Below are 127,453 nucleotides of genomic sequence, written 5' to 3' on the forward strand. Positions count from 1 at the left end.
GAGATCGTGGCGGCTCAGGCAGCATCCATGGAAAGAGAGCAAGCTCACGTTTTGAGTCGAGATGATGTATTCACCACTGCCTTAGAAATATTTAGTGAGTCCATCTCCACTGACTTGGAGCAAGAGAGTTTGCAAAGTCTCACAGTTCAAAAACTTTCCCCTGAGCTTTGTCCAGAATTTTAAAAATTATGCCCCCTGGTTCAGGACACACCCACAAGAAGCAATACCCTTTCTGTGTCCACCTTGTCAAGACCGTTCAGAATATTATAAACATAATCAAGTCACTCCTTACACTTCTAAGCTCTAGTGGATCAAGACTGGTCTGTTCAAGCTTCCTTCATAAAAGTATCCACTCATTCTGGGTATCAAACTGCCTCTGAACTACCATATTTTTCTTAAATAAGGAGACCAAAATTGCAGGCACTACTCAAGATGTAAGAGCCTGTATCACACTGTGCCTACTTATGTGTTTAATTCCTGTTGTAATAAATGATAGTATCCCATTGGTCCTCAGGATTATGTGTTATGCCTACACACACAAGAACATTTCAATCCCTCTGCTCCTCAGGATTCTGTAGACATCCTTTGTTTAGTAATACTCTTATGCTTTTTTTATTTTCTCTGCTAAAATGAATAACTTCCTATTTTTTGACATTACAGGCAGTTCCTGGGTTGCTAATAGGGACAGTTCACAGGTGGATTTGTATGCAAGTCGGAACGCAATGCAGAACAATATAAGGTAGCCATTTGTAAGTACAGGAAATGTTTCTGTGTCATAGAATTATATGGTGCAGAAGAGGCCCTTTGGTTCATTGAGTCTCAACTGCCAAAAGTGTACTACTACCTACACTAGTCCCACTTCCCCACACTAGTCTCATAGTCTTGAATGTTATTACACTTTAAGTGCCCTTCCAAGTGCTCTTTAAAGATTATGAGGTTTCCCTCCTCAATTACTCTCCCAAGCAGTGCATTCCAGACCTTCTGGGTAAAAATGTTTCTTCTTCAAATTTTCTCTAAACCTCCTGCTTTTCACTTTATTAGTGCCCCCTTGTTATTATCCCTTCGATTAAGTGAAACAGCTGCTTTCCAATCACCCTGTCCATGCTCCTCATAATCTTGTCCACCTCTATCAGGTCCCCCTTCAACTTTCTCTGCTCCAAAGAAAACAACCCAAGCTTTATGCAGTCTCTCTTCATCGCTGAAATATCCCAGTCCTGGCAATAATCTAGTGACAAAATCAGAAATTGCTGGAAAAACTCAGCAGGTGTGGACAGAAAGCAGAGTTACGTTTCAGATCTAATGACCCTTCTTCAAAACTGAAGACTTGAAGACTCCATCAGGTGATGAAGGAGCGTCGCTCCGAAAGCTAGTGTGCTTCCAATTAAACCTGTTGGACTATAACCTGGTGTTGTGTGATTTTTAACTTTGCACCCCCCAGTCCAACACCGGCATCTCCGAATCAAAGTTTTGTACAATCTACACCAGGACTAATAAAAGCAAGCATCCTGTCTGCCTTCTTACCTACCCTAATAGCCTGTCCTGCTACCTACAGGCATCTGTGGGCAAGCATCCCAAGATCCCTCTATTCAAACTACACCTGTCAATGTGAGTATAAAGGAATACATGAGTACAGTTAAAAGTGTACAAGGTCGCCATTCTCTGGTTACAAAATCAGAATAGAAAAAACCTATTTTTTAAATATAAGAACCAATAGGTAAGAAAACGTCCAGAGCTTAAAGTCCAAAGTCTTATCTCTTTCAAAGTGCTTGGATATAAATAGATCAAATGTGTGGGCAACATTCTGGCAAATGGAGTATTCCCCAAATTATGTTTATACTCTCATACAGGGATGTAATTCGAACCGAGAGATCTTGGGTTACTTGTCCATAAGAGAACAGATAAAATCCATCTGTAAACTCCTATATCTTATTCAACAACATAGTTTCTTATCTATTGATGTGCCATCCGCAAATTTATGCCTTTCACTGAGGTTGTGACAGTAGCTATAAAAACGCAAGTGCTTCTTTGCTTTTCCCTTGCCAGAGGGGGCCCCTACATTAGGCAGGGGTGGGGTGGTGGAGAAACAGCCCCTGCAGGGGAAGGGGATGACTCTGCTGTCCGCTTCCTCAACCCAGCGAAGCCCGACCTGAAAACAGATAGTCACTGCCCGCCGCCGATTGGCTGGAGAGGCGGGGGGCGGGACCGGGACCATTGTCCTCTTCGGCGGCCCCATTGGGTGGAACACAAAGAAGGCGGGGACTGATCGGGGCCCCGCGGCGCTGATTGGCCGCGGCCGGCCTCACCCGGAAGCGCGCTGCTGGTTTTGAGGGTGCGATCTGGTAAAGGAGGGGAGGTGTACCCAGAGCCTGGGGGCTGGCGGCTGCAGCCCGGCCGGGGGAAGCAGCATGTCTTTCCAGGAGTGCTGGGAGGAGTGGGAGGCCCTGGACAAAGATTATCAGCTGTTACAGGTAGCGGCGATCGTGCGGTCCGGCTTCCCAGCTATCCCTTCCCATTCCGCCGCCGCTGTCAGATCCCTCTCCCTGCCCCAAACTCCAACCACAGGTCCCAAACCTCCCCCCGTCCACCATTGGTGTATCTCTGGGCCCAGGAGCCAATAATTCCTTCCTGGTTGCCCCGATCGGCTGTCAGTCACCGGCTACCGATGCGCTGCAGATTGTTCGCTGTCCTGAGACCAAAAGAAAGAGTTATCCCGTTTGCAAACTGCAACGTGTCCCTCTCCTTTAGGCGGAATGGTGTCCTCTGATTAACCACCACCTTACTGTTCTCAATGTACCGCGTCCCTCCCCTCCCCAGGACTGATCTGATTTATTGCACAAGTACACCCTGTCCCCCGGAACACGACTTTCAATGCGTTTAATAACATGAAAGCTATTAAGTGTCATTGCAGAAATGGTTTAAATCTTCACACTGTGTTTCCTTTCTTTTGATCGCTTTTCTGTGCTGTTGACGAGATTAGAAAGAGATTCTTGGATACAGTGGGTGGTTTGGAGTGAGTGACCATAATGCAAACGACATCTCAAGTGTCAGATATTCGGGGAAAATATACAGATGTAAGGAAGAAAGGATTCTTACGATTGCTGTAGCAGTGTGAAACTGGTAAAGACGCAGATCTGAAAGTAATGAAAATCTGTTCCTGCTGACTTTTTTTCTTAAAACATCTCATGCGTTCAGGTACTTTGAAATGCAGCTGTTATTTATGCAAATCTGGCAAACTTCTAGAGTTGAACATTAGACCCTGCAAATATCTGTCAGCAACATTAATACTGAAAGTGCTCTTTGGTATTTGTTGGAAAAAGAGAGTGGGAAAGTCTATCAAACGGTGCCATTCTCTGAGGCCAAATGCCTTCATGACGAGGCAGAGTGTGGGCAGAGAAGGAAAGACAAGGAAGTAAATTCGGCATTCCCTTTGTGTTCAAAGATCTGCAGTGAGGAATCAGCCTGTTCAGGTTTTGTGACCAGCTATGGCAGAAACTCATTCTTGCCTAGATACCAGCCTTGAACTGAGGGACAAGTAGTAGGTAGCTGGCACAGCTATCAAATTCTTAAACACCCATAAGGTCACCTGCCTTAAGCTAGTTAAAAATCATTCAACACCAGGTTATAGTCTAACAGGTTTATTTGGAAGTACTAGCTTTCCGAGCGCTGCTGCTTCCAGTGGTTGTGGAGTATAAGGTAATAAGACACAGAAATTATAGCAAAAGATTAGTGTCATGAAACGGAAATGATATATTGACCAAATCTGGATTGTTAAGTCTTCAATCTTTTAGAATGGGTTGCAATTAATATGTAAATCCCAGAAGTACTTCTTAGTCACCTTCTCGAGATAACTTAAGGTTTTATAACAAAATGTGACGTCTTTTGTTATAAAATGTCACCTTTTGTTATAAAACCTTGTTATCTTGAGAAGGTGACTTAGAAGAAGTTCTGCAACCCATTCTAAAAGATGAAAGACTTAACAATTCAGGTTTGTTCAGTTATTGTAAACTTTTGCTATAAATTCTGTGTCTAATGATCTTATACTGCACAACCACCTGATGAAGGAGCAGCACTCTGAAAGCTAGTGTTTCCAGATAAACCTGTTGGATTATAACCTGGTGTGTGATTTATAACTTTTTCCACCCCAGTCCAACATCGGCTCCTCCATGTCAAGCCTTAAGCGAACTAGAATACATACTTCAAGTGCATGGATATGTTCAGCGTAGGACTGAATAGATATTGTGGTTCTGTTCGCCAAGCTGGGAATTTGTGTTGCAGACGTTTTGTCCCCTGTCTAGGTGACATTCTCAGTGCTTGGGAGCCTCCTGTGAAGCGATTCTGTGATGTTTCCTCCGGCATTTGTAGTGGTTTGAATCTGCTGCTTCCGGTTGTCAGTTCCAGCTGTCCGCTGCAGTGGCCGGTATATTGGATCCAGGTCGATGTGCTTATTGATTGAATCTGTGGATGAGTGCCATGCCTCTAGGAATTCCCTGGCTGTTCTCTGTTTGGCTTGTCCTATAATAGTAGTGTTGTCCCAGTCGAACTCATGTTGCTTGTCATCTGCATGTGTGGCTACTAAGGATAGCTGGTCATGTCGTTTCGTGGCTAGTTGGTGTTCGTGGATGTGGATCGTTAGCTGTCTTTCTGTTTGTCCTATGTAGTGTTTTGTGCAGTCCTTGCATGGGATTTTGTACACTACATTGGTTTTGCTCATGCTGGGTATCGGGTCCTTCGTTCTGGTGAGTTGTTGTCTGAGAGTGGCTGTTGGTTTGTGTGCTGTTCAATCAATAAGCACATCGATCTGGACCCAATATAACGACCACTGCAGCGGACAGCTGGAACTGAAAACCGGAAGCGGCAGGTACAAATCACTACAAATGCCGGAGGAAACATCACAGAAGCGCTTCACAGGAGGCTCCCAAACACTGAGGGTGTCACCTAGACAGGGGACGAAACGTCTGCAACACAAATTCCCAGCTCGGTGAACAGAACCACAACAACGAGCACCCGAGCTACAAATCTTCTCACAAACACTGAATAGATATCTTAAGAATGGTCAAGACTATGATTTGGAGGGCATTGTTGAATGGGCTGAGCCAGCTCAAGGGTTTTGGTGTCCTAGTGAGCTGTGACTTTAGTGATGCCAGCCATCACATTCAGTTGTTCTGAGCCCAGCTGATGTCATTACTGGACAAGGAAGTTCCCAGATCTGGCTTGATAGATCATGTTTTGTTTTTGTGATTTTAACAAGGTCTCTTGCTGAAATATAATCTACAGGATAGTGTGCTATCAACAATAAACCAAAACTTATTAACCAAAAGAAATGAAGATAAAATAGAATACATTATTTACTTAAATTACAAATTGAAAGATTTGTTTAACACGTGGTAACACAAGAAAATCCCATTAATCTCAAAGCACCCCTTTATAAGCTTTTCAAAAAACCTTGTACAGTACCCATTAGGGTTCCTTGAACCATGTTAACACCAAAGAAAAATATCTTTCCCCAACACCTCACTCTGCTTAAAGTAACCATGATAATTACTGAAATAACTCCACAGAAGCTGGTATCCCGTCACCAAGTCATCCTTTATTTACACGTGCACAGACCTTGATACTGGTTTGACTTCCTCAGAGCCGGCTCTCAGAGTGAACAGAACCTCTGACACTCCTGTTTATGTCTGTCAGCCAGGGCTCCCTGATTGAGGCTGTTAACCTGGTCCAATCAGGGAACTCATTCTATGAGGTCCACCTGACTGACCCTGTTACAATCACGACATCTGTCTCCCTCTAAGTTAGCGTATGTAGGCCTGTTCTTTTTCTTATAGCCTTACCTGGGGCACTTTCACACCAGGTCCAGTTCTCTGACCCACCCTCAGATACAGGCAGCTTGTACTGGACTGTAGCCTGCCAACTCCATCTGGAGTGTCCTGGGAGAAATCAATCCTCTTCAGGTGGCAAAGGCATTAAGTGTGTGACATCAGCCATATCCATCTCTGATTCGGAGGTTTCTTTGATGCTAGAAAGGCTGGTTCTGATAGCCTTTCCAGCTGTTCTGAGGGGCCAGGTACATTTTGCTGCTGACCCATTCGGGAGTTTGCAGCTTTCGTGTGGTCCATGTGTTTGTTCAAGACCACCTCATTTACCTGAACCTTGTATGTCACAGCACATGACCTTGTGGTATCCATGCCTCTTACCCATATAGGCCCATTCCTATGGTTTGGGCACCAAAAATAAATTGTCTCTCTTGATTTGGTGTTCCTGATAGATTTCACTACTACCCCTTCCCCACCTCAAGTGGTCCAATAATCAAAGGAACAGTTTGATATCGAGTGAAGCTGTAAGCTGTTTTTTTAAGCCTGCCTTCAAAGTTCAGACTGCTCATTCTGCCAGACTGTTGGACGGTGGGTAGTATGGAGTGGTCCTTATATGCCGAATGCCATTTGAGTTTAGGGAATGCTGAAATTCTCTGCTGGTAAATGATGGCCTGTTGTCTGTGATCAACATTTCTATGACCCTGTGTATTGCATAAGATGTTTGCAGCTTTTCTAAAGTCATCTCCATGTTTGAAGAATGAACTTTATACATGTCCAACCACTTTGAGTGGGCATCCATAATGACTAAAAACATAGAGCTCCTGAAAGGACCAGAATAGTTGATGTGCAACTGAGCCCAGGGTTTACCTGGCATTCCCAGGAATGTGAGGGAACTGCTGGCGATACTTTTTGTCCTTATTGGCACTCGGCACTGCCCCAACAATGCAGCTATGTTGGTATCCAGTCCTGGCCACCAGACATAACATCTTGCCACCATCTTCATTTTGGAAACCTCTGGATGACCCTGGTGGAGATCAGCCAGTATCTGGCAGCGACCTTTGCTCGGGGCAATCACTCTTGTTCCCTATAATACTCTGCCGTCCTCTACGTTGGCCTAGTTTCACTGGGTCCAGAAAGGTTTAATCTCTGGTTGTGATGGCCCATTTGTTTCCCCCACCACCCAACAGCTGTTTTAGTTTTGACAGGACAGGATCTTTTTGTGTCCACAGTCTGATATGGTCAGCGGTGACCAAAAAGGATGTCTAGAAAACTTAAAACCAGAGTAGACTGTTCCAGGGGCGGCATCACTGGTGGCATATCTGCCTGTGAGAGGCGGCTCAAGGCATCCGCATTTATCATTAGGTCTCCTGGACTTGTAATTGTACGAGCTGAGATTAAGGGCCCACCGTTGAATTTGACCTGAAGCTATGGCCAGTACAGCCTTGTCCTCTTTGAGTAACCCCTAGCAGGGGTTTGTGGTCTGTTACGATTACAAATCTGTAAAGGTATTGGTGGAACTTTCTCACACCAAAGACGTCTGTCAACCCTTCCTTCTCTATCTGGGTGTATGTGTGTTCGGTATCAGCCAAAGTCCGGGAAGCATAATGCTATGGGAGAGGGGTCCTCTCCACTGGGCAATCAGTCAGCCAACACAACCCTACTGGGAGGAATCACATGTCAGCACCACATCTCGCTTGGAGTTGCAGTGGGCCAACATCTTAGAAGATGGTAGCTGCTTGTTCACTTCCCGAAAGGCTAAATCTATGAGACCATTCACAAGGCTGACCGTTTTCAATACCAAATGTCAGGGTATCAAGGTAGAGGCCAGGTTACGTATGAATTTTCCATAATAATTCAACCAATAACCCAAAGAAAGACCTTAGTGCTGTTATAGATGTGGGAGTGGGGTAACGTTGATCACCTTCACTTTATCTTCCAATGGACGTAACCTGGTCTTGTCAACTCTATAGCCCAAATAAGGGCTTTTCTGAAAAACGGCCGGGTACTTAATTAGAGCTTCGCTCAGGCGGCCATTTTCTAATTGGCTCAATATTTTTCAATCAGGATGAATCTTTCTCAATCAATTTTGCACCATCAAGCTCAGACCGGAGCCTTTTATTTCTATCAGTGGGAACTGAACCAGCTGCTTCTTGTAAGAGGTCTGGAACCAAAGTTGGCCCCTTAATCTGTTCCCCAGTATAGATTCTCAGCCTGGCCAAGGTCTTGCACAAACTTTAAGGTTACAGTCTTGAGTGAGTTTTGGTAAAGACTGGCTCCTCAAGCACTGATACAGCCGCGCCAGTATCAACCTCCATTAGGACTGCATGGGTGACCGTTTAACCAGACATTAATTTTGGTTCCGATTTGGATGTCGATAGCAATTTAACAGTTCCAAGTTAGATGTAGGTGGACCTTCCAGGGTGTGCTCTCTCTCTCTTGGATACCGGCCTATGAATTCTCTTACTCGAGTCAGGACTAGTGGGACTCTTTTGCTGTCTCAGGTCCGCGTACTGGCAGCAACTGCAATGGTTTGCCAACCCGGATCCTTGAGAAAATTTTAACCATTTGGCTGAGGCTTGGCTTTGTTTTGGGGTTTTGCCGTGAGCTGACTTAGAGTCCCTCTGTTCAGGGTATGTCCTGAGTGAGGCTGTGCAATTGTCTGCACTTACATGGCGTTTCCCAAGCTCAGTTGGCCTGGTAAGGGTATCCATTTCCATCGGCGTACGCTGTAACTTATATGCTCCGCCTGCTGCATTTTCTATTGATAAAGCCAGTTGTAGTGTTGTTTGAAGTCCATTTGGGTTTCAGCCAATAGGTGCTTTCGCATGATCACAGCATTAATCCCACATTCCACATTGTCTGTGAGCATCTCATTAAGGGTTAAGCCAAAGTCATATGCCTCTGCCAATTGTGTTAACCTCATCAAAAATCCCAATGTTGACTCTCCTGGTTCTCAACCTGCTGCGTAAAACTGATAGCATCTCAGAATTTAGAGGAGGCTTGGGGCCATAATATTCCTTAGCTAAATCTGTCAACTCTTGAAATTTTAGTATCTGGTGCCTCAGGTGCCTAACTTTCCCAATAACTGAAAAAGCTGCAGTCCACACACTATCAGGAGAATTACTAGTTGCTTTTCATTGGTCCTAATGTCATTTGCCTGGAAAAAATAATGTGTTCTTTCCACATACTGGGCCCAGGTTTTAGACTAGATTAGATTAGATTCCCTACAGTGTGGAAACAGGCCCTTTGGCCCAACCAGTCCACACAGACCCTCCGAAGAGTAACCCACCCAGACCCATTTCCGAATGAGTCAAATTTCCTAAATAACAGCTTAATGCCAGAAAGGTTTACCTTAATTTAAAAACTACTGTTACAAGCGAATCTCTGCAGGGGCATGTTTTTCTCTCATTGCCACTGAAATAAATCCACCAAGGCTGGTATCCATCACCAAGTCACCCCTTATTTACATGTGCATAGTAAATGACCCTAACCCTGACCCAGCTAGCACAGAGCTGGCCCCGAGAGTGAACAGAACCTCTAAGACTCTTGTTTTTTTTATAAAGTTAGGATATCTGGTTGGCCTGAACGAGTTGCGGTGAAGGGTCTGTTTCTGTCATATACAACTCTTCCTGCTGTAATGCACGTTTCGTTAACGCAAATTCTCTGTAATGTGATTAATGAGATGGGGACACTGTTTCTAAAGCATGAACTTTAAAAATGTGTGTTGGCTGTAATGTGATTACATCCAACACTTTTAATCGCTGTTCCTAAAGCATGATTTTTCTATAATGCGCAAGAATGCAACCATTGCATTACAGAACTATCTGTACAACTCTCTGAATCTGTAACGTGTGCAGAGGGGTGATGTTGAGCAGCCACTGCTGGCGGAAGAAGCATACTGCACCTGGTGTTCCCAGGCAGCCTCACATCTATAATGTGCATTGTAGCAGAATGACTAACCAGGCCCGAATCCGCTTAGGTTCCGAGATCAAACTAGCATGGTCACAGGCCACTCCTGTTTACATCTGCAGGCCAGGGCTCCCAATTTGGGGCTGTTAACTTGGTCCAATCAGGGAATTCCTTTCCAATGAGATCCATATGGCTGACATCGTTCCAATTACTACAACATTGCAATGGGAGAGACTTGGTTTTTAATCTGGTTTTGAGTAATATGATAAAGGCCAACTCTGTTGAATGTAGCTTGGAGACAGTAAGGACTGCAGATGATGGAAGTCAGTCAATAGACGTGAAGCTGGAAAAGCACAGCAGGTCAGACAGCATCCGAGGAGCAGGAGAGTCAACGTTTCGGGACAAAACCCTTCGAATATTTACACGCAGAGGGTGGTGCGTGTGTGGAATGAGCCGCCAGAGGAAGTGGTGGAAGCTGGCACAATTACAACATGTAAAAGATGTTTGAATTGGTATATAAATAGGAAAGGTTCGGAGGGATATGGGTCAAATGCTGGCAAATGGAACTCATTCAGTTTAGAAAACTTGGTCAGCATGGATGAGTTGGGCCAAAGGATCTGTTTCCATGCAATATGACTCTCTCTAACAAGTGCAAGAAGGCAGCATCTTTGGAAAATATAACTCTCCCTTCGTGTAGCACTGAAACACAGCCCAGATCTTGTGCTCCGGTCCAGGAATGTTGCTTGATGCTGCAGCCTTCTTTGACTGTGAAAAAGTTGGCAATCTCACTCATGCCACAAGAATGGCTGGCATGGGAAATAGGAAATATAAGGCCAGCTGAATAGGAACTGTCCTTCAGTAGCAGCAGCAGAGATAACTTTACTGTGCTTGACCCGACATGGGAGTGCTTCACGGTTTGAAATGTGAAGATGTACTAACATCCCACACCGCGTTTTGTTTTCTTCCCTTCAAGTTCAAATATTTCAGCAGTAACCAGTATCAGTAAATTTGACCACTGAAAACGCAGCATTAATAATAGCCACTGTTTAAATATGGAGGCTGTGTGTTCTGTAGGTGAAAGTTGAACCGTAAGCAACAGCCTGGGTTTCGTGGTAACACTCTCACCTCTGAGTCAGAAGAGCCCACTTTCAAAGCCCTATTCTGCACACAGTATTGACTTGGCATTTCAGAGCAACACCAAGGGAGTGTTGAATGAATGGAGATGGTGTTCTTTTGGATGAGAGGCGTTTAAATACAGGCTCCTTCTGCCTTTCAAACAATGTCAGAGAGTCATAGAGATATACTGCACAGAAACAGACCCTTCGGTCCAACTCATCCATACGGATTGGATATCTAAATTAATCCAGTCCCATTTGCCAGCACCTGGCCCATATCCCTCCAAACCCTTCCTATTCATATACCTTTTAAATATTGTAATTGTACCAGCCTCCACCACTTCCTCTGGCAGCTCATTCCATACACACACCACCCTTTATGTGGAAGATTTGTCCTTTAGGTCCCTTTTTTAAATCTTTCCCTTCTCATCCTAAACCCATGCCTTCTATATTTGCACTCCCCCCAACCTGAGAAAATGACATTGGCTATTTACTCTATCCATGCCCCTCATGATTTTATAAACCTCTATAAGGTCACCCCTTAGCCTCTGATGCTCCAGGGAAAACAGCTCCAGTCTATGCAACCTCTACCTATAGCTCAAATCCTCCAACCCTGCCAACATCCTTGTAAATCTTTCCTGAACCCTGTTGAGTTTCGCAACACCCTTCCGATAGTCAAAGATGCCGCAGTAATCCCAATGACCTGTCTCTATCCCTGAACTCTCACAAATGTTATCTGCACTGTTCCCCTCTGATGTTAATTCTATTGGCTTTATTTCATTGGCTTTGAAGTGCTCTGAGTGTCCTGAGGATTTGAAAGACACTATGTAAACCTTTTGGATTTTTTTGTTTATTTCTCTCCTTTTCTCACATCATTTCTCCTTCCCTGACCTGGGAAAGGAAATACAACGTAGTTTCATTTTGTTCCCTCCTGTTGAATGCTCTGGTTTTATGATCGATAGTAGTCTGAGTTGTGGATTTTGTTGCTGTTTGGCCTGGATTTGGCACTGAGAGGTCACAGATCTTGTGCATTTGACCAAAATCCAACAACAGTGTGCATTTATATGGCACCTGCAATCTGCTGAAATATCCCGAGTGAAACATTCTCAAACACTAAGTAATTGAAAGATCAATGAGCAAGATATTAGTCAACAACATAGGTGTTAATAAAAATTCAAAGGAGGACAGTGAGATGGGGATGTTTAAGGAGGTACTTCCAGAGCTAGGGACCTGGACATTTGTTGATCTCCACTGCAAAGATAAATCATGAATCCCTGCAGTGTGGAAGCAGGCCATTTGGCCCATTGAGCCCACACAGACCATCCCACATAGACCCATCCCATCCCTGTAACTTATCCACCTAACCTGCACACCTTTGGACTGTAGGAGGAAATTGGAGCACCCGGTCGAAACCCACATAGACACGTGGAGAATGTGCAAACTCCACACACCGTTGCCTGAGGCTGGAATTAAACCCAGGCCCCTGGTGCTCTGAGGCAGCGGTGCTAACCGCTGAGCCACCGTGCTGGTCATTGGGCTGAATTCTCATGCTCAAGGTGAACTGTAAGAGTGAATATCCTCCTAACCGATCCAGTCTCCCTTCATACACCAGTCCTGCCATCCCAGGAATTTGTTAGGGATAAGGGGAGCACAGACAACATGAAGGATTGTAAACTCTTGGGAAGCTTGCTGGTTTACATCTTCTGTAGTAATTGCTAATCTCCAGGTCAAAGCGGAGTGCATCCTGTGATTTATACATTTGATTCCACATAGTATTTAACCATCTTTGATCTCTTCCACAGGAAACACACAAGCTGTACAAGCAGCAGTTGGAAGAGGTGATCAAACTTCAAAACGCCTGCCTCAGTTCCATCGAACGACAGAAGAAGAAATACAGGGAACTCTCCAAAAGTCTTGAACGGTAAATAGTACTTTCTGTCGATCAGGCTTTTGGACTTTGGTTCTGAACTGTTTGCACTCCCTCAGCGTATTCAAACTGTAACATTGCACTCTTTATCCAATCGGGCAAATGGGAGAGAAGGAAAAATAAAAGCAGAAATGGATAAAATGTTGAGAATGCTCAGCAGATCAGGAAGCGACGGCAGGCAGAAATTAATGTTTCGGATGGATGATATTTCATTGGGATTTGGAAAACCGGTTTTAAGCAGGTGAAAAGGTCGGAGTGGGGGAATGACAAAAAGGAAGGTATGTGAAAGACAGGAGAGGTTAAATGATGACAGGATTGCTGGGGCAAGATCAAGGGGAGTAATCAAAGAAGTAAGTGCTGTGAGGTGAGGTGGTTAGAATGGCAGAGTACACTGATATCTGAATGAGGAGCTGGAGGATGCAGAAAGAACTTGCAGTTAAAGTAACATCCTTCACACGCTTATGCAGTTTGGAATCATTTGTTCTAATGTAGGAAATCAGAGAAGGCAGCTGTGTTGTTGGTTGAGGAATAATCCATGGCCAGGCCAGTGCAAGGCCTTTGGAGTTGTTTTTAATCTTCCCTGGGATGAGTGACCCTGGCTAGGCCAGCATTTGTTGTCCCTCTCTAATGGCCCTTCTGAGGGTGGTGCTAAGCTGCTTTCTTGAATTGCTGCAGTTCTTGGATGTAGGGACACCTCCCACAGGGCTGTAAGGGAAGGAATTCCAATATTTTTGACCCAACCACAGTGAAGGAAGTTGATGGCTTTCCAGGTTAGGATGCTGTGTGGCTTGATTTTAGTGTTACCGTGTATTTGCTCTTGTCCTTCTGGGTGGTAGAGGCTGAAGGTTTTAGAAGGTGCTGTTGCAGGATGCTTGAGAGTTTCTGCATTGCATCTTGTCAATGGTACACACTGCTACCAATGGATCAATGGCGATGAGATTGAATGTTTAAAGTGATGGATGTGGTGCCAATCAAGTGGTTGCTTTGTCCTGGATGGTGTCGAGCTTCTTGAGTGTTGTTGGGACTGCACCCATCCAGGGACTGCACCCATCCAGGCAAGTGGGGAGTATTCCATCACAGGAAATCGTAGTAGGATGTATACACTTAATGGTAAGGACCTGGGGAGTGTTGCTGAACAAAGAGACCTTGGAGTACAGGTTCATAGCTCCTTGAAAGTGGAGTCGCAGGTAGATAGGATAGTGAAGGCAGCTTTTGGTATGCTTTTCTTTATTGGTCAGAATGTGGAGTACAGGAGTTGGGAGGTCATGTTGCGGCTGTACAGGACATTGGTTAGGCCACGGTTGGAATATTGCGGGCAGTTGTGGTCTCCTTCCTATCGGAAAGATGTTGTGAAACTTGAAAGGGTTCAGAAAAGATTTACAAGGATGTTGCCAGGGTTGGAGGATTTGAGCTATAGGGAGAGGTTGAACAGGCTGGAGCTGTTTTCCCTGGAGCATCGCAAGTTGAGGGGTGGTTAGAGGTTTATAAAATCATGAGGGACATAGATAGGATAAATAGACAGAGGGTCTTCCATGGGGTGGGGGTGTCCAGAACTAGAGGGCATAGGTTTAGGGTGAGAGGGGAAAGATATAAAAGAGACCTAAGGGGCAACCTTTTCAAGCAGGGGGTGGTACGTGTATGGAATGAGCTGCAGGAGGAAATGGTGGAGGCTAGTACATTTAAAAGGCATCTGGATGGGTATATTAATAGGAAGGGTTTAGAGGAACATGGCTGAAAATGTGTTGCTAGAAAAGTGCAGCAGGTCAGGCAGCATCCAAGGAGCAGGAGAATCGAAGTTTCGGGCATGAGCCCTTTTTTTAAGAGGAATATGGGCTGAGTGTTGGCAGGTGGGACTAAATTGGGTTGGGATATCTGGTCAGCATGGACGAGTTGGATCGAAGGGCCTGTTTCCATCCTGTACCTCTCTATGACATTCCTGACTTGTGCCTCGTTAATGATGGGCAGATTTTGGAAAGTCCGGAGGTGAGTTACTGGTAGCAGAATTCGTAACATCTGACTGCCTTTTTATAGTTTCTGTATTAACTGATTTGACCAGAAACTAAATCGGACCAATGGCAGAGGATATAGATGGACAAGTTGAGATATAGAGTCAGATAGTATGAAACACCTTTGGTCCAGTTTGTCCATGCTGACCAGACATTTCATTGTCCCATTTGCCAGTGTTTTGCCAGGGTATCCCTGTTACTCCATCCTATTCATAATTCTCATTCAGATGCATTTTAAATGTTGTAAGTGTACCAGCCTCCACCACTTGCTCTGGCAGCTCCAGGCCTAGCAACATCCTTGTAAATCTTTTCTGCACCTTCTCAAGTTTAACAACATCTTTTGTATTGCAGTGAAACCAGAATTGAATGCAATCTTTCAAAAGTGGCCTGCAATGTCCTGTACAGCCACACCATGATCTCTGAACTCCTATACTCAATGCTCCAACCAATAAAGGCAAGCGTGCCAAACGCTTTCTTCATCACCCTGTCTACCTGCGACTCCACTTTGATGAAACTATGCACTTGCACCCTTAGATCTCTTTGTTTGACAACACTCTCCAGAGCCCTATCATTGAGAGATGAAATGTTGCTATTGACCATTTGCTCAGGCCTGGGAATGGGGCTTGAACCAGCCAGCTGAGCCAAGCTGCTGCAGTGCAGTCTTGTTTGACCCCTACATTTCAGTGATGTTACATCTTGATCTATTTCCTACCTCCCAGATGTCAGTTGCCAGAAAGCGAAGAGCAGTGGAGAGACACTGGTTTCATCCAGGAACTGATGAAGGAAAGACAAAACATCTTCTTTGAAATGGAAGCTTTCCTCCCAAAAAAAAACGGGTAAGTGCTTCGAGTGACCCCATCTACTTAACCCTTTGAGTGCCAAAGCAGCATTGCTTGCCAACAGATTTGACTTGGCAGTGCCTATTCATGCACATGTTCAGATTCTAGACTTCCAATAGATTGGGAATCTCTTCTTTGAAGCACATTGTCCAGCAATCGATTCTATTTTTATTAAAAATTTGCACTGGGTCCTTTTGTGATGAAAATATTGAGGTTCTAGCTTGTCGCCAGTGTCATTCATCAATGGATGTTAACTTTAATATGTAGTTTTTCTCTGTGTATTATTCTTGAGCAATTTCCTAGTGGAGTTTTCATTGATTGAATCCCTACAGAGTGGAAACAGGCCCTTCAGCCCAACAGGTCCATACTGACCCTTAGAAGAGTAAGCAACCCAGACCCATTCCCCTACATTTACCCCTGACTAATGCACATAACCTACACATCCCTGAACACTACGGGCAATTTAGCATGGGCAATCCACCTAACCTGCACATCTTTGGACTGTGGGAGGAGACTGGATCAAACCCACACAGACACATGGAGAATGTGCAAACTCCACACAGTCGGTCGAGGCTGGAATCGAACCCGGGTCCCTGGTGTTGTGAGGCAGCGGTGCTAACTACTGAGCCACTGTGCCGTCTTTTTATACTTGCATTTAATGGTTGAAGCCTTGATATTTTGTCAGTGTAAAAGGTTCTCCTGCACAAGACATACGAACAGAATGGGACGGAACTCTGCCCGCTCCCCGAGTCCTTTCATTCCTCATGATACCGAAAATCTATCCCTTGCAGCCTTAAATAATGGTGGAGCATCGACAGCTCTCCGGCTGAGAGATTTCCAAACATTCTCAATCCTCTGAGTGAAGTCATTTCTCCTCCCGTCTGTCCGAAAGGATTGGCCCCTCCTCTTCGGACTGTGTCCCCCCCCCCCCCCTCCCAGTGTTTGCTGCTCAACAGAAACAATTTCGGTATCTACCCCTATTGAGCCCATTCAGAATCTTTCAATGAGATCACCACTCATTCATCTCAACTCCAGAGAATACTGGTCCAACTTATTCTCACCATTGGACCAACCTAGTGAAGCTTTTGCTGAACTGCCACGTAGCCAATTGGGCACATTGGGTTGAAGTTGTCCACTCGGTTGCTCAAGGGGCTACATTTATTTGTGTGTACCTCACAAACATTTCATCCACACATTGGTTTGAAAGCTGACAAGTGGCCTGAATGCCAAGTGTTTTGTTGCCCTTAAAAGGGCCTTTATTTCTGCTGTGACCTCAGGAAGGATAATGATTCTTTTCCGTCTGTTGCAGGCTGTACTTGAGTCTGGTTCTGGGAAATGTCAATGTGACCCTGCTCAGCAAACAGGCCAAGTAAGTATTGACTGGGCCCACTCCTGGATGGGTAAAGTTCTCGTTCTCATCTCCTTAAGTCTTCCATGTGACCTTGTCCATTTTCTCCGTGCTGCAGGTTTGCCTACAAGGACGAGTATGAGAAATTCAAGCTCTGTCTTACCATCATCCTCCTCCTCATCTCCTTCAGCTGCAGATTCTTGTTAAACTCCAGGTGAGAATTGGTTGGTGAATGCAGAGTGACAGTACAACTGGGAAAGTGGCCTCTCCTCCCCAGCCTCCGGGCGGTTAACAGAAATGCTTCATTCAGCCCCAACAGAATCCCTAACCTGAGGGAAGTGCCATTGGAGAGGACAGGGTTGTGTCTGATCTTCCAGGTACCATTACGTGCTCACTAACCTTTGACCTTTTGACCAGACGATGGGAAGGCACTGGCCTAGTGGTATTACCGATGGTCTGTTAATCCAGAAACTCCACTAACATTCTGGGGACCCAAGTCCCAATCCTGCCACAGTAGATAATGGAATTTAAATTCAGTAAGGAATCTGGAATCAATGACCGTGAAACCATTGTTAACCACCAGAAACACCCATCTGGTTAACTCGTGTCCTTTAGGGAAGGACATCTGCCATCCCTTACCCGGTCTGGCCCACATGTGACTCAGGCCCGTAGCAATCTGGTTGGCACTTCACTGCCCTCTGGGCTAGCCAGTGATGTCCACAGCCCATGAGTGAATATAAAACAAAAGACTTGTGACAACTAGCTCCTGACAAGAAACACTAAATAATTCTTCATATTTTTACGATATTGAAGCACTTGCATTTACTTTTAGTAGACAGCCGCTTTTGTTGGTTTATAAGTTCCAGGTCATAGGTTCAACTAAGACATATAAGCTGAGTTCACCACTCCAGTGCAGTACTGAGGGAGTGCTGTACTGTTGGAGGCAACGCCTTTTGGATGAAGCATTAAACAGAGTCCTATCAGGCGGACGTTAGAGGACCCACGGAACTACTTTGAAGAAGAACTGAGAATTTCACTAGTTCACCTAATCTATTTCTTTCATTTTTGTCCCTGAGCCAACATCACTGGTTATTCTTGCATTGCTGTGTGTGAGATCTTGCTGTGCACTAATTGGTTGCTGCATTTCCTTTGTTATCCATTACATTATTTGTCTGTAAAGTGAGCATTATGATGTCTCTAGGTTGTGGCAGAAATGCATTTTCTTTCCGAATGGTTTACCTGCTACTGAGATGAGAATTGATGATTGGAAATAATTTACAGGCTGGAATCAGTTTGAGTTACTCTGCTATAGTTAGGTGTGCCGAGTGGGTGATCCATCTTGGTCTGCTCCAGTCCCCAGCATCTCACGTACCAGTCTTTAGCGAATTGGATTCACTGTGTATGATATTAAGAAACAGTTGGAGACACTGGATACAGCAAAGGCTACGGGCCCTGCTAACATTCCAGCAATAGCACTGAAGCCTTGTGCTCCAGAATGTGCTGCTCCCCTAGCCAAACTCTTCCACTACACTTACAACAATGTGGAAGATTGCCCAGGTATGTCGTGTACATAAAAAGCAGGACACATCCATCCTGGCTAATTACTGCCCCATCAGACTACTCTCATCAGTGAAGTGATGAATGTTGTCATCAACATCTGCTGAGCAATAACCTGCTCAGTGACTCCCAGTTTAGGGTTCTGCCAGGGCCACTCGGCTCCTGACCTCATTACAGCCTTGGTTCAAGCATGGACAAAAAAGCTGAATTCCAGAGGGGAGGGGAGAGTGACAGCCCTTAACATCAAGGCTGCATTTGACCAAGTATGGCATCAAGGAGCCCTGGCAAAACTGGAATCAATGGGAATCAGGGGTCAAACATCCCACTGGTTAGAGTCACACCTGGCACAAAGGAAGATGGTCGTGGTTATTGGAGGTCAGTAATCTCAGCTCCAGGACAACTCTGCAGAGTTCCTCAGGGTAGTGCCCTGGGCCCAACCACCTTCAGTTGCTTCATCAATGGCCTTCCCTCCATCATAAGGTCGAAAGTGGGGATGTTTGCGTAATCATCAGCGATGTTCAGCACCATTTGCGACTCCTCAGATATTGAAGCAGACCAGGTTCAAGTGCAACAAGATGTGGACAATATTCAGGTTTGACTGACAACTGGCAAGTAACATTGCCTGGCATTTGTGTGGCATCAATGGACATCTCCAACAAGAAACAATCTAATCATTGACATTCAGTGGTATTACCATCACTGAATCCCCCACTATCAATATCCTTGGAGTTACCATTGACCAGAAACTGAACAGGACTTGCCATGTAAACACAGTGGTTACAAGAGCAGGTCAGAGGCTGGGAATAATGTGGCGAGTGGGTCAACCCACAACAGGTGGGCTGCAGTTGTCCAAGAAGGCAGCTCGCCCCCCCACCTTCACAAGGGCAATTAGGGATGGGCAATAAACATGGTCCGACCAGTGATGAATGAATAAAAGATAAAGAGCCCTGGCTGTGATTGCAGTCCTGGGGTCAATCCTAGGGGTGGTGAATGACTTTGTTTCATCTCTGTTCAATATCCTCCAGTACTCTTTTTTTTTCCCCCCCCCACAACAAAACTGGATGTGTAGTATATTAATTGTATGTCGTTGTGTGGGAGTCCCTTGTATTTTGAGTGCCTTAGTGTAATAGCCATTATTTACAATCACGTCATGACTGAGATTTTAAGAGGCATCAGAGTTGAATCAGGTCCTGCTGGCAAAGAGAGAATTTGGGAATTGGTGGCGTAAAAGGTATTCCAAAAATCTTGAACTGCTTGTATGAACATCCAAACAAGAGTAGGGCCTTGGAACCTTTGAACGTCCTCTGCCTCTCAATAAGATTGTGGCTGATCTGATTTTAACCTCAAATCTACATGCCTGCATATCCCTGATAATCTTTCATCTTGGTAATGAAGACTCTATCTACCTTTGCCTGAGAAATATTTAAAGAATCCACTGATTTCTGGGAAGTGAATGCCCCAGACTGAGAGAAAATGTTTCCTAATTTCTGGTTGGACACCTTTTTTACATGATGACCTCTAGTTCTCCCACGGATGGAAACATCCTCTAAACATCCACCCAGTCAAGTCCCCTCAGGATTTTGTATGTTTGAGATGGTTGAGGTAATGGTGGCTTGAAAATTGATGGGCAGGCCGTACTGATGGGCATGATAAGTTGCCTGGTCAAGATGACTTGTGCCTCGGTTTCCTGAGAAATGTGGGGGTAGGACTTGTCGTTGAAATCGTTCCTAAATACAGGAGGAGGGCCAAAGGATTAGATAGCAATCAGTGTGACTCACTTGCTCGCGAAAAGAGCATAGCTAACAACTACAAACCCAGTCATTTTAACATTGGTGTTGGATTAAGGTTCGGAAACAATAATTGGATAAAAGTAATGGAGAAGTGAGTTATTTAAGGAAAGCTAGTGTGGGTTAGTGAGAGACAGATAGTCTTTGATGAACCTACTGATTTTGCTGAAATAACAGAGCAAGTTGATGAAGAGAATGCAATGGATATTGTCTGAATGGAATTTAAGAAAGCACTTAGACAAAGACTGGTGTCAAAATTGCGACTTGTGGAATAAAGGTATCCGTGGGCAGCTGGTAGAAACCTTGAGCACACAAAACAAATGGGTCCCAGGTAGTTTGCAGATAGGAGGATGGTAGACACTGGCTCCTGAAGGTTCAGTGCTAGGACCACCATGTTTTACATAAGTGATTTGGATATTGCAACGCAGAGTCAACTCTCCAATGATACTAAATGTAGAGGTGTGACAGACGGTGAAGATGATTACAGTGGCACTAGTAGTTGGAAGACCGGCAACTAATGGACTGTAGCACAGAAAGCTGTGAGGTGATTTTGACCGAGCCAGTGCAGACACAGTGGCAGAGTTTGAAATTGTGTGCAGAGGTAGTGAGACCTGGGGTGGGGGGGAAAGAGGAGGGAGATGTACAGTGCCCTTTGTGGGTGGGAAGACATTATTGAGAACGCAGTGAGAAAAGGGTATGGGATTTTTGGGCTGCCTGAAAAGATTGAGTCCAATAGCAAAGATGTTGTGCTGAACTTTTCTAAAGCTGTGCTGGGCCACGGTTAGAATGTTGAGTCTCATTCTGGTCACCACGCTGTAGGGAGGATGTATGAGGCTGCTTGAGAGGTTATAGTGGAGATTCCCCAGCCTGATCCCAAGGTTGAAGGAATTTAACCACAACATTCGGTTTTAGAAGCTGGGAACAGCTTTGTTCACCTTGGAACAAAGGAGAGCGAGGGGATCTCTCATAGAGGTGTATGAGATCATAACAATCTAGATTCAGAAATCTAGATCAGAAAAGCAATTAATGCTACAAATCTCAGTAACACAGAATTAATCATAGAATCCCTACTGTGTAGATAGAGGCTGTTCGGCCCATTAAGTCTCCACTGACCCTCTGAAGAACATCCCACCCACACCCATACCTCTATCCTATCATTGTAACCCTGAATTTCTAATGGCCAACCCACCTAGCACTGGATGGGGATGTCATTTTAAAAGGAAAAACCTTTCTCTGCAGCACATTGTAACAATTGGGATTGGGATGCTCTCAAGGGAGGTGCAGGTGAAGACTATCACCAGTTTCAGAAGGTCCTTGCAGGAATAAAACATGCAGCAGTTATAAGGGTGGAGTGAGGGGAATGGGACTGACTGGATTGCTCTGGAGAAAGTCAGTCAGCTAAAAGGCCTCCTTTCTACACGTTATGACATGCATCATGACGCGCATTATTTGAAAGGTACCCAAGCATTGAATCTTTGGGGATTCTTTATTTTGTCTTTCTGTTTCATTCATACTGAGACCAATTACAACACCAGTTCTATTGCTGAAACTGAGCTTTGCTAATTTATAGACCAAGGGTCAAAGCTGCTATCTTCCTGGCAGGGCTACTGTCTGAATAAACTTGCAGTGGTATTGAGATAGGCCTGTTATCTGCTGTACAAAGTACTTGCTCACCATTTCTCTATCAGGGGTTTAGTACAGATTTAGATTATATTCTCATATGCAGCACAGTCACTATGATAAAACAAAGAACTGTCGACGCCAGAAATCTGATAAAAGCAGGGAATTGGTGGAAAACTCACCAGATCTGGTAGCATCTGTGGAGAGAAAGTACATCACTATGATTCACGCTGTGAGTGCCCGTTAACCTTTAATTCTGATAAACCTGTTTGACACTCAGTTTATTGGTGATTCCAATGTTTTGAAGTAGGTTGTTAAACCTTCTTTTGCCTGTTTTTGTTCTTGTGCAGGGTGGTAGATTCTGTGTTCAACTTCCTCTTGGTATGGTACTACTGTACACTTACAATTCGAGAGAGCATCCTCATCAACAATGGATCCAGGTAAGAGGTGGAACTCTGGAAAACCCAGCAAAGTTATCTCATCCCTCTGACTCTTTGGGTGACCGTGATATAGTGGTCGTATCACTGGACTAGCAATTCAGCTAAATGCTCAGTGGGCATGGGTTCAAATCACACAACAGCAGCAGAATTAAAATTCCTTAATCATTGGGTTTGAAAGCTAGTCTTGTTAATGGTGACTATCAGTGTCATAAAACCCCATCTGCTTCACTAATGCTCTTCTGGGAAGGAAATCTGCCATCCTTATGGCCTACATATCTCTCCTGACCCACTGCACTGTGGTTGACTATTAACTGCACTCCAAGGACAGTTTGGAATAGGCAACGAGGGCTGGCCTTCCATGCGAGGCTGACATCCTGTGAACTGAAAACAAAAAGCACCAAAGAAAATATTTGCTCTTGAAAAAAATCTCTTTTTAACTTCTGGACACTATTGCCTCCATTTCAACAAGGCTTATCACCAGTTTGAGCTGAAAATGTGTTGCTGGAAAAGCGCAGCAGGTCAGGCAGCATCCAAGGAACAGGAAAATCGACGTTTTGGGCATAAGCCCTTCTTCACCAGTTTGTCAATATTGCTGTGTACCTCCTGAGCTTTCCCTGTGTTTTTCCTAAGTGCTTTTTTACTTATGTATAATATGAAGTTCTTATAACTGTGTTGAAATCAAAATCTATCGCAGTGTCTCTGCAAACTTACTGTTTCCTTGGAGTTTAGAATTCTCTGCAATTTGACAAGCACTCTTGTTGCTGCCTGATCATACAGTCAGACAACACAGAGACAGACCCTTTGGTCTAACCAGTCCATGCCAACCATAATCCCAAACTAAACTAGTCCTACCTGCCTGCTCCTGGCCAATATCCCTCCAAACCTTTGCCATTCATGCACTTATCCAAATGTATTTTAAATGTTGTAATTGTGCCCACATCCAATACTTCCTCAGGAGATGAGCCGCCCTCTGTAAAAAAAAATTGCCTTTTTTTTTAACCCTCTTTCCTTTCACCATAGAAATGTGCCCCCTAAATCTTGCAATTCCTCATCTTGGGGAAAAGACAACTGCCATCAACTGTATCTGTATCCTTCACGATTTTATAAACCTCTCTGAAGTCACCTCTCAACCTCCTACACTTCAGTGAAAAAAGTCCCAGCCTGGTGAATCTCTTCAATCTTAAACTATCTCTTATCCTATAAGCCCTTTTCCTTGCATTCTCAGTTTTAAAATGAAGCAGAGGTAAATATGGATTTGATTCAGATGGGTACATTCCCATATGTTATTGGGATGCATCAATTCTGTTGTTACAGTACTATAAACAACCTACACACGCAATCTAGAAGCATCATTGTCTGCCCCTAATTTCTTTCATGAAAACAAAAGTGAAAAGGATGAAATGAGGTTGGACTGTACAAAGATGTTTTGTATACTATAGTCCTCCTGCAGTTTCTCTGAATCTATTACTTCAGTTTTGGTGCTATGAGACTGTTCTTCCTTTACCCATGTTGCTAGTTTCCTTGTGAGCATTAGACTGTGGAAAGAACACAGCAGTCTTTAACACACAAAATAAAAAAAAAACAAAAGAAGACTGCGGATGCTGGAAATCAGAAACAAAAAGAAAAGAGTTGTTGGAAAATCTCAGCAGATCTGGCATCATCTGCAATCTTCAACTGGCATACAAATGCTCACACTTCCCAGCAGAGGTCGCTAGATAGCCTTTCCACTGTCCAATGGCTACCTGTAGGACTCCAAACCCATTGGAGAGCCATTGATAATCCTAATATATTTTAGTCATCTCCTTTGTATCCTCTTCTTTCTCACACACTCCCAGCCTCTTGCAAGGCTAATGCTTAAACCTGAAGTGTCTCAAGTCTTCTGTTGTTCTGATTTAGTTAGCACGGTTGTGAATTGAAATCCGTTTAGAATAAGCTTTATTAACACATGTACTCACATCTTAGGTAGCAAGGTACAGCAACATCAGAACAAATTCTTCGGGGGGAAAACATTAGAAAAATAAATAAATAGAAAGTCTAGCAATCAATTAGAAAAACACAGAAATAAGAGTTCAGAATCGCTTTTTAGTATTGTGTGAGACAGTTTCTCAATCTGCTATAGAATATAATTGTCATGTACTGATTGAGACTTTTATTTATGTTTCCACAGGATTAAAGGCTGGTGGGTAATGCATCATTATGTTTCAGCTTTCCTGTCTGGAGTTATGCTGACCTGGTAAGTACAGTCTAATGAAACCGTTGCAGTGTACAATCTAGGGAAGTTGAGAAGCAGGTTTCTGAATAACCCGCTGTGGTTTAATGCTTTATCTCCCCTTGTTGTCTGTGGTGCTTGTTACTTAGTTTGGATTCTTTCTTCCAAAACTATTGAATCTGATCCTTTCTCAAATTTTCACTCAGTCACAATAATGCAGGAAATAATGGCACTGAAGAGTGAGAAATCTCCCCAACCAGACATTCTCCATCTGAGTTTTTTTTGGGGGGGGGGGGGGGTGAGAAGATACAGGTGAAAACAATGTAGGTGCCCAAGCTACTTTCTCCCAATTCTGAAAATGTTCTTTAAATTAGAAAATCATGTGTGTTTCTCCACTGTTAAAGCCCACTGCAGTGAGGAAATCCTTCCTTTCTCTTCACACTCCCAGTAGCATGTAAGATCCCTGCTTTGGCCTGTATCCATCATGTGACTTCTCCCTGGAAGCGGTTGCTATCCTGTCATCAGAGGGAGTAGCTTGTGAGGGATGCCACGTTGTGTCAAATATGGCCGCCCAGGAGACTTGCCTACTGTTACCACCTATTGGAATGGCTTTCAGACTGATCACCTGACTGGCTGTGTTACAAATGCACCCTCTGTGGCCAAGAAGCCCCTGAAGGGGAAAGTGAACCTAATGTTTTCTGGCCTGGAGGTAAAGGGACACTACCACTGCACCACCGTGTCTTCAGGAAAGTATAGAATTAAGGAGTATAGAATTAAGGATGGAGCTTTCAACTGATTAGAGGGAGCCAATGTGGGTTTGTTAAGACAGGGAAATGTTTGCTGAAAGAAAAACAGAAGTTGCAGGAAAAGCTCAAACAGCATCTGTGAAGAGAAATCAGAGTTAAAGTTTCGGGTCCGGTGAGCATTCCTCAGAACGGGAAATGTTTGTTGATGTAGGCTGCCAAAAGACAGTAGCTGGAGCTGAAACAAATGAGAATGAAGACAAATGATTGGCTTGTTGAGGAAACTGCTGCATGGTGGGATTCAGAGCATAGGGGTGCCATGGGTGCTCTGAATGGGAGCAGCAGGTCTGAGGTCAGCAGTTCAGCAACACTTCCCCCATGTGACCAATGTGGAGCTCCAGACCCTGCGTTCTGAGTGATACAGCCTTCCACTGTATCATCCAAACAGTGAACACCTGGTGCAAACTCTTTGGACAGGAGAGTGTCTGTACTATTTCAAATGTAACTTCAGTACTTTTACAAAGGCAAGTGAGGCCATGAGATACAGATGATATTGTATAACCTGGGCTTTATTTCTAAGGAACATTACACAGAAATGTTACCCCTTTCTCACTGTCTCCCCCCACACACTCTCTCCCCCCTTCACTGTCTCTCTCCCCCCCCCCCCCACATTGTCTCCTGCCCTTTCTCACACTGTCTCCTCCGTCTCTGTCTCCCCCTCACTCTCTTTCTCCCCCCCCCACTGTGTCTCTGACTGTCTCCCCCCCCCCCCCCCATTGTGAGTGTGTGTGTCTCTCTTGCTCTCTTTCACTCTCTTGTGCACTCTATCTGTCTTGCTGTCTGTTTCACTCATGCTGTCCGTTGCTCTCTCGCGCTCAGTCTCTCTTTTTCATTCTCACTTGCTCTCTCACTCGTGCTCTCAATCTCTCGCTCGTTCTGTTGCTCTTTCTTGCATGCACTCTCGTTATCTCTCCTGCGGATGTCCCCTCAGTCTCCAAGAATAAGACAGCAGAGCCCTGAAGGGACAGAGGGAGGGAATTTGGGAGATGGTAGTGTCTACACTGTGGACTCTGCATGGTTGCTGCTGTGTATTGATAACCTGGCGTGACAATTACTGAGGTTAATGACTGTTTAACCCACACACAGCCGACCAGCCTTCATTCATCAGGTACAGGATTCCTGTGGAAATCCTCACACACCCATCAATGCCCCATTACTGATTCACCTTTGTCTTTTTCAGGCCAGATTCAAAAATGTATCAGATATTTCGAAACCAATTTCTTTCGTTTTCTATGTATCAGAGTAAGTACATTCAATGTTCAACTTCCTCTTTTTCTTCCTTTTCTTATATAAAAAAATATATTTTAATTAATTATTCAGTGCCTTCTGCTCTATTCCTAACTCCTGAAGATTCCCTTTCGCCCAGTGGTATAAGATATACACTCCTTGTCAGCTCTGGGGTGAGTGTTGAGAGCGTGTAACTATAGGTCAGGTACAGAGTAATCCTACACAGAGTGCAATGATGTTTCTGTTCTGTTTGTTAGTGTGACATTCCTCTATCCAATCTCCACCTTGTGTTTTCGATTGGCTGCGGTCTTGTGTTGCCGTGTTTTGGGGAAATGGAGTGTAAGGGCCTCGAACACAAACTGGACATAGCCATATATCTGCAAAGGGGGCCAGCTCAGAGTAAATTAAACCCCCCCTCCCCCCCTGCAATGGTGCAGCCCCAATAATTCTCCAGCTATTAGCATGAGGGGTCCGTGGTGTAAGAGTGGTCACCAACATAGCAGCAGCTGGACTCTTCCCGCGCAGTACTGAGTCCATATTGTCCGAGACACCATCCTTTCAGATGTTTGGGAGATTAAAGATTCCCATTGAATCATTTGACTGAGTCGTGGGCCACATTCTTCTCTCTGTCACAATCACCAGAAGCGAGCTGTTAGCTGGATAGGACAGGAAGAGCTGATTGGGCTTTCTGCGTGGCAGCATGGTTTGCCTGTAATGGTCATGTGATGGGACAAGAATGGGGTTCATTGGCCATCCACGACAAGTCACTGAATCAGCAGAAGATTGGGAGTGATCTCCTTCCCCATCTCTTTTGGTGAACTTGCATCCAGAGTGACCGACTCTTCTGAAACACAGACCCCTTGATCAATGTAGTATTGCAGAAAGTTTACCTTCTGAAGAAAATCGATCTCTTCTGGACCTGCCATCAGCCTCTGCCATTGTGTTCCATTCAGAACAATACTGACTCCAAACTACTCTCCCTACAATCTTACAAAAGTGACAACCTTTTAAAATGGGAGAAAGTGAGGACTGCAGATGCTGGAGATCAGAGTCGAGAATGTGGTGCTGGAAAAGCACAGCAGGTCAGGCAGCATCCGAGGAGCAGGAGAATCGATGTTTTGGGTATAAGCCCTTCATCGGGAATTCCTGATGAAGAGCTTATGCCTGGAACGTCGACTCTCCTGCTCCTCGGATGCTGCCTGACCAGCTGTGCTTTTCCAGCAACACACTTTTTTTAGTCCTTTTTTAAAGTATCACCAACAGAGGCTAATCTTGGTGAAACAGATGTGAGACCTTGACAAAAGAAACCCTATGAAGAACAATGTGCTATAACCGCTTTGAGTTGTCAACCAAGTAAACTGTTCACTTGTCAGAACAGAATTTTGACTGAGCTGATGGTTTAATTGGTCTGAGTTTACAATGAAGTAGATTGGGACTGGGGATGTGTGTGAGACTGTTAATATTGAGTGGTCATGGAGGCCATGATGGCTTGTGAGAGGGACTTGGGTGAGAGCTATTGAACATACTTTTGGATAAGTTCCCAAATCCAGGTTCATGTTCCTCTGAGAGCTCCTAAATCTCACATCACAGTGAAGCTGTCTCACTCTGTGATGATTTGGTGATGCCGGTGTTGGACTGGGGTGTACAAAGTTAAAAATCACACAACACCTGATGAAGGAGCCTCGCTCCGAAAGCTAGTGTGCTTCCAATTAAATCTGTTGGACTATAACCTGGTGTTGTGTGATTTTTCACTCTGTGATCATTGCAGTGTGTTAGGACACATTATAATGGAGCTGGTCAGGTCAGGCCTACAAGGTGTGGACTTGGAACCTGGACCATGAAAATCAATGCTGCTGGGAATGAGGTCATGAATCCTGGAATCCCGTCTGCCCCTCCCACCATTTGCATATGCTTCAGCAATAATCCAGTCGAAGTGCCCAATTTAGTATTTCATGGTTCAGCAATACAACAAGGGCCAGCAGCAAACCTGTCCAGTTCCTGCTAGGAGAGGGGTATACAGGGGTTGCTTTCTGGCTGTGTATATCTGGGCTGTCAGCTCACTCACTCTGTTTGTATTGTGTAGGCTTTGTGCAGTTCCTACAGTATTATTATCAGAGTGGCTGCCTGTACAGACTCCGAGCCCTGGGAGAGAGACATAACATGGACCTGACGGTAGGTGAGTGCACTCACTTACTCTGTGATGATTGGATTAGCAATGGGAGGGGGCTGGTATGGAATGTGAATAGTCTGTTGGCCATGGTCAGTCAGTCACCTGGGCCTCCCACATGTCAAGTTCAGACAGCCCTAGGATGACAGGGAGGTCACCCAGGGAGCTGGTCAGGCTCTATCCTGGGGCTGCCCTGCTGGATCAGCCTAGACGATGAGTCATGGTCAGCCCTGAGCACTTGCTCACCAGATAATTATCAAAAGGGCAGCCCATAGTGTTCCCGGGAAAGTTAGCAACTCACGTCTGTGGTTAGGCTCCATGGGACTGAATCACTGAGGGAACGGTGTCAGCAGTGTGGGTCAGTAGGATCAGAGCTCAGAGCGAATAGGAGGGGATTGGGAGCTCAGGCAGGAGGAGAGAGCAGCAAGTCACACAGGTTGGTTTCTACATGACCAGTGTGTAGGGTCCACCAGGTCCTGGGCATTTCTGAAGTCATAAGCTCTGGGAGTAAATTGGGAACAAACGTCATTACATTATGGAGCTCCATGGTGGGGAGGGTCACTGAAAAGTTGCAGGCACTACAGGGACAGCAGCAGAAAAGGAACTCAAAAGGAGGGGGCTTGTGCAGTCATACCACAGCTCAACAGATCCAGAGTGTGGTGGACCCAGACCTAACCTTTAACAGCATCATGGTTATGTTAATCAAGATGGTTAAATCATCACTGAGTAATTTAACATCACTGGCTGTTCAGGATCAATTTATTCTGAAGGGTCTAAGTGGGAAGAGAATGAGGAAATCAATTGGATCATTTACAATGCTTCAGCAGTTCTAGCAGCCATTGACAGACTGTAACTGTAGTTTACACTGGTTAACTTCATCGAGATCACCAACCCACATCATCCACTAAAGATTAAGTCTTTATCAAATTAATTTAATTTAATGCCTAATTGGAAGTGGAACTAGTAATCGGAGTGCACGTAGGAAATGGCCCCTTGACTGACTGACTGTGTTGGTATCGACTGACCTTTGACCCCACTGAGGACTGATTTCCCCCCCCTCTCGACCACCCACCTCCATTTGGCTGAAGCACATGGAGGGGCTTTGCTGCGTAAGCTGTTGCCAAGTGCTGTTGGTGTGACGTTGAGGTAGGAGTGATGCAGGAGAGTGTGTGTGTGTAGGCTGTGTTTTTACTTTGCGTGGCCAAATCAAACAGTGAATAGTTGACCTGGAAGAGGTCTCTGGGAAGAACGCAGAGATTCCCACTTGCCTGGACTAACCCAGCGCTGTGGGTTTGTATTTACAGAAGGTTTCCAATCTTGGATGTGGAGAGGTCTGACATTTCTTCTTCCGTTCCTGTTCTTTGGCCATGTAAGTCCTTTGAAGTATTTTGCTTTTTGTATCCATTGTTGGAGTTGAGACTGAAGCCAAGATCCCCACAACTCTCTCCTGGCTACCATTGTACCTGCATGAGCTCAGCAGAGGGTCATGTTGACTGCAGTGATATCGGTCTCCGTACTGCCAGCTTTGGTCAGGAAACATCAACCACAGTGTCAACCCCCCCGACCACCAGTGAACCGTCAATCCCACTCTACTATGCAGTAAGATCGTGGCTGATCTGATGGTGACCTTCGCTCCATTTTACTGCCCATCTTCCTTTCGAAGATCTGACTCCATTATAGATCAAACCTTTACCAGAATTCCAAAGATTAACAAACTTCTGAAAAGCATTTCCTCCTCAGTGTCTTAAATGGGAGAGACCTCACTTTGGAATGGTTCTGGATTCCCCACACGGAGGGACATGCACTCAGCATCTGCTCTGTCAGTACCGCCACTCTCAGGATCTTCCGATTCAGTAAGCCTCACTTAGTACCCAGTTCCCGGAGCATGGGCTGAGGCAAAATTGGAGGCTTAATGATTTCACTGTCACAGGCCTGTCTAATACCCAGGGCCCCTGGCCTTGCAGACAGAGAACCGACATTTGCAGGGGCTGCCGGGCTGGGTGGTAATGTCTCCAATAAAGTCAACAGCTTTGAGATGCCGTAGGAAAGAAAGAAGGAAATTAGAGATGACAAAAGCTGTACTCAGGCCCACGAGACGACGCTTGGCACCAGATCTCGATTTCCTCTCGGACAGAGTCCGCAGATCGGGAATGTGTTGCATATCTTTCACAGTCGTGATGCCACACTCAATTTTCACAAGTTGGCACATGGGCAAATCTGGGAAAAGCTGCTCATTAACGTGATGTTGTTCTTTCCCCCTTTGCAGTTCTGGCAGCTTTATAATGCAATCACCTTGTTCAGACTAACCAACCACCCAGACTGTAAAGAATGGCAGGTGAGCATGGGGTTCGAACTTTAAATGGTTAGTCTGCTGGGAGAGGTACCTTGTGTGTGAGACCCATCAGTAAACGTATTAAAACATTATTAAATGTACTGGGGTTAAGCTATGGGAAAGAAATCTCTAACGGTGTAGGAAATGTGAATGCTGATTATAAAGGAGAGAGCTGTGCATTCCCAATATAATGGACCAGGAGTTGATTAAATACATTTAGCTGTGTCCCTGTATACTGTTCATTAAGACCGTTCACTGGATGGTCTTGTAAACACTAATCCCTCTCAGCTGAAGTCTTGTCCTGCGAGATATTCAGATGTTGAGTGTTTTTGCGAACATATTGGTGACCTAACCCTGTGCTGTTTGTTGACCAAGCTTTGAGCTTCTGTTTTTTTTTTATTCATTCATGGGATGAAGGTGTCACTGGCGAGGCCAACATTTATTGCCCATCCCTAATTGCTCAGAGAGGAGTTAAGAGTCAACCATTTTGCTGTGGGCCTGGAGTCATACGGAGGCCGGACCAGCTAAGAATGGCAGATTTCCTTATCTTAAGGGCATTAGTGAATCAGAAGGGTTTTTCCAACAATCGATGCATGGTTCAGATTTTTAATTAAATTCAGATTCCACCACATGCAATGGCAGGATTTGAACCCAGGTCCCCAGGATTAACAGTCCAGCGATATGACCACTAGGCCATCGCCTCACCACTGGTGCATGTAGCCTTTTATCACCCCTGTGCCTGTTTCTGAGCCAGTGTGTGATTTGAATATGGTGCCTCAGCCTGACCTGCTGTGTGTGACCTTCTCTCTTTGTTGTAGGTTTCTATGTGTGGCCTCGCATTTCTCGTCCTGTTCCTTGGAAATTTTCTAACGACCGTTCGCGTCATCTACCAAAAACAGAAACAGAGGGAGAAAAATGTCAATAAACAATTGTGAAACACGAGAAAGAGAGCAGAAGACTTGATTTGATTCTAATTTTTGCATTGAAGAATTGCAGAAAGTGCACATTGTGTTGCTACTGGGCACTGGGGCCCACACATGAGCTGTGTGCCTGGGGAGTATGTCAAGGCAAGATCTGTTTCTACTCAAAATACCCACCAACAAAATTGTACAGACCTGCTTGATACAGCATCCCAGAAGCACTCTAATGTTCCTGTCCCCCCAGCTACTGCTCATCAACTGAGGTAAAATGATCCAGAGATAGGAAGTGACTGGGGGAAGCCACTGTGTGGAGATTGAAACAATAAACATCAACGCAGCTTCTCTCTTTCAGTAATGGGACCATTGTGAAAATTAGAAACAAAGTGTTGGAAAAGCTCAGGAACTCACAGTGGAGAGGGACGGGCCATTAACATTTTGGGTTGGTGGCTGATTCAGACCGAAGGACCTTGACCTGAGACGATCCCATGGTTTCCCAATCCCAGATCCGGCATCACGGTTGGCTTACTGATCACCGAGCACTGGTCACAGGAGAGTGAGGTTGGCATTGGGCTGGTGTTCCCCAGGCAACACCAAGGGTTCCATTGATGTAAGCTGTCAGCAAGAGGTGGGAAATTCTTTTCTTGGTATCTGTTGGGAGAATGGGCCTGGATGGCGGTAGATTGGCTGTGGAACAGTCACCCAGGAACATAGTGGGCCAGAGGTACCAGCAGTTCAATCTCCTGACGAGAGGTGGAAGGGAATGGTAATGATTGCCTGACAGACAGGCCTCCATGTAGTAACAGGCCTACACACTAACCCTGATTGCTCAGCTGCATCACTGAGGAGTCAGTCACTCTCTTCCTCCTTTTCAGGGGCACATCAGTGAAGATATCTCCTGAGCAGAGTCATTTCCAAATAGGCGAGGGAGGGCAGGCTGCTTGTACATCATGCCCGTGCCTCACAACACCCAGGCAGTGGCTCTGACCTTCCATGACCTGTGCCTACTGGAAAAGGCCGAACTAGGATACTGTAGGGCTGTAGTTGTGTCAGGTTGTTAGACATGGTGAGACTGGGCATACTGACAGCCCTTTTATAACTCAATCCTCTGGCAAGCGACATGGAGGAAAATCCTGCCCAGTGCAACCTGGTGCTCTACACCTACCATCTTCTATGGGCCTCATTAAACTAGAGTGCCAACTTGCATTGCCTATGGGACTGGCAGTGGAGGTGGGAGCAAATTCATCCTGTGCCAGCCCCCTCGGTGGAGGGAGAGTCCACAGAGCCTTCATTGTCCCAGAGGACCTCTGCACAGTGCAGTGGTGCAGGTGCATTTACCTCAACTGGCCAGCAGGAGGTGGAGTGAGAGCAACAGGAGGGGGTGCAGCAGGAGGGGCAACAGATGGAGAGTGTGTAATGCTGTGGAGTGAGGATAGCAGTGCTTCTCTGGGTGAGGATCCGAACCTAGGGTCCCCAGACATGGCCCTCAGTCAGGTTCCTGGGCTGGGAGACCCCCAGCACATTCCAGAGCCCGGGCAAGCTGTGCAGGAGTTAACAAGGGAAGGTCAAGTGGCAGACACTGTTTTTTCAATGTTCTGGCCTCACAGCCTACAGGGAGGTCTCTGGCCACACTGCTGGAGGAGGGTATTGTGAGGCAGGGGCATGTGTGCTCTCTGATGTAGCTGGCACTGAGATACTGACGGCCCCCAACTGATCCAAGCAATGATCTGGATGGTCATTAGGCTGATGGTGATCTAGAGGCAGCAGAGAGGGGACTCTCACAGGAGCCCCCGAGGCACCAGATCATTGTGGCACCACAGTGAACCTCCTGACCAACTGGTGCCAAATCCACCGGCTCTGGGGAGCTGGCAATTTACGGGTGACTGACTGATGGGTGGTGGACCTTCTGTCTAGGGCAGTACCTTTTTGAGCAGGACGGAGCATATCTGCTGAAACTGCTCCTGGGTGCACAGTGCAACGTCAGAGCCCTCTGTCCTTGTAACCTGATCCAGCGTTATAGGCCGGGACTTGTTTCCAGATTCATGAATGACTTGAATATATCGCAATAAACAGTTCAACCCAACTTGTAGGTAGGTGTGTGTGTGTGTTATCGATGTGAGTCTGCACCCACCCTGACCTCATCATTGTATTCAGCTCATCCATTCTCAATCACATGATTAGTTTCCCCTTGAATGCGTCAATTGGTTATTTTAGTGTCGCCTTCTGATAGAGTTTCAGAAGCAGAGAAAATAATAGGAGCAGGCCATTCAGCCCTTCAAGGAGAAAGTGAGGACTGCAGATGCTGGAAATCAGAGTCAAGAGTGTGGTGCTGGAAAAGCACAGCAGGCCAGGCAGCATCCGAGGAGCAGCAGTGTCGACGTTTCAAGCATAAGCTCTTCATCAGGAATTTTTGACTCACTCAACCCTTCAAGCCTGCTTTCCCATTCAATCCCATCATGGCTTGATCATCCAACTCAATACCCACTTTCTCCCCATCCCAACTCTTGAAAAACATTCAATAATTTGATTACAAAAACCATCACAGCTGTTGAATTCTGACTTCAAGCTTTTAACCATCTTCATTTTGCAGAAGTGATACTTGTGTTTCTCTTTCCAATGATTACAGACTGATTTTACTTGAATCTTACATTTCATTACTTTCTTGTATTTTCAATAACGATCAGTTTTCTATTCATTAACTTGCAGCAATATTTGTTCAAAAAACTAACCTTTGATCTTGTTTAGTTTGAGCTGTGCTACAGGTTAATGCCAAAGGCACAGTCCACTGTCCAGCCAGTCCTGTTGTGGTAGTGACACTGTACAATACTCCTGATGTTGCGCTGGAGGTTTACTCTCATATGTTCATTCTTAATCCTCTCGAATTGGAGTAGTGACTGCTCTGCACTGATAGCTGTACGTAAATTGCAGTTTCACTGGGGAGTAGTGTTTACATTCCTGAACATGGGAAGAGTATTGTGCAAATTGTCCCTATTAAATAAAGTTTTGAAATTATTAACTGGGTGTGTTTTGGGGCGGGGGGGGGGGGAAATAAAAATTCCAATTTTTCACTAGTTGTGCAAAAACATGTTTCCAGATATTATCCTGGTCTCTGAATTTTCTTTTAAATAGGAAGCAGCCTTTTACTACTCTATTGCCTTAAAGGCAAGCTAAAATAATATTTAGCTACACATCAATAGCTCACACTTAATACTTTGAAATGAGAAAATGCATTGGTGCAGCTTAATTTTCATTCTGTGGCAGACTACTTTAGCAATGCCTTTTGTCTCTCAACAAAGTTTTACAAGATTTTATTTTGAAGCAAGCTGACCCACTATCCCCCCCGCCCCGCCCCCGCCCCCAGATTAATTTCCAAGTAGTTCTTCATTGAAAGGAGGTACTAGAGAAACCCATGGGCCTTTTGCATTGATTCAATAGTTAGAAATAATAGCTTAAAAGAAAGTTATTAGTTAACCCCAACAAGAAAACATCTACCCCACCCCCCATCCTCACAGTAGGTCTCCCTGCTATTGGAAAGATGTTATGAAAGGGCTCAGAAAAGATTTACAAGGATGTTGCCAGGGTTGGGAGGGTTTGAGCTATAGGGAGAGGCTGAATAGGCTGGTGCTATTACCATTGGAGTGTCAGAGGCTGAGAAATTTATAAAAATCATGAGAGGCATGGATATGGGGAATAGTTAAGGTCTTTCCCCAGGATAGGAGAGTCCAAAACAAGAAGGCATAGATTTAAGGCAAGGTAGAAAGATTTAAAAGAGGCAACTTTTTCTTGCAGAAGGTGGAGGCTGGTACAGTTACAACATTTAAAAGACATCTGGATGGGTACGTGAGTAGGAAGGATTTAGAGGTATATGGCCAAATGCTGGCAAATGGGACTAGATTAATTTTGAATATCTAATCAGCATCGACGAGTTGGACCGAAGAGTCTGTTTCATAAATATTTTCCATATTAATACAAGATTGTACTGGACTGGGATATTTTTGCAGAAAAGGTAGTTGAAGCGTAATGACAGACATTTAAACAATGGTTCAGGATACAATATATCCCACTGAGAAAGGAGGATTCTAGGAAGGGGATAAATTGATCAATTTAACATCATTGGCAAAAAGAAAGATATTATGGTGCAAATATTAATGGTAAATCAGAGGATTGGGAAAGTTTTATAAACCTATAAAAGATGAAGAGAAAGAAATAGGAGAAAGTAAAGTATGAGAACAATTGACCAAGTAACATAAGAGACAGTAAGAGCTTATTTACATATCTAAAAAGGAAGAGAGAGGCAAAAGTGAACAGAAATCCCATAAAGAACGAGGTTGGGGAAAGTGATAATGGGGAATTGGGAAATGGCAGAAGAGTTGATACTTTGCATCAATATTCACAGTAGAGGACCGTAGTAGCATTCCAAAAATAGTAAATAATTCAGGGGGTTAAAGAGGGAGGGAGGGAGGAAACAATAACTATCTCTAGAGGAAACTCATGGGTCTAAAAGGTGCCCTGAACTTGATGGATTTTGAAGGCAGTAGCTACAGAGATGTGAACATACTGATGCTAAACTTCAAACAATTCTTTGATCATGGAAAAGATGTAGAGGACTGGAAAATTGCCAACATATAACCTGTATTCAATAAGGGAGAGGGAAAATAAAACAGGTAAATACAGTCCAGTTAGCTTAATGTCTGTTATTGGGAAAACATTAGTATATAATAAAGGATGTAATAGCAGAGCATTAGAAAGACATGATATGATTAAGTAGAGTTAGATGGCATCAGCAAGGGGAAATCGTGCCTGACAAACATTCCTGAATTTTTTTGAGGTGGTATCAAGCAGGCTAGATAAAGGGAAGCGGTGGATATATTTCAGAAGGTGTTGACAGGGTATCAGCTGAGACATTAACCGTCTCAATCTGTCTACCCCCTTCCCCCACTCCAACCTCTCACCCTCACAATACGCAGCCCTCCACTCCCTCTGCTCCAATCCCAACCTCACCATCAAACCAGTGGATAAAGGGGGTGCAGTGATAGTTTGGAACACTGACCTCTACACCGCTGGAGCCAGATGCCAACTCGAGGACACCTCCTCCTAACCCCCCCACTCGACCATGACCCCACCCTCCCATCACCAAACCATCATGTCCTAGATCATACACAACCTCATCACCTCAGGGGATCTCCCACCCACAGCTTCCAACCTCATAGTTCGGGAACCCCGCACCACCCAATTCTACCTCCTACCAAAGATCCACAAGCCTGACCACCCCAGCCAAACCATTGTCTCAGCCTGTTCCTGCCCCATCGAACTCATCTCCACGTACCCCAATACTGTCCTATCCTCCCTAGTCCAGGAAATCCCCACATATGTACCCAAGCCTGCCACCTCCTCCAAGACCTCAGTTTCCCTGGCCCCCAAAGCCTCATCTTCACCATGGACAACCAATCCCTCCATCCGCTATGATCAGGGCTTCCAAGGCCTTCGTTTCTCCCTCTCCCGACATCCCCAACAGTACCCTTCCACCGACAAACTCATTTGGCTGAACTGGTCCTCACCCTTAACAATTTCTCCTTCCGATCCTCACACTTCCTCCAGACGAAAGGGGTAGCCATGGGCACCCGCATGGGCCCAGCTATACCTGACTCTTTGTTGGTTATGTGGAACAGTCCATCTTCCATAGTTACACCGACACCATTCCCCACCTTTTCCTCCGCTACAGTGATGACTGCATCAGCGTCACCTCCTGCTCACAAAAGGACGTTGAATAGTTCATCAACTTCACCAACACATTCCAACCCGACCTTAAGTTCACCTGGACCATCTCTGACACCTCTCTCCACTTCCTGGACCTCTCCACCTCCATCAATGGTGACCAACTCAACACAGACATTTTCTACAAACCCACCAATTCCCACAGCTACCTGGACTACACCTCTTCCCACCCTGCCTCCTGTAAAAATGCTATCCCTTCTTCCCAATTCCTCCGCCTCTGCCACATCAGTTCCCAGGAGGACCTGTTCCACCACAGAACACACCAGATGGCCTCCTTCTTTAGAGACTGCAAAATCCCCTCCCACGTGGTTGATGATGCCCTCCAGTGCATCTCATCCACACCCCACCCCTCCAACCGCAACAAGCACAGGAACCCCTGGTCCTCATCTTCCACCCCACCAATCTCCGTACACATCGTATCATCCTCCACCATTTCTGCCACCTACAAACAGATCCCACCACTAGAAATATATTTTCCTCCTCACCCCTGTCTGCTTTCCATAAAGACCGTTCCCTCTGCAGCTACCTGGTCAGGTCGACGCACCTCCCCCCCCCCCCCCGTCAACCCACCCTCCCCTACCGGCACCTTCTCCTGCCACCACAGAAATTTCAAAACCTGTGCCCGCATCTCCCCCCTCAACTCCATCCAAGGCTCCAAAGGAGCCTTCCACATCCATCAAAGGTTCACTTGCACTTCCACCAATGTCATTTACTGTATCCGTTGCTCCCAATGCAGTCTCCTCTACATTGGGGAGACTTGATGCCTCCTTGCAGAGCGCTTCAGAGAACATCTCCAGGACACCCACACCAACTGACCCCACCACCCTGTGGCTGAACGCCAACTCCCCCTCTGCAGAGGACATGCAGTTCCTGGCCCTCCTCATTGCCACTCCCTTACCACAGACGTCTGGAGGAAGAGTGCCTCGTTTTCTGCCTCAGGACCTTCTAACCCCAGGGCATGTGGATTTCACTAGTTTCCTCATTTCCCCTCCCCCCACCTTACCCCAGTTCCAACCTTCCAGCTCAGCACTGCCCTCATGACCTGCCCCACGTGTCCATGTTCACCTCAGCTAGTGTAGGAATGGCATCACGCTGCCTTGAAACCAGCTATCCAGCCAACTGAGCTAACCAATCATACATTAGGCCACTTAAGAGCCCATTGTGTTGGAGGTAAAATATTAGCATGAATAGAGGATGGGAGGGGCTTTTTCAGGATGACAACCCATAACTAATAGGGTGGATCAGGAATCAGTATGAGGCCAAATTATTTAATGTGTATTAATGATAAGGAAAGTGAATGTAGTATTGCCTAGTTTATGGATAATACAGAAGTTGGTAGGAAGGCAAATAATGAGAATGACACAAAGGTTACAGACAGATATAGATAAAGCAAGCAGACAATTTTTGGAAGATAGGATATAATGAGAAGAAATAACATGGGAAAATGTGAGGTTATTCACTTTGGTAGCAAGAAAAGCTGAATATTATTTAACTCGGGAAGGACTACAGAAAACTGTAGCACATGGGGATTTGGCAGCCCTTGTGCTTGAATCCCAAATAGCTAAATTCCAAGTTCAATTGACAATAAGGGTAGCAAATAGACTTCATTTCAAAGAGAATGGAGTGCACAAATAGGAAGTCTTGCTAAAACTGTACAAGTCTCTGGTCAGACTCCAATTGGAATATTGTGAACAGTTTTTTCTCCCCTTTCTTTAACATACATTGGTATTGGAGGCAGTCCACAGAAGATTAACTAGGTTGACTCCGGGGATGGACGGACAGATGTGTTTTCTGATGAGGAGAGGTTGAGTAGGTTAGATGCGTATGCGTTGGGAGTTTATTGAAACATACAGTGCTGGACCATTCACAAGGGGACACGAAGGGCACAATCTCTAAAGTAAGGGGTAGCCCATTTAAGAAGAAAAATTGCTCATCTCCGAGTGTAGTGAATTTTTGGAATTCTTTACTGCAGAAGGCAAGAGACTAGATTGTTAAGTTTACTTCAGTCTGAGAGATTTTTAATCAGTAAAGGACTGAAGGGTTATGAAGATAAGGTAGGAAGACCATCAGATCAGCCATTATTTCATTGGATGCCAGAACAGACTTGATGGGCTGAATGGCCTATTTCTGCTCCTACATAGTTCTGGACAGGATACATTCTGAAAGTCAGCTTACTCATAACATGCAACATCAGGTTTTTAAAAGATTATTAACACTAACTTGCTCCATTGCAGTTCCAAATGCCCTCTGGTATTTCCTCATTGACGGCCCTGGGTTGTATGGTATAGTCCACATTACAAATACATACTGTCTTAACAAGACACCCACAGATGCACAATGGCAAAAGGAGCCAGTGAGACACATGACAGCATCTGATTCCCAAATGAACAATAATAAAGTCCGGATTTCTGTAATGCTTTTAATGTTGTCAGAGACAAATTACATGATAGATGTACAACATTGAACAAGATACTGTTAGGCTATTCAGAACCAGACAAATGAAAACTAAACCAGGGAAACAGAGATCATGCACAAACTAGTAATTCCTTCCAACAATTTAGAAAATTTGAGATGGGCGCACCTGTGTAATATCAAATTGAATGTTCCCTCACTTCATATCACATTGCAATCTACCTTCATTAAAAACTCTTGGTGCTTTATACATGAATTAGAATCTTTCTGTAGAACAATTAATGCAATTGAGAATTTCACATGACATATTAGGGCCACTGAGACAACAGTGCATTTGACATATATACATCTTTCAATTGGCAGCACACTGAGGCAAATAGCAGTCACACTGAACCCTTGTAAGAAAGTAGTAATTAAGTAGCAGCCTGGCCTTGTGCAGATTCCCCAGAGCTTTCAGTTGGTAAGATGACTTTCAATTTGGGGAAGGAACAGCAATGTTACATGCATTAGGGACTTTCACCTGATCAGTCAAATTGGTATTGCATTGCATTGCAGGAAGTATGCCAACCGAGCAACTTGCCCTGATCTTTTCACAGGGATTACAGAGTGAATCAGTCAGGATCAGCAGCATACCAGGCAGCCCTTACTTAACCACAGGATGCACAAAGTTAAAACTAACAGAAAAGTACACACAGAAGTACAGGGCTGAGCTGCAGGGTACACAGCCCAAATTTGACCATCCATTGAGCGCATGGATTGGCAGGCTCTCCCAGTTTAGTTTAGGACTGACCTAATTTAAACCAATGTTGTAGACCCAGATACTCTACGAATGAATGTTCACTGGGTTGTTACAATTCCCATTTTTCAATTAAGGCAGAGGAACCAATCCAACCTACTCAAACACTAAAGTTTAAAAATATATATGAATGTATCTGTATTAAACTTAAGGTGAATGGTTTATCTGCAAGTTTCACCTGTGAGCAGTCAAGATCACGATGCTGCTGAATGCATTGCACTCCTACCATATCCCACTGCTCGTTTTACAGTTGAGATTAAAGTACCCCATTTTAACAAACTCAACTGGCATAAGTATGACAGATTTGCCCTATCCTATACTTGGACAAACCTTTTCACTGGGAGGAGACAGGTTGCCAAATTTCCCTCCAAATGTCTGGAGATACCTCCCTGCCAATTTGCCAAGATCAGGTGGATTTACTTCTCCTGATACATTCATACTCTTAAAAGTTTCCAGTAACTTGGCTTTTGGTCCTTTGGTTAAAAATACTCATTTGACTTTAAGTTTTAAAAATCTTGGCACTAATTATCCTGGGTCTGCTGAATTCCAATCCCTAATGCATCTTTCTACATTTCTGTCAACTCTTACTAGCCACTAAGAAGCACAGTCCCTTCAAAGTGCAGGAATGAATAACTTCACCTGGGCCAGTCTGCTCAGGAAACATTGAATTTTGCTCTGACCAAGTAATGCTAACACCACCTGCCTGTTTTAAATTACAATGAAATTCAATTTGCTCGAACTGAACATTATCTGTGAAACTACCATTTCCTCAGAATTCAGCTGTCACTTTTTATTCCTGGGCCTGTTCAGCTGCCACGTCCTCATTGAAACTGGTCAGAAAGTGATTGCGTCCATTACATTGTGATTTTGAAAAAAACCTGATAATTCTCTCCTTGCAAATTAAAACTGTAAAGTTTCGTATGTATTACCTGTAATTAGGCAAAAGCCAGAGATTAAAAAATTGCACTTCCCCATGCCATTTCTTTTTACAGATAACCTTTTATTGACCATTTTCTATCTAAATGGCTATTGAATTCGAAACATTCCCCTCTCAGCAGCTCAGACAGAATCCAAATGTATTTCCAGACATCTAATGGAATTGTCAGTAAGTGCAGAGATTCTGCTACTGCACACAATGAAAGTAGCCATGTAAGCAGCTTTTTAAAAATTCATGAATGCAAATCACATAACAATGCCTAACTTATAATAGATGTTATTGCAAGACAAATGAAGACATGAATACTTTGTTTAATCCAAATCCATCCAGTTCACTAGTGTCCTTTAGAAAAGGAAATCTGCCATCTTTACTTGATCTGGCCTACATGTGACTCCAACTCCACAGCAATGTGGTTGGCTCTTAACTGCCCTCTGAGCAATTAGGTTTGAGCAATAAATGCTGGCCAAGCCAGTGAAACCACATCCCATGAATGAAAGAATAACTACAAAAACAGCATGCAACCCCTTTGCCATTAAGCAACGGCTTAAGTTTGCACGTAGTGATTCACATTAAAAAAAACAGGCTAGTAATACAAGGAATGGTAAAGTGCTCAGCTGGAACAAACTGGGGCAAGTTTAGAAATTAAACATTCATCAATAAACCTACTAAGTTAACACAGGAATCAGGAAAATGCAGTGCAGGGAACAGGCAGGCTACACAGAAGCAACAGTCCCTTTCAGACAGGGGTCACTGTGCATCAATTCCAAAAGGGACTGTGTGATGCAACATGGTGGCCATGTACAGCAGACAGAAGTTAGGTGGAAACATCAGTTCACGCGGCTGAGGGGGCCGGATTACATTAGTAAATTGTAAAAACAACTCCAGTGATTCTAAAATATTGAAAGAAAGTGTTTCTTTCTGCGATAAAGTCATAGTTTTTGTTGTAAAATCCCTACTTGATCGATCAGACAGTGATTCTGCATCATTGTTGAATTACAGGAACAGTGACTGACAATTAGTACTTCAGTCACTAGTTACCTTCAGAACTATACTTCCCACTGCTTTCATCTGCTACTTGAAGAAGAAATATCAGTTTCCGGTTAAATTAACGTCACTCTTAGCTTTTGGAGAGCTTCAGGGATCCATTCACTTTTGGACCTAATGAGATCTTATTGGGGGGGGGAGGTTTACGAATAAAACTTAAAGATTATAAAAGCCACCAGGACATGAGGTCATCGTGTAGCATATGAATGCAAATTCAGAATAAGTAGAAGAGCTGAGCAATGGTGAGACACTATTCAAGGTGAGAGCAGAGAGAGAAAAACAGTTATTTCTGTCAATGTGAACCAGCTGTCAGGATATCCGAGACAATGGTACTGGTAGAGAAGTCACCTGTCTGTCCCTCTGCTACAGAACATGAGGGGGAAAGGTGAATTTAAATGGGGCATTTTCTTGCCTGTTTACTTTGGGAATCGATTGTTAAAAACAAAGTGTGAGTTATTGTCTTCCTTGATGCGTTCACCAATGTTGCATTACGTACCTGGTATGAGTAGCAATATACAATAAAATGTATTTTGAAAACACACAAACACGTCAGCATTCTTGACAGATTACAGATGGAGAACTTTACCAAAACTGCACGTACAACCAAAATGCCAAATTTGAGATGTAGCCGTGCTTTGCCAGTTTTATTTTCCTTAACCAAGGAGACGGAGAGGTGCTCCGTGAAAACAGTCAGAGGTCTCTGTTTCAGTGCCATGATGCTGAATGCAAAGTTCTGTTAATAAAATGATGCAGCCTCATAATCGCCTTTTTAATCAACATGTCAAGCTGACAGTGCAAACTAATATTTAGAGATTCTGAACAGCTAATCTGTGCTTCTGCTAATACGTGCTATCGGGTGACTGGATGTACATTCCCAGGTACAGCGGCTCCAGTTAAAATTTCAGATCACATATTGCCTTTGATGCAGACTTTGCTACTGTTTAATGTACAAACCCTTGCTTCATAAAAGTTAAGTTAGCTTTAGCCAAGACGACAAAATTCCAACTTCTTATCAAGTCACAGAGAAGACTCCATAGTAAATGGCTCATCAGAGGCAACAATTTCACATCCCTGTTTGTAAGTTAGAAGTTAGGTAGAAAATCGCTAGATCAAAGTACAGTGTATTTTAATATCTTACAGGAATTTTTTAAGCAAGAGTTTAAAAAGCTTTGCATGCATTCTGAACTCAATGGATAGGGAAGGCTCAGAGTTCAATGCAATCCCAACACCTTCACCCACACCACTCACCCAACGTTTACCCATTCCCCCTCCTTTCCTCTCAAAAACTGAGATTTCGTGAATCAAAAAAAGTGATAAAGGCAGCAATTGCGAGCTACAACAAATAAAACAAAAACAATTGATTAGGTCACAAAATTGTTCCATGTAAAAGGTGGTGTTGTTTTCAAAGTTCTAACCCAATATTTTCCTGCAATTTGGTTAATGGTTTTTTAAAAATTACAAGATAAATAGTAGGCGCTGGGTAGAAATTGAGTGATTGGGTGTGTTGCAGCTGACCTTATAGGCAATTGCCATCGTAAAGGAATCTCTCGGAAAAGGATTCTGGAATTCAGAGTAACTTTAAAAAGGCAGCAATGGAAAGTTTCTAAAGTAAAGTTTTGGTATCAATTCTGGAGTAGAGTATTTAATAAAGCACAAAATTAGTTCCCATAAACAGTTAAAGGACATTTTAAGAATTTCTTTTCAAATAAAAAGAATCATTGTCTCTTTGTTTAACATTACAAATCTCTTGCATTGACTGGTGGAGGTCATCAGCTGGGAGTTGCTGATAGTTGATTCACCCATCAATGAACAGATAGGTGCATAATACATCACTGGAAGCATACTGCCCCCACTTCCAGTTTAACTCCAGACATCAGAAGAGTAGCGGCCTTTTGTCATCAGTTTCTTCACATAATCAACAGCCTGCTCTTGTGTCATTTCTCCCAGTTCAGCGACAATGGTGTAGAACATATTCTGGACATCTCTTGCCATGTTCTTTGCGTCACTGGGAAAAAAAAACAAATTTGTATTCATATAGCTCCTTCCACCTCTCTCGGGAATTTGCAGAGCACTTCTCCAATTAGCTTTTATTTTGGAAGTGTAGTTACTGTCGTGATAGAGAAAAGTAGGCAGCCAGTTTGAACACAGTGAGGCCCCACAGTAAGCACCACAATAATGACCATAATGCTGACATGAATAACTATTGTCCAGGCTATCAAGAGAAATTTCTTGCTACTCTTAATGGTTTGGACTCTACATTAAAATTAGCAGTGAAGCTATCAGCATGAATAATTACTTTGCAGTAAATGACCATTATGATGCAGGAGGACATTTGACACTCTGATTCAAGCTGGTTTTCCATACAACAAACCAGTCAATCCCATTCCATCACATGGAACATAGCAACAGGGGTGACTCAGCCCATCCACTTTTCTTCAATATTTAATTAGATTGTTGCTGAGCTCCCACAATGCCACTTTTCTGCACTATCTCCTTAGGCAATTAGCTTCCTGGAATCTATTAATTTCTATCTTGAATCTGTTCAATGAGTGCCTTTAATTAAGAGTCTATAAACCACAGAGGTGATAAAGACATGTTTTCAATTGAATCCACCGTCTGCTGTGACAGGATTTGAGTCCAGGTCCCCAGAACATCACCTGGGTCTCTGGACGAACAGTCCAGTGATAATACCACTAGGTCATCATCTCCCCGACTCATACTTAAGATCATTCCAACGCTTTTATCTCCTAGCTCCTGACTGTTCATTTCAAGCCTTTTCTCAGCTTTGGTTTCAGAGGAATCAAACACATGGAAATTGACACAGGCGCTATTTCTCAACTGAAGCTGATAAATGAACAATACAGTTCTGTGTAACATATCTGAAATGCTGCCCGAAATGTGTGCTTACCCACAGATGTAGATATGGGCACCCTCCTTCTGGATTAGATTCCACACATGCTCTTTATTTTTCTTCAGCAAATGTTGGACATAAACCTATGGGTACATGACAGAGGGGAAAAAAAATAATTACTTGAACACATCTCTAACTGAAGGAGGCCTTTGGCCCATTGCTCTGTTTAAAAACCCACTGAACGTCTGATAGCAGGCTACAAAATTATTCAACTTACTGCTGCCACTTGCTCATCTGGACTCATTTCTAACCCACATTCAAAAGTGAAAAACATTTCAGAACATTTGATTGGAGCTTCACTAAATACAATCTGACACTAAGTCAAAAGAGATATTAAGATGAATTAAGAACTTGGTCAAGTAGTCAGTTTAAAGGAGGGTCTTAAATGAATAAGAAAGCAGCAGAGAGATTTAAAGCTATCAGCCAGACTGTGCGATGAACTGCTTACTATCATCAATCTTGGACTTGTTTTTGCTTAATTTCTGTTCAACCATCGCCATCACCCCACCAGCCACCATCTCCCCATGAAACCAACCATTGTATCCCCATTTTTAATAAGGGATAATGCTCAGAATTCATGCAAGGATCCCATTAATTTGCCCCTGAATCAAGAGCCTTGTTTTTTTGGACTTGGCACTACAGCACTGCCATCAGGCACTGCGGGACTTTCCTTGAAACCTTTCTCTTCCCCCACTTCCTCAATCCCAGAATGGAATGCAGTGCTCAGGATGTGTCCTGACCCATACGTTCAATTGCTTCAGCATGATAGCCTCCTTGCTCTGGCAGTGAAATTCCAAATTACTTTCAAAAACCCTATTGACAGGGGAAGAATTTGACAGCTCCACCAGGCAGGGGCATAGGCAGGAAGGCTATAGAATTCCTCAGATAGTCTTCTAACCCAATCAAGAGCTATCTGAAATTTTACAGAGGGTGGAGGGAGGCCATGGGCAGCCTGCCCACCCTCATCCCAATTGGTCAATGAATGCCCGGTTGCCATTTTGATAGGGGGGGGGGGGGGGGGGGGAGAGAGCCATTGCAGCATAGTCAGCACAGATGGGGGAAGTGAAGGGCACCTTCCTCAGGACTGCTTTCCCAATCAGGCCACTACACTGACTGACCTGTCCATCCAAATCTCCTCACTTTATCTGGTCCAGAGTTTCCAGCATTTACGAAGTTGGGGACTGCTTTACTTTTAAAAAATAAATTATCTTGAGAGCTGGGTGTCACTCGCAACGCCAGCATTTGTTGCCCATCCCTTGAATGGACTTGCATGCTAAGCAATTTCACAGCGCAGTCAAGAGTCAATGACATTGCCGTGGCCCAGGAGTCACAAGACCACCAGATAGATCATATCAGATCCCTTCCGTAAAGGATTCAGGGAATTAGACTGGTTTTATGGCAACTAATTCTAGTTTTATTGTCACCTTTAGTGAGACTAGCTTTTCCAATACCATTTGAAAGCCAAGTGCAGATAATTACACTAATTGCTGAGGCTCTACTCAATAGCTCCAGGGGCTTGGTGGTCAGATCCAATTGCCCCAACTAAATGATATCCCAAAGTTGAATGTAAATTTGTTGAAAACAAGATTGGATCAGTCAAATGTTTCAATTTTAAGTAGCATCCACCGACTTTTCAACTCTCAATCAATTTTGTGGAGATAGATAAAGAATTGATCAAAAGGGAGAGCTTATAGATTTAGCAGAATACCGCTTCATTCTTTTTTATCTGAACAATCTGCACTGGGATGATGACGACATCAGATAGTTGTACTAACTATCTTAGGGATTGGTACAGTGCAGAGACAGCACCAATCCCTAAGATAGTTAGTACAACCTCAGATTAAACTTTACTCATTATCGTCCAAACACTGGTCAAGTATTTCAGTTAGAGCTGATAGACTTCAAAATTTCCTAAAACCATGAATTTGTTCCCCCTTTATCTCTTCCAACGTAAATTCAAATCTTCAAAATAGTCATTTTTCAAAAGTGCAATCGGTTTGGTATGTATCCAATTATCGTCATGTAACATCAGGGTTTGTCTTGATGTGGGAGAGAGGAGAGAAAGAAAGATGTAGTCCATATATCAGGGCTCACCTTCTCTGCCTGGTCTCTGGAGAACGCTACGTTAAGCTGAGTAAGGACACCAGCTTTCTGATACTGCTCCAGCTCTTCCTGATATAGATAATCCTCATTCTGATGACGACAGCCATAGTACAGCACAGTCTCTCCAACTTCCTTCCCTGTCAAAGAAAGTGCAACAGTCTCTTACTGCTTGAGCACATTCACCTTTGTGTGAATACATTGTAGGGCAAGAGTCAGTTTGGAATTTTTACGGGTGGGGAAAATCAAGCCGTAGAAAGGGAAGCCTTTTTCATCAAACAATACTTCAGGGTTAGAATTGTGAGTGAAGGGACAAGACTCATTTTATGGAGCTACAAAGGCTGAACAGCAAGAAACACCAAATATATCTTTGAAAGTCTGCTGATAGGAGGAAAGGCAGAATGTGGAGGGCAAGGTGTTTCATTGTTTTAGGATAATTTGGGTGTGGAAAAGCATCTACTGCAGTCAGGAAATTATATTGACAAAGCATGACAAAACAGGCGATTATAGATTAGGATTGTGCTATTTGACGAGATGGATCAGGATTCAAAAAAAAAGGAATGGATGCAGAATTAAAGGGTAGAACGCTCCTTTTCCATGGGGTAACATTTAGGATTCCCCATTTCTCCAGCAGTTATTGATCCCATTAGTGTCTGCAGGATGGAGGCCCAGGTAGGGAAATACAGTAGGGTATAGTGTGTTATGGAATCCTGTTGCTCTAGAAGATAGTGGCTACTCTTGATTCAAGATGATGAGAGGCCTTCTACTGCTAAGTTTAATATTAAATAAGAATCAGTTGTAATTCAGTTAGCCAATTTGTTAAAAACATTGTTCGTTTTTGTAGTAATTTTAAAATCCTGAACCAGAATCCAAACCCTGGATGGTGTCTTTGCCTAATGCAAAATTTCAAAACTGGTGGGAACTGTTTATAGCTTTGGCCATTCAGATGTTCATCTGTAGCACAATGGGCTTGGTAAAGCCACCTGTTTTCACAGAGGCAATGCCAGCATAAGTAAATAAAACAGCACTGGGTCCAGGAAGCCAGGAGTGCTAAAGAACCCCAGTGCCCTAGGGATCTTGTCTCAGTTCAGCTGCTTTCTAATGGATGGATTTACACCAATGAGCCTAACCTTCAGGAGTCTGGATGTTAAAGTAACCACGCAGAGCTTTCTCATTGCACAATCAATGAAGGATAATGGGTACACAGTGAAGGAAGGAACACCATTTATCACCTCGGTTCCTATGGCCCTCAAAGAAGCAGTGAGGCACCTTTGGGAAAAGGAACAGTCCATGACGTACATGCACAGCTACAGTGCTGTTTGAGAGGGGTTACACATTTTACTACAGCCCAGAAATGGAGGTGTACTAGTTTCTAGGTGACAAAGTACCTGCACACTACTAGCCCTGTGCATTGAAGATTTTGGAAGCAAACACCTTGGGCCATTGGATGGAGTGGCCATCAAGCAGGCCATTTAGTTCTGGACGGCATTGAGCTTCGGGTTGAGCTGGGACTGCACACATCTGAGCAAGTGGAGAGTACTCCATCACACGTCTGATGTATGGCTTGAAGATGGTGGAACAACTTTGAGGAGAGGGGAGGGGAGTGACTCACAGCAGAATTCTGGGACACTCTTACAGCCACTGTGTATGTGCAGCTCATGGAGAAATACAGAGCTGCCGTCAAGGGAGATGAGACGACTCTGCCATGGTCTAACATGGCCATTGCCTGACACTTGGGCGGCACTAAAGTTACCTGCCACTTAGCAGTCCAAGTCTGGACCTTAAGACTTTCTTGAGTGCAGGAATTCTGAACAACCCCATTACTGACCATGTATTGTCCATATTTGAACCAAGGATAGCCACTTTGATTATGCAGCTCACCCTCAGTCTAAATCATCTGTGCCAATTTTAGAATTGGCACCCAGCTAAGGCTATGCTGCTTAAAATCCAAAAATAATATATTCAAAAATTACAGTGTTACAAATGCATGGTGCTAAGGCCTTAAAATGAAAATGAACCTCTAGAATCACCAGCAACAGTATGTTCCATTATCATACCTTGCAGGATATAGACTATACATTAACTGTGATAACTAGAACTCTATATGTAAAGGTGGAGAAAAAGGGAAAATTTTAAAGCAAGGTTTCAAGAGAAGTAGAAAGAGAACTTACAGAGTACTGAGGGGCCCGGACAGAGTGGACGTGGAGAAGATGTTACCACGAGTAGGAGAAATAGGACCCAAGGGCACAGCCTCAGAGTGAAGGGACAACCCTTGAGAACTAGGATGAGGAGGAATTTCTTCAGCCACAGGCTGGTGATTCTGTGGAACTCATTGCTGCAGAGAGCTGTGGAAGCCAAGTCATTGAGTGTATTTAAGACAGAGATAGGTAGGTTCTTGAGTGGTGAGTGGACCAATGTCTACAGGGAGAGGGCAGGAGAATGGGCTTGAGAAACATATTGGCCATGATTAATGGTGGAGCAGATTGAAAGGGCCAAATGGCCTAATTCTGCTCCTGCAGTTTTACAGAAATATCAAGGTCAATACATAGAGTCTAAACAGAAGCATCAAAACAGAAAAAAAAGAGAGCGCACTCCAGGCACCGTTAACCTTGGAAGCATTATTTTGTTCTTCTACCTTGTTGCTTCAGCCAAGCCCGTTCCTGAATAAAGCCAACAAAGGGAGCGATGCCGGTGCCAGGTCCGATCATGAGGATCGGTGTACTGGGTTTGTAAGGCAGCCTGAACTGAGACTTCCGCACGTACATTGGGACAATGGGTTTGTGATCATTATCGGTTGGTATTTTATTACGCAGCCAGGTAGTTGCTACGCCCCTGTTGATGCGGCCTGCTTTAGACATGTACTCCACTACAACCGCACAGATATGAACGGAATCAGTATGAACCTAAACGGCAAAAAATACACATTACTAAGTTGCAATACTAAATCACCGCCAATTAATGTTTCTTTACAGACATGTTTTCATAAAACAGTGATCTCTCTCAGAATTCTTTTGACAGAAATATTTGTTTCTGTAACTCTCACACCAGATCCAATACTGGAGCTCAGATAGGAGACTGTAGTTATATTTCACCTCAAGTCGTACTATTGCTGCGCATGCTAACACAGCTATAGGAGAGTTAATGGATTCGGATTCCTTGTCCTATTCTGAATGGCACAGTTAAGGCAAAAGCTTGCAGGCTGCTGGGATTTCCCTTCCACAACTCCTCACCCCTCTCTCCTGACAGGTGACAAAGCCTAAAGATGGATATCAAAAGGGTGCACACAACTCATCCTCAAAGAGGCAGGCAAAGCTGAACTGTTTTATCTTCAATAAAAACCAAAAGAACGGTGGATGCTGTAAATCAGAAACAAAACCAGAGGCTGCTGGAAAAGCTCAGTAGGTCTGGCAGCATCTATGAACAGAAAAGGTGTTTCAGGTCTGGTGACCTTTCCCCTTTTGTTTTTGCTTTATCTTGCAATCTGCTTACGTTTTATAGGACAAACTGATGAACTAAAGACAAACAAGCTGATACCAATAGCACTGCAGAATAGGGGCTCAACTTGTCACCTGTCCTTGGAGATCTAGTGGTATCATGCGTTGTTCCCATTAAAAAAATGGTCAAATTTCACTCTGACACAGATGACCAGACCACAGAATAGCAATTCATCAGTTAAAGAACAATCACTGAACATATATTTGGCAGAATTTTCGATCAGAAACTAAAATGATATGTGTGTTTACTTATATTATGGTTAAGATCATGTTGCAAGTGGTTACATTATTTGGATGAATGGTATTTATTTGGCAGTGCTTCTCAATAAGTCTCACCTTTGAAGATGAAGCGATAGAATAATAGCGAGCCTGTAACCGTGGCAACAGCTCACACAGATGGTCGATAGGTGGACGGAGAGACTGCAAATCTTCTAAGATGGCCAGAATGTTCCTCCTGTCTTCCACCACCCACTTGAGGTATTGCGACTGAAACACAACATAGAGACATCCTTACTATAAAAAGATTGAAGTGATCACCTCACTTTCACCAATTGGAAGCTATTCTATTAAGCAGTTATCAGCATGTGCTCCCCCCTGTCTTGTGGGACAGCAGATTATACCATAGGCACACCACACTGCTTAACAAATGTTCAAAACGAGTCAGAAAAAAACTCTGTGGCCTTTTACAGTCATAGAGCTGTACAGCACAGATCCTTCAATCCGACTCATTCATGCCAACCAGATATCCCAAAATAATCCAGTCCCATTTGCCAGCATTTGGCCCATATACCCTCTAAACCCTTCCTATTCATATATCCATCCAGATGTCTTTTAAATGTTGTAATTTTACTCAGCCTCCACCACTTCCTCTGGCAGCTCATTCCATACACATACCACCCTCTGCAGGAAAATGTTGTCCCTTAGGTCCCTTTTAAATATGTCCCCTCTCACATTAAACCTATGCCCTTCAGTTTTGGCCTCCCCTACCCAGGGAAAAGACTGTGTATTTACCCAATCCATGCCCTCACGATTTTATAAACCTCTATCAGATCACCCTTCAGCTTCCTACACTCCAGGGAAAAGAGCCTCAGCCTAGGGCAGCACAGTGTGTCAGTGGTTAGCACTGCTGCCTCTCAGCACCAGGGTCCCAGGTTCGATTCCAGCCTTGGGCAACAGTCTATGTGGAGTTTGCACATTCTCTCCGTGTCTGTGTGGGTTTTCTCTGGGTGCTCCGGTTTCCTCCCGCAATCCAAAGATGCGCAGGTCAGATTAATTGGCCATGCTAAATTATCCATAGTGTTAGGTGCATCAGTCAGAGAGAAATGGGTCTGGGTGGGTTACTCTTCGGAGGGTCAGTATGGACTGTTGGGCACTGTTTCTACACTGTAGGGAATCTAATGTAATCTATTCAGCCTGTCTCTTTTGCTCAAACCCTCCAACCCCAGCAATATCCTTGTAAATCTTTTCTGAACCCTTTCAAGTTTCACAGCATCCTTCCTATAGCAGGGAGACCAGAATTGAACACAGTATTCTAAAAGTGGGCTATCTAACATCCTGTACAGCCACAACATGAGCTCCCAACTCCTATACTCAATGCTGTGCTATGCTGTGCCGGACTGTGAACATGTACGTAATAAAATTCTCCACAATTTACTGACCCCACAGAAAATAATCCCACCAGTAGGTATTGAATATGCATTTATTTAATAAAATTCAGCCTAGTCTCTATGCAAGAGCAAGCCACAAGAGAACAGAAGTGGGATTCTAGCGATGTATGCATGTATGTACGTATGTAACAACTTTAACACCCTAAAACATCAGGAGACTTGACAGAACTATTAACAGGGAAAAAAAGACATGAAGCTACCTCTAAATATAGGTTATCCTAAATTGGCCAAAGGGATAGGTTTCAACAAGATAAAGGAGGAGAGAGGGATGATGAGGCTAAGAAGGTTAGGAGGAAATACCAGATTCTGAGGGCTGGATCGAAGGCAAATGTTTATAGTGCTGAATAAAATGGAAAAGCTCGTGCGAGAGAAGTAATGCACAGGAGAGAAGGCACAAATAAATCACATAGTGGATGGTCAAATAGTGTCGTGCAGGATTCATGTTACAGGGCTCGCAATAAACACTGGTGTCTTTTACCTTTCCTTCAGGGGAGGATGAAGCCATTTTCCGAAGAAATTCTTGCTCTTTGGGATCCGACGCGTACTGGGCCAGTTCATAGAGAACATTAGTGCGTGGAGGATTGGTAATATCCAGATAATGTGACAAAGCTGTTCGGTATGTAGTTGGACAGGGGAATGGGTGCCTCTTATTGGACTCCTCTAGAAGCATACAACACAATAAAGGGAAATTAATGACACACTGGAAAGTGCACTTGTTCAGCACTTCCATTGTAATGGTAATGAAATAATGATATGCACTTGAAGCACTTGAAAGATAACTGATCTCAAAACAAAAAAAAAAACAAGTCCCACTTGTAGGTAAGTTATTACACTTCCCCAAATTGAGGATAAGTTGCGTGCATCTCTTTATTTTATCAAAGCTCACTAACCTACCCTAATTAGCATTAGCCAAGCGCCAGGCTGCACAATGCTTGTTTATATAGTCAAGTGTCTAAATAGATTCCCAGAGAAAGACTTTAAGAACCTCTTATAGTGACTGGAAGCACTGATTTCAGTAATTTTGAACAGATTGATGACAGGGTCGCTTGCCTTGTGAACTCTTGACAGCTTACTTCAAATGGTTTATATTTAAGCACAATTGAGAACAGACCTTTCTCGGGTAATTACAAAATGAAAAATAAAATGCTGGAAGCTCAAGGAAATGGGATTCATAAATGCCACTGCCGTTAAAAAGAAACACTCTGCTAATAGCAATGGAGTAAACTTCACAGTAATTCATTTTTAAATTCCACAGGTGGCACGATTATTAAATTAGTAGCCTCTTAATTAAATTACAACAACGTACACAGATCTGAGAATTTGTAAATGACATCAATTGAAGTTAAACAAGCGAGAGGCACAGGTTACTTCAGCACATCATTATTACCAGCGATCAGCCTGTTTGGACACATTATGACGCACTGTCACGGTATGGGAGTTGAAGCCAGATCCTTTGGCCCAGAGGCAGGAACACTACCACTGCACCAGAACAGGCCTCACTTCAACACTAACAGACATTTACCGACAACAGCTGAGGAGATTTGATCAGTAATGCTTCATTTTGTGAATAAAAATCTGCCTCAAGCAAAGGCCTTGGATTCTCCTTTAACCATCAGTGGGGGAAAAACTTCAGACTGGAATCACAGCCCCTTCTGCATCAATTGAACACATTCAAAGTAAAGCATGCTGGTATCTAAGTGTTTAACAGTCCATTATTCAACACCAAATATTATTTTGTTTTTCCTACTCACACCCTTTATTGTATGTGGATGTTCATTCATTACTCACCATCAAGATTTTTTAAGGAAAATATTACATCCAGGTCTGCGTTTAATATTTTGCCAATTTCACTAACGATTGTCAAATCATTTGTGGGGAACACAGCCACGTGATCTCCACTTTCATACCTGCAACGGAAAAGGGGGAATAAAAGACACCAGATAAGGGTTTTAAACCAGTTGGTCCTGTGCATTACCATCTCTTTAACTGGCCATAAAAAAAAATCAGATCTCTCATGCTCTCACATTCCCATATGGCAAAATTAGCCAAGACACTGCCTTAACTCCTCATTCACCCACTGACATGATCTTCTTGGGCAAGCTTCCCTGTGTACAACTGTTTATCCTCTTTTGATTTTCCTCTCCTCAATTGAAGTTTGAGTTCTCAATTACATTGAACAGTTTATAAGTATGCCTGTGATGAGAGAAAACCTATGCAATAAACATGGTGGTGGTGGTAGTGGTGATGGTGATGGCTGGAGGCTGGAAAACAAAATGGCATCAGTTTATTGTCCGTATGTGTTGAATTCAATGTTGAGTCCTGAAGGCTGTAAAATGCTCATAAATGAAATGCTGTTCCAGCTTCCATTAGCACACTGCTGGAATAGCAGGCCTAGGTTACAAATGTTTGCATGACAGCAAGGTGGCAAGTTAAAATAGGAAGTGGCTGGAAGGTCAGGAACATTCTTGCAGAGGGAGGGGGTATTCCACAAAACCTTCACCCAGTCTGCACTGGATGTACAGGAGAGGGCATGGTGAGCAGCGAATACAGTAGACTAGACTGAAAATTGTACAAGTAAAATGCTGCTTCTCCTGGAACAGGAGTTTGGGGCCTTGGACAGAGAGGAGGTAAAGGGACAGGTGTTACAACCTCTGCAATTGCATGGGAAAATGCCTTCACAACATCATGACCCACTCCTCTGTCACTCCCAACACCATGGAAAAGACAAGGAAGTTGTTCTATTATAAACTTCAACTCCTTAACCCAGTTTGACTGCTACTTAATAGACTCTCGTTACACTTGATAACACTCAAATACATAAGAAACTCGATTATCCGAAAATCGGATTATCCAAAGGAGATCTCGAGGTCCTGATGGAAACAGTACAAAGATGGGTTTCCAACAGTGATCGCATCTTTTATTTATAGTGATTAAACAGGCACGGTCTCCAAATGACTGACTACTCTCCCTCCCCACGCTTTCCCTGGAGTGCTACACAGGGGTGTACCTTAAACCCCTCTACCATTCCCAGATAATCCGACCTACATTGTCCTGTACAGGGCAAAGATTGAACCTGTCAAAAAGATGTGTGTGGGTGTGTGTGTGTACACGCACTTGTGCTATTTGGAGACTTACCCCACAAAGGAAATTGCAGACTTGTTGTTGGTGTCTCGTCCAGCTGTCTGGAGAGGGGGCAGTGTTGCACAGGGGTTGGGGGGGGGGGGGGGGAAGAGAAAGAAAATGGTGTTGCACGGGCGGGGGCGGTGTTGCATGGGGAGCGGGGGAGCAGGGTTGCACGGGGAGTGGGGTCAGTGTTGGACAGGGACCCGCGCGCTGCGTGCTGCTGCAGGCTCCTAAACGGGGAACAGACTTTAAAAACTCCGAGTCCTAGAGGAAAGACATTTAATCAATTTTCCAAATGAAATAATGCCCGCCCATCAAGTTTGGATAATCGAGGTTCCCCTGTATACTGTTGATAATCCCATAATTTTAAACATAACTGTTCAAAACTTTCCAATTAATTTATGTAAGACCATAAGACTTGAGAGTCAAAGTGGGCCACTTGGCTTATTGCAGATGATCCGATAATCCACAATTCCACTTTCCTGCCTTCTTCCTATAACCTTGGATTCCTTGACTAATTAAAATCTGTCTATCTCAGCCTTGAATGACCCTCGATATTAAAAAAAAATTCAGATTCACTGATGTGAAGAAATTAGTTCTGATCTCTCTGTACTCTCCAAGTCATTAATTCAGTTTAGGTTAAATATGCTTGAGGTCACGTTCCTCATGGTGTTCTTTGTAGTTACTTTGGAAAAACAATATTTCAGAATATTAATCAGCCTATGCTCATCCTCTGGTTAAAGTCCAGATCTTTTTTCTTCAATACTTCTCTCTACCTTATGACTGAAATACAAAACAGATTATTCCCCCCTACGTATGAGATTGATTCATATTTAACTATTTGAAGAAACCAGTGTCCCATTAAAAACAAACCAAAAGTCCTTAATTCTTTACCTAATCTTTGAACTGGTGATGTCCAGCTCGAGATGCATTAGGTGCCGTTCTCCTCCTCTGTTCAGTTTCCGGTTCACTGTCACAGATGCCAAAAATGGATTCTTTGCATCATAAGGCCTGAATTGGAAACAACATTAGGTTTGACCATCAGAGTGGTGCTCATATCAAACAAAGGTAGCACTAATACTGGTGTCGGAGGGCAACAAAATTGAAGGCCAGGGGAGATGGATTTTGGAAGCCAACTCATTTTACTCAGTCAGGAATAAGTTCACCACACACTCACCTAAATCTTCCAATACTCCAAAACCCTTTAAAGATCAATATCTCAAATTCCAGCCCACATTTCCTGATATTTTTTCTTTTTAAAGAGGATAGAGTGGAGCTGAAAAAAGCACAGTAGGTCAAGCAGCATCAGAGAAGAAGGGAAATTGATGTTTCAGGTGGGAACCTTCTGTGACCATTCCAAACTTGGTAGTATATCCCTTACTATGGATCTTGGGATTATACATCACAGAAGGAAACCAGTACTTTGAAAGAATTGACCAATTTGTGCCGGAAATTAGCAATGATCCCACTAATTTTTACTTTTTTACTGGGCTAACTTCAAATTCCTCTCTGAGTATTATCTTGTCCATGGGCAACTCACAACTTAAAAGTTACTGAAATTTCAGGATGTTTTGACTGGACTGTTCTTACCTGCCCCCATCATGCAGCCCATTCTCCTGTTTCCCACACCCCTATTCTGCTATAGGCAGAGTGTCTCACAATCATGGTTTCTTGTCCATTCGGTAAACAACCCTGTCTCTATCCACCTTCTTATACATTGGTTGGTATTAACAGGTTAGGCATGTGGGACAGTAATTACTCAGATTTTCCTGGCACATCATGTGACATTAAGATGGAGTGCCATGATTAGCTTGGATGTGATTAGGTCAATAAAGTGGCCATTAAATAGTTCTGAAAATTGCCTGAACAGTTAATCATGACTTAAATAAGAGTGGTCCTTGCATTCCCACAGAATGCATCAATCAGGTCCATTAATTTTGTGAAAAGGATATTGCAATGCATGCTCATTTTAAAATGTAATATTCTGAAGTAGGCCAGGCCATGGTGAACTGACCTTGCTATCCCTTCATTCAGAAATGCTGTAGCAACTATTTAATGAAACGAGCAGAGATCAATTCACCAATTTGCACAGTAGCCCTAAACAGGATGCACTAGATGTTCTATGAAGACAAACAGCATTGTTGCAGTGAAAACAAGGGAAATTAACTTCTTTGTAAATTAAACATACCGTAGGCCTAAGTGTTATAAGGCAGAGGTAGAATTACGTACAATTTTCAGAATAGAACAGGTCATTCATGCCAACTGACCATAATCTCAACTCAGCCTGATCTCAGGGCAAAAGTGAGGACTGCAGATGCTGGAAACCAGATAGATGTTTTGGGCAAAAGCCCTTCATCAGGAACGTCAATTTTCCTGCTCCTCGGATGCTGCCTGATCTGCTGTGCTTTTCCAGCACCACTCTAATCTAGACTCAGCCTGATCTCAGTCTAATCTATTCCTCCCATCATGCCCGTATCATTCTATTTCTTTGGCCCTCATGTGTTCATTACACCATTACCGAAGTCATAGAATCACAGAATCCCTCCAGTGTGGAAACAGGCCCTTCAGCCCAACAAGTGGGCGGCACGGTGGCACAGTGGTTAGCACTGCTGCCTCACAGCGCCAGAGACCCGGGTTCAGTTCCCGCCTCAGGCTAGGGTAAATGTAGGGTAAATGTAGGGGTTGGGTGGTTTGCGCTTCGGCGGGTCGGTGTGGACTTGTTGGGCCGAAGGGCCTGTTTCCACACTGTAAAGTAGTCTAATCAAAAAAAAGTCCACACCGATCCTCTGAAGAATAACTCACTCAGACCCATTCCCCTACCCTATTGCTCTACATTTACCCCTGACTAATGCACCTAATCTACACATCCCTGAACACCATGGCCAATTCACCTAACCTGCACAGTTTGGATTGTGCGTGGAAACCAGAGCACCCAGAGGAAAACCACGCAGACGCAGGGAGAATGTGCCAACTCCATGCAGGTAATAGCCCGCAGCTGAAATCGAACCTGGGTCCCTGGCGCTGTGAGGCAGCAGTACTAACCACTGAGCTGCCCCACAGCATCATTGCTTTCTCCTGAAGCAACACACGACAGTGAGTTTAGATTAGATTACATTAGATTACAGTGTGGAAACAGGCCCTTCGGCCCAACAAGTCCACACCGACGCGCAACCCACCCATAACCCTACATTTACCCCTTACCTAACACTACGGGCAATTTTTAGTATGGCCAATTCACCTGACCCTGCACGTCTTTGGATTGTGGGAGGAAACCGGAGCACCCGGAGGAAACCCACGCAGACACGGGGAGAACGTGCAAACTCCACACAGTCAGTCGCCTGAGGCGGGAATTGAACCCGGGTCTCTGGCGCTGTGAGGCAGCAGTGCTAACCACTGTGCCACCGTGCCGCCCACCGTTCTTTCATTTACTTTTGTGTAGTGCGCAGAGATTTGAGAATTGAAGGGCGCAAAGACATCATGGAGAAAGGAAAGGACACGGTCACAGAGTAACTTTAACAGAAGAATGAAAATTTAGAATTAAGACATTACTGCACCCAGGTTATGGGCAAATGCTGTTAAGCAAATTTTCATTAAAAAAAGCTTCTATTTATTCTGGGGAAATAAAAGTTTGATTACAATATTAGGCAAAGATCATCAAACAAATTAGAAACAGAGCAGAAGTCTTTTGTTCTCAAAACTGACAGGGCAAGAACATTTCTAATTAGACTTTAATCTAACTTACTATCTTGGAACAATATGTTTTGAGACGAGCAGAGGTGGTGAAAATTAGCGCACTCCAAAAAGGGTGCAGAAGTTCAGTACTTCCCCTTCCAACTCTGCTGTTGAGAATTCTAAGATCCTTGAGCTAATTTTTCACTAGTTTTGGACAGTTCAGAAGCAATCAAATAGCAAACTATCCGTGCCAGGAAGAATCTGTAACAACTTGTTAAAGTCTCATCCTGTTGTTGACTGTTCTGTGATTTGACCAAGTAAGGAAAAAGTTCAGTAACTTCATTGAAGTATTTTGCAGGTGGTTGTGGGGAAAAGCTTTAGCTTGCAACTGTTTCCTGAGAAGTATTGTTTATCTTGGAAGTAGGACACAAGGAAGTAAGTTATTACACAAACACAATCAGTTACGCAGCTGTTTAGCAGGTTTCCAAGTAGTGGGTTAACTTAATGATTTCACAAAAAGGAATTACAATACTCTTTCCAGAAAGATGAAAGCACATTTGAGGATCCTTATCTTCACAAAATGATTATAGCATTGACTATGTTGCAAAATTTAGACACGAGATGACTGCATTTCTGTGCTAAATAAGCTAGCCAGTTTCAATAAATGGGTTAGATAATAGATAACAAGTGGAATAAGTGCACTGACAGGAGAATACAAAGCTCCTTCAATTTATAGCACTGAAATTAAGATTATTGCTTGTTAAATTATTCAGACAGAGTCAGCTGTTACTACAATACAAGGAATGACAATTCAAAAACGACTTAAAAATTCACTTACGGTTTCTGAGTTTCATAAGCTTTCAGACGTCCCATCTCTCCAGTATAGACTTTATTCATGTTAATGTCGTTATGCACCACCAGCTCATATTGACGGATGCTGCAAAGCAGTAGATGCAACATTACCTTTAAACTGCATCAACAAAGCACGAACAACCACTAAACTTGACAAGATAAACTAGTCTTGGTTATCAAAATCATTTAGACAGCAACTTCAAGCCTCCACAGCAGAAGGTTCAGTGACAATCTGTGACCAAAAGCAACCGATGGCTTTTTGGATTTTTTTTCTTGTACGTTGCAGACATTCCCAACCCCTCTGTTAACATTGATTGAACATTGATCATGCAGTATATGTAAATGAAATTTCGGAAATTGGTTAAATCCATGGTATTATAACAATTCCATGCATACCACTGGTCAAAATTATGAAAAGCTCTAATGTATAACACTGAAGTAAGCTGACTTTCGAGATTAACGAGTTGCAAGTGTAAGACTCTTGGCCCCCGACAACTAGGATCAGTTCCGTTCTATTGTCCACTGTCCAGCTCTTTTTACAGTGAGACACAGATCAAAGAATTTACCCAGGATCTATAAAATGACCTTTGTTGTTTAAACGTGGCACTGACCTGGAATCGTCACCAGTGGCTTCAACTCCAAAATACTCACACACTGCTGGCCAGAATTGCTCACGCCACATGATGAAATCCTCCTCCAAGCTGACAGGTAGAAAAAGACCTCCGATTAATTATACTGCAAACGCATTTCAGTGTTCAGGATTACGATTTAGGAATGATACAAAATGAGATGACAGGGTGTAGTGTGAATAAATGCCACACTTCATATTTTGCCACATATCTAGCAGCGAGGGTCACTGTCCAATCACATCACAGTATGAGCACCATGCCATCGAAATTGAACTGGCTGCTGCTCTGTAATGGTCTCCTTCCTACTGCCAGGACAATACCTGGCTTGTGGATAGAAGATACATTTGTCAGGGAGGTAGTCACACTGCAGGTAGGTGAGGAATGGGCAACCGCCTGGTAAATCCAGGGAATCAGGCAGGTAAATTCAGAAGTCTCTGGAGCCCCGTTGGAGAACCGGTTTGCCATTTTAGATACTGTTCAGGACAATAGCTTCTCAGTGTAGTGCAGCTAACACTAAACCCGTGACACCCCTTTCTGAAAAAGGATGGTAAAGCAAAGAGAAAGAAAGAGGTATGCTGAGAAAAAACTGGCAGGAAACCAAGGGAATCCCATCGTCTTCTCCAGGCACATTAAACAGGAAGTAAAGAGCAGTAAAAGGAGCGGTCTGGTTACCATTTTACATCAATCTTTACCAAGAAAGCAGATGTCACCCAGACCCAGGTGGAAGAAAAGGAAACTCAGTCAGAAGAGTTCAAAATTGACAAGGAAGTAATAGAACATAGAACAGTACAGCACAGAACAGGCCCTTCAGCCCACAATGTTGTGCCGACCACTGATCATCATGTATACACCCTCAAATTTCTGTGACCATATGCATGTCCAGTAGTCTCTTAAACGCCCCCAATGACCTTGCTTCCACAACTGCTGCTGGCAATGTAGTTCATGCTCTCTCAACTCTCTGTGTAAAGAACCCGCCTCTGACATCCCCTCTATACTTTCCTCCAACCAGCTTAAAACTATGACCCCTCGTGTTAGCCATTTCTGCCCTGGGAAATAGTCTCTGGCTATCGACTCTACCTATGCCTCTCATTATCTTGTATACCTCAATTAGGTCCCCTCTCCTTCTCCTTTTCTCCAATGAAAAAAGTCCGAGCTCAGTCAACCTCCCTTCATAAGATAAGCCCTCCAGTCCAGACAGCACCCTGGTAATTCAACCTTATGTTGGATAAGCTGTTGGCACACAGAATTGACAAGACATCAGGACTAGTTAGGATGGATGAAAGGCTATTGAAGGAAGGGAGAGTAGAAATTATAAAGGCTCTGGCCACCATCTTCCCTGGACTTTGAGACAGTGCTAGAAGACTGACACATTGCAAACTTTACACCCTTCTTCAAAAACAAGAGAAGGTTCTAAGCAATTACAAAGCTGTCAAATTAACATCAGAAACTTCTAGAATCATATCATTTGGATTAATTTTAATAGTCATGTGGACAAATGTGGGAGAGCCACATTTGTCCACATCTTAAGGGAAGAATCACGTTTATCTGACTTCTTGGAACCGTTCTTTCGAACATTACTCCTTTAGCCTAGTGGATACTTCTTTAATTTTCTTATCTCTATGCCAATTTGCACCTGGCTCAGTTTATAATGCAGAGACTATAGCCTTTGACGTCCTGTTTTTAAAATTTTGCTCCTAATTCTCAATATTCCCCAAACAGGAACTCTTGCCGAAGTTGTTGGTGCCAACATGGACCACAACAACTGGATTTGCCACCGGCCCCTCCCTTCCCAGTATCATTTCAAGCAAGTTAACAATGTTCCTCACCTTGGCACCAGATAGTCAAGGCACCATGCAGGACTTTCAATAATACTTACAAAGGATGCTATCTTTACGCCTAATTACAGAATCCCCTACCACTTCTCTTTTTGCTCCCTCTGCTTCAATTGGCCTCCTGTACCATGGCGCAGTGGTCAGTTTTCCCAACCTCCCTGCAGTCCTTTTCCTCATCCACACAGGGAAGCAAGCAACTCAAACCCATTGGACAAGATCAAGAGCTGAGGCTCCTCCAATGCTAAATTCAGAATCCAGCCACCTGCCTCACATCCTCCTGTCCCTAATCACTGGCCAAATTTGAAGTATTTAACCTACAGGGTACGACTGCCTCCTGAAACAGGTAACTCTCCAGTGCACCGAGATGTGCTGCACTATTCATAGCTCATGTCAGCAAAGACAATAAGTCACTCATTACAAGAAACATTTACAGCAAATCTCCAATGCCCATGTGGAGACAACATGTCAAAACCAGAAATCATAATCTCATGCCAATCACACACACATCATTAAAATGATGCGAGTAAAAATTGTATAATCACAGCAGGCCTCTCCAGCTGGTTAAAGGTCATCACAGGCTCAGCTGGCATAGGATAATTAATTTTCATCACTGTACAACTATCAAGAAGTTTAATCTTACTTATTTAAGTTAGCACAGGTTGTCATTTTCCAAGAACCTGTCTAAAAATAATGAAAGTTGACCGCATCAATTTAGTTAAAAATTGAATAAAACCAAAAACGCTCTAAGTGGTCAGCAGGTTTCGCAGCACCTCCCGAGAGAGAGAGAAACAGCGTTAACTCATCAGATAGATGACAGTTTTGATGAAAGGTCTTTGAACTGAAATGTCAACTTTGCTCTTTGCTTCACAGAAGCGGTCAGACCTGGCAGTATTTACAACACTTTTTTAAATTGCAGTTTTCCAACATTCACAATATTTGGTTCTTATATTAGTTGGAAATTGTCATGTGTCATAATAATACTTATTTAAAATTCATTTTAAATACATTGTTAAATAAAATGGGGTGTGATAGGAAAGAAAAATGCCTGGCGATAACTTGCTTTGTTGTGTCTGTATACCGTAAACCACTGCAGAGGAACAATACCTTCAATACCAAGCGACCGTTACTTACAATTAATTTAGAGATGTAACTGTTTGCTCAAAAGAATACTTAACTGCTCTGCCTCATTAACCACTCAGTTCTCTTGTACCTCATAAATGGTATCAGCATTGAACTGTGCCAGTTCACATTTTAGCAATTAGTCTGACCGCAGCATTTGTGACTAGTTCATGAAAGTCATGTATAACTGTGAAAGCCTTCCACTAGCAGCATCTGGGCCTCAAATGAAACAAACATAACAATCCCAGTCACTGAACACATCACATTTTAAAGTATAAAGCTTGATTTAAAAGAAAACAATTAGTGTTTTTTTAAACCATTGTTGTAGCATTCAAACACAAAGCAATTAAAAATTTTAACCTGGAGTGGGCAAGCAACCTTATTTTCAACTGGGATAGAAGAAAACACCAGTTAAACTTTGCATCACAGTTCGGAAACCCTAAAGGCCATAACACTCTACTAAAAAGAGCTTGCCAAAATAAAAAAACCTGACATTTTCGTAAAATCTTGACTAACAAAAGCACTCACTTGCCGTCATCATCGCCCAGTCCCAGTTCAAAGATCCTTTCTGCTCCCAGCTGTTCCAGTCTCTTGTTTACATACTTGCCCATCGCATTAAAGTGCTCATAAGTTTTATTTCCAAGTCCAAAGACCTAGAAGAAAACAAATTTAAACTCTTTAACAATCAGATATTGGACCGATTGTTACCTTTTGTTTGGGAAACATGAGTTCAGTGAAATGTCCTTACAGTTTGTAGAAGTATTTATGAGGACCAAACCCCACAAACCAGACTTTTCATATTTCTGAATCAAAGTGCAGTATAATGTTTCAATAATCCTGAGAGTCTACATACAAAATGACAATGTATACTTAAAAATTCAGACCACAGCAGTTTGGGTATCCAAGTTCAATTCACAATTATTATGTGTGAAGATTGATTTTCCTATCCTTCGTCTGCCTTTCCTCAATTGTAGCAGATTACAATCAATGGAATTTATTAATTGATTTGACTACCACCCTCTCATCAAAGATTACTTGAAGCACCGTACCCATCTTTCACTCTTTTGCAGCTGGCCCAGATGTAAGTGGAGAAGACCACAGTCCGGCTGAGAAGAGTCTCATCTCTAACTTCATCAGCATATTGAATTCAGGCTCCGACAGCACAATTAACAGTTGGCAGCTCAGAAAACGTTCCTCATGGGTCAGAAAAAGCCGTCAGTGGAAAGGACTGTTAGTTCTATGGGATAAATGACTTTTACATTACTTTGTGGAGAAGGATGAATAATCCTTAAAGATGCATTCAGCCTGTCAACGGCAATTTCTCCCTTACCCAGCACAGTTGCACATCAGAGGGGGAAAGCTCCCTGTACCTTATCTAAACACTTGCTTAGTCCATTCTAATTGTCAGGGAGAGTTTCCAAGGGGCCAAGCAGAAACTTATTGGCCCTTGCTTTCCTAACCAGCAACAAACCAGCTGCTAGGCAGGAAACAGAATTAAAACTCCAGATCCTGCTGGCAAATTCAAAAGATTTTACATGTCCTCAGACTTGCTCCGCTACACCACCTTCTCTGGGAATTGGGACTCTGCTGCAGTAATCCCCATCTTGGAGAGCATTAAGCTTCATTGGAAAACTGGAATTGCTATACAGAGACAGATAAAGACCTACCTGATTCATTTTCTATCACCCTGGAAGCCATGTTGTATCAATGATAACCACTGGCAAGAGATGCTGGTTACTCATTGCAATGAATCTTCACAACAGACCCAAACATTGTGAGGAAAACACCACTGATTGAGTGCTTTAGGAACCTGAAGTGCTAAATCACGTGTTTATTTAAATTCACTTGCAGGATGTGGGCATTGCTGGTTGGATTAGCATTTATTGCCCATCCCTAGTTGCCCTTGAGGTGGTGGTGGTGGTGGTGGAGTTTGCTTCTTGAATCGCTGCAGTCCACGTGCTGTATGTAGAGCCACGTGCTGTTAGGGGAGGAATTCCAGGGCATTTGACCTAGTGATATATTTGTGGTATATTTGTAGGAGTGGTGATATATTTGTAAGTCAGGATGGTGAGTGGCTTGGAGGAAAACTTGCTGGTGGTAGTGTCCCCCACATATCTGCTGCCTTTGTCCTTCTGGATAGAAGTTGTCATGGGTTTGGAAGGTGCCATCAAAAGGTTCCTTGGTGAATTTCTGCAATGCATCTTGTAAATGACACACAGTGCTGTGACTGAGCATCTATGGTGGAGAGAGTGGCGTTTCTGAAATAGGTTCTGTATTGAAACCCCAGCGTAGGGGCTTGAACCCACTGATTCTTAGGCAAGAGAGTTACCATTGAACCACAGTTGCAGTGTCTTCTTCCCAAGTATGCTATATCTGCCACATATCGTGCCTCAAAACATGAGAGAAGTGTTGGTGCAGTAGTAAATGTCAAGGAACTGATAACCCAGAATCTCACACCAATGTTCTGTGGACAGAGGTTCAAATCCCATGACAAATTGAATTTTAAAATTCAATAAAATTTGGAATTAAAAGATGGCCTCATGGCAACGTACAATGATTGCCAATTGTTGTAAAAACTCATCTGGTTCACTAATGCCCTTCAGGGAAGAAATTCTGCAGAGCGTCTGGAGTCACATATAGACCAAAATTGGTAAGGCCAGCAATGTGATTGATTCTTAACTGCCCGGAAGGCAATAAACGCTGGTCTACCCAGTGACACCCTCATCCATACATGAATTTTTTTTTAAAAAGCAGAAATTCCAAGCTGCTTTTGGGACATCAATCTATTGAAATCTGCCTGCAGAACTCTCGAGAAACTAAACCACACTGTAAGTAATCTAATCTAATCTGATCTGATCTAAAACACGAGCAAATGTTTTTTAAACTATGATTCACAATGCATGATTTTGCAAGTTAATTTCTAGACTTGCAACATATATGTTACAGATTACTTTTTATTAACAAGAAAGAAACATTTCAAAATAAAGCTACATTCACCCCCTGACGTGAATATACTACAAATTGCATTTCATTAACTACACAGATTGCACAATTCACCAGTCTTAATGTTTCTCTGAAATTATCTACACATTAGTTTTGGTTATACAAAAAGTCACAAACCTTTGTCCATTTTTCTCTAGTACTTACTGCATATTTCACACCAGCTAGATCTAGATCAGTCTCTTGCATCCAGTCATAGAAATCTTGTGCGTTGTCAGTGGGATCGCCTTCGCCATATGTAGCCATGCAGAAAATTGCCAGTGAGTTCTCTACTTCTGTAAGTCGATTTAGTTCAGACTGAAAGGAAAAAATAGAAAATTGCACAGAAGTCGATCAAAAGTCAAATGCAATAATCCCAAAATGCTTAATAGCCAATGGATCATGCTTGAAGCAAATTCACTATCAACACGTCGTTAAGCAATATCCATTAAGGTCTGACATATAGTAAATAAATGGGGCTAGATATAGGTTTTTGGTAGAACTGATAGAAGGCAAAATTGCTTCCAAAGACATCAGATTAAATTTTCTTTTCTAGCACACCATGGGATATTTTATGTTCAGGCAAGCACATAGTCAAGTTTGTGCTCCTGGCCAATACCTATCCCCTCAGTCTTCATTTCTAGAACAAATTATCCGACTATTGTATTGCTATTTGAGTAATTTTGCTAGGTGCAAGTTTCTTACATTACAACAATGGCTTCAGAAAGTATTTCAAGAGTGGTCAATCTGAAGTTGCAAAGTCTCTAAATTAAAGCAAGGCCTTTCTTTTGTCAAAGGTGACACTTCTGACAACATAGTTTATGGTGTAGGGGGTGAGGGCACGCTATCAGTCTAGAGAGTGTACTTTAAATCCTAGAGGGTGCTTTCTCTGCCTCAGGATGAGCAATTGCATTATCTTGCCTTTCGTGTGAATGATTAAGCAAATTAAACAGTAGAATAAAGTTAAAATTTAATATACACTTCAGGTTCAAAAATGTAATGTTCGCTCCTACATCCCAATGTAGGCTACTATACCAAGCACTGTATTTACAATTTCCAGGGGCCACCTGGAAAATTTTGAGATTTTGCAGAATTTGTAAATGAGAGTCTTGGTGAAAGGGAGAGTTTATACCTGTTGACCGAAGGTGGCACTGATGCGACTGAAAAGCAGTCGGCACTGGGAGGTGGAACATCTCAGGCACAGGTCAGAAGGCTTGATCACATAACCAATTTCCAAAGCCCCTCAATACTGCATCATGGCTGCCAAGGCAATGGGTTCCATTTTTCAAAAACAGTGTTGAGTGTGTACAAATGAGAGTTCCAATAGATTGTTAAGAGTTTAATTTCTTTTCATCTCCAAATAGCTCCTGACCGTTGCCCATTGTGGATACACGGGAAATGGTGACAGTGATGGCAGAAGGGTATGAGAAGGCAGTGGTGTGGGTGGGAAATATGGGCTAACATGGAGGGGGCAGTAAAAGTCCGTTCCTGTGGAGGTCTGAAAAGGATGAGGCTACAAAGGCCCTAAGTTTTCAAAACAACAAACTGGATGATGTTTTCACTAGTCCTGCCTCAGCGCTCTCCTGCAGCCAATTCTGCTCAGCTTCTAGAATTAGCTTCCATCCCGATATCTCCCTGGAGTGAAAATGGATTGTAGTGGGGCTCAGTAAACCGAGGTAGATCTGCTGGGTCAGGAAATTTCTTAATTCAAGCTACCCATGTTGGTGGTGAAAATCCAGCTCTCTATTATCCTCTTTTCACCCGAGACTCTCCCTAACAATCCTCCATTGATCAAACTTTTGCACATCACTCAGAACTCTTCCTTTAAGATAGAGTTTTTTTTGAGAGGAGAATTTCAGATACTTTTTATTAGTAGTTAAAAGGTTGTTCACTCGTTCAAGGTTTTATTGCATGAATGTTCTACTGCCATCTGATAATAGTGCAGTTTTGCCCGCCTGGATATGCCTTCACTAAACTGACACGGTTGCTTCCCTGTCAGCCACACTTAACATAGCTGATTCCTAGTTATGAATTCAGTATTGGTCCCTTCATATTATAGGGAAATTACCAGCACTCTGGGACAATTCTAAATACTTCATTGCAAAATTAAAAGTGAACAGTCATCATTCCCTGTTTCCTAGAATAGGTCAGACATATGATCATTTATTAGTGTAGCCACACCAGGAATTTGTTTTTGCTGCAATTAATATCATTGCATTAGCAGTAATACGCACACAGCTTCTGAAAGTCACTAAATTTTGAGCTCAAAAGTCACAAAGCTGAATACACTAGTCTCCTATTTCTGGTACACGGTGGTCAACAAGTCTTGCTTCATGTAATTGATTATCTCATTTCAACAGAACCCTTTTTAACACACACAGGTAAGACAATTCTGTGAAGATTTGTTCTCTGTATGTGAAACAATTCCTTCTTTAATAATAATTGTTTAACAAAATTGTGCTTTATTGCTAGTTTATTCACTTTAATAAATTATACTATTCAAGAAGATTGTTAAAACTGCTGAATAATTAACTTTTTTTTTGAACGGCCAATGCTATATAGAAGTCTCTTGAATGACAGTGAGGATGAGCTCCAATGAGACACACCAAAGACTGAGGTAGACTAAAGGGAGAAGACAGAAAAGGAGACAACTACAGTCACAGTGAACGACAGACTATTCATAATCTCAAATAACACATCAGAAAAATGCCATTTGAGGGAGGTACATGTACAGAGGAACCTCGATTATCCGAACGAGATGGGCGGGCACTACTTCGTTCAGATAATTAATTATCCGGTTAACTGATTTGCTCTGGAGCTTGGAGTTTTCTGTGAAGTCTGCTTCCTATTCAGGAGACTAGGCAAAAAAACACTCTGTACAGGAGACCCCATCCCGTCCAACACCGTCTGGATAATTCAGATAATTGATATTCGAATAACCGAGGTTCCTCTGTATATTTATCATCAGCTTCGGGTTCGGTTATCCTCAAATTCTTTATGGTCATGAAAACATAATACTAACCATATCATATTCCTCTGGATCAGTAGCCATTCCTCGCATTCCATACCGCTGAGCATCTTTTGACAGTCTGTTTGCAAACTCTTCCGCTGTTCCTGTTTGAGAGCCGTAAAACACAACTATGTTTTTTCCCTGCAGGGAAGAATACATAAAGGCACAAAGATATTTCAGGATCTCTGAAACTGGTGCACGGCATTCTCAGTAGTTAGTGTAACATGGACACAGTCTATCAGCTTTTTTTCCCCGCAGTACTGAATGTCATTAGGATCTCAAAGCATCTTTAATGTTGAGGTAAGATAGCATAGGAAGCAGTAGAAAAAGTATTAACATACACGTGTACAAATGTTTTGATGAGAACAGGACTGAGCTTGACTGATAATCAAATAGTTTACTGATAGTACCCATCAAGATATTCATGTGAGGGAGCAGTTAGGCATTTGAGCAAGATGTTGGAGGATGCAAATGAAATCCCACTGCAGTGGCTCAAGGTGAAGGAAAAAGATTGGAAGGAAAAAAACTAATGAAGGGAACGCACTGGAAAATAGTAGTCTGGATCGCAGATTAGCTCAGATACAGGAACCAAAGGGCTGTGGAAGAGATGGATAGTCTCTGACCAGACAAATCTGAGATAGTCAGGTGATGCTAGAGTCCCTATTAACCGCTCCCAAATGTTAATCCTGTAGATGTTGACCTCTCCCCCTCAAAACCTATTGACTAAAAGTTAAATCTTAGAAACTTGACTTTTACAAGCAGAACATAAAGCAACAAATGATTATCGCAAGTTTTGAGAAGATTTGCAGCTCAGTTTGAGGTTTTGGATGCAGGTTTGCTCACTGAGCTGGAAGGTTCATTTCCAGATGTTTTGTTATCTTACTAGGTAACATCTTCAGTGGACCTCAGGCGAAGTAACGCTGAAAATTCCTGCTTTCTATTTATACGTTTGGGTTTCTTTGGGTTTGGTGATGTTATTTCCTGTGGTGAAGTCACTTCCGGTTCCTTTTCTCAGAAGGTGGTAGATGGGGTCTAACTCGATGTGTTTGTTGATAGAGTTCTGGTTGGAATGCCATGCTTCTAGGTGCGAGCAAACCTACATCCACAAATGATTATGCTGGAAATTTTCTGAATACTTGGTTGGGTTGGAAGTGGTGTGGGACAAGCATTGACAACATACCTCAGGAAAGATGTACAAACCCTAAAAAGGAGCAGCAGAGGTGGTTTATCAGCCCATTTCCAGGGATGAAGGACTTCAGTTTTCCATGGCACTGAGAAGCTTAATATATGGTACAACAGATTTTCAAGATGGAGAGATTTTGATAGTGTAGTTAGAGAAAAATGATTTTCTCTTGAAAATGGCTCAATTAACAAAAAGGCCATACATCTTGGCAGAAAGATCTAGAGGAAAGATTAGAGGTTCTTGATATACTCAGTTATCAAAAGCCAAGATTTTAAACCAAAGAAGTGACAGAAGTGGATTTTTTTTTAGGTTGTATAATTTTGTTTTTCTTAAATGAAAAAGAAGATAGAAAAGGTACACAAGAATAAGAAACTTATGGGGTTACAGAAGAAGGGGAGGGGGCTTGATAGCTCCCTCTCACATTCAGTGCTAGTCTCATTGGTCTCCAGCACTACAGGTTTCTGAGATTCTACAATTCTAAACCTGAAAGGGGCTTCAGAGAAGGACAAGGACCGATCCATAGAAGTTATGGAGAAGAGATTACAGGTATTGGGATTTTCAACTTGGCAGAGATTCTTGTGGAATTACATAAGAACAGCAACAACGTGCATTCAGAACATAACCAAATTAAACCCAGCTGCTGGGTAAAGTTGAAACTAGCAAAAGGCAATTAGGGACGACAGAACGTTTATGGAGGGGATCAATTCTCTCTCATCACCAATTGATTATACCCATAGAATATCACAGTGAAAGATGCACTTACTGTTTTCTTCATCTTTTCAATGAAACTGGTTTCTCGTATTGTTGGTACCCTGCAAACACCAGATATACCAATTATTCAGACAAGTCTGAGGTTTACGTAGAGTTTTCAGCAAGATCTGGTCCATAAATTTCACATTGCTGCACATGAAAACAGGCTCAGTAAATAGTAATATCCTTTCACCCATGAGCTTTTGAACAACCACTATGGTTATCTACTGCACTCTTACCTAAAAACTACAACAACAGGCATCTGCAGCCAGACACTTACCTTGCACCAATATGTTTCTTCCACAAAATCACTAAATTCATATCACACAAACTTTTGTCTCAAAATTAAAGCATTTGGTCCACCCTATATTTGCTGATTGTTTGCATGGTTCACTATCTAGCTAAAAAAAAGTAGTATCCACGAATTCTCAGAGCTTCACTGTGCACAAATAAAAACCTTTCCCTATGGCCTGTGGTCAAATCCAGTGCAATCTGACGTATTGAAAGGCTGCTGGTTATAATAGAGTAGCATGAAATATGTTGAGCAGTTGCAGTTTCTAATGAGCATATTCCAGAGATGTTTCTTTGCTAAAACTTACTGAGGAACTTCCAAACAGCAAAGAACAGGCAGAGGAATACAAAATACTGGACAACAGTGGGTAACAGAGCAATCCCAAATAACATGGGGCAAAATGTAGCTACACAATGCCATACACAAAAAGAAAAAAAATCACAAAAACAATCCTATCCCTTTACAACAGAAACTACTGGAGAAACTTAGCATGCTTGCCTTTATTGGTCAATGCATTGAGAATAGGAGTTGGGAGGTCATGTTGTGGCTGTACAGGATGTTGGTTTGGCCACTTTTGGAATATTACGTGCAATTCTGGTCTCCTTCCTATAGGAAGGATGTTGTGAAACTTGAAAGGGTTCAGAAAAGATTTACAACGATGTTGGTAGGGTTGGAGGGTTTGAGCTAAAGGGAGAGGCTGAGTAGGCTGGGGGTGTTTTCCCTGGAGTGTTGGAGGCTGAGGGTTGATTTCCAACAGCTTTGACTTTATGTGCCTTTAAGACAATACTCTGAGCAACCAATGAACTCCACCAACCAGTTTGTGCATGAGGTGTCAATATGCATCATATTTAGCCAACAATCAGAGCAATTAGCATTTCAGGTTTTCAGTTAATACTTAGTACTGATTTGTACCTTGGCAAAAGAATGGCATAACCTCCATGATTCTGAGTCACACAACAAACCTATCTTCCAGTGACTACCTGAAAAAGTGCCACTGGGGTCTTAGAAGGACACCATTCTTCACTATGACCACCATAAGAGAAACACACACACGGACAATGTCTGACCTCCTTCCAAACAACTGAAAAACCATAGGAAAATTAAACTGCAAATGGTTTTCACACTTAGTATGAAGATAACATAGAAATCATATCTGGCTTCACTGAAATCCTGCAGATAACTGTTTAAAATAAATTGAGAAGTTGTTTATGATTTCATCTCAATTGCTGGGGCATCAATTAAATGCTGAGCTTCTCTTTTCATTGCAGCAGTTTTCAAAACAAAAAAATGAAGATCATAATTCCAATAGGATTGATTAACCAAATAAAATACAACACCAAGACATATCAAACCACAGTGATATTGAACAGGCCAATAAAGTCACATGAACAAAGTCTACCACCATGCTGAACTGGCTTAGAGAAACTGAGGACTGCAGATGCTGGAGATCAGAGCTAAAAAATGTGTTGCTGGAAAAGCACAGCAGGTCAGGCAGCATCCAAGGAGCAGGAGAATCGACGTTTCGGGCATAAGCCTTTCTTCAGGAATGAGGAAAGGGCTCATTCCTGAAGAAGGGCTTATGCCCGAAACGTCGATTCTCCTGCTCCTTGGATGTTGCCTGACCTGCTGCGCCTTTCCAGCAACACATTGAACTGGCTTAGAGACCCTTTTAGTAACTTTTCTGAAATATTTAAGTTTGACAGAGACAGAGTTACATCACTAACACTTCTGTACAAATGGGAGAGAGGTACTTTATATTAAATCTAATTTACAATATAATGAGCAAATTGAAAAACGGCTTTACACAATTAAACATGATTGAATTTTAAAAAAGGCATGCCACAAACATAGTGAAAGTGCTTTTGGGTTTTCACTAACATCCCCTTGTTCTACATTTATGTAGACCCAAGAAGAGGGAAAGAATGACATTTCATTACCAGTCTTCATCCATCCATTAACCTAAGCTTCCCTCTTGCCCAAAGAGAGTGCACACGAGACAGTGCAGCAAATGTTTCAGCAAACTTGGAAGTTTGAGCCAGACAAGTGAGTCAAGGGAGCAGTCAACCAGCCACAATCAGGAAGACCACGGATAGAGAAGAGGGGAAATCTTAGGCATCAAGGCAGCAGCGTGATTGATGGAGCAGAAGTATTGAGATTGTTGTGGAAATAGGGAGTGCAGCATGGGTAACTATCATGTCACCTAGTCAGCCAACTGGATGCAAGTGTCTGAGTGGCAGGAATGAGCAAAGGGTTTACAGAACCATGTTTGGAGGAGTTACGCAGGGAGAATAGGCCAACCAGAGGCAAATGTAAGGTAAATGTTTAGATTAGATTAGATGTTGTTAGATTATGACTTAAATGCATGCAAGACTTGATAAAATACAATTTTGACTTACATCAATTTGTCAAAATTAACATTGGTGATTCAACAAAATTCAAAGATTATTTAACTTTTGGAAATATTGCTGTTGATAAAGCAGTTTGTCGATTGGTACAACCAGAGACCTGAGCTAGGCTACATTTTGGATCCCTTCAATGCTCAAATTAGGATAAGAAAATAATTAGCCTAAATGCGACAGAGTTAAACATTTCCAATTCTGTTTGTGGGAAGTAGTGAAGATAAAATTAAAACAGAACATGTAAACTACTGTAAAGAGCAAACAGATTTCACTGAATGTACCATCTCTGTACTTATTTGTTCATGGTTCACCTAGAGCAGGTAGCTGTCATGTGACCTGCCAACTAGACTAAGACCCACTGACTCCAGGCATGGGAGGCAGTATTTACTGCATTTCAATGCTGTGCCTGAAACCAGTAAAACCACCAAATAGGCACAGAAGAAATCCAGTGACAAAAGGAAGTCACAGAAGTAAAATGCTCCAGGAGATATTATTCCCTGCTCTGTAGAGCGTCGTAGTTGATTCAGCTAATAAGGTCAGACAAATCTATGGCTACAACTACAGATAAATATGGCATGGCCTTAAATTTTATAAACAATTGATAAGACTCTCTCAGAAGTATACCACTTAAAGAGATCAGCAATCAATGTCTGATGACACAGTAATAGAATGAGGCCATTCAGCCCATTGAACTTTATCAATTAGATCTTTTGAACTCATTTGAACAGATGGCTTCCAGATCCTTTAGTTGCCCTCTTTAAAACAGAAACAAACAAGATCAGGTTTGAAATTTTTAATTAACCAAGTGACAACAGCTTACTGCGGGGGGTGGGGGAGGAGGGAGAGCGCATCCCAATATCCACAATCGTTTTTGTGAACGGATTCCGAACATCTCACCAAAAGGGACTCGTTCAAATTTAAGTCCATGCCCCCTTGTTCTGGAGTGCCAGAAGAAATACTTTCTCCAGACACCTGACTGAAATATTTCTTCATCACAATAGATCACCGCTTAATCTTCAATACTCAAGTGAATGCAAATCTTGCTCATGCAAATCATTCGTGGTGAGGGGGTGGGGAGGAGGAGAAGAAGGAGGGCATAGGGGGAGGGGGTAAGGGCGAGGGGTCAGGAGGGCGAGGGATGGAGGAGGAGGGCGGTGAGTCAGGAGACAGATGCGAGGGTGGCTGTGTGGGTTGGGGTGCTTGAGTGCATTGGGAGTGAGTGAGAGAGAGAGATTGTGGATGAGGGTGATGACTGTGGGTGGGATGTTCAGGGGGTCAGTGTGGACTTGATGGGCAGAATGGCCTGCTTTCACACTGTAGGGATTCCATGACCTTCCCATTCTACACTTTGCCACATCCCTTGTGTGGTAGTTGGTATAGAGGCAGGGTTTCTCAAACAAAAACAGACACCTACCCATTCACAAGCTCTTTATGCAGTGCCTCACTGCAGCAGTCCCCGAGGCCACAGCCAACAAAATAACAGGAGGAATTTAAAGAGGCCTAGCAGCTGCCAGGAATCAGTCCAAACCTCACGGTAGTCATTGCTGTCTCAGAGTTCATGACCCCAAAACCTTATCCTGTGACTTCACTGGTCTGACCCACTGGTTGGGAAGCCCTGACCTCTTATGGTGTTAAGTTACACATTCTAACCACTTTCTGCACATGGAAAGGTGATCCAATTCAAGTGTTCAACACTACCTTCCTTGATCATTGGAGGAAAGACCAGATTACAGGGGTGGGGGTGGGAGCGGAAAGAGGAGAATGACTGAAACATAAACCTAGAACATTTGGAAATGTCACAAAGCACTCACTCAGAGAGCAATGTGAAACATCTTCTAAAAGAGCCATTTAGGCATTTCAATTAAATCTCTCAAAATAAACAAATAAGCCTGATAGATTCTTGTTATGCAGGTAGAGCGTGTTGAAATATAAAACAAATCAGTCATAATATTATTGAATGGCAGAATAGAATCAAGAGGCTGACTACCTTATTTCTGTTCCTATGTTTTGCTTTGGCCTCAAAACACGAGACAATGATTAGTTTCTAAACCGAACAAAGGTTGATTAATTATATAACAGCCAAATCCTGTTGACAGTAAGATGTCTGATATAAGAGTTGATGTCTGTGCTATTCAGTCTTCCATGCAAGTAGGCTGCAGTCAGACATTGCTAGGAATCTAAGCAGCTGTCTTGATCGATCACTATTCAAATTATAGTCTTCTAGCTTCTAGTCTCAACAATGTAGGCAATCAAACGCAGACAAGACTCATTTGCCTTATTTTCTGGTTTGGCCTGTTTGATGTACAGATAAGGTTTGGAAAAGGGTGTCACCTTGTTAATGGATAAAATCCCAAATCAGAACAAGCGTTTGTTAACTCCACAGAGGACAAACTAGATTTTTTTTTTCCTTGCTGTACATGTGTGGATAAATTACCCTGGTGTACTAATCATTAATATGACTCATTCCCCACTATGTTCAACCTTGAACTCATGTTGCTGCATCAAAGTTCTGAAATCAATGTAAAAGACACTCAATGCATCAAATGAATTTATCTCCATCAGGTGCAGAACACAGTTCAAAAGGTAAAGTATATCTTATTCTAAGGCTGTGTAAATAACACAGGGTACTTTAATTGACAGTTAGCTTCATATTTCTGTGCATGGAGCATTTCCAAAATCTCTCACCTACACAAACAGCAAATACCTTTTTCCTTTATTGCAATGACATTCAATTGTATTAATCACAATCAGAAGAGAGCCATTTAATTAGGAGATGGCAGCATCTCCCCCCACCCCCACAATTCCTAGAGAACATGGATACCACTGGCAAGGCTGGCAATTGTTGCTTGTCCTTAACACCCTTCAACTGTTTGGCCCAATCGCAGGCAATTGAGGGATTAACCACATTACCATGCGTCTGGAATCACATGTGGCCCAAACCAAATACAGTCAGATTTCTTTCCCTGAAGGATATTAGTGAACTACCTGGGCTTTTATGATAATGGTTATGCGCTGACTATTGCAATAACTTTCATTTTAATTCCCACATTTCATAGATGAATCTGAACGTTAGCACGAGTCGCTGTTTTACTCATCCGGCAATACCTTTTAAAAAGCATTTGCTTTTAACAAACAATAATAATGACATTTTCACTAGGTTTGGATCCTCCATGACCCCATTTGCAAAAGATAGAAGCAACAGGCTCAAGAGTTTAACAGGATGAAATATAAAGATGTCTGAATCGGGACCTTTTTGGTGTCAGACTGAGGGAGGGAGGTGGTGGAGAAGGTACGCATGTAACCGGAGAAACTGATTTCAGTGCACCACACAGGCTGGATTGTTTATTCTGTTAGAATTGCCAATTAAAAGCTTTAGAAAATAATTTTTGACACTAAAAAAAATTCAAATATAAAAGCAAGCATTCATTCGATCTATTGCTACTTTGTACAATATGGGGTCACAAATGATTGAGCAATGCTGTGCTGAAACGCGAAGGACTGGAGATTTCTCTCTGTTCAAGATTGGAGTTTGGAGGGCGTGGTGAGAGAGCAGGGAAGAGTTACACAGTCACAATGTCCCTAACTCAATCTGCATTTTGACAGCCTGCTGCCTATCTGTGACCTCTGTTTTTGCACAAGGCTGGTACATTCGTTGGAACATATTCAATGGAACTAAAGGAAATGCTCCAGCCCTTTTTCCCAGTAATGCAGGCTTTTCACTTTGGATTATGGATAATGAACAACAACATTATTATTGCCCACATGCAACTGTGTCTATGCACACAAGAGTAACCCAGGCCATGCCATACATGCACAACACAAATTCCTATTCATAGCAAGTCAGAACAATCAATACACCTGGAGAGGTGTAAATCTACATCAGTTTTTTCAACCCCCCACTAAACAATTTATTCCCCAATTTTGTGTATCTGTCAATGATCATAAGATTGCCCCTGCAAACTTACACTGTTAACTAATATAAAAGTTCCACTGCAAGCAGAAGTTGGATTTTTGTTCAAGGGCCAGAGCCAAAGGATAGCTCCTGGGAACTCAAAGCATCCCAGTGGCTGGTGGCAGAGGATAAAGCTAATTTATTAGCTGCGCCTTGTGCATCCAGTACACATGATGCCAAGCAAGAACCGAATGCAACTTTTCAGAATCTGGGAACATGCAATGTAATTGCACATATTTAACATAAGGCAGCAAATTCAGGCCATCTTTCTATTGCACAGTGGTTTCAGAAGTAAGAGACAAACACTAACCTGCTTAGGTCTACTTCATGCTGGCGAACCGAGAAAATGCAGCCCATAATTCCAGTTTCAGGTTTCTCAGTCTATCGTGCAAGTTACAGATTAGGCAGAATTGCCCTCTATTTATGCTATGTTTTCACTGTATTCAGATGTTACAGACCATTCATCATTTCACAATCAAGATCCTTGTCTAGAACAGTGAGAAAGTAAAGCCTCAGTGACTCCCTTGAGGAATCTCTTATGCCAGGCGAACTGATTTGTGATCCATATTTACACTGTCACTGCAGCTTTCACAAAATCCAGACATTCTAGTGGTTACATTAACAAATAATTACATCTTGTACTTGGCTGTGTCTTTCGATGTATAAATCATTTTGCAATATGCCCCTCTTCTGTACTTGTGTTTCCCTTAGCAACGGCTTCATCACATCCAATGACCTCTCGGGGAGAATAACTAAGCTGAAAGGCAGCTGTTTCAGGACTGAACAGAGGAGGCCTGCTGCTATGGTTACGTAATCCATCATAAAAGATTTCTATTCATGACAAACTCCCCCGTTCTTTTGACCGTCCCAGTGGGTGATATATCACATCAATGATCACCGAAAATAAAAATATCTGGTGACAATCGCCACACTTAAACCCACTAATCACTTGGTCCATGCTAGTTATATGCAAAAATTAGAGCAGGAATTGTTTCAAATTACTTGGATTTGAAAATGACTTGGGAGGAGACGATAGCATATAATCATCACAGGACTAATAATCCACAGGCCCAGACAAATGATCATGGGGCAGAGGATCAAATTCTTGGTGGAATCTGAATTCAATGAATACTATTCATTGATGCAAAAACAAAAACAAGTTGACTAATGTCTCCAGGGAAGAAAATCTGCCATCCCTACCTGGTCTAACCCACAGACCAATAGTAACACAGTTGACTCTTAAATACCCTCTGAAGCACCACAAAGTTAGCCATTTCAAGGGACAATTAAGGATAGGCAACAAATGATGGCCTTGCTGGTCATGTCCACATCCCAGGGAAGAAGAAAGAAATTATGAATGGTACAAACTGATGACTTAATGTTAAATACTTACAAAAAACATGCATACACTCTCATTGACTCAATCATATATGAAATGCAGTTGTCTCCATCTCCCCCCATGCTCATTTTTAATCAGCGCTGTCATAGTTCCCTGGTAACCCAAGAGGCAAGTTGCAAACGACTTGTTTTCTTCCTGAGTGAAATAAGGGAGCTTTGTAATGGAGTAATATTAATCTGGGCGTTTAGAGAAAAGTACCAAAAAGGTAAAAGTTGATTCCTGCAGTTTCCGTTCATGCAACGTGATCAGGAAGTGCCAGACGTCTCAGCACTGCAACTGAGGTTTGATTTGAACTAATGAGCTGAATACTGTTTGGGACTGAATGGTGCAGAGAGTTAGACACAAGCTTTTACCATAGTGTTGCAATGAAAGCCCATTGGCAGTTAAGGTACAATGTGAAATATATTTTTGGATAGTCGCAGCATAGCTTCACAGGGTATGGACGAATATCAACAACAGCTGAAACGAAAAGGTGCACCAGATTGTGTTTTTTTTAAAATCAATTCGCAAGATGTAGGTGCCGCTGGTTGGATCAGCATGTAATGCCCATTCACATTTGCCATTGAGAAGGTAGTGGCGAGCTGTATTCTTGAACTGTTACAGTCTATTTGGTCTAGGTGCACTCGGATTGCTCTTAGGGAAGGACTTCTGAGCTTCTGACTCAGCAGTACTGAAGGAACGGCAACATATTTCCAAGTCAGGATGGTGAATAGCTTGGAGAGGAGGTTGCAGTTGGTAATTGTTCCCAAATATCAGCTGCCCTTGCCGTTCCACATGGAAGTGGTACAAGTTTGGAAAGTGCTGCCGATGGAGCCTTAGGGAATTTCTGCTTGGGGATGGGGTGCCAGTCAAGTAGGTGCTTTGTCCTGGATGGTGTCAAGCATCCTTAGTGTTTTTGGGGCTGCACTCATCAGGCAAGTGGGGAGCAGTCTATCACACTCCCGACCTGTGCCTTATAGATAACGGACAGGCATTGAGGAGTAGCCTCTGACCTGCTCTTATTGCCGCAGAGTTACATGACTAGTCTAATAGAGCTCCTGGTCAATGATGGCCCTTAATATTGATGGTAGGGATTCAGTGATGATCATGCCATTGAAGGTCGAGGGCAATGGCTAGATTCTGTCTTGTTGGAGATGGTCATTGTGTGGTTTCAATGCTACTTGCCACTTGTCAGCCAGACCTGGATATTGTTCAGGTCATGCTGCATTTGAATCTAGACTGCTTCACTATCAGAGATTGCATAATGTTCAATGCCATTTATGTAATCATCAGCGAACATCCCCACTTCTGACCTTATGAGGAGGGAAGGTCATTGTTAAAGCAGTTGAAGATGACTTGGTCTAGGACACTACCCTGAAGAACTCCTGCAGAGATGCCCTGGAGCTAAAATGACTGACCTCCAACTACAACATCTTCCTACGTGCCAGGTATGAGTCCAACTGAGTGGAGAGTTTTCTCCAATTCCTACTGACTCCAGCTTTGCTGGTGCTTCTTTAATGGCAGGCTTGGCCAAATGTAGCCTTGATGTCAAGGGCAGTCATTCTCATCTCATCTGTGGAATTCAGCCTTTTTATTCATGTTTCAACGGAGGCTGTAATGAGGGCAGGAGCTGAGCTATACTGGCAGAAACCAAATGGAAAGTCAGTGAGCAGGTTATTGTTCAGCAAGTGCTAATTGTTAGCACTGTAGATGACACCTTCCATCGCCTTCAGAGTAGATTGATGGGCTGCTAACTGCCTAGGGCAGAGTTGTCCTGATTTTCTTTTTACGCAGAGGACATACATGGGCAAGGTTCAACATCCTTGCGTGGATGTCAGTGTTACAGCTTGGCTGGGGGAGTGGTAAGCTCTGGAGTACAAATCTTCAATCCTATCGCTGGAACGTTGTCAGGGCACCACAGCCTTTGCATGATACATTGCCTCCAACTGTTTCCTAATATCACCTGGAGAGAACTGAAGATCGGCAGCTGTGAGGCTGGGGAGCTTTGAAGGATGAGGAGATGGAACAGCCACTCGGCACTTCCAGGTGAAGGTTGCTGTGAATGTTTCAGCCTGAGCCTTGAACTAATGGGTTGGGTTCCTCCATCAGTAAGGATGGAGCTATTAGTGGAGCCTCCTCCTCCTCCTCCAGTGGGCTGTTTAATAGTCCACCACCATTTACAACTAGATGTGGCAGGTTTGCAGAGCTTCGAGCTGATCCATTGGTTGCAAAATTGCTTAAACAACTGTTTATGCTGTTTGATCCCAAGTAGCCCTGTGCTGTAGCTTCATTGGGTTGATTCCTTATTTTAAAGGATGCCTGGTGAAGCTTCTGGCATGTCCTCCTGCACTCTTTATTGAAGTGGGCTGAGCTTCTGGCTTGATAGTAAACGGTAGAGTAGGTACATGGCGAATCAGGTGATTGCAAACTGCGTTGGAGCACCATTCAGCTACTGCAGAGATAGGTGGGGGTAGTGTTAAGGAAGCTGGAAGTCTGCAGAAGGACTTGGATAAGCTGGGAGTGTGGGCAGGGAAATGGTAGATGGAATGTCATGTGAGAAAGTGTGACATTATGCACTTTAGTAGGAAGATGCGAGGCATAGATTATTTTCTAAATGGGGAAAGGCTGCAGCAATCTGAAGCATAACCAGACTTGGGAGTGCAAGTTCAGGGGTCTCAAAGTTAACATGCAGGTTCAGTTGGCAGTTTGGAAGGCAAATGCAATGTCTGCATTCATTTCGAGAGAGCTATAAAACAACAGCTGAGGTGTACGACTGAGGCTGAGATGTACTACTGAGTACTCTGCACATGGAATACTGAGAGTGGCTTCGGGGCCCTTCTCTGCTCTGGAAGGTGTCCAGAGTAGGTTTACAAGAACGATCCCAAGGAAGGTCTGTTCTAGTCACATATGGAGAGGTTGAGGACTCAGGGTCTGTACTTGGAGTTTAGAAAGTTTGGTGGCGGAGGGGGCGGGGGTGGGTGGAGAAGCTGATTGAAACTTTCAAAATAGAACAGATGTGGAGAAAAGGTAGCTCCCTAGTAGGGGAGATTGGGCCCACAGAACACAGCCTCAGAGTGATGGGATGACCTTAAGAACTGAAATGAGGAGTGGTGAATTTGTGTAAGTCATTGCCACAGAAGACTGTGGAAATCAGGTCATTCATTGTATGTAAGACAGAGATGAGTAGATTTGTGATTAGTAAGGGAATCTGAAGGTTACAGGGAGAAGGTAGGAGAATGGGGTTGAGAAACAGGTCAGCCACGATTGAGTGGCAGAACGGACTCAACAGGCTTATTGGCCTAATTCTGCTCCTATATCTTCTAGTCTTATGGAAATGTCATGATCAGTACATACTGAATGTAAACAGAGGCCCCCAAGGAGAAAAAGAATGCACTCAGGACACCGTAAACCTTAACAGGATACATCCAGGGATGGTGATGTGTGGGATATTGTGTGTAAGGTACAATTGTGTGTGCATGGTTGCGACAGGCTGTTGCTTGACTAGTCAGACGGCTCTCTCAATGGTAGCACTAGTCTTCAGATGTTAGCAGGGAGAATTTTGCAGGGTTGACAAGGTGTTTGTCACTGTTGATTCCAAAGCTCTAGTTGATTCCAGGTAATCTGTACAGTTTCATTCCTTCTGTCATTTCTAGTGGTTGATATAACCAAATAGCTTGCCATGACATTTCAGAGAGCAAGTAACAGTCAACTGTATTGCTGCGAGTGTGGAATCACACTAGGCTAGACCAGCAGCTAGCTCCCTTAAAAGGGAAGCATTAGTGAACCAGATAGGTTTTCACAGTTTTAGGATTATGATTTTTATTGAATTCAAATTCCACCTTCTGCCATGGTGGCTTTTGAAACCAGGTTTTCTGGAGATTATAACGCACAAGAGAAAATGCAAGATACAACTGTCTGCAGATGAGAAGGTTGTGAAGTGACCTCATTTCAACAAGCAAAATGATAAGGGTAAATACTGAAAAAATATTCCTGCTACCAGAAGAATACAAAATTGCAAATGAATAATTCTAGATTCCTTATCCTGAGAGAAGGATGGAGACATGATTCCCCACTGAGAGGGTTGTGAATCTTTGGTATTCTCTTCTCCAGCGGAGTCCTAATACAGTCAAGATCCAGATCAATAGGATTCTTGGGCAGAAGGGAGATCAAGAAACGTGGTGGGAAAGTGGACCTAATATCAAAGATTAGCCATGATCCAAGTAAGGACACAGCAGACTCAAAGGGCTGCTCTTATTTATCTACATATGTTCGCAATGAACCACTTAATTTTTGCAAATTACAATCATTGATGGTGTTTTTTAGAGACACATGGGTTTAGACAATGTTGTCTTTTTTTTAAAAAGCACCTCCTTTGCCTCTCATTAGTTTGGGCAAGAGACTGCAAATTTCCTTTCCAGGATAGGCCATCTCACTAATTCATTGCTAGCTTTCAATTAAATCTGGGCAGATCCCCCTTTGCGTGTACCCAGAGGGCGGTCAGGCCTCAGATAACCTTTTACACTCCCAAATGGCTGAACTGCTCCTCTCAATCACTGTTTTTTTTTTAGATTAGATTACTTACAGTGTGGAAACAGGCCCTTCGGCCCAACAAGTCCACACCGACCCGCTGAAGCGCAACCCACCCATTCCCCTACATTTACCCCTTTTACCTAACACTACGGGCAATGTAGCATGGCCAATTCACCTGACCTGCACATCTTTGGACTGTGGGAGGAAACCGGAGCACCCGGAGGAAACCCACGCAGACACGGGGAGAATGTGCACACAGTCAGTCGCCCGAGTCGGGAATTGAACCCGGGTCTCTGGCGCTGTGAGGCAGCAGTGCTAACCACTGTGCCACTGTGCCGCCCCACTGTTCAGTCCCTCCCGTGACCCCCTACTGCCTCCTGTGTGTTACACAACTTGCGTTCACTTACATGATGGACTGCTGTCATATAGCAGTCAAACAAAGCTGAAGTGCAGCAATAAAGTGTAACAATAAAAAGGAACATTAAAACACCCCAGGAGACACACAAGCAAGAATTACAGCAAAGGGGTGAGAGGACATTAAGTTACTGAAATACCTTCAAACCAGAAAGTAAAGATTGTTTAAAATAACTTCAAAAAGAGAACTAAACCTTGTACTCTTACAATTCTTTAAATGTAGAACAATGGCTCAAGACATTTCGCATGGTTATTATGTAATAAACTTTAATATCAAGCCATAGAAGATGATATTATGGCAAATAGTTAAAAGGGTGGTCAAGGAGATAAGTTTTAAGGAGCAGTTTAAAAGAGAGGTGGGGGGGGGGGGAAAAAAAAGAGGAAATTCCAGAATCTTGGTAGTTAAAGGCACAGTCATGGGAGAAAGTGAAACGATGTTAAGGAAATAGAAATAGACAGATAGATAGGCTTACTGACAGAGCTGATAAGTGTAGTTAAATATGGAACCAGTTTTGAAAACACATCTGCTTCAATTTCAGAGAGTTACTCGAGATCAAAAGAAACTAAAGTAGGGGAAAAAAAAAAATATTGTTTTGTTCCCCTCAAGGGGAACACCATGAGATATTTAATTAAGACTCTGGGAATTTTTGTTTAAACACTTACTGTGGCTGGATTGTTTTGTAGTCTGGGATTTCCACTTTTTTCTTTCTGAAGAAAAACCAGTAGATTGCAAACCCAACAATAAGGGAGAACAGGAAGATGTCCAACGTACTGAAGAACGATTCTTCCACTGCCACTGGCGACTCACCAGCATTGTCTGCTGCTGATGCCCCAAACTTCCCTTCAGATGAATCCATGTTGACAAAACTGCCAAAACAAGAAATAAAATGTCAGTCTTATGCAAAGATGATTTCTGCTTTTAGTTCAGTTTTCCCAACAAACTTGCTCTGTGGCCTAGTGGCTATACAAAATCGCACTTGTTGAGCTAAACCATGAGACAGAGGGTGTGGAGGATGAAACAGAATGTTTCTACTGGTCAGGGAGATTCAAACTAGGGGTTAACAACAAAAGGATAGACAGGCAATATTAAAAACATGAAATTTTGGAGAAAAGTCTTTATCCAAACAAACAGCGATTGCATTGTGGAACCAGCTATCTAATTAATGCTGAGGCAAACGATATCAGATGTATTTAAGGAGCTCCTAGAAAAGTACAGCAAACTTTGTTTTAACTGGCACCTTTGAACCAGCAAATAAATGCTGTCCTTTAACTATGGCAAAGTTTACTATATTATTCTGTCCAATTACTACAGATTTTTAAAAAATCTATTTACTTCAATGTAAATATACTTGTTCAATTGAACAGTCACATGAAATGTCAACAGTTGATTCGACTTTGAGTCAATTTCTCCTCAAATACTGTGACCTACTGCGGCATGCGAGTTGTCAGTTGAGAGAAAAGGCTCTCTGCTGGTAAGTTTTATATAAGGCAAGAGTGAGTACTGCAGATGCTGGAGATTTGAGTCAAGATTAGATGGTGCTGGAAAAGCACAGCAGGTCAGGCAGCATCTGAGGAGCAGGAAAATCGATGTTTCTGGCAGGAGCCCTTCATCAGGAATCTGCCCTTCCTGATGAAGGGCTCCTGCCACAGACGTCAATTTTCCTGCTCCTCGGATGCTGCCTGACCTGCTGTGCTTTTCTAGCACCACTCTAATCTTGACTCTAAGTTTTATATAAGGCCCAGTTGCATTGTTATTGAAGTGATTTATGCTGTATCACAGTGATGTATATACCTCCTGCATTACATTTCTTTATGTTGTGTGCATTTTTACCTTGACTATGTACACCACTTGATTATCTGAGGTATTTGATTAATCAGCACATTCCTGGTTTCATAGGTGCCAGATAATAAAAGGGTTACTGGGAGGGAATAAGGAGTATGAAGATATGCTAAGGTTCGAGGAAGTGGGGCAAGGGAAAGTGCAGTTGGATTCTAAACAAAAGCCAAATGTCTACACTGTAAATTCTATTCAATACTCTCTATGTTAAAGAAATAAAAACCCAGTTACAATGAACCCAGCCAACACATCACCTGAATTTCTTCCTCCTGCAATATTTGGTAACTAAAATTGTAGAAGTGAAAATGCTGGCTTTACATTGCTGGCTAGCAAATTTAGGATCAATTAGCAGATTTTCACATCCTGCTGCACTTTAACAACGGGAGTTGGGGCACTGAACACATGCCACAATTCAAAGCAGATTTATTCAACAATGACATGGCAGTTTGAACAGGGAAGTGACTTTTCACAAACTCAAAAACCACAACAAAAAACCCTTATTCATGAATCAATGTTTCTGAGCTCCAATACTCTCAACTATGTTAAACCCCAAGTAAAAGCCACAGCTGTCATAGAGAATTGAAACTTCAGGCAGGCACTAGAACACTATGATGAAAAGACAAACAATAACACTAGACCAGAGTATCACTGGGGAGAAACAAGGCAATTTGTTGGAGTTGGATATCTTGGACTCATTACGGCGATTCACAAGAAATACCAAAGTAAAGGATAAAACATTTTCATGAGTCAAAACAGGCACTTTGTGCACCTGCCTTTCTGTCTGTAAGGAACACAACTCTGTCTATTAATATGTAGCTTCCAGTACACACAATTGTACCACATTGAGAGTCTGCCTGAGCATCAGCGACAAAATCTGAAAGATGGCACCTCTGACAGTGCAGCTCTCCCTTAATGCTACATCGAATTGGGAGTCACATAGAAGGGGGGGGGGGGGTTTGATCCTATAATCTCCTGATTCCAAAAAGTGCTAACTTGTGAACTATGGTTGACAGGCAGCATAACTGAAATAAAACGCTGACCAGTAGAAATATGAACAAGCTTAAAAGGAGAAATATTAAAAATTATTTAATATATTAAAAGAGAGTCACCAGTAGCTTAGCTTGAGTGTTATCTGTGGTAAATTATTCACGTTAGGTTAGGTTAGGTTAGATTAGATTAGATTAGATTACCTACAGGGTGGAAACAGACCCTTTGGCCCAACAAGTCCACACGAACCCTTTGAAAAGCAACCCACCCATTCCCCTACATTTACCCTGACTAATCACCTAACACTATGGGCACCTGACCTGCACATCTTTGGACTGTGGGAGGAAACCGGAGCACCCGGAGGAAATCCACACAGACACGGGGAGAATGTGCGAACTCCACACAGTCAGTTTCCCGAGCCGGAAATTGAACCCAGGTCCCAGGTGCTGTGAGGCAGCAGTGCTAACCACTGAGCCACTGTGCCGCCCACTAATGTGATTCAAAGAGGGACATTGCAGGTATTGAATGTACAGTAATTCATCTTACACAGTACTGGTATAGAAAAGTCAGAAAGTTCAAGCATGCCAACACAGGAAAGTTGTGTTCACTAACTCAAACTGATCAACAGACGTGTTCAAACCATATCGTGTGTCTTCATTGTAGGTTGGCACCTTTATTTGTTATAGCAAACTTTCTCATTTCCACCCCTCCATTCCCATTCCATAAGAATGAGCATACACACTTGAAGGTAAGAGAACAGCATGGGTGATAAATCACTCCAGAGTCTTGAGCATAAAATCTCCAGCTGTCTGTAACTACTGTTGACGTAGCTCTGCATTGGGTAACTGAAGGCAGAATGCAACCTCTGCTTGCTTTTCTGCTCAGCTTTACTTCAACAGTGCTGAGTCACGCCAGACAAGCAGTTTTGCAGTACCAGGAGAAACACAAATCATCTGTCCGAAGTATTCAGATCGCAGACCTTTGCCCAGAAAATCTGAACAGTAACCTGCAGGTGGTGATTAATTTAACTCCATATACGTGCTCAGGCAACCACTTCAGCTGTAAACATCTCCCAGACTAAAGAACAAATAAAGATCTGTTAGCCTTGAGAATTGTGTCTATCCTATATAAAGAGGCTTTCAACTACTGGTCAACTGTCATCACTGGTCTGCACTGAAAAATGAACCTAATGTAAAACAAAATCCAGAACCTAATGAGAATTATCAGTAGCCACATTATAATACAACATTAACTTGCCAGATCAATTTTAAAGAGCAACAATCAGGGAAATATAGAACAATTGAAAAGTTAGAGCACAGAGTGAGGCCATTCAGTCCATTATGGCTGAATAACCAGCTACTCACTCTAATCCCACTTACTGGTACAGTCAGTCAGTTCTGCTATATCCGTGTACAATCATACGTTAAGGAAATCACATAATAACAGCACTATTTAAACTAGTGGGGCCGGAATCGCATTGCAACCAATACACGCTTTAAAACTTTAGAAACAGTGATCCAATTCATCAATCGTGTTATACTGAATTTGTGTTAATGAAACGTGTGTTATAGCAGAACACACGTTTCAGAAGCAGGTTCCTTTTAAACGTGTTTGTGTCTCAATCAAAATGAGTAGCGAACTCTAAACACCCACTACTCTCTGGGTGAAAAAGAGATTTTCTTCACATCTCTTCTACTCCACCTAACACCTGCAACCCCTTGCCTTTGACCTCTAGACTAGGGGAACGCAAGTTTTCTGTCATTCCATTCAAGCCCCTCATTTATTTGTATACTTCAAGTAAGTCACCCCTCACCTTCCTCTGAGGGAAACAATCCAAGCCGGTTCAACCTTTCCTCATTCCTACAATTTTCAAATCCTGAAATGCTTGTAAATCTCCTTTTGTACTCTCTTAACAGCATTATATCGTCCCAGCAGTAGTGACCGGAACTATACACAAAACTCCAACAGTGGCCTAACCAGTATCAGATTTTCAGCATCACATCCCTGCTCTTGCATTCAATGCCCAAGGAAGGTAAACATCCCATAGCTCTTTACCACCTGATCTACCATCTTGCAAATGCAGGGACCTGCGGGTGTATCTTTCAAGGTCTCATTTTCTCTATCCCTCTCACTATCATCCCACGAATTGCATTTTCCTGCTTTCGTTGCCTCCCTCAAATGCATAATATCAAAATTCTCTGGATTTAAATTCCAGTCACCATTATTTCAACCAAGCCATTGATATCATGTTATAGTCAATAACCGTCCTTGTCACTGCCGGCTACCTGGCAAATTTTTGCACCATTTGAAAATTTTTCAACTAGGTCTCCCACACGTCGCTGCAAACCATTACCATCTTCGACAAACAGCAACGGGACCCAAAACCAAGACAGCTGAACACCACTAGAAGCTATTATCCACTCTCAGAAACATCTGTCGACCATTACTTGTTATTTCCAGACAACTTTGCATCTCCACCAGGACTGAATTAGGCCAGTAACGGCAGACAGTTCTGCTAGCTGTCCTACAGACTGGCAAAAACATAAGGGTCACTCGACTTGAAATAAAAAAATGCGGTCATTTATTTCATTACTATTTAAGAGTTTGTGCAAGTTGACTACTGCTTTTCCCCATGTTATTACAATAGCTACACCAAGGAAAAGTACTTTTTGGCTACAAAATGCTTCCTGCAGTCATGAATCAGTACTATTCAAACGTTCTTTCATACCCAGTACACAAAGTCAAAACCTGCACTCTTATTATTGTAAAGCTAACCACTGACTAGTTCCACATTTAATAATTACACTTCAAAATGACCCTGGGCTAAATGCAGTTCAAAATTGTCACGTGGAAGTTATTTCCCAACTTGAACAGTGTCAGCAATTTCCACACAGGTCAGCACGTTACTGTGACACAGCACTTCATGTGGGCCTTAGTCACTGAAATTCTTTGGGCACAAGATTAGGAATCATCTGGCCAATTGATATCGCAGGAATTTATGCCTCTCTCCTCATGAACTAACCTGAGCAAAGGAGACCTTGATCTTCCATTTTTACATTTCTCTTTATTACACAAAGTGATAAAAGGGAAAATGAACTGGTTACACAATCACTTTCTAGGCACATGCTGCACAACAAGGAATTTGGACACGTTATCACAAGATCCTATACAAATTTGGTACTGTGCAATCTTCGCTTGTTTTTAAATAAGGGAAAGGTGAATTCTTTAGTGGTGCCCCTACTCTTACTAAGCTATTAGACAGAGTCCATGACCTATGTAATTTAGAGTTACATAGTGCAGTTACAGTAACAGGAGGTCTAAGGTGTTCCATGACACACATTAAAGCTGACCTGAAAGGAACTGGTAAGGAAGCATACGTTGGTGGAAAAGGGAGCATTCAAGAGGATCTATGCATTGAGGCAAGGTTAAAAACGTTTTTTTTCTTTGAGAGGGTGGGAATCTTTTTAAAAGTTATTTTTATTTCGAAAGCGCTATATCTAACCTAGTTAGCTTGATGTCAACGCAGATGAAACTGACCAGAGAAAACTTTAAAAATGCACTCATTTAATAAGTGACTGGCTCTGGAGGTAGACAAACAGGATCGAGACCTCCGCAAAAATAATGTGCAATTTGTCAGTCACAGAGCACGGAAACAGACCCTTCAGTCCAAACGGTCCAGGCTGACCATAATCACAAAGTAAACTAGTCCCACCTGCCTGCTCCTGGCCCATATCCCTCCAAACCTTTCCTAAATCATGCACTTACCCAAATATCTTTTAAATGTTTTAACTGTACCCACACCCACCACTTCCTCAGGAAGTCCATTCCATACATGAAACACCCACGAATAACATTTCATTTTTCAAAGGAAAAGTTTACCATTGAACCTTGATATATTACGTAAAAATCCCAGAAATCCATACAATTGAGGACAACAACAGAAGCATGATAAGTTGATCAAGGTCAAACATGCAAAGCTGAAGGATACTGCACTTTTGATAGAATAAAGTTTGTGGTTCCAGTTATTTTTCTGCCCAGATATTTAACTGGAAAGGTGTTTTTAAATTAAAGAATTTCACCAAGTAGAACATGTTTTTCTACATGAATGACTGACTGATAGACCAGCTATGACACGTGGATAGGCTAATGCATTGCAAGACAACAACTATTTGCTGCTAGCTAAGTGGAAGCTGCTGATAGCCAGGTTCATAGTCTTAAAATCAGCCCCATAACCAAGGGACCAATAAAACAAATTCAGGTAAAAGGATATTCTGGTTTTTCAATAACTCAAGAAATCATTTGGAAGAGTTGGTCTTACACAAAAACAAATCGGTATTAGCTACAGTATTAAAGAAGCCGATGCAAATCTGTAGAAGAATTAATAACCTCAAGCAATCTGCTGCACTATTGATGAGTGGCACTAAGTGATTGGATTTATGCATGGAACTTGCCTTTGCCAGACTTCAGAGAGACACAGTAATAAAAGAAAAGCTGCCATCCCAATCACGCCATGAGAAGTTTAAAATCCGTGAAGTGTTGTAAATATGCATACACCGATTTCTCATCCTCTTCCTCACACCATCTTCCTCTGGTCATACAAATGTGGGAAATAGGAGATATTGGCCATTCAGCATCTCAAGCCTGCTCTGTCATTCAACTAGATTAGGACTGATCTTCCTCAGCACCACCTGTAGAATCAGGGGATCTCTGCACTGAATATACTCAGTGACTAATGGGGCTCTTCAGGTACATTACAGCTAAACTGGGATCGGAAAGAAAAATGGTTATTGGCTATGAAGGGAGCTTGGGAGTACCGGGGGGTTGAAGGAGAGAAAAAGACTAGGTTTGACTGCAATACTTTTCCTCATCAGCTCATCCCCACAGATGAGCTTTGCTGACATTCTGGATTAAGGCTCCTGCTTGAAGAATGGCAACAGCCTTTTCTGGAGGACAGAGCTGAGTACAACTGTCTGTAAGCATTAGTGGAAGGTTGTGGGGGTGGGGGGTGAAGAAGAGAGAAAAAGAGAAAGAATTTTAAAAAATGAAATAATACTTGTGCTGAATATGCCAGCCATGTTGTCACATTGGACATTTGAATTAATTTATTACCACTTGTACCTAGGTACAGCAAAATATTTTGATTAATATGCAGTACAGACAGATCACACCATGCAAAGTGCATTAGAACAATAGGACAGAGCGAAGAGTATAAACGTTAAAGCTGCAGAGGTGGTGTACAAAGAACATGATCAACATTTAAATTTAAAATTCGAGAGGTCCATTCAGATGTCTGATAACAGTCTGGAAGAAGCTGTTTTTGAACCTGTTGGTAGGTGTGTTTAAGCTTTTGCATCTTCTGCCTGACAGAATGAGATTGGAAGAGATTATAGCCGGGTGGGAGCTGTCTTAAATGATGTTGGCTGCCTTCCCGAGGCAGCGGGATGTACAGATGGAGTCAATGGTCAGCTCCCTTATCCGAAGAAGGGACAGAGATATCCAACATGGCAAAGCCAAGACTCCGATACTTAAACAACATCATAAGTGTTCAAGGTTCTATTTCTCTAACTTGGTGGAAAGAACGAAGGGTAGGCTGTATCAGAGTTCACATCTCACTGACGGGCAATGAATTGCAAGTTGGCAATTCTGACTGATTGTTAGATGTCTCATATCTGAACACGCAAAACCAAGTTTCTTCCCCCAAACCTCCGGAGTAATCAATTTAAATAGTACAGATAAGTCAATGGATAAGTCAAAGCTCATCAAAGCCTCATGAGGCAGATTGCCAGACTTCAGTTTGAATATCCTGCTCTATGGCTGAAACCACTGGCATGCTCCATTTAACATGGATGAGAATAGGATAAACTAACCAATCACCTGACTGGAGGAAGTTCTTTGCAATTTCTTTTGATTAGCCATTATTGATAAATATAGCACCCATGGAACTAATCATACTAGTAGAAAAATGTTACAAAACCGCACACCATTTGAACAAGACAAAAAAAGTCTTCCAAGTGTTGGCAGAGAGCAAAATGGTCAAAACTCTGGTGCGATACAGCATGCACCAAAATTACAAGTAAGCATTTTCAACCCTGAAGCAGTCGGAACCACATCGAAAATGGAGATCTGCTCTTTAAGTTCACTCTGGAAATCAACTGCAAATGGATGGTAAGTAATTTTAAGGAAGTGGTAACAGATCTCGAGCTTCACTGACACCAGATGCTTGGCGCACTCCTTTTCAGACATCAAAACAAGCAAAGCTCATGCATCATAATTTGTGCTGCCTGTTACACTATATACACATTATCAGCATCAAGATTCACCCAAAAAACAAAAGCAAGGAATGTCAATCATTTCATTTCAGGTCATCCATTCAGAAATACCACTGAGCCTCAATTCAGGGTTTCGGCTTCCATCTTCTCACCGTTTCAAGTATTGCCATTTTTCTACTAAAATATCTTCCCCAAGTTCAATCTTCCATTAGCTTGATTCAAAGTATTTCCCTTCCTACTGACATAGTTTAGATTGAAGCAAAGTTCTAGATTTAACTTTTCAGTATCTGGGCACCAGTGTAAAAACTACATTTCAGTCCCTTAGTCTCTCAGTTTTGAATGTCAGTCTCCTAAACGAGGGGGCTGTGGCTTTGAGACGTGAGCACATAATCTACTGTAGTATTCAGATAGTGCTCTCTTTCAGAAGAGACAGCAATTGAGGCTCTATCTGTCCCCAGAGAGAAGTGTAACGGACCTCATGGCATCAATTCAAGGAGCAACTGGAGATTCTCCTGGTGCCTTGGACAAGAGTTATCCCATCAGTCAATATTACTAAAACATTATTTGTGTGTTCTTGTTTTGTACAAATGTGCTGAAACAGTAACATGTTATTGCCTTCATGGTGCTTTAGGATGAATGGAGGCTTTGACAGATGACTTACAAAACTTGTTGTTTCTTCCTTCTTTGAAAAGGGCACTTTAGTCCAGGCCTCTCTCACAAGAGAAGTCTTAGATGCTGGAAATTAGACCATGGCTCGGAGCTCAGAAGCCTGCTTTTTTCTCTTGCTGACCGGAGATAACCACTGCTCTGAGATTTGATAGGTGGTTAAAACTATATTTCAATTTTTTTAATATAAATCCAGAGGCACTGTAGGCACGAAGTAATAAATATGCTCAATTATATTGTCGATATGATTTAGTAAAGTCATTTTAGTTTGGACCAAATGGGCAGCATAACCCGATAAACCTTAGATTGATTGGAACAACATAGTATCCTTGCTGTTGGTTTTCATTTCTCAACCAGAAAGCACTTAGACCCAAGGAGATAGTCTATTTTTATTCACTCTGTGGACATATGCCAGTGCTTACGCCCCATATAAGCTTCCCACTTCATTTCACCCTATAAACTTAAACCTTTCATTCCTTTCTCCCCACCCTCCCATTTAGCTTTCTCTCCAACTTTCACAACATGACAAAATGCAAACCCCGACAGCTGCGACCAACGACTCGGCTGCTTTTGGAGGTGCCCTGCATCATGGGACAAATGCAGTGCAATGTGTGATGGGCAGTTTAAAACCCTCCCCAGCAAACAGCGGCAATGACAGTCCTGTCCTTACCCGCAGACTGCTGCTTCAGGACTAACACCTCGGTTGTGGCTGCAGCTTATCAGCACGTCGAGAGCAATTGCTTCACTTACTGCAGCTTTGGACAATGTGAAGGGAATTGATCCGCAGATTGACTAATTGAAAGTGTGACTAATAACTGTGCATGTAGTTGCACTGTTGAATACAGCCCTCTTCCGCAGCGTGGATTCAGAAATGATTCCAGAATAATAAAAAGGAAGAATGGAGCAGAATATTGGTATTGTATAGATATAGTATTAGATGAGCAATCAAAATTAATTAATTGTGTACTACTCAGCAACCCAAAGCATACAAAAACGAGTACTCAGATAACACCAATAACATTTCCTCTGGGTTTCTACTGTTTCAATCGCCAGTCTTTCACTTTTCAGCAGGATTCCAAAACTCCAAAGTTATGGTGACTAAGTAAATGAAACCCCAGGAAAATGATTGCAAAGCATCTCTCCAATGGGAGAATTGTACCTGGTGCATAAAAAAGATGGAAGGCTCTACTCAGTTTATGTATTAATTTAACCGACAGGAGTCTCAGCAGCATAGGAGACGAGGGATTCCACCCCCACCTCGCCCCACAACAACTGTTCCAATTCCCAATCACTGGAAAAAAGGTGCTGAATGGCTAGATGTACACAGGATTGAATCCATAGGTTCGCCCAGCAGCGAGGCTGCTCATCCACACTAATGATCAAAATTTTCAAGTTATAAATGACACTTGGAGACATTACCAGTTACAGGCAAAAGTGGTGCTCCCATGAGGGATCAATATTTTTTCCCCCAGACAGGGATGAATGAAAGGAAATTTTTATTTAAAAAGTTGCTTACAATAACTCTCCATTAGTTTCCTTCCTGAATACAAATGGTGTATGACTAGCATTCACTGTGCATTGTGTACCTAACATTTGACCTTTTAAGGAGTTTTAATTGCAATCAGAAACTTGGTAATCTACATGTCACATTATAAATATTGCAAAACTTTACTATACTATAGATATCTGCAATCTAGTATGCGTTATAATGCTTATCCACAGCCCTGCCCATCTGAATTACACATCTTGCATAACCAACTCAAATATAGATCAGTATGATAATCTTTTCATTCATCATCACCCACGCCACTTTAATTGGAGTAATTTCAAAGTACAAGAACTTGCACAAAATAATATGAACTGTTCATAAAGAAAAATTCAAAACACATAACCCTCTGTGCCCAGAAGAAGCTCTTAAGAATATTCTTACTCGACTCCAATCTCCCACAATTTAGTTGGTTACAGATAACATGTCAATTATTATTTATACTGGCAGGAAGTGTGAACCATGACAAATCCTGAGTGTTTTAATATTTAAATTAAACTGTATCTGGTGCTAATAGATGATGTTGTCGTGGCATGACCTCAATACATTCACTAAGATGGAGGAGGCAACAAAAAGAGGTACAAGATTTATGAAAAACAGAGGGAAAGCAATTGGCCTCCAACAGCCACAACCACCTTCCTACAAGATAGGCATTTAGGGAGACTGCCCCAGTCCCCTTGGCTTCAATTTTACTCGGGCTCCTCAATACCACAGTCAAATGCTGGTTTGACATCAAAGGCAGTCATTCTCACCTTGTCTCTGGGAGTCTGCTCTTACCTCCATGTTTGGACCAAGTCTGCAATAAGGTCTGGAGTGGAGTGGTCCTGTCAGGACCCTAGGCTGGGCAAGGTTTGCAAAGAATTGCTGAGATTTGGTTGTTACCGGCTTGGCCAGCACTTTTGTACATCCCTAGTTACCCTTGTGATAAGCCACCTTCTTGAACCATTGCAGTCCATTTGGTGAGTAGTTTATGTGTGAGCAAGTGTGATTTAACAAAATTGTCAACAACAGGTATCACCTTGCTGATGATCAAGAATACACTAATGGGTGGTGTTTGGTTTACACTGCTTTGTGGACAGGGCACACCTGAGCAAGTTTACACTTTCGGTTAGATAGGAGTGTTGTAACTGAATTAAAACATTTTGATTAGGTTCAGCCAGCTTAGGAGCACAAACCTCTAGAACTGCAATTCGGGATGCTGTCAGGACTCGCATTCAGTGTATCTGGTGAACTTAGCTATCTTTTGATATCATATCGTATGAATTGAATTGGTTGAAAATTGGCTTTTGATGATGGGGACCTCAGGGAGAGTTACAGAGGCATTATTCACTCAGCAGTGTTGACTGAAGATAGTCAAAAACTGTTTGCCTTGCCTTTTACTCATGTACTCGGCTGTATCATCTGTTAGTTGATTAATTGTCCTTCATGATTCATGACTGGAATAGGCAGAGCTGCAAAACTTTGATCACTGCCATTGGCTGTGGGATCACTCAGCTCTGCCTGTGTTAATTCTATTGTTTAGCTTCACTTGGTGTCAAACTTTAGATATACTTTTAGACCTACTTGTTTAGATATACAACTTCAAGGATGTTGTTCTGAAATGATTCAAGGTTGGTTCCCAGACTAATTGGTAAGGAAAGTGCTTGGCCATATAGATTAGGGTAGAATGCAGTAAAATTGCCATCCATTGAACTGGAATGTATATTAAATGAAGCTTCAAGGTAGCAGGGGGAATGTGAGAGATTCGGTTTGTCTACAAACTTCCTTGGCCCTAAAAAATGAAAACAGTGGTGCAGTAGTGATAATAAAATGACTATCAATTTGTTTGCACCGCACAATGGCCTGACCTTCTACAGTGAAAGATTTGAGAGTCAGAGGTCTCGAGAACAGACAGTTTGGCACAACTTGCTCATACCGCCCAGCTTTCAAAATTTAAACTAGTCCCATTTGCCTGCATTTGGTCCATCCCTCCTTACTTATTCCATCCATGTACCTGTCTAAATGTTTCTTAAATGACAAAATTATGCTAGCTTCCAACAACAACTCTGACAGTCCGTTCCAGATGCTCACCAGCCTGTATGAGAGAAAATTGCCTCTCCAGGCCCTTTTGTATTTCTCCTCTCTCACCTTAAAACTACACCGTTTAGTTTTAGACTCCCTGACCATGGGGAAAACCTAGACAACAGTGAGGACTGCAGATGCTGGAGATCAGAGTCAAAATTAGAGTGGTGCTGGAAAAGCACAGCAGGAAAGGCAGCATCCGAGGAGCAGGAAAATTGATGTTTCAGGCAAAAGCCCTTCATCAGGAATCTGATGAAGGGCTTTTGCCCACTACATCGATCTTCCTCCTCCTCTGTTGTGGCCTGACCTGCTGTGCTTTTCCAGCACCACTCTAATCATGGGGAAAACCTGTCTGCTATCTACGCCTCTCATGATTTAATATAGCTCTAGAAGGTCACCCCTCAGACTCCTTCTCTCCAGGAGAAAGAGTCACAGCCTATCCAACCTCTTATAACACAAACCTTCCAGTCAGGTAGCATCTTAGTAAATCTCTTCTGCGCTCTTTCTAGTTTAATGATATCCTTTCTATAGTAGGTCAGCCAGAATTGCACATAGCACTCCAAATGTGACCTTGTGATTGTCTTATACAGCTGTAACAAGACATCCCAAGTCCCATACTCAATACTCTAACCGATGAAAGCTAGCATACCAAAAGCCTTTTTTCACCACCCTGTCTACCTGTGACTCCATTTTCAAGGAGCTATAAACCTGTACCCCTAGATCTCTTTGTTCTATAAATATTCCCTAGGGCCCGACCATTGACTGTGCAAGTTCTGTCCTGGTTTGCTTTACCAAAATGTAACATCTTGCATTTATCAAAATGAAACCACATCTGCCATTCCTCAGCCCATTAGCCAATTGATCAAGATCGCACTGATTTCCCAGATAACTTTCTTCACTGTCCACTATATCACCAATCTTGGTGTCATCCGCAAACTTACTAAATTCTCATCCAAATCATTTGTATAAATGACAAATAACAGTGAAGCCAGCACTGATCCTTGTGGCACATTGCTGGTCACAGGCACCTAGTCTGAAAAACAATTCTCCACCACCACTCTCTGCCTTCTACTGTCAAGCCAATTTTGTATCCAATTGGCTAGATGTCCCAGGATCCCATGAGATTTAATCTTACTCTACAACCTATTTTGAAAAAGAACTGGAGCTAGCAGTGGAAAAGCTCAATCCTTTTCTGCTCAGTGTGATTGCTTCAGATAAGTGAGAGGGGCTGCTGTGTCATAAAGGCAATAAAAGATTTTTTCTGAGTTTGGTGCTCTGGGGTGAAGTCCCAGCCTTTGGGACATTAGCCAGGGAAACAAACAGGTAAGTGGGGAGACATTCCTCAGACTCTTCAGTGTCGCCAGGATGATAACCTTCCCTTTCTCTCACTGATGGACTTTCCTGATCCATGTCTCAAAAACAGTGGAGATCAGTCAGATGGTTTGATAAAAAACTCACTGTTTGGTCCTGTCTTATGGCGGCAGTTCTATGATGCTATCCATATTGACACAGACTAGTGCAGTCCCTTGATGGCTTTGCACCATTACACTTGCCATTTTTAAACATAAAAAACACCACAATCTGGTAAAGAAGTCCTTTCTCATTTGTCTTAAAAATATCTCTTGATGCATACTTTATCAGAAGGTGGCAAGACCATTTTTCATTCTCGCCTCCACATTCCAGTGTGCCCGAAATCCACTTTGCATGCTCTCATGCCAAGTACACAAAGTTCAGCTTTACCAGTTCAGTACATCAGTTTATCACAGACATCCTTGCACAATCTGCAACCTCATGGCCAGGCATTTTCCCCACTCAATCATTACCATCAAGCCAGGGGATCAACCCTGGTTCAATGCAGAGTATTGAAGACATGCCTGATGCTGCTCCTGGCACATGTAAAAATGAGGTATCAGGCGAAGCTACTAAACAGGACTACATGCCTGCCAAACAGCATAAACAACAAGTTATAGACAGAGCTAAGCGATCCCACATCCAACGGATCGGATCCGAGCTCTGCAGTCCTTCCACACCCAGTTGTGAATGGTGGTGGACAATTAAATAACTCACTGGGGGAGTAGGCTCAAATACTCCCATCGTTAATGATGGAGGAGCCCAGCAGATTAGTGCAAAAGGTAAGACTGATGCATTCACAACAATCTTTAGTCAGAAGTGCTGAGTGGATGATCCATCTCGGGCTCCTCCAATGGTCCCCAGCATCACAGATACCAGTCTCCAGCCAATTCGATTCATTCCACGTGATATCAAGAAACGGTGGAGGCACTGGATACTGCAAAGGCAATGGGCCCTGATAACATTCCGGCAATAGTAGTGAAGATGTGTGCACCAGAACCTGCCACTCCCCGAGCCAAGCTCTTCCAGTACAGTTACAACACTGGCAACTATCCAACAATGTGGAAAATTGGCCAGGTATGTCCTGTACACAAAAAGCAGGACAAATCCAACCCGGCCAATTACTGCCCCATCAGTCTACTCTCCAACATCAGTAAAGTGATGGAAGGGGTCATCAACAGTGCTACCAAGCAGCATCTGCTCAGCAATAACCTACTCAGTGATGTTCAGTTTGGGTTCCGCCAGGGTCACTCAGCTCCTGACTTCATTACAGCCTTGGTTCAAACCTGGACAAAAGAGCTGAATTCCAGAGATGAGGTGAGTGTGGCCACATTTGACTGAGTATGGCATCAAGGAGCCCTGGCAAAAACTGGAATCAGTGGGTATCAGGGGACAAACACTCCCCTGGTTAGAGTCATACCTGGTACAAAGGAAGATGTTTGTGGTTGTGGAGGGTCAGTCATCTCAGCTCCAGGACATTTCTGCAGGAGTTCCTCAGGGTAGTGTTCTAGACCAAACCATCTTCAGTTGCTTCATCAATGACCTGCCCTCCATCATAAGGTCAGAAATGGGGATGTTCGATGATTGCAAGGTTCAGCACCATTCATGCCTCCTCAGATACTGAAGCAGTCCATGCTCAAATGCAACAAGATCTGGACAATATCCAGGCTTGGGCCGACAAGTGGCAAGTAACATTCGCACCACACAAATACCAGATAATGACCATCATCAATAAGAGACACTCTAATCACTGCCCCTCGACATTCAACAGTATTACCACTGAATCCTCCACTGTCAACATCCTTGGGGTTACCATTGACCAGAAACTCAACTGTGCTCACCACATAAACACAATGGCTTCAAGAGCAGATCAGAGGCTGGGGATACTGCAGTGAGTAACTCACCTCCTGACACCTCAAAGTCAATTCACCATCTGCAAGGCACAAGTCAGGAGTGTGATGAAATACTCCCCAGTTGCGTGGATGGGGGCAGCTCCAACAACACAAGAAGCTTGACACCATCCAGGACAAAGCAACCCACTGGATTAGCACCACAACTACAAACATTCAATCCCTCCACCACCAGCACTCACTAGCAGCAAAGTGTACTATGTACAAGATGCACTGCAGAAATTCAAAGATCCTTAGACAGCACCTTCCAAACCCACGACCACTTCCACCTAGAAGGACAAGGGCAGCAGGTACTTGGGAACACCAGTATTTGCAAGTTCGCCTCCAAGCCACTCACCACCCTGACCTGGAAGTATACCAACGGTCCTTCACAGTGGTTGGGTCAAAATCCTGGAATTCCCTCCCTACCAACATTGTGCGTAAACCCACAGCAAGTGGGGCAGCACGGTGGCACAGTGGTTAGCACTGCTGCCTCACAGCGCCAGAGATCCGGGTTCAATTCCCGCCTCAGGCAACAGTCTGTGTGGAGTTTGCACGTTCTCCCAGTGTCTGTGTGGGTTTCCTCTGGGTGCTCCAGTTTCCTCCCACGGTTCAAAAATGTGCAGGTTAGGTGAATTGGCCATGCTAAATTGCCCGTACTGTTAGGTGAAGGGGTAAATGTAGGGGAATGGGTCCGGGTGGGTTGCTCTTCGGAGGGTCGGTGAGGACTTGTTGGACTGAAGGACCTGTTTCCACAATGAAAGTAATCTAATCTAATCTAATCTAATCTAATCTAATCTAAAGTGGACTACAGCGATTCAAGAAGGCAGCTCACCACCACCTCAAGGGCAAATAGGGACAGGCTATCAATGTTGGCCAGCCAGCGACACCCACATCCCACAAATGAATAAAATAATCCTTAAATGGTATTTCCTGTTCTCCTGTGGTATGGTTGACACATTCACCGTAACCAGAAACTGAGGTTAGCGAAACTTAACTCATCACCATTTCACTGCATTATGCTACTGAGGGTCTGCAGTGCCCCATGGATGCCCAGTTTTGAGCGACTAAATCTTTTCAAAAATCTATCCCATTCAGCATTGAGAGAGTCAACATTCTCTAAACTCTATGAGTGCACATTATCGGTAAGAGTGACCACAGCACAGTCCTCGTGGAGAAAAGGTCTCACCCTCACATTGAGGACAACCTGCATCATGTTGAGTGGCACTATCACTGTGCTAAATGGGACAGACTTCAAACAGATCTAACAAATCAAGACTGAGCATTCATGAGACGCTGAGGGCCATCAGCAGCAGAATTGTACTCCAGCACAATCTGCCATCCCATGACCCAGCATATCTCCTACTCAACGATTACTATAAATCCAGGGGTTCAACTCGGATTCAATAGAGAATGCAGGAGTGTGTGCCAGGAGCAGCATCAGGCATACCTAAAAATGAGGTGTCAACCTGGTGAAGCTACTAAACAGGACAACTCGTTCACCACTAGACTCACCATACAAATACAGTGGTTACAAGAGCAGGTCACGTATGATTGATAAACATACAGACCTGTGTACACAAATGATAAATTCTGATCTCTGTATATAAATGTTTACGTATGTATGGCATGACCAACTGTACAGACCATCAAATTATTTTATGAATAAAATATATTTTTGAAATAAAAAAAAAGGTCAGATGCTGAGAATACTGTTAAGTAACTCAACTCCTGACTCCCCAAAGCCTGTCCATCCCTAGGCACAAGTCAGGAATGTGATGGAATACATCACACTTGCACGGATGAGTACAGTTCCAACAACGTTTAAGGAACTTGACACCATCCAGGATAAAGCATGCCACTTGATTGGCACCACATTCACAGACATCCACTGCCTTCACCATAGTACACACTGCTGTACTGAGCATCTATCAATAAGATGCACCGCAGAAGTGCGCCCAAGATCCTTAGACAGCATCTTCCAAACCCACAACCACTTCCATCTAGAAGGACAAGAGCATCAGGTACATGGGAACATCACTACCTGCAAGCTCCCCTCCAAGCTACTCACTATCCTAACTTGGAAATATATCACTGTTTCTTCAGTGTTGCTGGGTCAAAATCCAGGAATTATCTCCCTAAGGGCATTGTGGCTTGACCTACACCCAATGGACTGTAGCAGTAAAAAAGGCAGCTCACTACCACCTTCTCTAGGGTAACTAGGGATGGGCAATAAAAGCTGGCCAGCCAGCAATGCCCACAACCCCTTTTAAGATTGTTGTGTGACCACACATCTTGAAAGGACCACATTTGTTCTCTGTCTGAAACTCCAGGACAGATGTACCTGCAGCTGGCAGCTTGGCAAGAGTGAGGTGAAGTATGTTTTTCCCTCATCGGTTCCCTCACCACCTGCTGCAGACCTCATCTAGCAGCTATGTCCTTTAGGACCCGACCAGCTTGTTCAGTAGTCCTGCTGTCAAACCAGTCTTTGTGATGGACCTGGAGGAGTACCGATTCGTCAGCTGAGGGAGGATGGTACGTGGTAATCAGCAAGAAGTTTCTTTGCCCATATTTAATCTGAAGCCATGAGACTTCAGGGGGTCTGGAGTCAATGTTGTGGGCTCCCAGGGCAACTCCCTTCTGACTGTATACCACTGTGCTGCCACCTCTGCTGGTTCCGTCCTGCTGGCGAGTCAGGACATATCCAGGAATGGTGGTGGTGCCTGGGACATTGCCTGTAAGCTACGATTCAGTGAGTATGACTACGTCAGGCTATTGCTTGACTAGTCTGAGAGACAGCTCTCTGAATTTTGCACCAGCCCCCATATAAATGCTAGTAAGAAGGACTTTGGATGGTCAAAAGGGTTGTATACAGGATTGCATAGTCCAAATGAGCCATGTATAAATGAAAGGAAACTTGGAATGAACATCAATTGCAATGCCACAAAAGGTGGAGAGTCACTGTGCGATTATAGCAACTTGTTCAAAATTGACTGTACAGTACTTACTCCTACCAAAACTATCAAAGATCTATAGCACCAAAAAAAAAGGTCCTTCAGCCCAACGAGTCTGCACTGGTCAAAATCAACCATCTAACAATTTGAATCCCACTTGGCCCCACAGCATTGCAAGTGGATATCTAAATACTTCCTAAAGAAATGACTGTTTCTGCCTCTACCACCCTTACACTCATTGGTTCCAGATTCCCACCTCCTTTTGGGTGGAAAAACAAATTTCCTCACAATCCCTCTAAACCTCTTGCTCCTTCCCTTCAAGCTGTAACCCTTGGTCATTCAGCCCTTCACCAACAGGAAGTTTGTTCCCATCTACCCTGTCTGTTCCCCTGTTGTCACCGTGACACAAATTGGTGAGGGTAAGGTCGAGTCTCCCTAGTCGTTTCTCTCACTGCGTGCTCTTGTTATCATGGAGACCTTCATATATTCCAAGGCAAGATCCAAACTTTGGAATGGGTCTGATAGTAGGATCAGATTTCTCTTGTTTTAGCAAAGATCTGGCATTGACATAATGGATCAAATGGCTTCCTTCGAGCCAAAAAGTGGGGGAAAAAAAAAAAACACAGAAACAGCCAAGTCGAGTTTTTCTTTGGCTATTCGCCAAACACTGGTCACGAGGATCTAAGTCTGCCTCAGCAAGTAACCGCAAAATGCCAATCACTATGTCACATCTGCCTCAAGGGAGTGCCATCAAGGATGAAACATACAACTGGTGAGGCAGATAACTCACCCAATAAAACTACAAAAACTTCTCCAACAACACACTCTCTACTCTGATCTCCAGCACTTGCAGACCTCACTTTCTCCCAATAAAACTACAATACTCGTGTCGGCTGTAGTCAGTCAACACAGCTCAAATTAAACACATTAAGTCCAGGATTGTCTCTTAAAACCACAAGTGGTCAAGTCAACAACCCTTATGGCAAAGTTATGCAAGGCAGAGTGGGAAGCTCTGCACTACATGTCACTCCACAGGCAGAAAGCATTACTGCCTGCAACTGAGAGCAGCACTCACCAGATCCTATCAATAAAAGGCTAAACTTCACCTTAGAATTGACTACATTTGAAAGCTGCAAATAGGGGAAAAATAGCAGTTAAACAAAATTGCAGGATTGATTGAATTTTAGCGAATGGAAGATTAAAAAATCAGAGACTTTCAAGATGATCCGGGGGTTTGCAGTTCCCATTCAGCTCAATTTTTCCACTATTTCAAACTTACCTCTTTGACCAAGCCTTCAGTCACCAGTTCCAATTTCTTCTTATGTGTATCAAAGTATAGTTTTGTTCAATACTAATTCTGTGAAGCACTTTGGGAAGTTTATCAACAAGTTAAGAGCATTGCACAAATGCAAGATTTTGCTTTAGGGGTTGAGAGATCACATACATGTGCACAAAGAGAGGAGACAAAAGTTAAAGTCCTACTCAGTCACCCATTCCAGATAGGTCTCTCGTTCGGTGTGAAATCTCCAATCAGGAGGTAATCTGAATCACGGCTTATTACTATACAGACTCTACCCAATCACATAGTGAATGCTTAAAATTCTTGTGAGTGTATGATGGTCCATACAACAAAATATTTTAGAAACAGAACCCACTTTGCTGAACATCCCCAATTAGCCCACAAGAAAGTCCCAGTGCTTACTAATTCACTCCCATCTTGCTAACCCCTCGGTCAAATGTTCAGTCAAAGCTGCTCAGCTACATGGAGAATAAGACATCCCAGCTCAAGCCAGCCCTTTTAAGTTGACATGCATGTAGGCAGTACAAAGTAATTTAAAATGTCAGTGGAGCTCAATGAATAGATAGTGCACAAAAAACATTAGAGTCACCATGAGATGTCCTTGGTCTCTTGCACTGTTCACAGAATGCTCAACGTGCAAGGCCTCATCTTTCAAACTTGACAGAAGCTTCCACAATTCTTCAGACAGCAAGCGATGGTAAGAGACTAGAATCACTGATACTGCATGACCTGCGAGTGATATGATTCTAGGTATGGAGCTTCTAACACAGTCAACTGCAAAGTCGAGCCCAAGACTTCATGCAGAGCGGAATTTCCAATTCCAGCCTGGTTCATGAGGAGGGAAGGAACACAGGGCAAGCAGAAGGCAAATTGAAAGGGAAGGACATCCCCATTCATCTCCTCAGCTCCATGTAAAGGGAAATCTTAAAATTACAAAGTGATCAAAAACAAACTACTTGCTACGAAAGTTAACTATTGCTGTTTTCAGGTTTCTAGCCAAGTTCTTTAGCATTACAAAGAAAGAAATTCAGACATGTTGAAAATTTACATTGTCATTGACAAAATCAAGCACAATGTGACATTTTGAGTTAGATTTTCTCTGAAGTAGGCTGCACAGCCAGGTTGCCAGTCTGCTCCTACTTTTTGTTTAAAAAAAGCTCTGCATTTCTGACAAGAGATTCCAATGAGGACTCCATCAGAAATGTGGAATGCACTTTAAAACTGACAGGTCCTTCACAGTACAGAAAAGGTAGGGAAAGAAAAAACATGCATCTTTTCTTTAAAATAGCAGTATTTGCCAACTACTTTGATTTTAAACATTCAACATCACAGCCGGTGACTTTGAGAAATGTGAAAGAGACAAGTGCAACAGAAGGCTACCAGATAGCCAGGGCACCAGATGAGTGATGACATCTTGAGGGAAGGCTGGGGGATATTGGGTCTGGCCTGCACGGGGTGTAGAGGCAGCTTTTTGTGGGGAGGGGTGCTGAAGGGATATTGTCAGTCAGAGCCTGTAGAGTGTGAGGGGTCTGTGGGAGGTGGAGTTGGGGGAGGGAGAAAGACGGTGCTAAATTCAGGGAGTTAATTTAGTAGTTATCCAGGAGTTAGATTAGGTTTTAACTTTAACTTTCCCTGAATTTAGAACCCTTTGAATTTTCTGTTTTAAATGGCTTTTTTTGAGGTTACCACTTTCCTGGGCAATCCTCTTAAGAGTCTGTCAGGGATTCCCAGGATCCTAATACACAGCTCACACCTACACTGCAGAAACAATGATTTACCCATCAGAAAATCCAGGACAATAATTAATTTGTACAGAACTAGAATCAAACATATGCACACTATGAAGTTTACTCCACTCCATCGCTTGCCAATGTAAACTCAGCAAATTGGAACACACCAAATCAATTGGATGGGTAGATCTTGCAACAGTTCCACAAGTGAACTTTGAAAGAAAGCAAGAGCAAAATAATCACTTTTGTTTCATGTTAATTTCATGGATTTTACGCACACACCAGTTATATAGTCAAAGAGATGCTCAGCACAGAAACAGATCCTTCAATCCAACTTATCCACACCGGCCAGATCCCCTAAATTAATCTAGTCCCATTTGCCAGCACTTTGCCCATATCCCTCTAAACTCTTCCTATTTATACACCCATCCAGATGCCTTTTAAATGCTGTAATTGTACTAGCCTCCACCACTTCCTCTGACAGCTCATTCCATACACACACACCACCCTATGCTTGAAAAAGTTTCCCCTTAGGCCCCTTTTAAATCTTTCACCCCCTCATCCTAAACCAATGCCTCGAGTTCTGGACTCCCCCAACCCAGGGAAAAGTCCTTGTCTGTTTAACCGTACCCATGCCTGGATTGGTAAACACTACCAATTCGCAAACCAAAAGACCAGATTATAGGTCTGAATTGCATAAGTTCTATCTTTGCTATTTCAATTCTTCCCCAAGTCACTAACTTTATGTTGATGTCAAGTTCCTCAGCAACCAGCAGTCCCGAAATTCCTCACTTTACCCGATTCACCTGCGAGTGCCAACAAGTTGCTGCACCAGGCAGGACATCACCAGCAAATATAGTCACAAAAAGCATGCATTCCAGCGAAGACCATTAAACAGCAGACAGAATTGTGGCAGATTTTCTCCCTCAATAAGCTTTGGGACACAAGGGGCTAATTGCAACATCACTGCCACTGTTGGAATACAGCACAATGAACTCTGAATCAACAAAACATCTCAGCAGACTAGGTATACGTGACTGGATAATAGGTCCTGCACCCCAACAGGTCAGAGAACAATTACAGTACATGGTTATTCCAAGCAGAGGGTGATGAGTGTATGGAATGAGTTGTCAGAGGAAGTGGTGGAGACTGGTACAATTTCAACATTTAAAAGGCACCTGGATGGGTATATGAATAGGAAGGGGTTAGAGGAGTATGCGCCAAGAGCTGGCAAATGGGATTAGATTAATTTAGGATATTCAGTTGGCTTAGCCGAGTTCGACCAAAGGGTCTGATTCCGTGCTGTACATGTCTATGCACGTAAAAACTAGCCAAACAGCATTCCACAGCAAGACCAGTTGCTTATTTGTCTTTAATAAATGCTGATTAACTTTACCCTGGCCGCTATCTCAAAGTTTCTCCATCGATGCCAAGTGACTGGCCTGTACTTTTCTTGTCTTCCCCGTTTACTTTTGAAAATCAGTGCTGTCACATTCGCAATCCTCCAGTTCTCTGGCACAAAACCCAAATATGTTTTAAGAACTGGAAAAGTGCAACTGAGCACCCTGACAATTTCAACACTGAATGTTGTAGAAACTCAGGAGATCTGGCAACATCTCTGAAGACCAAAATGGAGTTAACATTTAGAATCTAACATGACGCATCTCAGAAAATCAAGCTCCAGCACAGAACAAAACATCCAGCATCAATAACATCAGTATTGAATGGATTAGTATTTCAGAGAATGCAAGCTCAAATTCCAACCTGGCTGCTTGGAAATAGGATAGTAAAAACTTGACCACAGAGCTATTAGGTTGTTGTACCAACTGGATTACTAGATGCCTTTTTGGTAAGGAAATCTACACTCCCTACCTCGTCGTACCAACATGACTCTAATCCCACAACAAACTAGTTAACTCCTAACTACACCAGGAAGTGACTTAGCACATCATTCAGTCAAAGCAACTCAGAATCACAGAATCCGTCCAGCGTGGAAGCAGGCCATTCGGCCCTTCGAGTCCACACCAAACCTCCCTCCACCGAGGCACAGTGGGTAACTTAGCATGGGCAATCCACCTCACCTGCATATCTTTTGACTGTGGGAGGAAACCCACAGGAAACGTGCCAACTCCACACAGTCACCCGAGAGTGGAATCGAACCTGGGTCGTTGGCCTTTTAAAACAGCTGTGCTAACCACTAGGTCACTACGCCTCTCAATAGGAACAATAAATTCTAACCTTGTTCACATTCCGAGAATTAACACAAATATTCAGAAAGGTGTTTTTTTTTATTTCGTATCAGCTTTGATACATCCTAAGAGGTTACACCTAGGTTTTCTACAATATAATCATATTAACTCTACCTGAATTTTAAAGAGAGGTAGGTTGCGCAGCAGGAGAGTCGACTTTTCAGGCAGGATCCTTCACCAGTGACTCAGTGGTTAGCACTTTGCCTCACAACCCCAGTAACCCGGGTTAGATTCTACCCTTGGGTAACTGTGTGTGGAGTTTGCACATTTTCCCCACGTCTGCATGGGGTTCCTCCCACAGTCCAAAGCTATACAGTTTAGGTGGATTGGACGTGCTAAATTACCCAGAGTGCTTAGGTGGGGAGAGGTTTGGTGGAGATTCAATGGGCCGAATGGCCTGCTTCCACACTGGAGGGATTCTGTAATTCTTAGTTGCTTTGACTGAATGATGCGCTAAGTCACTTCCTGGTGTAGTTAGGAGTTAACTAGTTTGTTGTGGGGCTATGACTGAGTAGGGAGTGCAGATTTTCTTATCTAAAAGGGCAGGTTGGGAAACAGGCATTGCACCTGAGCCAAATTATTCCACCAAAAATGTTTCTCAAGTGGAAAGGAGGCCAAGGTTGACAGCAGTGATTTATTTAATTGATCACTGTCAGAACTTCCGACAGCAGTGTAACACATGGAAAGTTCCTGTAACATCAGATTGCTCTCCACATTTAAATACTCAGATCAGGCTGCAAAAGCTCAAAAACATGAACATTCAGGATTAATCAGGTTGAATAAATATTGATTTTGTACAACATAGATGTTAACTAAAACCATCACCAGTTTAACACATTGTGCATTTAAGTCAGCTTATTTTACTTGGGCAGTGATCACACTTGTACAATTCTGCTGCTGCTTGTAGCTACTCCTGTCAGGAAATCTGCTGCCATGGTACCACATGCTCATTTGCCTTGTGACATCTCCACACATTCACTGTGACGCATCTGCAACTGTTCGGTGACATCAGTCATTCAACTAAACCTAGGTTGCCCTGTCTTTCCATTAACCTCCACCTTCCCTTTGAGAAGAGATCTCTAGCTTTTCTGCACTAAAATACTGATAATTTCTTCTCTGGATTGCCTCTTTTTACTCTTTGGATTTCAAATACCTCTTCATTTGCTTTCTGCTTTACATAAGGAATACCTGTATACATCTTAGCATTTACATTTCAATGACCTTTACTTTCATCAATAGATCTTTACTTATTGAAAAACACAGTTAAAAAGGCCCAGCTGGTAGCAACCTTTCTCCTATCCAAAGAAAGTTTAATGTAATGCTCCCACTTCCCAAACTTTTCAAAAGCAGGGCTTACCAACATTTTGCTCATATCTATCTGATGAAACAAATTCAAGCAGTATTGCCAATTACTCATTACTAGCCTTTTCCTATGTTATGGACCAGGTCAGACAGCCCTCAAAATATTTTAAGAAAGTAGCCTAGACTTTCTTATTTTAAAGGCAGATGTGAAGTGGGTGTTCCATGTGTGATGCAGCTGGTCAAACAATTCAGCTTTAAGCAAAACAGAATTTATTTAAACCCTACAGTTGAAACACGAACAAAAGAAAGTGGAATTTAAAATGCCTATTGGAAAACTTAACCGACCTGATACAGTAACTATTATAAATTAACTGTTCCAATTTGTAACATCCCATAAACAAGCACCCGTGGCAAAAAGATAAATTCAAACAGATCCTTACAGGCAGGAGGGAACAATACCCAGAGAGAGATTTTAGACAAAGTCAGAGGAATCCTTTGCTGAAGCTGGCAACCCTTCTGGCTGTCACATCTTGTGAATGCCACAGCTAAAAAGAACTAGAAAAAACCTGAACTGGGAGAACTGGCCAATCCCCATCCATTGTTAAACTCCCTAAACTCCTCAGCACCTCTGCCTTTACTACCTCTCTCCATAAAAAACAAGGACAAAATAACCTTTTGAAAGTGACAGGACAATCACACCTACATATCCAAGCACAGATTTTCCTCAACTTTGTTCTTACCAGTTGTGATGATAAAGACAAAACTTCCAATTCCAGACAAATCAAACACTGCTATCTCATTCAGGAAGGCTGTTTTTTCCTAAATATCCAGCCCCTCCACTTGCACAATTCATGGTTACCAGAGACATTGGCATGATTGATTAAAAGCAGTAATTTCTCAATACAAAAAGATTTAATTACAAAATCTTCACTTGAAAAATGCATTAAACATAATGACTAATATGATACAACGATTCTTTACAGACCTTATAATTTTTTGTTTACTAACTTATCTGCTGCTTCGCAACACACCCTGACGTGTGCAATATGTATTCGTTATGCACTGGAGATTTGTAAAGATGAGTAAATAACAAGTATGTCAATGACAATCTAAAGCATTCACTGGAAATTTGAAAGATACCACAGTCAGACCTTATTGGAACTGCAAATTCTGAATTTACTTATCAAGTTAAAATAGGGTGCATGAAAACAATGCCTTTAATGTGCTGGGCTTAAAATGAAACATAGGATTATCTAGAGTATAAAGCACACAAACAGGCCACTCAGCCCAACTAATCTATACTGGTGCACATTTTACTTGCCACATAAATCTCCCATTTCATCAGAGCCTTTCAAATTACCTTTCTATTCCTTCTTCTCTCATGCACTCAGTTAACGACAGCTTTTGAAAACATTTGCCCCAACCACATCTTTGTGGTCACAAATTCTACATATTAGTTACAAGAGTGAGCAAAATGATGAAGAGGAGGCGATGAGGTGAACAGAGAGGAGTGGGATCAGGGAGTACTTCTCTCAATAATGAGTAGTGATAATCTGAAAAAAAATCTGTCAGTCAAAAGCAAAACACTGACAATTCTTCATTTGAAAGCTTCCAATATTCAGTTTGACACTTTTTGGAAGGTAAGGATATTAAGAGTCACAGGTAAAGGCACAAGAAATTAACGTACAAATGAGCCACAATACACTTAGATTACAGAACATGCTCAAAGAGACGAGTGGTCTACTCCTGTGCTTTGCCATGGGTCTAAAATACAAGGCATTGATCACTCATTACACATGACAAAATTTCAATTTATAACTAACAGATTAATTGCATGATCACCAGTATAACTGATGTAAGAGGTGAAATGTGTGTACACAAGTCAATCTCCAGTAGCCTTTCATGTACTTAAGTTGGTTACAGACCAGAACCTACAAAACTTAGCTGCAAACGTTGAGAGGCTGTTGCCTTTTTTTAAAATTAACCTATATTCTGTTTTACCCGTGGTTTTCTTGCCTGCTGATCCTGATATTTTGCATAGCTGAAATGTTTGAAAAGGACAGCTGACTAAATGATGGAGAATCCTACCTCTCAACACCAAGACCTTGTTGGTGTATCTCAGGGGTAATTAGTACAAAGCACACAGAAAGAAACTCCAAAGCCTTTCTCAGAATTCAACTCAGCGACCCAAAGACAAGGAGTTTGGAAAGGGCGCAGAGACCAGATCCAGACGTTCTTTTGTCTTTATCAGGTTTGAAGGTCTACTAGGATGCAGTCATCATTTTACAAGATGAATGCAAATTTAACAGGGTAACTTGTTAATATACATATTCAGAAAATGATCATAGTTGAGAAAGTGACAAACATCCTCTGAAGTTAGAAGATCATAAAGCAAGGCACTTGGTTTTCAATGTGACTGTGGTATTGCACAATGGCTGGCTTTTAGCGTGTAGGAGACAAAAAACCTGCAGACACTGACAGCCAAAGTAGACAAGCGGGAGGCTGGAAGAATACAGCTAGCCAAGCAGCATCATGTTACACCCCCATCCTGACCCCTCTGGTCACACACACCCCCCCCCCCCCCATCCTCACCCCTCTGTCTCCCCCCCGCCCACCCACACCCCCATCCTCACCCCTCTGTCACCCACCCATCCACACCCCCATCCCCTAACCCCCCCCATCCTCATCCCTCTGTCACCCACCCATCCACACCCCCATCCCCTAACCCCCCCATCCTCACCCCTCTGTCACCCACCCATCCACACCCCCATCCCCCCCATCCTCATCCCTCTGTCACCCACCCATCCACACCCCCATCCCCTAACCCCCCCCATCCTCATCCCTCTGTCACCCACCCATCCACACCCCCATCCCCTAACCCCCCCCATCCTCACCCCTCTGTCACCCACCCATCCACACCCCCATCCCCCCCCCATCCTCACCCCTCTGTCACCCACCCATCCACACCCCCATCCCCCCCCATCCTCACCCCTCTGTCACCCACCCATCCACACCCCCATCCCCTAACCCCACCATCCTCACCCCTCTGTCACCCACCCATCCACACCCCCATCCCCTAACCCCCCCATCCTCACCCCTCTGTCACCCACCCATCCACACCCCCATCCCCCCCCATCCTCACCCCTCTGTCACCCACCCATCCACACCCCCATCCCCCCCCATCCTCACCCCTCTGTCACCCACACACCCCCATCCCCTACTCCCCTAACCCTCCGCCTCCTTCCCTCACTCGCCTCCATCCACTACCCTCCCCCCTGCCCTCCTTCCCTCCCCTGAGCCTGAGGCCAAGTTTACTTGCTGTTCCAGGCGCTAGGACCCTGCGGTCATCCAACGGCCCAGGCGACATGACCCCGGGACCGAGCCGGTGGTGACATTAATGTCGTCCCCTCTCTCCCCGGTGGGAGCCGTGGGAACTCCATGAACCAGGGAACGATAAGCCGGGCACTTACGGTACTTACAGACAGAGGAAGAAGCGACTCAATGGCAGCAGGGGCGGCTTCAGAGTGACCGCCCCCCTCCTCCACCGCACCTCCACCATCGCGGGAACGGAGGGGGGATACCGGCCGGACACACACACTGGCACATCTAATAAAACAGGCTTTCACTCATCAACCTAACAGTAATAACGTTATTTTATATTCTAATAGTTAAACCATGGTCATCCGATTAAAATGATACGCGTTATTTTCAATAAACGTGGAGCATTCTAACTTCCCCCCCTATAAAATAATGGGAGAATCCAAACCTCTTTGCTCCGCCCCAACTTGCGGACTCAGCCACTGTGAGAAGGAGGGGAACCACATATTTATAAAAGTGACATTGGCAAGTTAAAGCGCAGGCAGGTGTACTTTAGCAGTGAGGTTTATAGTTTCGAACTTAAATCTAATCTCTGAAGTGGAGGAAAGTTATTTGAAAATGGTTGTAGTGCCCTACTTGAATAGAGGAGTTGAACTGTTCTCCCTCCCCCTCTGTGTGGAGTGAGACGGTCGACAAGGTGATGACGTTGGGTGGCAGGTTGACCAAGTGGGATCAAGGTGGAGGTGGTGTTGGTTAATGCTGAGCGTGGGAATGTGCCTGAGAGCAGGACCAGGGCTTGACAAAGCATGTATTTGCTATCCACATACCGATAGAAGTTGCATTCTCAAATACTTACTGTATAAGTTGGCAATTCTGGATATTGATTTCCACAGGAACCCAGTTGGGACACTTACTTTTTCACTGCCACTCCTGTACAGCACTGGGGGAGTGCTGCAATGTCAGGGGCACTCTCTTTCACATAAGACTCACCAGCTGCCATCCTGAGGGCTGGATATAAAAGATATGCTGTTTCCAAGAAAGTTTCTTATTCTGGTCAGTGTAGGAACAAATTCCTGCAGATGCTGGAATCTGTACTGAAAACAACAAGTAGGCAGAAGTGAGTACTGCAGCTGCTGGAGATTAGAGTCAAGAGTGTGGGGCTGGAAAGACACAGCAGGTCAGGCAGCATCTGAGGAGTAGGAAAATCTACGTTTTGGGCAAAAGCTCTTATCAGGAATGAGGCTGGGAGCCTCGGGGGTGGAGAGATAAATGGGAGGGAGGTGGGGCTGGGAAGATGAGAGTGCAATAGGTGGATGGAGGTGGATGAAAGCAACAAATGAGGAGTCATTTAGACTCAAAACATTACCGTGCTGTCTCTCCATGGATGCTCCCTGACCCACTGTGATCTCCAGCATTTGTTATATTCTGGAGAAAGTGAGGTCTGCAGATGCTGGAGATCAGAGATGGAAATGTGTTGCTGGAAAAGCGCAGCAGGTCAGGCAGCATCCAGGGAACAGGAGAATCGACGTTTCGGGCATTAGCCATTCCTGAAGAAGGGCTAATGCCCGAAACGTCGATTCTCCTGTTCCCTAGATGCTGCCTGACCTGCTGCGCTTTTCCAGCAACACATTTCCATCTCATTTGTTATATTCTGGTCAATGTTCACCCAGTACAGTTGTAATTTCTTGTGGCAGCTGGGTGTGTGTGGAATTTGCCCGCATTCACAGATTGACTGCACCACACTACAATAGTAAAGTGCTTTGTGACCAACTGAGGCTGTGGAATGTGCAAAAGAAACACAAATCCTTACTGCATTTTATTGCAAAAATATACTTTATTCATAAAAAATTATCTTTATGTACAGGTAGTTGCTAAAGCAGTTCTGTATAGTCTTTGCATATAAAGAACACGAACATTGTAATTTGATATTCCCTGCAGTTGCAAAACATACCAAAGACATTCTCCAGTCATGCGCGACACTATTTACATACATTGAGACAAAGAGAATGGATGGACTTTTCTTATCCAGGTATTTAGCAAAAAGACCTTAGGTGGTCACCTTTCCCAATTACATCTTGGTGGCAACTGCCCGAGCGTTAATGCATCCCTCAGCACGTAGTCTTGAACCTTGGAATGTGCCTGTCTGCCACACTCCATCGAAGCCAACTCTTCACACTAGAAGACCACTAGGTTCTGAGTAGATCAAAGAGTGTGCTTCACCAAGTTGATGTTTTTCCAGGTGCAGTTGATGTTTGTCTCAGTGTCTGTCCCAGGGAACAGACCATAGAACACAGAGACCTGTATCATAGAGCTGCTCCGGACGAACCTCGACAAAAACCACTGCATCTCTCTCCAGACTTTCTTTGCAAAGGCATATTCTAGCAGCAGATGTATGACAGCCTGTAACCCCTTCAGCTGCTTCAAGGAGGAGTTGAAGGGCAGTGCCTTATCACCACCAGCCAAGCTACATTTTGGTGCTTGTCAGAAAGTTCTGGTGATGTGGCATTCTGCCAAATGACCTTGATGGTCTGCTCCTTTTCCCACAGGGTCTCAGGGATGCTATGTGCTGACCAGTGCCTGATGAGCTTCTGGTCAAAGGTGTTTTTGGTTACAAATTTTTCCACGAAGATCAAATGACACAGAACGGTCTTACTACTTGGAGCGTTCCACAGCAATGAGGCCAGGTCCATCCTTATTAACACCGGGGACAGGTAGAGCCTCATACATGGTCACATTTGAAGTGTACGTACTGAATGTCTTTGCATAGCTTGATGCAGCTGCGCACAAAGATGGCCATCAGGATGAAGATGATGTTGGGTATGTTCTTCCCCTCCTTATCCAGAGTTTTGTACACAATGTCCCCATGGACATAGACCATCTTAAACCTCCAGCCAAAGTGGAAGATGGCTTGGATGACTGCAGTGGCCTATGCTCGGGAACAGGCCAGAGCTACACCACATACAATAACACCGAGTGTGCCTCACACGTGATGCTGAGGTTTTTACCCACAGTGGAGATGGAGCAGTGCTCCCATCTGCCCAGTTTCTGTCTCACTTTGGTGATATGTGCTTCCCACATTTTGGCACATCCCAGCACCTTCAAGTAATCTGTCCTGATGGTGAAGGCGATAAAGGATCAATTGGCTCAGTTTCCAAAGAACATTGCCTCGCTTTTGCCACAATTTACCTTCAATTCCGAGGCCAGTTTGACCAAGTTGCAGATGCTCATGAACTTACACACAGATGGTGGATCCAAGCAGAAAATAACGATGTCATCCATGTACTGGGAGACCTGCAGGCCTCCGCTGCCTGGAATAGACACCCCCTGTCAGGCTCACATCCTTCCTGATAGACTCAGCAAAAAGCTCTAAACAACACACCATCAAGGCAGCAGAGAGCGTCCGCTGTGCCTGTCTTAAGATCTGGTCAGGAAGCTTTCTGATTCCCATTCACTGATTGAGACTGCACCAATGCTGTTGGTGTAGAGCAGTTGGATCAAATTGCGGATTCCCTCCCTGAAGCCAATTTTGGAGAGCACTTCCTTCATGTTCGTGTGCAATATCCTGTCAGAGGCCTTCTCCTGGTTCAGGCTGATGAGGCAGGCATCCACCCTGCTGTCCTGCATGAAGCTGGTCATGTTCCTGAGGAGCACGAGGCTCTCAGAGATCTTCCCACCCTCTACAGGCACAGGTTTGTTTGGATTAAATCACTGATCCCAGAGCTGACCCAATATGGTAGCTGATGACCTTACACAGGATTTTATAATCCACATTCAACACTGAACTTGAAATCCTTACTACATTTTTTATTTCAAGGATATACTTTATTCATAAAAACCTTTATATACATATTCTATACATACACATAGTCACTAAAGCACTTTGGCTCTGTATAGTCTTAGCATATTGAGAACAAACAAACATTGGAGTTTGACTCTCCTGACAGTTCCAAATAGTCCAAGGCATTATTTACATATGCAGGATAAATCTTTACTACATACCAATCTTTAGTACATTTTCTTTAATTTCAAAAATATCCTTTTTAATTAGATTCTCTACAGTATGGAAACAGGCCCTTTGGCCCAACAAGTCCACACTGACCCTCCGAAGAGTAACCCTACCCTATATTCACCCCTGACGAATGCACCTAACACTATGGGCAATTTAGCACGGCCAATTCACCTGGCCTGCACATCTTTGGATTGTGGGAGGAAATCAGAGCACCCGGAGGAAACCCACACAGACACTGCAAACTCCACACAGACAGTTGCCCGAGGCTGGAATTGAACCCAGATCCCTGGCACGGTGAGGCAGCAGTGCTAACCACTGAGCCATCGTGCCACCCCTTTATTCATAAAAGAATACACATACATAGTCACTAAAGCAATTCAGTTCTGTATAATAGCACATGAAGAAAACAACCAAACATTGGAGTTGACTCTATCCAGCAAGCAAACCCAAGGCATTTCTTACTTGTGCAAGACTATATTTACATATATTTGAGGAACCAGGAGGGTCCAATAATTGAATGGACCCCCATTTAACTTCAGAAGGTGGAGAAGGCAACGTTTTGGGGGTAACCCTTCTATAACCGAAACGTTAACTTCTCCACTTCCTGATGCAGGCTGGCTTGTTGTGTTCTTGCAGCCTCCTGCTTGTCTACCTTGGATTCCAGCATCTGCAGTTTTTTTGTCTCTAACCCCATTTACCTTCAGCAGATATACTTTTTTTTAATTTCAAAAATATTTTGTTCATAAGAAACATCTTTCTGTATAGAGTACATAGTCACTGAAGCAGTTCAGTTCTGCACAGTAAAGTATCAAGGAAACAAACACTGGAGTTTGACTTTATTCAATGAACAAGTCTTACTTGTACTAGACTATATTTACATGCATTTGAGGCATTTGTGAGGGTCTAAAAACTGAACAGACTCCCATTTAACTTCAGCAGAAGAACCTCAGGCCTTTATAGTCACACCTGGCATTAACACCTACAGAGGTTACCACGATAGTCCCACCTTCATGGCCTTGCCCCTTATCTGAGTTGGTTAACCCAGCGGGTTAAACGCACCACCAGTCATCTCTCTGTAATGAGATAGGGTCCTCTGAGCTATAGTGACTTTACCTTCATGGTTACACCTGGCATACAGTGTTTCATTATAAGTTTGCCCATTCCTCATTTACATGTTGTACTTCACCTCACATCAATTAAATTAGACAAAGCTTCCAGATAAATGCTGAGAACGGGGCTGAAAATGTGTTGCTGGAAAAGCGCAGCAGGTCAGGCAGCATCCAGGGAACAGGAGAATCAACGTTTCGGGCATAAGCCCTTCTTCAGGAACCCCTTGCCAGATTTCATGTGTCAAAAAACATCACTTTGACCATACCTTTTGTAATCCTCACAAGTAAGTTAGTTGTTCTTTGCTACATATCAAAAAGCTACGCACATTATTTGCATACCAATTAGTTGATTTTTCTTACTGTTGCTGGTTATGGATGTGAGCTCTGTAATAGTGTCTGTATTAGACTCCCTGTCCCTCACTTTCTGTTTCATGTTCTTTGCTTACCTATTCTTCCTCTGTTTTCTTCTCATGTTTGCTTTCAAGATGGTGGTTCAGTGGTTAGTACTGCTGCCTCACGGCACCAGGGACCCAGGTTTGATTCCTGCTGCTGGCAACTATCTGTGTGGAGTTTGCACATTCTCCCTGTATCTGCGTGGGTTTCCTCTGGGTGCTCTCCTCCCAAAGTACAAAGATCTGCAGGTTAGTTGGATTGCCTAAGCTAAATTGTCCCATAGTGTCCAGGGATGTGCAGGCTAGGTGGATTAGCCGTGGGAAATGCAGGGTTATCTGGTAGAGGGGATGAGTCTGAGTAGGATGCTCTTTGGGGGGGTTGGTGTGGATTCGATGGGCCAAATGACCTGCTTCCACACTGTAGGGATTCTATGAGATACGAGTCCAAATTTCTGTGGCAAAATGTTTTAGGATTCTAGATGGAGGACAGGAAAAATTTCTGGCTGTAACAGCTGCTCCATTGTTGAGGTATTTTAGGTATTTGAGGTGATTTCCTTGAATCCCAGGAGCAGCAATAACTGTTTTATATGCTGTTGCATTGTTTTGGAACTTTGGAGAAAAAAAGTCAAAACAACAGCACTTTTAAAAGGGAAAGGAACAGATAAAGGAAGCATATGGTGAGGTCAGTGCAGGAGAGAGAGAGAGAGAGAGAGAAAGAAACTGACACAGCAGTGAACCTGCACAGTTACTGCCTTTGCTGTTTGAATTCATATATCACTGGACATCGGAGTGCATCTGGGAAATTTAACAAACAGTGGAATTCACAACTAATCTTGGAGGAACCTGTTTGGGAGAGGTCACAGCACAGGGACAGATAAGTGAATATTTTAAGTGTGGCCTTACAGTAAGTCTGCAGTAGTGAGCAGAGTGGGTTCTTTCTTGATTATGTTTTATTGAAGTATATCTCTTGATTAAACTTAAAATACAAGTCATAAGTATTAATTTAACCTGCAGCAGTGTTTTGTAGAGACATAAGACAGTGCTATTTTCTTAGCGAGTTTTGAGAAGATTTGTAGCTCAGGTTGAGGTTCTGGATGTAGGTTCCAGACGTTTCATCACCCTTCGAGGTAACATCTTCAGTGGGCCTCCAGGTGAAGCACTGCTGATAATTCCTGCTTCTATTTATATATTTGGGTTTCTATGGGTTGGTGATGTCATTTCCTGTGGTGGAGTCATTTCCTGTTCTTTCTCAGGGGGTGGTAGATAGGGTCTAACTCGATGTGTTTGTTGGTAGAGGTCTGGTTGGAATGCCAATGTTCTAGGAATTCTCATGCGTGTCTCTGTTTGGCTTGTCCTAGGTTGGATGTGTTGTCCCAGTTGAAGTGGTGTCTTTCCTCATCCGTATGTAAGAATACTAGTGAGAGAGGGTCATGTCTTTTTGTGGCTAGTTGGTGTTCATGTATCCTGGTGGCTAGTTTTCTGCCTGTTTATCCAATGTAGTGTTTGTTACAGTCCTTGCACGGTATTTTAGTAAATGACATTAGTTTTGCTTGCTGTCTGTATAGGATCTTTTAAGTTCATTAGCTGCTGTTTTAGTGTGTTGGTGGGTTTGTGGGCCATGATGCCAAGACCATAATGCCAAGGGGTCTGAGTAGTCTCGCAGTCATTTCTGAGATGACTTTGATGTAGGTGGGACTGGCTAGGTTTCTGGATGTATTTTGTCTGCTTGTTTGGGTTTGTTGCTGAGAAATCGGCGAACTGTGTTCATTGGGTATTGGTTCTTTTTGAATACACGGTATAGGTGATTTTCCTCTGCTCTGCGTAGTTCCTCTGTGCTGCAGTGTGTGTTGGCTCATTGAAATAATGTTCTGATGCAGCTTCATTTGTGGATGTTGGGATGATTGCTTCTGTAGTTCAATATTTGGTCTGTATGTGTTGTTTATTCTGTAGACGCTGATTTGAGGTTCCCCAGTGCTATTTACTGGGTCTGTAGATTGAAAGAAGCAAAAATGGCCCTTAGTAGAGCGATATGCTCTTCTTGTCAGATGTGAAAATGTAGGGAGAGTTACTGAAGATTATATCCGCAATAAATGCCATTGGTTGCGAATCCTATCAGATCAAATGGATCGGTTGGAGAGGCAGTTAGAGGCAATGAGGAACTTAGAAGAGCAAGGGGATGTGATGGATGGCAGTCATAGGAAGGGGGAAAAGTTGCAAATACAGTCACATAGATGGGTTAACTCCAGGAAAGGTAAGAGAGGTAGGCAGTTAGCGCAGAAGTCTTCTGTGGCTATCCACATTTCTAACAAGCATGCTGTTATGGAAAATATAGGGGGTGATGCATTCTCAGGAGAATGTAGCATGAACAGCCAAGTTTCTGGTATTGAGACTGGCTCTAATGCAATGACGGGGACGTTGGGTGCCAAGAGATCGATTGTGTCAGGGGACTCTCTAGTCCAAGGTACAGACAAGCATTTCTGTGGCCAGCAGCGAAAAAGTAGAATGGTGTGTTGCTTCCCTGGTGCGAGGATCAAGGATGCCTCAGAGAAGTTGCAGAATTTTCTCAAGGAGGAGAGGGGTCAGCAAGAGGTCATTGTACACATTAGAACCAATGACATAGGAAGGGAAAAGATTGAGATTCTGAAGTGAGATTACAGAGAATTAGGCAGGAACTTAAAAAGGAGGTCCTTGAGAGTAGTAATATTTGGATTACTCTGGTGCTACGAACTAGTGAGGGTAGGAATAGGAGGATAGAGCAGAAGAATGCATGGCTGAGGAGCTGGTGTATGGGAGAAGGATTCACGTTTTTGGATCATTGCAAGCTCTTTTGGGGTAGAAGTGACCAGTACAAGGAGGGGAGATTGCACCTAAATTGGAAGGGGACTAATATACTGGCAGGGAGATTTGCTAGAGCTGCTCAGGAGGATTTAAACTAATAAGCTGGTGGAATGTGACCCAGAGAGATAGTGAGGAAAGAGATCAATCTGAGACTGGTACAGTTGAGAACAAAGGCAAGTCAAATAGTCAGGGCAGGCAGGGACAAAGCACAGAACAAGGTAGGACTGATAAATTAAACTGCATTTATTTCAATGCAAGAGGCCTAACAGGGAAGGCAGATGAACTCAGGGCATGGTTAGGAACATGGGATTGGGATATCATAGCAATTACAAAAACATAGCTCAGGGTGGACAGGACTGGCAAGACTGGTAGCAAATGCTGCGGGAAGGACAGAAAGGGAGGCAAGAGAGGAGGGGGGAGTAGTGTTTTGATAAGGGATAGCATTACAGCTGTACTGAGGGAGGATATTCCCGGAAATATTTGGGTGGAACTGAGAAATAAGAAAGGGATGATCACCTTATTGGGATTGTATTATAGACCCCCTAATAGTCAGAGGGAAATTGAGAAACAAACTTGTAAGGAGATCTCAGCTATCTGTAAGAATAATAGGGTGGTTATGGTGGGGGATTTTAACTTTCCAAACATAGACTGGGACTGCCATAGTGTTAAGGGTTAAGATGGAGAGGAATTTGTTAAGTCTGTACAAGACAATTTTCTGATTCAGTATGTGGATGTACCTACTAGAGAAGGTGCAAAACCTGACCTACTCTTGGGAAATAAGGCAGGACAGGTGACTGAGGTGTCAGTGGGGGAGCAATTTAGGGCCAGTGACCATAATTCTATTAGTTTTAAAATAGTGATGGAAAATAGTGACCAGATCTAAAAGTTGAAGTTCTAAATTGGAGAAAGGCCAATTTTGACGGTTTGAGGCAATAACTTTCAAAAGCTGATAGGGGGCGGATGTTCGCAGGTAAAGCGATGGCTGGAAAATGGGAAGCCTTCAGAAATGAGATAATGAGAGGCCAGAGAAAGTATATTCCTGTCAGGGTGAAAGGAAAGGCTGGTAGGTATAGGGAATGCTGGATGACTAAAGAAATTGAGGATTTGGTTAAGAAAAAGCAGGAAGCATATGTATGGTATAGACAGGATAGATCAAGTGAATCCTTAGAAGAGTATAAAGGCAGTAGGAGTATACTTAAGAGAGAAATCAGGAGGGCAAAAAGGGGACATGAGATAGCTTTGGCAAATAGAATTAAGGAGAATCCGAAAGGTTTTTACAAATACATTAAGGACAAAAGCGTAACTAGGGAGAGACTAGGGCCCCTCAAAGATCAGTAAGGCTGCCTTTGTGTGGAGCCACAGGAGATGGATGAGATATTATATGAGTATTTTGCATTTACTATGGAAAAGGACATGGAAGATATAGAATGTTGAGAAATAGATGGTGACATCTAGAAAAATGTCCATATTACAGAGGAGGAAGTGCTGGATGGCTTGAAACGCATAAATGTGGATAAATCCCCAGGATCTGATCAAGTGTACCCTAGAACTCTGTGGGAAGTTAGGGAAGTGATTGTTGGTCCTCTTACTGAGATATTTGTATCATTGATCGTCACAGGTGAGGTGCCGGAAGACTGGAGGTTGGCCAACGTGGTGCTACTCTTTAAGAAAGGTAGTAAGGACAAGCCAGGGAAGTATAGACCGGTGAGCATGACGTCGGTGGTGGGCAAGTTATTGGAGTGAATCCTGAGGGACAGGATATACATGTGTTTAGAAAGGCAAGGACTGATTAGGGATAGTCAACATGGCTTTGTGCGTGAGAAATCATGTCTCACAAACTTGATTGAGTTTTTTTGAAGAGTAAAGAAGATTGATGAGGGCAGAGTGGTAGATGTGATCTCTCTGGACTTCAGTAAGGCGTTCGACAAGGTTCCCCATGGGAGACTAGTTCGCAAGGTTAGATCTCACAGAATACAGGGAGAACTAGCCATTTGGATACAGAACTGGCTCAAAGGTAGAAGACAGAGGGTGGTGGTGGAGGGTTTTTTTCAGACTGGAAGCCTGTGACCAGTGGAGTGCCACAAGGATCGGTGCTGGGTGCACTACTTTTCATCATTTATATAAATGATTTGGATATGAGCATAAGAGGTATAGTTAGTAAGTTCGCAGATGACACCAATATTGGAGTTGTAGTGGACAGTGAAGAAGATTACCTCAGATTACAATGGGATCTTGATCAGATGGGCCAATGGGCTGAGAAGTGGCAGATGGAGTTTAATTTAGATAAATGCGAGGCGCTGCATTTTGGGAAAGCAAATCTTAGCACATCCTATACACTTAATGGTAAGATCCTAGGGAGTGTTGCTGAATAAAGAGACCTTGGAGTGCAGATTTATAGCTCCTTGAAAGTGGACTTGCAGGTAGGTAGGATAGTGAAGAAGGCATTTCCTTTATTGGTCAGAGTATTGAGTACAGGAGTTGGGATGTCATATTGCGGCTGTACAGGACATTGGTTAGACCACTGTTAGGATATTGCAAGCAATTTTGGTCTCCATCCTATCGAAAAGATGTTGTGAAACTTGAAAGGGTTCAGAAAAGATTTACAAAGATGTTGACAGGGTCGGAGGATTCGAATTACAGAGAAAGGTTGAAAATGCTAGGGCTGTTTTCCCTGGAGTGTCAGAGACTGAGGGGTGTCCTTATTGAGGTTTATAAAATCATGAGAAGCATGGATAAGATAAATAGACAAGGTCTTTTCCCTGGGTTGTGGGAGTCCAGAACTAGAGGGCATAGGTTGATGGGGAGAGGGGAAAGATATAAAAGAGACCTAAGGGGCAACATTTTCATGCAGAGGGTGGTACGTGTATGGAATGAGCTGCTAGAGAATGTGGTGGAGGCTGGTACAATTGCAACATCTAAAAGGCATCTAGATGGTATATAAATAGGAAGTATTTGGAGGAATATGGTCCAGGTACTGGCAGGTGGGACTAGATTGGGTTGGGATATCTGGTCGGCATAGACAAGTTGGACCGAAGGGCCTGTTTCCGTGCTATACATCTCTAATTAGTATTAAATGAGGTTTATCCCACAAATATTTTGGTTATTGCTAAAATGAATTCAATCTTTGATGTATTTTGCAACATCAGTATTCAGAAGAACTGCCATAATGCACAGATGTTGCCCTTGAGAGACCCTTAGTGGTCTGGTGAGGTGGGAGTGACAGTCCTTGTCATCAAGGCTGCATTTGACCGAGTGACCTCAAGGAGCCCTAGCAAAACTGGAATCAATAGGTATCGGGGCAAACTCTATCCTGGTTGGAGTCATACCTGCCACATTGGAAGATAGCTATGGTTGATGTACATCAATCATTTCTGATCAGGACATCTTTGTAGGAGCTCCTCATGGTAGTGTTCCAGTACCAACCATCTTCAGCTGCTTCATCAATGACCTTTCCTCCATCATAAGGTCAGAAGTGGGGATGTTCACCAATGATTGTACAACGTTCAGCACCATTTGTGACTCTTCAGATACTGAAGCAGTCCATCTTAAAGCTTTGAGCTGTTAATATCTACTGAGTTGTCATCGTCCAATGAAATTCTAAATGACCAGGATCAACGAGAATACTGAAATAGCAACTTATGTAGTTGACTATACTTGTGGTTTAATTTAGTTGTGTTGCTCAGAACTCAGTTGTTTCAACAAACTTCTCAGTTTGTTCCTTATCTCAAGCGGTTTCATTTTATGCAATGCCTGTAATTTCAGCCCAGTGTTTCTTTTGTTGGGAGGAAAGTTTAGATTTGTTTGCAATTGGATCTGGACCTCCATCTGAACCTTAGGTTTGGAGGATGCAAGACACATCGCTTCTGGAGTAAGATCCAGAGTGGCTTTACTCAACTCGGGCACCTCAGCTATAGGGGCTTCATAGGTCACTGCAACTCATCTCAGAGAGTATGTAGGTAACATTGGATCATACTCCTCCCCTTAACCAGCAGCACTGAGGCCATTTGTATGAGCTGAGCTGCAGTCTCATTTGAGGTCAGCTGCCTGTTTAAGGCATATTGGGAGGTCTTTTGGCCCATCATTGCAGGCTAACCCTCTGCTACAGATATCCAAACATATTTGAAATGCATCACCTTTAACTTAGTGTATGCTGAAGATTGAACACAGTGTTCTATCTTCATTGTGGCCTGAATAATTCATCTGACTAGTTTCTGAGTAAGCTTGTTATCTGTGTCTGGGAACCTAAATTGCTGTTGACCTTAATACAGATTTGAAATGTGACCCTTCCCAGTCTGTGTGGTTAAGCTAGACACTGGATCTTACTGATACCCTGACTCATCACTGTAAAATTTAGACAGTGAACAATGAAGACTTGAAATAC

General features: G+C 43.1%; 2 protein-coding genes and 1 long non-coding RNA gene across 5 annotated transcripts in view; 2 read left to right on the forward strand and 1 right to left on the reverse strand.

The window, feature by feature from the left end:
• The window catches only part of LOC122563836 (uncharacterized), a 15,673-nt gene extending 14,303 nt beyond the window's left edge, over positions 1–1,370 (forward strand). The window contains exons 4-5 of the long non-coding RNA XR_015752248.1: positions 661–739; positions 1,134–1,370. This is a non-coding gene — a long non-coding RNA (uncharacterized LOC122563836). The remainder of the gene's footprint in view (positions 1–660; positions 740–1,133) is intronic.
• Positions 1,371–2,313: 943 nt separating this feature from the next.
• tmem120aa (transmembrane protein 120Aa) lies at positions 2,314–32,045 on the forward strand. Its single transcript, XM_043718759.2, has 12 exons — positions 2,314–2,468; positions 12,640–12,758; positions 15,490–15,606; positions 16,919–16,978; positions 17,076–17,171; positions 22,272–22,361; positions 24,529–24,594; positions 26,554–26,615; positions 28,684–28,776; positions 30,072–30,136; positions 31,034–31,102; positions 31,918–32,045. The coding sequence occupies exons 1-12, from the start codon at positions 2,406–2,408 to the stop codon at positions 32,032–32,034; spliced, it is 1,017 nt and encodes a 338-aa protein (XP_043574694.1). The 5' UTR covers positions 2,314–2,405; the 3' UTR covers positions 32,035–32,045.
• Positions 32,046–40,196: 8,151 nt separating this feature from the next.
• On the reverse strand, positions 40,197–114,987 carry LOC122564141 (NADPH--cytochrome P450 reductase-like). 3 transcript variants are annotated; one of them, XM_043718760.2, is made up of 16 exons: positions 114,886–114,987; positions 85,930–86,133; positions 72,315–72,363; positions 70,381–70,509; positions 67,527–67,676; positions 64,908–65,032; positions 61,411–61,500; positions 60,786–60,884; positions 57,170–57,286; positions 54,941–55,059; positions 53,631–53,812; positions 51,822–51,971; positions 50,627–50,894; positions 47,986–48,131; positions 45,889–45,974; positions 40,197–44,985 (listed from the first exon to the last, which is right to left on the reverse strand). In XM_043718760.2, exons 1-16 carry the CDS (start codon positions 114,963–114,965, stop codon positions 44,841–44,843), a joined length of 2,139 nt encoding a protein of 712 aa, XP_043574695.1. In that variant the 5' UTR covers positions 114,966–114,987; the 3' UTR covers positions 40,197–44,840. The 3 variants fall into 3 exon arrangements, with proteins under 3 accessions (XP_043574695.1, XP_087833653.1, XP_087833652.1); XM_087977527.1 differs by lacking the exon at positions 114,886–114,987 and adding an exon at positions 89,097–89,115; XM_087977526.1 differs by lacking the exon at positions 114,886–114,987 and adding an exon at positions 86,244–86,427.
• Positions 114,988–127,453: the final 12,466 nt, after the last annotated feature.

This window comes from Chiloscyllium plagiosum, unplaced genomic scaffold, assembly GCF_037043375.1.
Source record: "Chiloscyllium plagiosum isolate Xiang-an unplaced genomic scaffold, Cpla_swu_hap1 HiC_scaffold_31, whole genome shotgun sequence".
Taxonomy (NCBI): domain Eukaryota; kingdom Metazoa; phylum Chordata; class Chondrichthyes; order Orectolobiformes; family Hemiscylliidae; genus Chiloscyllium; species Chiloscyllium plagiosum.

What these genes read in the sequence shown, in the direction of transcription:
- tmem120aa (XM_043718759.2), top strand. Translation starts at nt 2,406, where the DNA reads ATGTCTTTCCAGGAGTGCTGGGAGGAGTGGGAGGCCCTGGACAAAGAT. An exon ending in TTCCTCCCAAAAAAAAACGG is followed by an intron (nt 15,607 to 16,918) that starts GTAAGTGCTTCG and finishes CGTCTGTTGCAG; the next exon opens with GCTGTACTTGAGTCTGGTTC. An exon ending in AGATTCTTGTTAAACTCCAG is followed by an intron (nt 17,172 to 22,271) that starts GTGAGAATTGGT and finishes GTTCTTGTGCAG; the next exon opens with GGTGGTAGATTCTGTGTTCA.
- LOC122564141 (XM_043718760.2), bottom strand. Translation starts at nt 114,965, where the DNA reads ATGGTGGAGGTGCGGTGGAGGAGGGGGGCGGTCACTCTGAAGCCGCCC. An exon ending in TTGAAAAGATGAAGAAAACA is followed by an intron (nt 70,510 to 72,314) that starts GTAAGTGCATCT and finishes TCTTCCCTGCAG; the next exon opens with GGAAAAAACATAGTTGTGTT. An exon ending in CCAGAGACCAGGCAGAGAAG is followed by an intron (nt 45,975 to 47,985) that starts GTGAGCCCTGAT and finishes ATGTACCCATAG; the next exon opens with GTTTATGTCCAACATTTGCT.